Source organism: Sminthopsis crassicaudata, chromosome 4, assembly GCF_048593235.1.
Source record: "Sminthopsis crassicaudata isolate SCR6 chromosome 4, ASM4859323v1, whole genome shotgun sequence".
NCBI classification, from domain to species: Eukaryota; Metazoa; Chordata; class Mammalia; order Dasyuromorphia; family Dasyuridae; genus Sminthopsis; species Sminthopsis crassicaudata.
Window position 1 is genome coordinate 232,802,233 of NC_133620.1, and position 144,179 is coordinate 232,946,411.

The 144,179-nt window shown below is 34.4% G+C and overlaps 1 protein-coding gene and 1 long non-coding RNA gene across 3 annotated transcripts in view; both read right to left on the minus strand.

Moving 5' to 3' along the window:
* Positions 1 to 22,764: 22,764 nt before the first annotated feature.
* On the minus strand, positions 22,765 to 115,144 carry SH3BGRL2 (SH3 domain binding glutamate rich protein like 2). Of its 2 annotated transcripts, XM_074310447.1 has the most exons (4): positions 115,006 to 115,144; positions 52,773 to 52,958; positions 32,254 to 32,334; positions 22,765 to 23,832 (listed from the first exon to the last, which is right to left on the minus strand). In XM_074310447.1, the coding sequence occupies exons 1-4, from the start codon at positions 115,048 to 115,050 to the stop codon at positions 23,821 to 23,823; spliced, it is 324 nt and encodes a 107-aa protein (XP_074166548.1). In that variant the 5' UTR covers positions 115,051 to 115,144; the 3' UTR covers positions 22,765 to 23,820. The 2 variants fall into 2 exon arrangements, with proteins under 2 accessions (XP_074166548.1, XP_074166549.1); XM_074310448.1 differs by lacking the exon at positions 32,254 to 32,334.
* Positions 115,145 to 126,091: 10,947 nt separating this feature from the next.
* Positions 126,092 to 144,179, minus strand: part of LOC141566209 (uncharacterized) — a 27,512-nt gene continuing 9,424 nt past the window's right edge. Inside the window, exons 2-3 of the long non-coding RNA XR_012489250.1 lie at positions 128,573 to 128,900; positions 126,092 to 127,262 (exon numbers count right to left, since the gene is read on the minus strand). This is a non-coding gene — a long non-coding RNA (uncharacterized LOC141566209). The remainder of the gene's footprint in view (positions 127,263 to 128,572; positions 128,901 to 144,179) is intronic.

Genomic DNA, 144,179 nt, shown 5'->3' on the forward strand with positions numbered 1-144,179 from the left:
GGGATTGTAAGAGTACTAGACTAGGAATCAGAATAATCATGCCACATCTGGCATGAAATATTTAATAGCTGTGTGACTGTAAATCATTAAATTTCTCAGTGCTTCAGGCAGTTTTCTGGACCTATCTCTTAAATCCTAAATGGTTGTAATCTGTAACAATGGTAAGGAGTTCTCAGTCATCTAATCAATCAATAAGCATTTATTAAAGTGCTTACTATGTGCCAGTTGTGCTAGGCACTGGGGACACCAAGAAAAAAAAAATTGTGGCTCTCCAGGAGCTAACATTCCATTGAAAGAAACAATATGTATGTGTATTCTCATATATAGAATAACTATAAGTTAAATATAAAAGTGAGTCTATATACTAGTAGTTGGGGGATCAGGAAAGGTTTCCCATAGATGGGAAGTTATTAAAGTTAAAGTTATACATATAGAAGTTATACATATAGAAGCTTCAACTTCTCTATAAATGAATGAACGAAAAAGTATTTATTAAATGTTTGTCTATTATGTGCATTATTTGTAATTCAATAGATTATAAAGTTCCTTGAGGTAACCTTGTGAAAAATGAACTGTTTTTATTCCTAATCAGTAGCACATCGTGTTGGCACAGAATAGACACATTTAATAAATGTTTGTTGAATTTCACTTTATACTTCCAAAAGCAAACTCATCACCTCTCTATTTAAATGTTTTCTTCCTCCTAACTTTGCCATTTCTGTTAATGACATCACTAACACCGACAGTCATTTAAATATGAAACCTTGGAATTACCTTTTGTTTTTTTTTCCATACCTTTCATCTTTGGACTGTACAATTGATTCATGTTCAAGGACTTTCTCTACTTTGCCATAAAAAGTTCTTTATCCTAGAAACTCACAAAACCTCTGGCCCTATTCTCATTTTGGAATTATCATTTTTAAGAAGAAATCAATCCTCTTAGGCATTCATTCTTTTCGAGGCTTCATTTCTGACTCAGTAGACTTTCTCTTCCATGCCTTACCCCAAATCCTGTACCATTATTATCACTCCAACCCCCTAATCAGTTCTTTCTTGTGCTGTCTTTCTTCCATGATGGCTAGTATAATTTCTCTTTTTCTGCTTATATTTATATTCACAGAAGTTCACAACACAGTGCCTGGCTGGCTAAATAAGTTATTTCCCTTTCCCCCCCCCTTCCTTTCAATACTCATTATTGCAAACCTGAAAGGCTTATAGATATTAATCACCTAGGTTCCCTTCCCTAGTTTTTTTTTTTTTTTGTTTGTTTGTTTTTTTACAACTAACTCCTGTCCATCTAGCTTCTTAAATATGACTAATTCTCATTTAATTCAGGGAGGAAAAAAAGCCAAATTATTTTTAGTGAATGGTTTATGTTAAAATTCTCTCTTAAGGTAAACAAATTCAAATTTAGGAATTAGCACCTGGATAGAGAATTAAATAAAACTGTGGCCAATTTCAACTTCTTCTACACGTTGACTTTTGATTCAGAGAATGATATTTTACATGATGTAACATGATTTGGGAGAAAAACACATAAACACACAGGATCCTACTAAAAAAAGAGCAGTGTGAAATCATCTGAATTTTAATTACTTTTTTTAAAAAAATAAGGAAATGTGGAAATCTTCAGCCCAAGTTTTCCCAGTCATGCCCTGTAAATCTGAATTTATCTAAACTTGGTCTCCCAAGTCCTAAAATAGTTACTATTATCTGGGGAAAAAAATCTTTTTGGAAAGCTTTCTTTGGTGGTTTGGTAGAATGAACCACCTAGAATGTACACTGTCCAAATGTAAGGAATATCTTAAGTTTTAAGGAACCAGTCAGAAACAGACTCCCATGTATCTTTCTGAACTACATCTTCTGCAATGCTTAGAGATTGGGAACATATCCTGAACTGCAAGATTTAGATTGTCATGTGAGGGGCATTTACCTAATGTACCTTTTACCTTATGTACCTTAAAATAACATTTACCTTACCCAATGTTAAGTAGTCTCTCTGCAAACTGAGGTTTTTAAATAGCACAAGAAAGATGAGCTTTTATCTGCTGCTTCTTATTATTATCAGCATTAGTATGGGCATCAGAATCAGTTGAGAGGTGTCAATATTCTTTAGGTGCCCTTTCTAAGTTACTTTCCCCTAAGGACCAGGCCAGGGCTGTATCCCCAGAACTCAGGTCCTCAGCTGTGATTCATATCGGTTCTTTACATTTGTTGGGTAGGAAAAAGAAAGCCAGGAAAATTTCCTGTAAACCATGCCTCTGTTCTCTTCTGATACAAAGAGTCAGTGTGGGAAGAAATAAGGACTGGTCTCACAATAGGAAATTAGGGAGGTGGTTTGCTGTAGGAATCCATAGGTATATAACTGTGTCTGTGGGGAAATTTCCCTTTATCTACTTTGCTATGTTGTTTAATTAAGTTGTTTGATTTTAAATTAGTAGTATCTAATAATTTTTTTTTTTTTTAGATCATCACTGAGGGCTTTTAGGCTATGATTTTGAGTAGATGCTAATACTGAACCTGAGGTGACTTCCATGAATAAGGGGTATAAAATGAAGCACTAGGTGGGAAATATCCTTTTATTCATGGATTTACCATTAGGCTTCTCCTCCGAGGATGTCAAAGCAGTGGGGTCATGGCTTATATGTCATTAGGAAAAGGACAGTTCTTGAGAGTGACAATCAACTCTGATTAGTAAACATTAGTGAAAGGTGGAATTTACAAAACAAAGTGAGCTCACTTCAATGAGGGACTGAGAGTGACATCATGTCACTCTTAGAAAGAGACTATCCCTATAACCAGGCCACCCCCAGCAATCTAGAAAAAAATCTGTATCTCCCACTCAAGCCTGAGATAGTGGGGTGAAGTAGCAATATCTAGAATTAGGAGAATGTTAATCTTATTCATCAACCCTTTCCTTGAGAGGTTGTACAAAGAAATAGCATAAGGGAAAAATGTTTGGATCTCTCTAGTTTTAATAATTGACTATTAATACAAGAAAGAAATAATCATGTTTTTGATAACCAAGAATAGGGAACAAAATAGATTCCCTTTAACTGAAAGATAGCCAAGTTAGTTGTGGTAAATTAATGTATCATAATGTGCTTTGGAAAAAATAATAAAAATAAGGATTTCAAAGAAGCATAAGAAGATACATAAACCATGAAGAATGGAGTAAATATAATAAGAAAAGCAAAAACCACTATTAAACAAAATAACTGAAAGATTAAAAAATTGAAATTAAATACTGTAACTATATTGACCAAGAGATTTGCTGTAGAGAAGAGCTGAGAAAATGTACCTCCCTCCCTTATTTCCAGAGGGGTTATATTATGGATGTGGAATATTATATATACTATCAGATTTGGTTGATATATAGATTGGTTTTCTTTGTTGCTTTTTTTTCTCCTTTATTTAATTTTTTTTTTGTTATAATTGGGAAACTTTGTATATCCTCTAATCCAGCAGTGTCTCTACTAGGTCTGTATCCCAAAGAGATCATTTAAAAAAGAAAAATGACCCTCATGTGCAAAGTCTTTTTTGTAGTGGCAAGAAACTGGAAACTGAGTGGATGCTCATCAGTTGGAGAATGGCTGAATAAGTTATGGTATATGAATATCATAGAGTATTGTTCTTCTATAAGAAACAATCAGCAGGATGATTTCAAAAAGACCTGGAGAGACTTACATGAACTGATGCCAAGTGAAATAAGTAGAATCAAGAGAACATTGTACTTAGCAACAACAAAATTATGCAATGATCAATTCTGATGGATGTGGCTTTTTTCAATAGTGAAATGATTCAGGCCAGTTCCAATGACCTTGTGAAGGAGAGAGCCATCTGTACCCAGAAAAAGGACTGTGGGCACTAAGTGTGATTCACAACATAGTATTTTCACTTTGTTGTTGTTGTTTGCTTGCATTTTATTTTCTTTCTCATTTTTTTCCTTTTTGATCTGATTTTTCTTGTAGTTTTTTGCATTTTGTTCTTTCTATTTTTTCCCCCTTTTGATCTGATTTTTCTTTGCAGCAAGATAATTGTGGAAAAATGTTTAGAAGAATTGCACATGTTTAATATATATTAGATAACTTGCCCGTAGGAAAGGGAGTAGGGGGAAGGAGGGAGAAAAAAAATTTGGAACACAAGGTTTTGCAAGGGTGAATGTTGCAAACTATTTATGCATGTGTTTCGAAAATAAAAAGCTTTATAAAAATAAATAGATACATGCAATGGGAGCCTGAATAATGGATCTCTATTTGTGTTCCATATTTTACCTGTTTGCAAATCCACATTAAAGTAGCTGAAGGGTCTCCTGCTTTCAGAAAGGAATTATGAAGTATAATAGAAGCATGCACAATCATTCTGCAATAGATTCCCATTTTCTAACCATAGGATGATGAGCCAATGTTAATTGGCACCGCTGTGTTTGTGGAAGAGGCAATGTGATGCACTGATGTGAATGGATATCTCAGACCTTTATCTCTCCATCAGGGACATATTCCCAATGCTTACAGTAGTCTTTACCTCCTCACTTAAATAGTCAGCAGGAAAGAACAAGAGATTGCCTTTGGTAAGTTAATGCCTTTTAAATGTACCCCAATTTCCGGTCAGCAGCCAATCAACAGACTTTCTCGTCAACACACGATTAGCAGATTAAATTAGTTATAGAATATCTGCACATGTTCCAAACTAGGAAGCAGAGGCCTTGCATTTTATCTTGTCATTCTTTTCTGGACTCAGGCCTGGCAATAAGTAAAAAGCATGCTATTTATATAGCTCTGAGAATGGAGCTACATGGGTTAGGCTCACAAGTGCTAGATATCTCAGTGGGTAAGGTTGTGGAAGTAATTTATTTGACGATGAAGTTGTAACCAAAAAAAAAAAAAATTAAAGAAATTATTCACTGTGGAAATATGTAGCTGCATTCAACAGTCTCTGTTAGATTAAAACAATGCTAGAAATTGATGAAACAGTTTCACTTATCTATTATACTGAAAAATTTCATTTTACAATATAATCCATGGAGTTACTGTATTGGTCTACTCCCCCAAATATATGTCACATTCCTAAATTTAGATCACTTTAAAAGGAAAAAAAATGTATGTGATAGTATACACTGAAAAATAATTACAGATAATTGAAAAATATTTTTATTTCCTATGAAAATTAAAAATAAATGTTTTAATTCAAATGAAACAATATGACTATAAGCAATACTGAAGTTTTATTTTTGCCAAATTTGAGGGTTATATTTAGACACATTTTATATGTATTATAAAGAAGCGTTTCCAACATATCGAAATATATTCTAAAAAATGTAAACTACATAGAGATCCACATGTGCTTTTTGATTCAGGTGTGTTCTTTCACATAGAAAATGAAAAATTTGCAAGCTTTGGGGATTTTACTGTGTCCCTAAAACCTTTTCTTCTTTTTTTACTGACAGGTCTTGAAACATCTCTCATCTCCAAGATTTTTGCAGAAATTCTGCCTTTTAAAGTGCTTACTACTTCCATCTCTGAATCTCCAGAAAGCTTTATAGATTCTTCTAGATAGAGTTCTATCTACCCTGTCTAATTTTGATATTCATCTTATTTTTCCATTTAAGATCTTCCTTTACTTTCCCCCTACTATCACCATCACCTTCTACTTTATCATCATCTTCACAGCTATTTACATTTGTAAAGTTTTTGAGTTTTCATAGCCTTTTCTTTTCTTTTTTTTTTTTTTTTTTTTTTTTTTTAGCACAGAATGATGTTTCTTGTCCAAAAGGACCCACTGTCCTGTTTCTTTATTAAAATCACCTTCTTGGAGGCATCTTTATGCTACAGACAGACCCTAAAAAGAATAAATAAGCTTCATGAGAATGGATATCATTAAATCATTATATCAGGGAATCCTAGATTTAGAACTGGAATGGAATCAGAGATCATCTAGTCCAAGTCCTTCATTTCACAAAGAAGGAAACTGAAGGCCAGAGATTAAGTAACTTCTAAAAGGTTATACAAGGAGATGGAAGCAGAATTTAAATTCAGATCACCTGAGGACTGAGTTCAAATTCTGTCCCAGATACTTCTTAGCTGCTTGACTCTGGTTGGCTTTAGTTCCACCACCTTTGCCTTCATCAAATCCCAGTTCTCTGACTCCAAATCCATTCCTTTTTCCACTATAGCTTCATTTTCCCAATACCTACATAGCAGGGTGGACACAAACAGCAATCCTCTTTCCTTATCCCCTAGAGCTTTATAATAATGATGGTTTGAATTATAAAAATATTGGCCTGGGAATAGGAAGAGAATCATAAATGATTCCATGGTGTTTGAACTGTCAGCACTTTTTCCTCAAGTTCCTTACTTCTCTAGGGGAAATATGTTTTATATCCTTTCATCTTAGTATTTATATGTTTCTTAAAATGAGTTTTTTAATTGATTTATTTTGTTTGTGTGGGGTGTGTTTTTAAACATTTGATTTTAAAGTGATGTATGTTGGGTTTTTAAAATCTAAAGTTTAAGCCCAGACATAAAAACCCAAAATATATCAAATAAAAATCATTTAAAAACACAGAGTAATATATATATATATATATATATATATATATATATATATATATATATATATATATATATATATGTGTGTGTGTGTGTGTGTGTGTGTGTGTATATGTACATATATATAAATCCAATACATACATTTATGCATATACATGTACATACATGTATATATAATTTTGGATGGCCAGGAGATACAGTGAATAGAGCACCAACCCTGGAGTCAGGAATATATGAGTTCACATTTTACTTCAGACATTCACTAGCTGTGTGACCCTGAGCATTGAACTGTTTGCCTTGCTTTGCTCCTCTATAAAATGAGCAGGAGAAATGACAAACCACTTCAGTATCTTTGCCAGGAAAACGTCAAATGGGATCACAAAGAATTGGACACATCCAAACAACAACAAATATTGGATTATGAGGGTTCACAAGTACTTATTGCATTTTAAACAAGAAAAGTTTTGAACCTAAATTTTCAGCTTAGCTCACAGCAATCTTAGTATAGTGTCCTGCACTAAGTAAGCACTTTATACATTTTTGGTTCATATATGTTGATGAAGAAAACAAGCAATGGATCCCTTGATTTTATTAGTCACACCTGTCAGCACTGCAGCCAACTAGATAGTACAGTGGCTAGCTCGCTGGGACCTGTAGTCAAAAAAGATTGGAGTTCAAATATAATACCAATATATTTCCAAGCTGTATGATTCTGGGCAAGTTATTTAACTGCTGTTTGCTTTAGTCTCTTCATTTGAAAAATGAGGATAATAATAGTACTTTACTACAGGGTTATTGTGGGATCAATAGAAATAATATTTGTAAAGTCCTTTGTAAATCTTAAAGCACTATCTTATATGCATGCCAATCATCATTACATATTTTGTGTTTAATTTTCTAGTTTATTTCTGGCACATAGTAGATTAATAAATATGAAACTGAATTGAATTTAATAATGAATACAAAGAACTGGGAAAAAAATAAAGCTGTCTCAGAAAATAAATGGCATTGAGTGTATCCATATGGGAACAGTTTGTTATCTGTAAGGTCAATTAGTTGGCAGTCTAGCCTAGATGCTTTTTTTTTTTTTTTTTTTTTTTTGAAGGACTCACACAAGCTATTCTCACCTTCATTCCTCTCTTTCTGTTTTCGGTTTTATATTTCAATAATCCAAAAGCTCAGCTAAGCAAGGAGCACAGCTTGAGAAATGTTTCATACTCAGACCTCTAGATGTCAGCATCATACAAGAACTATTCAAAAGGACTCTGGCTTTAAATAAGAGATATTTGCTAAATATTTTGTATCATGTCAGAAGAAAAGTCCCGCAAGCTTTGCTCAGATCGACCATAGACTATTCCCATATACATAGGATCTCAGATTTAGAGCTGAAAGACTTAATAGGACATCTAATCTATTTTTTATTTCTTCTGAAGATTTGCACTGAAATTCAGTTTCAATAAGGGATCCTACTTTTGTCTTTCTGAAAGAAACTGGTTTTATAAAAATCTTCTCATATTGCAACATTATTAGTGACAGAGCTGAGTTGAAGTGAAAGGAAATCACATTGTGTAACACAATACCTGTCTGTATGTCCTTCAGAGCTGATGGAAGAATAAAGTGAGATAGTTTATATATAGACTTTGTACCTAGTACAATCTTAAAATATTAGTATATGTGTGTACACAGGACCATAGACAGATAGATGGATGATAAAAATAGATTGATTATATAAATATATATAGGTGAGTAGATTGATAGATTATATAGCTATGGATACATAGATAAATGAATAAGTATCCATCATCTATAGTAGATCATATAGATATAGATAGGCAGAGAAATTAGATATATAAAAAGAATATTTACTAAATATTTGCTATGTATCAGGCATTGTGCTAAGGGATGAATATAAAAATGTAAGTAAGATGGTCCTTATTCTTAAGGGCCTAATTTGCATTCTAATGGAGGCAGCATATTAAGGGGAGTTAGAAAGGTGGAAAGAAGTGTTCATATGGAGAAGGTTGAGAAATGGTTTGGGTGCCTTAGTTCTGGGCAAGATAAGGTGAAAATTTACCAATCACACCTGGGAATCCCAAAGACGGAATGTGTTTCTGATGGGAGGGACCTAAGAATAATGGAAGATGTGTAGGAAGCATGGTATAGAAAAGACTGAAACCACAAAGATTATCAAATCTAAACCTCTCATTTTATAGCTGAAAAAACTGAGTCCCTGAGAAGTGATTGTACTTTCCCAAGATCACACAGGTAGTAACTAGAATATGAAGTCAGATCTTGCCTCTTAGTATCTACTTCACAAAAAGGATGCCTTTTGGAGAAATGTGAAAATTCTGTCTCAAATTACAAATGTCTTCTGTACCTATAAGCAACTTTGATATTGTTAGAACTGGAATTGGGGAAAGCCTCCACCTAATGCCAAGAAATGCCTGTTAAATATGTTCTAATCTAGAATAATTTGCTCTGTTCTGCAATGGACACACCCACTGTACAAGCTGTTACAGCACATGGGCCTTTGAAAAAGTACATCCCTATTCTGATGTCTTTGAATAGGCCCAAGGATATAGTTAGACAAGAGAACATGCTGCTTTTATCACCCACCCACTCAGTGGGTCTAAGAAATGTGCTGTGTGGAATAATTAGCTCACAAGGACTATAGCTGGCAACTGTGCAACAGTTCAGCCTTCTAATGGCAATGCTATTACCACCAACTTCTCACTTTCAAAATAACTCCAATCCTGGAGTGCAAATCCTCTCCTTTGAATAGAGGGAGCAAACAAATGGCGAGGGAAGAAAGGAATAAAGGAAAAAGAGGAAGGAGGAAGACAGGAAGGAAAAGAGGAGCAGTGGAAGGAAGGAAGGAAGGAAGGAAGGAAGGAAGGAAGGAAGGAAGGAAGGAAGGAAGGAAGGAAGGAAGGAAGGAAGGAAGGAAGGAAGGAAGGAAGGAAGGAAGGAAGGGAGGAAGGAAGGGAGGGAGACTCTCAAATACAAAATTCAAAAGATAAAAATATAAGGAAAAGAGAAGCGAAGAAAAGAGAGGAGAGGAGAAAGGGGGAAAGATGGTGAGCATCTAAGCAAATCAGCAACTACAACCTTCAGTTCTGGCCAAGTAGAAAAGCAAAACAGTGGGGCAGCTTCAAGTCCCAGTTCAGAAGGCAAATTTTGGGAAACCAGGCTGTTTCCTGAATAGATCAGACAAAGCTACACCCTAAAAACACAAGGGGATCCTGTGATCAAAGCCAAGGCTGAGAGCCACACGGGGAGCTTAGGACATCACCCCCTTTACCTTAGGAATAGAACTTGACTTTAAAAGTAAAAAAATAAAAATAAAAATAAAAGAAAAAGAAAAGGAAATAAAATGAGCAAGAAACAGAAAAGAACCTTGATCATAGAAGACCATAGAAAACCAAAACACCAATTCAGATGAGGACAAAATTTCCAGAGGAAATCTCAAAAAGTGATAGAATTGCACAAGTTTAACTTATAATGGATTATTTATTGTCTAGGAGAGGGGGAAGGAGAAAGAAATATTTGGAACACAAGGTTTTCCAAAAGTGAATATTGAAAACTATCTTTGCATGTATTTAAAAATTGTATTTTTATTATTTTAAAAATCTTCCCCAAAATTAGTTTTTTGTTTCCATAAAAGTGCTGAATAGTAATTTTTTGGCCCAATTCTAAATGGATAACCAGTATAGTTGGACCACTTCACAACTACATTAACAGCATGAACCAGTTTGCCCACAGCTCCTTCTATATCATCTTGTTATATATTTTGTCTTCCTTGCCTGGTGTAAGATGAAATTTCAGGATTGAACTTCTCTTATTAGTGATCGATAGCAGACTGTCTTTTTGTCATTTGTAGTTTGCAAACTGTTAGTATCTTTTAACAACTTTCTATTGGGAAATGGCTATTAGTACCATATTTTTTCTTCAATTTCCTATATATTTTGAACATCAGACATAAGATAGAAAAAAGTTCCCATACCACCATTTCTCTTCAAATTCTGTCTAAATTTATTATATTTACACAAAATGTTTTTAAACATAACTAAATAAGTAAATGGTGCAGTGGATAGAACACTGGATCTCCAGTCAGAAAGACCTGAGTTCAAATGTGATCTCAAACACTTAATACCTGTGTGAAAAGAGGCAAGCTACTTGATTTTTACCTGTTTCCTCATCTGTAAAATGGGGGCAAAAGTAGCCCCTACTTCCCAGGTTATGAGGATTGTAAAAGATTTAGTACAGTGCTAGTACATGATACGTGCTATATGTTAGCATTATTAAATTTTATATTTTTATCTTTTATGATCTTTCTCTTAAGAGCTTTCCCTCTAGCAATACCTGTGGAACATATCCTAGCTTATTTAATTTTTATGTTATAACCTTTTATATTCATATTAGTCATTTTGAATTTAGTGGCTACTTCATATAAGATGTTTGAACCTAATTTCTGCTAAACTGATTTCTAGTCTTCCAAGAAATTGTTCCCCCCTCCAAAAAAAGGAGTCCTTTTCTCAGTCACTTAAGTTCTTGGGTTTAAGAAACCCTAGGTTACTCACAAATTGTTTATCATTTGCTCATGTCCTTCTATTCTGTTTTTCAACATGTACTAAATAATTTTGAGGATACAGAAGGCATTCAGTAAATATCTGATGAATTGGTTGTCAAGAAACAGCCTCTTAAAAATTTTCCTTGAAACATGGGAAAGAAGTTTAGAAAGTTCAGTGGGATGCATATGCAGATGGTTTGGCACTAAGGTTATCTGGTTATTTTTTGCCTTTGATTTTTTTAAAGATGATCACTTTCCTAACAGGGCATGTGGTCAACTTTATTATGAAGACACCCTGTTACTGTGATTAAATCAGCTTTTATTGATCTGTCCATTTGGGGTTTTCTTGGCAAAGATTTTGGAGTGGTTTGCCATCTTCTTCTCTAGCTCCTTTTATAAATGAAGAAACGGAGGTGGATGGCGTTAAGTGACTTGCCCTGAGTCATACAGCTAATATATCTGAGGTCAGATTTGAACTAAGGACTCAGGTCCTACACTTTACCCATTGTGCTACCTTGCCTTCAGGAAAGGACCACAGAAACCATCGTAGAGAAATAAAGACTATCTAAGTGATTGAATTTGCAATTGTCTGAGGTGGAATTTGAACCCTGGTCTCCCTAACTTTAAATACAGTTCCCTATCTACTGTTCAACCCTGCCTCTCTGAAATACTTACCTTCCTTCCAGATGCAATTATGATTCCAGTTCACAGAACTACCTTCTGATTCTTAACTAGTGTGTTTGGGAAGATCCTTCCCCTGTCTATGGAATACTGGCCCCACACTCCCACCCCCAAACCTGGGGTCTATGCTCAGAATCTCATAAAAGCCTGTTTCCTCTATATTGCCTTTCAAAAAGGGGCAAGAATTTTTATTCTTACATTTTCCACTAACATATCCTTCCCCACCTCCATCCCTCTCAGTACCACAGTGGGGGGAAAAGGTAGATTTCCCTGCCTTTGTATTTCCTGGGAAGCCTAGATTCTGACTTGGCAAGTCCTTCCTCTTCCAAATGCATGTGAGGGAATCTCTTTCAAACCAGCAATAACAGGAACATTAGTAACCATAGTGTTACTAACCTAATGGAAGACTGTGTACATGTGAGTGACTAATAAACAGTTTGAGATGACGATGAAAACATTAGAAAAAGCAGCTTTTCATCAAACTTAAAATATATGCTCCACCAAAATGATTTGTTTCAGGACGACAGCTGTCCCCTTGATTACCGTCTGCCTGACTACTACCCAATTCCACTTATCATCAACTTGTCACTTTGCCTGCATCTATCCAATTTCAGTTTAAAGAGATCACTCCTTCCTCGCTGCAAATGTAGCTGTTTACTCATTTCCTGGTTCTGCCACATTCTATACTGGGAAATGAGTCCCCCTGGAGATGGCTTTCCTTGAAGGCAGTTTGTTGCTCTCAATCACAGAGTGACAAGGAAGGGCTCCATCTTTTCCATTCATTTACTGTCTGCAGTTGTGTTGTAGTCCTCTTGTCTGATATTGAGATATATATATATGTATGTATCTTCTAAGATTGTTTCCACGGCTTGAATGGAAAAACCTGTCAGTGTTTTTGGGTGTTTTTTTTTCTTCATTTCTATGATGGGATAATAACGATAAATATTTATTAGGTGCCTCAAAAAATATGATAATGGCAGTTCAAAATTCAATTTCTTTTGATTCCAAGAATGTCTTGAAAACTGGAAATAATGGCTTTATTATCATTTCTGCTACTGGCATTGATCAGGGAGTGGTGAGAAAGAGCAAATGGTTCCTGGGTATTTTGCCATTATAGATGAATGAAAGATAGGCAAATTGGCTAGGATAACCCAGGTGGCCTCAAATTATATGACATTCAGGCCTGAGCCTGACAATTTCTGGACTGAGCAAGACTGGGCTTTGCTTTTTTTTTTTTTTTTTTTTTTTTTTAACCTAGATAATCTAGTGCTGCTGATTAATATTGAAGCCTTGGTGATGTCAGTGACACACAATATGAAGTGAGCTGACAGGAAGGATAACAAGAGAGTTTGAAAACCTGAACCCACATGTTGAAGAAAATTAAAAGGAACAGGTTTATGTACATTTAAATTTGACAGCTTTGAAACATGAACTGGTGAAAGGGGGAAAAAAAAAAGAAGTCAAAAAATCAAGCACAGACCTAAAGACAGGGTTGTTCACTGGCATCACAAAACTTAATTCAATTAAATGCGATTCAGCAAACATTAAGGAACTTTCAGGGTGCCGTGGACACAAAGAAAAAAAAATCCAAATCTATGTAACTGAAATTAAAAGAGTTCAGATGACAATTACAGTTGCTACCCTACCTCTTACCTCCCCAGGATCATAATAAACTTGTCAATCTTTTATGTTAGGGAAACTCTCATTTTAGGTAAATCCCTCAGAATAACATCACCAAGATTTTCTAAACTAATTTAGCTTCCCATACACTGTGATAAAGACCAAAATCAAAATAAAATTCCCTTCCCAACCTCCACATCCTTCTGGTTATTTGATCAGGAGAATGGGTAAACAGTGATTAGTGACATGACATTTCCCCAGACACAGGAATTCTAGAAGAATTATTCTAGGATTCTATTCTGCTGTCCTGCATTTTATTAATGGTGTTTGAATCTGACCTATTAAACACATTCCTTATGAAAAACAAACAAACACTGTGATTGGGCATATCAGTACTAAAGGATTAATGAGTGGGAACAAATGTTTTATAAAATAATGTAAAAACCAGAGGACTGAAGTCCAATTCCAGGAAACAAAATATACAGACATCTGTCACATGCTATAGACACACGTGTATTACTTGTTTACATAAAAGAAAAGGCAGATGTCAAATCTTTTTTCTTTTTTTTTTTTTTAAGATGAAAACCTTCTATAAGCAACTATGGCAAGAAAACCTAAACCCAGAGCATTTTATCTTGGCAGTTGTACTAAAGAATTATAGTCCATATTTCCCCACCTCTTCTACTAGAAGCATTGATTGAAGAAGAAAAGATTCCATCAAACACATGGTACAAGCTATTAGAGGTATTTACCTTTCTAATGCAAATTCAATTTTGAAGTTTAATATAGAATTTTCACTTATATTACCCAAGTGATGAATGTTTCCATCTTGTGTTTCTTGAAGTTGTTTTTGTAGGGTGGGGGGGAGGGGGGAAGGGAGAGGGAGGGAAGCTGCATGTGGAAGATTTTATTTTTAATTCAGAGTCAAATAACTTTCATTTATTATCCTGTTAATTGTTTTTATAGTATCTAAACCAATAATAATTGAGCACTTTATTTGTAAAATATTTTACCTGTTATCTCATCTGAACCCACAATATCCAGGGAAGGTAGATGCTATTATTATGCACACTTTATAAATAAGGAAACTTAAGCTAAGTACCTCACCCAGGATCATACAACTAATAGGGTACTGAGGCAGAATTTGAACTGATCTTCCTCATTCCAAAACTCACAGTGCCACCTAACCGTGCCCACATTTCTCAGGTCATCCAAGGTACATCCAAGGCAACTAAGTCAGTAAGTAGTAGAGAGAGTTCTGACTTTACAGTAATTATAACAATCACATGAACTATGGAATCACAAGTCTGATCTCCTCACAAAAAATGTACAAGGCATTGAGGATACAAAGACAAAACAGAAAATAGTCTAATAATAGTTGTAATAATGAAAATTATTAATAAAATAGCTAACACTTTTATAGTGCTTTGTGGTCTGGAATATAATAGAAATTAGCTATAAGATAGATCATACATAAATGTCTCATATCTATACATGGATTTGATAGCTAAATATAAAGATATATTTCTGTCATCATCCTATTTGATCTTCATAACAGTCCTATTAGGTAACTAATTATAATCTCTATTTTATAAATAATGAAAGATAAATGAAATTGATACAGGTTAAGTGAGTCACTTGGGGTCACAAAACTAGTATCTGCAGCAGAATTTGAATTTGTCTTCCTGACTCCCATGTCCAGCATTTTATTACTGTGTAACAATATAAAAATAAAACATCTGTGCTCAATTTTATCACTAAAAAGCAGTATTATGTGTGTATGTATATGTATATGTTTTATAAGTCCCAACATTTTAAAGCCGAGTTTTCAAATACCAGTATCTTAAAAATTGACCATTATAAATATTGACCCTTAAGCAATAAACTAGGAAAACATTTTTACAGCCAAAGGTTCTGATAAAGGCCTCATTTCCAAAATATATAGCGAATTGACTCTAATTTATAAGAAATCAAGCCATTTTCCAGTTGATAAATGGTCAAAGGATATGAACATACAATTTTTGGATGAAGAAATAGAAACTATTTCTAGCCATATGAAAAGATGCTCCAAATCATTATTAATCAGAGAAATGCAAATTAAGACAACTCTGAGATTCCACCACACACCTGTCAGATTGGCTAGGATGACAGGAAAAGATAATGTGGAATATTGGAGATGTGGGAAAACTGGGACACTAATGCATTGTTGGTGGAATTGTGAATTCATCCAAACCATTCTGGAGAGCAATTTGGAACTATGCTCAAAAAGTTATCAAATTGTACATACCCTTTGATTCAGCAGTGTTACTACTGGGCTTATATCCCAGGGAAATACTAAAGAAGGGAAAGGGACCTGTATGTGCCAAAATGTTTGTGGCAGCCCTTTAGTGGCTAAAAATTGGAAACTGAATGGATGCCCATCAGTTGGAGAATGGCTGAATAAATTGTGGTATATGAATGTTATGGAATATTATTGTTCTGTAAGAAAGAGAATTTCAGGAAGGCCTGGAGAGACTAATATGAACTGATGCTGAGTGAAATGAACAGGACCAGAAGATCATTAGATACTTCAACAACAATATATTGTTAAGGGAGAAGTCAATTCCCCCAGAGCCTCCACAGCTATGAATCATAACATCAAAAGGGTTTGCAAGGCAGCCTTTGCTGATACAGGTGTTGTGGACTGGGAACGAAATAAACTGGAGGCAGAGGGAAGAGGAGAGAGGTCAGATAATGCAAGATTGCCCCTCAGTCAGAGAACAACAACTGCCTCTGTCTCTTTGAATCATCCGCTCACAAGAGGAGATCCATTCTGGGTTGGATCTCCAGCAGCCACTGTCAGGTGGCTACCATGTATTTCAGCAGCTTTCCCCTGTATTCCAACACTATATGATGATCAATTGTGATGGACTTGGCTCTCTTCAACAATAAGATGAACCAAATCAGTTCCATTTGTTCAATAATGAAGAGAACCAGCTACACCCAGAGAAAGAACTATGGGAAATGAGTATGAGCCACAACATACCATTTCCCCTCCTTCTTTTTTTGTCAATAACTGTATGAATATGTATATATATAATACTTAACATATTATATCCCAAAGATATCTTAAAGAAGGGAAAGGGACCTGTATATGCAAAAATGTTTAACATGTATAGGTCTACTTATTAAAAATAAAAAATTAAAAAAAAAATAAAAATATTGGCCCTTTGTAATGTTCTGTTGTCTCCAGAAACTGCTAATCACTCTATGGGAGGAGATCTGCTGTCTCAACTCAATCCCAGACTGGGCCATAGTGTTGATTACATTTGTTTTAAAGTTTTGGTATCTTCTTATAGGGGAGAAGGTGGGGGGAAAGAAGGGGAAAAGTTGGAACAGGTTTTGCAAGGGTCAATGCTGAAAAACTACCCATGTATATATCTTGTAAATAAAAAGTTATTAAAAATAAAAAATTAAAAAAAATAATAAAAATATTGGCCCTTTGTAATGTTCTGTTGTCTCCAGAAACTGCTAATCACTCTATGGGAGGAGATCTGCTGTCTCAACTCAATCCCAGACTCGACCCTTTTTCCACAGTGCCTTTCCGACTCTGTCCTAGAGTAGACTCACTCTTTGCTCAATGTTGTCTTCTTTTATCCTCCCAGAGAATGGGCGTGTGAGAACTCAAGGGCTTATGGGAAAATTACTTCAACCAATGAACTTGCTCCTTTTAAAGGTTGTGTAAACTCCTTTTCATATGTAAACTCCTCCTCATAAGTTCAAAGAGGTAAACTCCCCTTAAAGGCCAGAAACAAAGGTGTGAACTAGAGAATTGTTAAGTACTAACTTAGCACTTAGTAAGAACCTAATAGCCCTTTAGATCAATAGGTTCCATAGAAAATATAACTTCTGTCTAGTTTCATACTCCTGACATAAACCAACCAATATTCTAAAGCATGCTGCTTGCATAAGAGATATTCTGTATAGTGTTTAAAGACTTTCATTCAGTTATTATTGAATTAAGTTATTTAAATTTCCAATGGTTTAGCACAAGAGGTTCTTAACTATTTCTGACATGGCTGCACTAGCAGTCTAGTAAAACATTTGGATCTTTTCTAAGAATCATGTCTTAACATGCATAAATTCATAGGAACATATATACATAAAATATAAAGGAAACCAATGCAATTTTTTCCATTCAAATTCATAGGGCCCCTGAAATCTACCCCATGAACCCCAAATTAAGAACTCCTGCTTTAAGCAAATAACCTTCTTCATGGTTTTTTAATGTACAAGAACGCTATTTTGCCTATTTGTGAATCTTCCTGCTGTTACATGCGCGGCATACATGTGGGCATGTAGCAAAGGTGCACATACTTCTGGTATATACAAAGATTTTCTTTCATTGAAATTCAATAGCAGCAAATCAATTTGTAATTCTAATGGCTTGGATTTCTAACAAAGAAATGAAAGCATGAGCAAAGGCCTTAGTCTGTCTTTCAAGATACACTGACAACTTCCCTAAGTACCTTTGTTTGCACTTAGAGCACTAAAAATTAACATTATTTGCAAATATAAATTATTAGAGGCAGTATGATTGCAGATAGGGCTTGGAGTCAAAAAGACCAGGGTTGAAATTCTGCCTCTGAAATTTACTGGTCCTGTGAGACCAGGTTTTTTACTTTTAATATGCCACAGGCATTTCTCTATAACTTCAACTATGGACCAATTGGAATATGACTTGGGGAAACCCAGTTCTTATGCCAACATATCAGGATCCTTGTTATATTGAAATATATATATATATATATATATATATATATATATATATATATATATATATATATATATATATATATATATATATATTAGTTAATAAAAGAAATTAATTTCCTTTACATACTTTTGAAGCAATCTTAACAGTTTCTTCTGATTTGTAATTAGAAAATACTCAAATCCTCATTTCAAAGTAGCAACAAAAATTCTAAACTATCTCCCGTTACCCTGAATTTTATAACACTTTTTGAAAACTTGGAAAAGCTGGGCCATAGTATTGATTACATTTGTCTTAAAGTTTTGTTATCTTCTTATATCATTAGTAATATGAGAATTTTTTTATTCCCTTTTATTCAATTTTATGTCATTACTCCTGAATTATTTGGGTAACTAACTTATTCCTGTTCTTATTAAATCATCTGGCTAAAATTTAATTCATGGATGACAGTAATAAAGTAAGACTTTTTATATTCCTGAGATAAGAAACCAAAAGAGGAAGATGAAGGGAATAAAGCAATTACAAAAATCTAGCTAACTCAAATCTTGGAACAATTTCCCTGATGTTGAACCTTTGGTTATTTTTGTTACATGTAAATTTCTCCCTTCAATTAGTTCATTAAGTCCTCTTTAGAATGTAGCCTTAATAATTTTGGAAATGTAGGATTTTGTAAACTAAGTATTTAAATCTGTAACTTTGTCTCTTTACTTATTTAGCTTGTTCAACATTAATTGAAGAAAGCATAAGATAAAGAATATTTGACTATGTCTCTGTGATCTTTATGGCATAAAAGACTATGGAGATTCTGTTTTAAAAAATACAAAAAAAAAAAACAAAAACAAAAAAAACCCAAACTATTTCTCTGATATAATTTTTCTCTACAATGTCTTTGTCAGAAACTCCATTCTTTGCTCAGTATTATTTTTCTGAATCTTGAAACAATGCTGAAACATAAAACTTCTAATTATTTCTATAATTTCTGCATGATGGTTTTATTTAGCACCTATCATACAAATTGAATGAAGAGATATTCCTCCCCTAACAGCAATAGTAGCCTTTTGCCTAGTTCCTTCCCCTTCTGTGATTTGGACATAATAAAAACATGACAGTCTTAAAATTTCCCCAACCTCCTTTTCCTGCTTCCAAGATTCATTCCCATTAAAACACATGGTCACTGAGATTGTTTCATTTGTTTGTCTTTGTTATCTCTAACACTCAATACATAATAATTAATATTCTAGCTGGTATTTATACAGTACTTTAAGGTTGGAGAAAACAGTTTACATGCTTATTCACTTGAGACTTACAAGCACTTCATGAGGTACATGCTAATATTATTTCCATTTTACAGATGAGGAAAGTTTGTCTAGTAAGTCATTATAGCTAATAAGTGTCTAAGGCAGGATTCAAATTCTAATCTTCTTGACTCTTACCACTGTGCCTCCAAAGCTTCCTTAATATATTTACTTGTTGAATGGTAAGATCATAAGATCATATAGTGGTGAAAAGGATCTTTAATAATTATCTAGGTCCAATCTCTTCATTTTACAAATGAGGAAACTGAGACCCATGGGGTTAAGTGATTCGTACAAAGTTAAATGGAGTTGTTCCCAATGCACCACAATACAATGAGAGAAAATAATAGACCAATATCAGTAATTAGAATTGAGTGATGGGATGAATTTCAGGTATTGTTACCGTTAAAGTGACATGTTGAACAAAAGGTACTGCTTTTCTCCATACAAGCTAAGATTTCTTTTTTTTCTCTGCTATCCAGATATATAAGGATGTGTGATTTCATCAGTCTAGGAACTCCCTCTGCTTCTACAGATCAAAATCCCCAATGACTTATATATCATATACTTAGAGAAGTCCTAGGAATTGCTTTAGGAATGTACAGATTAGTAACATCTAGTCTCACTTAGTAGTGTCAGGCCAAGTCTAAGCCCAGAATTTTATCCTCTACTTTTAACTCACCAACTATGCAGCATCTATGTGCTTAGGCAGGCAAGGAGTCACTAACCGAAAAACAGAGGAGCTGAAACAATTGCTGCTGCTTTGTGCTGTATTGATTGATGATTTTCTATCTGACAAACTTTTTTTCCCCAGGGTCCTATTCAATGGCTACTCCTTTTATTACACTGATTATAAGACAGAGTCTTTAGTATTTAGGCTACTATATGCACGTGGACAGCTGAAAGATGGCTGAAATATGAAATACTTAAAAGCAGGAAGTTTTGCTTTGTAAAGAAAATCATACAAAGGTGGTATAGGTGTGGAAAATTGTTGGCAGGGGAATACCCCTATTTCAGTATATGTTTTAAAGTGACTCACATGCATTCTTTTGCTGTTAGATTTACAACCAGGTATGCAACTTATTTTATGAGCAGATAAACAAAACTAAAGACAAAAACAATAAGAAGAGCTATAAAGCAAGATGGAGAATGACAACAAAATGAAAAACACTTGTAAAAAAAAAAAGTAAAAACAGTTTGTTGTTTTTTATAGAGAACATATAGTCAGTTTATCTTGCTATATTTTTAAAGCCTTAAAAAAAGAAAATGTTAAACTATAGATGTCAAATTGGAAATTTTTATTTAAAAAAAATCTGAAAGATAATTCTTCTTGTCTATTTTGATATCTGATATAAGTGACACTTAAAACCTGAAAAAAAAATTCCTTCCCTAAATAATTTATTCTGTAAAACCTTCTGGCAGCAATAAAAGACTCTGATTAAAAGTCACAGAATTTGATTTTTGCCCTAGAACCATTTCCAATAGGAAAGAGAATTTTTCTTTAATGACTGACCTAACATTTAAAGTTTGTACCTATTGTATGGGAATATAATCATAATTCCTCCCCAAACTTGGTTTTTAAGACACTGGCCACTACAATTCCATAATAATTAAAATATTTCATCCACATCAAAGTTGTATCAAAAGATTTCTCTTTCTTCAAGGGACAGCTCAAGTGCCCCTTCCTCGACTTCACTGATTTCTTCATTAGAGCAGGTTTATTTATTTCTCACATTTCTTATAGTACTTTATCTAACTTTATCCTATTTCTACCCTTAACAATATCTACCTTTATAAAAATATTTATAAATGAATTTTATTCCTGTATTGGACTATAAACTTCTTCAGGGCAGGGACTACTCACATTTAGATTAATCCTTTGTATATAGTATGTGCTTTAAAAAAAAAAAAAGTATTAAATTTAATTGAAAGTAAGAGAAAGAAAGTCATTATGAGTATGTCATTTGGTAGTTTCATTAGGCCTGGACAATGAAATAAGTAACTATTGCATAGACACAATGTTCAGGTAATATGAGTACCCTAAAATAATATGTTCATCCCTTAGTCCTAACATAAATAACATACTTCCAAAATTAATCATTCATTGGAATTAATGTGCTGCCTGCTCTACCTACTTTTATTATTTAATTGACAAAGCAAAGGATGGATGTTGCATGTCAAATGAATTCAGAAAAACAAACACTCATTTATCATACAGATGAAAGATTTACAATGTGAAATTAGGAATTCATAAGGGAAACAGCTAATGTGGAGCACTGTTTTTTCCAGGATATATGCCACTGGTCTCATAGTTCCAAGAACCCAAACTCACCCTTATCCTTCAAGTTCAACTTTGTTGTTGTTTGCAAAGCTTAATGAAATGCAATATGTATTAAATTCTATCATACAATAGAAATCTCTTTGTGACAGTTTCAAAATTATAGCATAGGGCTCATATATTCAACCAATACTCAATTAGACAAAATTCCTAGATGAGCCCTTGGAATTCACAGTAATAGGATCTGACCTTCACTCTACTCATTGCCAAACAACCAATGACATGCAAGCTTCCTAACTAAATATTTGGATAGATCCTGGATCAAGTCTCTAGTTTTTATAGAATAGAAATGAATATTGTATTTTTTTTCTTTTTTTTGGTTAAAGATTTGGTTACAAATATCTGGTCTGAGATTTTGTTTTAATTTTCACCAAGTTCTGTGAAATGCTTCCCCATTGAATAAATCGCTCAGGGACTTTTGAAACAGACTTGTGGGCATTTCAGCTATTCTTTCAATTTTGTATAAACTTCCTGCTGAAACCCTGTGTCAGTTCCTATAGCTAATAGGTCAGATATTGTCGTACATGTATATGTGAATATGTGTGTATGTGTGCATCTATATGCACATCAAGGAGTTTTTCCAAGGTGCTTTGAGATGTCTTATGCAAAGAACATGCCAAAGTCCCATATTTAGCTATCACATACTATAAAAATAGAAATTGTTTGCACTAAGAACACTTAAGATGCAGAAAAGCACACCTGTCCAAATGGGAGAATCACCTAACAAAGTTTATAAATAGCTGCTCCAAGTGGGAGAGAAAAGATACTGTATGTCATAAAGTAATTCTGTTGTAAATGCATAGTCTGCAAATTTATCCTTGAAGCCAAGATTAGTAGGAAAACTGTATTTATCTTCATTAAGTTGAAATGTTTAAATTTTTAAAAGACTAAGGTTAGCATAGAGCCCAGAAGCAGCAAGGTTAAAGGAAAGGTTACATAGAAAGAAATATTCACTTATGGAGAGGTATTAGTATCATTTAATATTCCTCATCAGTGGGTACACAAAATATATCTAATCAAGAGCTCCCTTTTCAAAAAATATAATCCCTTTACAAGAGACAATAAGTAGCTATTGGGGAAGGGTACACTAAAAATATATGTGTGGGATATACATATAGATGTGTGTGTATATATATACACATATACACATACACACATGTAATACATCTCTAGTCACAAAACTTTCAGATGTAACTCAAAATAATTTTCTTATTAAGTTTTGATTAAATTAGTGCATGGCCTTCACAATTTAAAATATCTCTGTCAAGCATCTTATGGCATTTAAGTGGAAAAGTTTTCTAAGGAGGAAGGAAAAAAACAAAGCCAGATACTTTCCAAAATATCATTAGAATTTTCAATACTCTAGGAAGATTTTCCTCAATTCAAGTCACTTATATGTTTCACTTATATGTTTGAAGAGCTCCTATAACAGTAAGTAGGCTGTAACATCAAGTTATATTTATGTGGTATTTACAAATAGCAGAAATATAATCATTCCTAATTATGAGACATTTTTCTTCATCACCCTGCTTTTTCTAAGCATCACTTTCCCCTGCCCCCTTTTCTGGCTCAAGACATGCAAATTCCTAATAAACTAATTTCAAGAACATGATCTGGGCAGCATTAGCTTAAAGGAATGCATGTCTAACTAACATGGGTATATACTGCAATAGCACAGGGATACTACATTTATTATCTGGTGACTGCCATCCACTTATCTTTGAAACTATGAAGCAAGACTATGAGTACCCAGTAAAAGACTCCCCCAAGACAGCTCATCAAATGTAGGTAAATCAGAAAATAAGGAACAATCCACCATATGACCAATTTGATTTATAGATTTTTGTAATGCCCAGTGGTCCCACATCTTTGGAAAGCACTTCTTCAGTGGCAAGCAAAGTGCTGATGTTGCAAGTAGCTTTTATCACAGTGATCTATTAGGTAAGCGGCTGTTTGCTGAACACCTCACTTGCTCTTCCAAATGTGCTTCTGCCTTCTTAGGTTCCTTTCCACTCTTAGGGCTCTGCCTAGATGTGATAAGAAAGAAAACACAGAGAATCATGATTTGTCATATTCTATTGAAGTGCAAAATAATATTTTTCCATCTCCAATCCACTATTTTTTTCTCTGTGACATTGGCAACATCTTTTCATGGAAAGAAATGTTGCCTTGAACAAAAAGATGATAAATTAATCAATAAGAACTTATTTAGTGCTTACTGTGTGCCAGGCAATGTGTTTACAAAGACAAAAATGAAACAATCTCTGACATAAAAGAGCTTATATTCTATAAACTAATTCATGAGGTAAAATTTGAGTTTTGTAACCAAGAGGAAAGAGAAGAAAAACAGAGCAGAAACATAATAACAATTCAATTCAATTAAACAAACTGTAATTCAGTAAACTCAGTGAGATAAAATTAACCTATCTCCAAGAGGCTTAATCCCAGTTCATGTTTCCTATTAATGAGTAAATAATTATACTACAGAGAAGGCAAGCCTTAGTGTATATAATAATGACATATACCCACTGTGTGACCCTAGGCAAGTGACAAACTCTCAGTGGCTCAGACATCTAAGGTTTCAAGATACAGATGAGTTACTGATTTGTATCAATACAGGAAGTTTCTAAAGCAGGGAAGGGCTCCAGGTGAAAAGAATGAAATTAAGGTCCAAATTCAAAGAAAAAAAAGTATAAAGTACTAACTATGAAACCAAAAACAATTCAATACACTCCCTCAAAGAGCTTATATATTCTATTGGGAAACATAGAAAAATATTTGTTCTCATTAAATGTGCCATCCCTATGTTCCATGACACAAGTCCTTTCCAGAGATTTTTCTTCATAGATGGGCCTCAAACTACAACAGGACCTCCCATAGTATCTTACTTTTTGAACCATCTGTTAATCCATGTGTTCTGGTTAATGGTATCCAAACCTGAAGCAGGATTTTAATGAGAAAGAAATTTTTGGAGAAGGAACTTCTTTCTTATTTAAGTTGACGTCAAAGCCTACTTAAATAAATAAGATATAGGTAAGTTTTTTGTTGTTGTTTCTTTTTTTTCCTTTTCATTTATCTTTCATTAGAGATGTAAAATTTTCTCTCTGAAAGACTTGAAAAGTGAAAATTAGGTACTTTTTGTGGCTTTAACACTTAGTGACATGGTTACACAGACTGCTAAGAAAGAAGGGAGACATTTTTAGAACTATTTAACAGATATCTGAGCTTAATGGAATAAATATATTTCATTACTTCTATAAAATAAATTTCCATTAATTCTCTTTTCTATTTGGCTTTCATAAAGAATCAGAAAATAATGTTCAGGAAAATTTTTCTCAAGATTTTTAAAACCAAATGTAAAAGGAAAGAAAACACGCTTTTTTATAAGGTATAAATAATACTAAAAAAATATTAACAATTGTACTGCATTTAAAAGAAAAATTAAAAAAAAAAAAACCTGGCAGGCTGAATGTGTTTTACTGTACACTACTCACTCATTGTTCTCACTATTACCCAACTTCAAATCACTTACTAATTCTAATTTTATATACAAATGGAATTGTGTAATTTTTTTTCTTTTTCTTTTTTCTTTTTTTCATCATTTGAATTTACTGGTCACAATTACAGCAATTATGACAATTATAATGGCATCCCCACCATCATTTCTTATCAGTGAGTATTTTCTGGAATTTTCATTTTGAGGAAGGGCCTAGATCTTGCCATTCTTCATCCTCCATTTATCACTTCAACCACCATTTATCACTGCTTCTGAGTCAATTATCATCTACCACCTGCCTTGCCAGTTCCATTTTTATGTATTGTCTTACCCATTAAAAGGTAGGGTCCTTGAAAACTGGTGCTATTTTTCTTTTTGTTTACTTTGTATCCCCAAGGCTTAGCTGGTTGACTTGACTTAATAATATCTTCAGGTTACAGAATCACAGAATATCAGGATTTATAAAGGTGCTCTCGGCAATCACCTAGTCCAACTTTTGTTTTGTTGCAAGAATTCTGTCTACAAAATTTTCAACAGGTACTTAACAAGCTTATGTTTGAAGAAACCAGGGAAGGAGAACTCAGGGCACATTTTACTATGGGATAGTTCTAATTATTAAGAAGTTTTTCCTTAAGTCAAGTGAAAATATGATTCTCTACCCTTTTCGTCCATTGTTCTTCTTCCTATCCTCTGTGACCAAACAGAACAAGCTATACCTCCTTTTCACAAAGACTTGGAAGATATTTATAGTGTTCTCCCTTACAATTGTCTTTCACAGGCAACAAAGTTCAATTCTAATATTTGTTTCAAATTGGACCCTGCTAAAAGAAACTAATGTCTGAGTAACACACTATACCCAACCAAAAAAATCTGCTCAACTTCATGTTGTTTGTTTTGATTTATTTGATGTTATTGTCTGATAACCTCATTATTCAATTCAACAAATATTTATCTCAGGCCTACATGGGCATGAATAGTATGAGGTTAGAATGTTTTGTACCTCTAATTTATCACTAAGGCAGGAGTTTAAGACAATGCTTCTTGTTCCTGGGGTGGTGCCATGAGCAGTTGATTGGGCTAACTTGAAACAAAGAATTAAAGCTGAACTCTTCAGCTGGCAATAGTGGAAAGGGAAAAAGTCAAGTTTGGGCAGACACATTTCTGCAAAGTGAGCTTCTGTCTTAATTTATGAAAGCTTAAACCAACAAGTGAATTTCTATAATGGAAAGGATTTGGAGATACAAATAATTACACACTTCAAAGTTCTACTGTTAGCATGATACATGAAAATCACTGGAGTAGAGTTGCTACTCTAACCACTGGTCAGGCCTGTTTTGACAGAAACGCAAGGTCTGGCCTAAGTCCCTAAGGTCAAAATGGCCCAAAATGATTCATAGCACTCAATTCAGAAAAGGCAATAAAGTCAATTTCCTCATTTTACAGTTAAAGAAATCAAGGTCTAAAGAGGTTAAATGACTTTAGATCATAGAACTATAGAGTTAGAAGGGACTTCTGAAAGTCATCGCTTTCATTTTACAGATGAAGTTGATGTAAGAGTAAGGAACCTCAGAGGTCATTTCAGAGACCAATCATTTCATTTTACAGATGAGAAAACTAAGGCCCTCAAAGAGTAAGTAATTCATCCAAAGTCACAGGGACAGTAAATATCAAATGGGATTTGAATCCAGGTCTGAATCCAGAACCAGTGTTCTTTCTAGAGAAACATACTAAATCTTACAGGAGTGCCCCAAGGTTTAAGGTTAATGGAAACTCCCTTTTATAAAGTGCTTTAAGATATACAGTGCATTATTAACTTTAAAGATGAGGTGCAAAGAGATTGTGACATGCCCATATCAAACAGACAGTAAGTCATTTAGGAAAAGATAGAGGACTCCAGCTGCTTCCGAGTACACACTCAGTGCCCTTTCCATTATTCCACACTGCCTCCCAATAAATATGGAAGGCATTGTATACTTCTGATCAGGGGGATGAGGGAAACAAACAAGTATTTATTAGACTCAAACAGTTCTAACTTCAGGTTCGCTGTTCTATATGCTGCACCACTTAACTGCCTCAGCTAAGGGGCAGAAAGACAGTGCCAATGGGGTTAATTTTCTGTGTTTTCTGCGCTTTCATAGATCTCTATATGAACCAAATGAATTGAATTGAAATATTTTTGTAAAAGAACTTTCTTTCCCTCCACAATATCTACTCACTGATCTTCAGTAGCTTCCTATCCCTTTCAGGACAAAATACCATCCTATATAAGCTCAGCATTTAAAACCCTTCACAATTTGACGCCATGCTCCTTTTGGCCACATTTCACCTGACTCTCTTCCACATTTCAGTCCACGCACTAGAAAAACTTGCCCAGCTGCTGTTTTTTTCATCTGTGTGCCTTTGTTAACACCATCCCCTAGCATTGTCACTTCTTGCCCTCTTAACATCATTAGGGCCTTCAACGCTCACCGTAAGTGCCACCTTCTAAGGGCATCCTTTTCTGATACCCCTAATAGTTACTGCTCTCTCTCTTCTCAGATTATTTTTTATTTGTATGCATACACAGTATTTATTTCCTCTAGTACAAAGATCTTCAAACTCTTTGGGATCATAAATATTAGTAAAAAATTCTGAGCATGTACCACTAATATATGTATATTTGTTTATTATATATGTGTGTGCTACTGTGCTAACATGTTCATTATAAAATGTACACAGAAATAGAAAATTTTAAAGGATGTGAAAAAGTTTAAATAAACAATATTCTAGAAATTTTGAAAAATGTGTTGGCTAGAGACTGGGCATAATGATTTCATTTGTGAAAAAACTCCCAGATTTGTGAAAATTCCTCTGTCACCAAAGATTGGCAATCTCTTTGTAACTTAAGAATCTCAGATTCTAATGAGGGTGTTTGGTTTTTATTCTTATTTTGTTTTGCCTGATAGCCGGTGTATGAGGAGGTAGGAACCAGAGAGAGAAAAAGAGAACTGTTTTTTTTTTTTAAATCAGAAAAAATTTTACTTAAAACTATTTATATTCTTAAGAAACATTCCTAATGTACTGAGAGTTTAAGAAATCTGTTCAGGATCACAGAGTTTGCATACATCAGGAATCCAGGCTCTCCCAGCTCCAAGGCTCTCTATCCTTAATAAGTAGTTAATAAATGTTCACTAAATCAGATCATTGAATTGAAGTTTTCTTTCTTTTCTTAATGTTTTACAAAATGTTACAGGAAGCAATTCTAAAACTCCACAAGTAAATATTTTTGAGGGTTGTAACTTTCAGACAGCTAGATGCCTCTGCATACATGAAAAGAGAAATCAGTGTCTCTTCCAATTGGCATATCCTGCTGTATTTTATCTTAATTACCTTGCAATGGGCTTGATTAATGAGTCATACCAAAGTTTCCAAAGAAGCCAATTCTGTCAATTGTGCTGATTCATGGAATCGTTTTGATCCCATCTCCACTCAGTGTATCTTAGAATTCAATACATTTATTCTAACATAGTATAATAATGATTTATTATATTGTCCCTTATTGCCTAGAAATTACTACTATGAAATGATTTCCAAATGACAAAAGGCAAAATTTAAAATGAAAATCACTTAATATAAAAATTATGTTATGTAAGTTATGTAAGAAGAAAAGGTGATTTTTTTTTTCCCCCTTAAGACAAGCTGTACTGTATGAGAATAAAGTATGATATAGTATTTATTAATCTAATCCTCAGGGTCATAAATAGTTCACTCAAAAAATTAAAAGATTCATATCATTATCAGAACTATTTCATGTGCCAGATTGGAAAATGTCACAAAATAGGATGGTTGAAATTTCAGAGAAATAAAAGTCATACTTCTTTTTTCTTTACCTACTCAAACTTCTGTTGGCCTAAAATAGTGTTCAATATTATGGTCATAAGTTAACACACCAATATAAATTTCCAATTTCTTCTAATTTGCTAGATAATTTTTGATAGCAATGCATCTGATATTGAATTTCTTGTACAAAGCCTTTACATTTTTCGAAGTAATTACACATTCCTTTTATCTTTGGAGAAAAGGAAAACCAAGAATAACCAAGAATTGCTCATAACCTTTGATAGAACTTTTAATGAATAAAGAGTCACTGAACCCATTTATCTTTGTGTCTCATATATTCTCAAAGGAAAAAGTGACCTATAACTTATAGATGATCTGCAACCTTTAGGACAAGTGAATATTCAGTCAGAGAATTTGTGATTTAAAAAAAAAAAAAAAAGCCTGCAAATTCTTACAAGAGAAATTTTTGGAAGGTTCAGAAAAAGGACAGGTCTAATTCAATGGTCTAATATTTTTGAAGGTAAGATGGAAAATTCTTAATAATTAAATTTTATATTATTATAATTTAACCAATGACAAATAGGAGAATTTCAGAAAACTTGGGAAGACTTGTATGAACTGAAACAGAATAAAGTCTAAAGAACAATTTATATGGTGATCATAATAATGTGAAGGAAAATGACACATGGTCTTTTAAGAATTGGGTCAGGAGCAACTTAATTACTGAAGACAATATTTTTTTTTCCTTTTCTCTATGTTCAGAGCAAGAAAAAAAAAATCAAGAAAGGACTGAACTACTATTCAAGATGGACAGGAAGGTGAAAAAGGATGACTAAGTAGGCTAGTCATATTTTGCTTCTCTTTTTTTTCTTCAAAGGCCTGGGAAGGAAAGAATAAAAATGGTGAGCAAAATACAGAAGCCCAAAATAAATGAGCATATTATTTAACAGTATCAAACTATTTTCATTAAATTCAAGTCATCAGGTCTGGTTGAAGTACATCCTAGATTACTGAGTTGCCAAGAGTAGTTTTTGAAATATTTTAAAGAATAGGAAAAATTCTATAGATCTTGGGAAGGGTAAATATCCTTTAAAAAAAAAAAAAAAAAGGAGAGGGGAAACAGGGACACGGAAATTATAAACAAGGAAGCTTGATCTTTATTCCCTGAAAAATTCTTTAAGACAATATTAAGAGGATAGTGTATGTATGAGCACTTAGAAAAAGAAGCAGTGATCCCTAAAGGGAACATGGCTTCATCAATAACAGGTTATACCAGGCTAACTTCCTTTCCCTTTCTCACAAAGAAGAAAAGATAACCTCAGTAAACCACATATCAAAAACATCAGTGTCACAGGAATGCAGGAAAAAGTTTCCTCAGATTTTATCAAAGCATTTAACAAAGTCTGAGATGCAAACAAGTAGACAAGATGGAGCAATATGGACTAGTATTAGGATAGTTAGGCAAAAGGAGGGAGGGAAGCTTCCTTTTGACACTGCCTGAAACATCTTATTTCCCTTTCTCCAGACTCTTGTCTGGAGAGGGAGGGAGGGAATGAATTTTAGGAGACAATAAGAACAAGTTTAGTCCTTTTTATATTTCAATACTTTTGATAAGTTAAGACAACTAACACATTCCCTTTTTTACTATCATGCCACATTGATGATGCCACTTTCATCATCAATGTGGCATGATAGTAAAAAATAACATCTAATGTTTTCCTAGGCAGCATTAAGAGAACCTTAGTGTCCAGCACAAAGGAGGCAACGAGTCTTTATATTCTGCCCTGGTTAGGTTAATCATGTTGGGAAGTATTTTAGCAAAGATGTAAAATAATAGAATACATTCAAAAAAGAGTGACCAGGATCATGAAAAGGTTTGACTTTATGCCACACAAGGGCAAAAGAAACTAGGGATAGCAGCTTGAAAAAGCAACAGCTGGTGGGGAAAAGTGGGGAGGGAATGTATTAGTTGTCCATTTCTGTTGAGACACATCTTTTCAGTAAGTTAGGTGTACATCTTTGGAGTCATCTCTGACTTTTCACTTTCCTTTATCCCATATATCCAATCAGTTGCCAGATCTTATTTATTCTACCACCACATTTCTTGTGTCCTTCTCTTTAGTCAAATGATCATCACTGTAGTCCAGGTCTACAACATCTCTTACCAAAACTACTTCAATGGCTTTTTAATTGGCATCTCTAGCTCAAACCTTTTCCCCATCTAATCTGTACTGCATATAGTTACCAAAGTAATTTTTCTTAATGCACAGGTTTGATCATGTCTCTCTCTCTCTCCTGTATACCTTTAAAAGCAAATACAAACTTCTGTTTGGCATTTAAAACCCAATCTAATTTTAATCTAACTTTTGAGCTTTTATATACATTATTATTATTCCCCTTCAAGTATTTTTTGTTCAGTCAAACTAGCCCACTTGATATTTTCCCTTATTGAAAGTTTTCAAGCATAAATTGAATGACTCATTAGTGATGTGGTAAAGAAATGTTTTGGTCAAATACAGGGTGTATTAGATAACCACTAAGATACCTTTCAGTTTTTATCAACCCCAACACACATTTTTAGTTCTTTGCAGATAAATTTATATTCTTAAGATCCTTCTGTGAAAAATTTCATATAGATAGTAGAATTTTAACAAGCACCCAACTGTTCTATATTAAGAACACTTCCAAGAACTTTTAAAACGTTTATGTGTGGGCTTTATTTTTGCTTAACACATATGCAGGGGAAACACCCACAACCATCTGGAGACTCAAATGATGAAAAACAAAACATCACTTTATACCAGAAGTATATTGATGGTACCTATTTTTAATTTGTGTTCTTCATTTTTGTTTTCTGAAACTGGGTCTCCCTATCTCACTCATGCTGGATAGACACTGGATACTAATAGGCCCAGAAATGGTATTGATAGGAATGGTTTTGGAGTAGGGTTTATACTAAATCATTCCTTATGGTCTATTCATAGCTATCATTACATGACCAGTTTTGAATGAATTTCTTATCAGTTAATCAGCTGAGAAAATGAAAACTGAAATATAGGATAGCAATGAGTCCACATACTTCACCTGGATTTAGAAGAACAAATTCCAAAAGGGGATTAAGATGTTTATTTACCTTTGATGGCAATCTTGCTTTCAGGCCTAAGAAGGAAAAGACTGTATTGCTTTCCTTTGATTCAAAAAAGCTGTCATAATCCTAAAAAATAAAATAAGGGAAAAAGAGAGGAGAAAAGAAACAAAATCAAATAGTATCTTTGATGTCTTAGATACAATAATCCCTTAAAGTTTATATAAATAAAAACAAAACATATCTGTATCTACTTTTAGGGAAAGTCACAAATATTTATTGCTTTTATTCTACCTTGCTTCTAAATCCTTCTTTCTCTTTTCACACAAATGTAAAGTCTAGAATCATATAAATTAAATAGGGAAAATGACACAATAATGCACTTATTTCCCTCTACATTCTTGCTTTCCTAAGAAAGAGGTTCTTAAATCTTTCTTTGTCTTTATTGACAACTTGGAATAATGTTTTTAAATGCATAAAATAAAATAAAGTACCAAGGAAACAAATTATACTGACATACAATTCTTAATTTAAAAAACAAATGAAAAGTTCATGAACCCAAATTAAGAATTACCCCATACTCTTTCTAAATGCTTGCAAATTTTCTTGAAATGGTATATGCACTTTCTTCTGACATGCCACCCCAGCTGAAATAGGACAAACAGACAACAGGGCCTTAGTCTATGCCCTGAGTGATTTAATCCATTCAAGCTTTGGAACACTGGCCCTAGGCTCATACTGTCATTGATTGTTGAGTGCACAAGAACGAACTCCCATAGTTCACTAGATACGGAATGCTCCAGTCCTGTTTCACATTCCACCTTGCACATTGTCTTGACATGTAACCCTGAAGCTCACTTTCCAACTCTTTTTTTTTTTTAACAAATATTAATACTACTAGCTATACCAGAAAGAGTAAATTGGTCAACTCTTCTATGGCAGACTCATAGTTCCATTGATTTCCCAAATCAAAACACTTTCCCCTGGGAATCACTCCCCTAATTTGTCTAGTTTCCCCCTATTTGCATGTTTGATCATTGAGGAATTACAAAGATTGTTTTTGCTTTTGTATTGCTCGCCCTGATACTTGGCACTTTAGTAGTCTTTTTCATTTATTTAATTTCATTCACTTTCTATCTTTTTAAGAAAGTATGAAAAGGGGTTTTGGCTTCTCCCCCCCCCCCCCCCCCCCGAAACTTAATTTCTTCCCTTGGTAAAGTGTGTGTGTGTGTGTGTGTGTGTGTGTGTGTGTGTGTGTGTGTGTGTTTAATGATGATAGCATTTTGTAATACTAAAATGCTATTTTAAAATGTGTTAATTATTAAATAGGAAAACTATAGTTTTCAAAAGATAACCATTATCTAAAGAACCATTTCTCTTTTTTAAATAAGTTTTTTTAAATTTTCAAAATACATGCAAATTTAGTTTTCAACATTCACCATTGCAAAAACCTTGTGGTCCAAATTTTTCTCCCTCCCTTAGAGAGCAAGTAATCCAATATATGTTAAACACATGCAATTCTTCTATACATATTTCCACAATTATCAAACCATTCCTCTTTTGCTGCAATCAGAAGATCATAAAACCTTCCCTCCAGTGTTTGAAGGAGACTTGAAAGTCATATAGTAAAATCTTTTTATTTTACAAATTAAGAAAACTGAAGCTCGGATAGGAGAAGTGGTTTGCACAATAACAAGGCTATAAAATGGCAGAGCTGAACTCTTCATTCAGGCCCTATCCCAAGATACACAACTCCTTCAGGTATATTATACTACCTCTCATTTACAAGAAGAACCATCACAGAACTAGAATGAATGAATGAATGAACATATGAAAAGCATTTCTATAACCTTAAAGTATTATTAGCTGCTACTAACTTGCCCTCTGGGATTATATTTCCATTCACTACATGAATCTTATTTGCATCTATTTACATAAATGTTTCCTTCATTAGAATGAAAGCTTCTTGAGGGAAAAGACATTCTTATTTTTGTCTTTATCATCTCAGTATCTAGCACAATACCTGACACTAAATAAACGCTTGCAGATTGATTGGTTTAGTAAAAGCAGCAGTATCAATTCATTCATTTAATAAAAAAATTCCTAGCCTGGGTTTAAACTACTAATCTTTAAACTTTTTTGCTTTGTGTAATGACACAAAGTAGATTATTCTTTTTTTTTTTTTTTTTTTTTTTTTTGACCTAGAGGGCTTCTAGAATGTAGCACAGCTTTTCTGTGGACAATTCATAGGAAAACATGGGACAATATTTACACAGCTATTTTCAAAGCTGCACATTTTGAAATGCCTAGGAACAATTTTTGTTAAGGCTCATTGTATATCTTTTGTGCCTCATTTCCCATGTATTTTCATACTGCACGGGTCCATGATTATATCAGCCAAAGCATGTCCTCCATTGTTACAGACCACAGTCCATGGTAATTCTTTGTGGGTTTCTGTGATAGAAAAATTTACTATGTGATTAAAGAACAACAAGGACAAAAGCAAAGAGAGATGGGAAATGAAATGACATGAATGAAGAAGATAGAGGAGGCCAGTCCTGTTTGGATCACAAAATGTGGAACAAAGAGTAAAGAAGAAGAGGTTGAGATTATAACCACCACTACATTTATTGGTTACTGGGATCAGTTGCAAACTCTTGCAGTAGAAAGTACTATTTCTTAAGCATTCATAAACAGATAAAAAGGATCCCAAAAATAAAGGAGAGCAAGTATAGGAAAGACAATCATACACAAAATTAGAAAAAAATTTTGCCTCCATGATTAGCTCTTATGTATCCTTTTCAGAGATTTCATTTCTCTGATTTTCTTGCTTTAAAGAACTCTCAGTAAAAAGACTCCTTCCACCAAAGAAGCTTTCTCTATAATTTATATAGTTTTAGAGAGTTGCCTCAAGCACTGAGAGATTAAGCCACTTGCCCAAGGTCATATAGGCAATATGTATCAGAGACAGGGTTTAAACCTTAATCTTCCTGGTTCCAAGGATGTCATGCCCCTCTCATGAACAAGCAAGAGTAAACAAAAGATTATTAACATCAATAGCTTGTCTGGAATAGAAAACTTTTATAAAGCATCTTTGCACATACATTTTTTAGAGCAAAAAAATGCATCCTGCTTTCATTTGAGATTTCTCATACAATAAACATTTAATGGCTGCTATTGCTGGCACCAATTAATACTGATATGATTTGAATGCTAAAGATTACTGGCCCTTGATTAACACATTTCCTAGTTTCTTGCGGCAGAATTACAAACTGAACCTTATCCAGAAGTTGTAAAAAGAAAAGCAACATTTTTTTTTCTTGGAAGAGCCTTATTTCTTGGAACTTCCTAGTGCATTTGATTCATAAATGTTTGAACTGTGTGACAGCAGTGCTTCTGCTGTTCCAGCCAGCTTATCTCTAGGCTGCAGCTAGTCAGAAGCCAGTTGTTTGAGACCACAGTCATGACTGTCTCTGTTCTTTATAAAATACAGCATCTGTACTACAGAGAAGTTAATACTGTCATATTCTTGTAGGCTTGCAGCTCTCAAGACAGTACAAAAATACTGAATTCAAATGGTTTGCCTACTATAAATAAGATTATGGTTTAAGTGAATTGTTGCATGACTCCATAATTAAGTGCAATGTGAATACCAGTAAAATCTTAAGACAAAAAATAGAAAAAAACAAACAAACAAAAACAAAACATTTCTAAGCCAGGAATGGTAGCATTTGAATAAATTCCTAGGGGAGGCTGAGACTGGTGGAAGACTTTGAACTCTGAACTGATCTGCAGGGTTAAAGCCAAGTGAGGGGCCAAGTGATATGGCCTCTTACATTAAGTCAGGCATCAGTATACTAAACCTTGAAGGCTAGGAAACTAGCAGGCTGTTTAGGGAGGAGTGAACTAGTTCCAGTCAGAAAAACTATACTGGTTAAAGCACTATGCTAAAAACTGGGGAGTAAAGGCAAAGGAGGAAGAAAAGGAAACGGAAAAGCAACAGGCTTCCTGCCCTAAAGCAGCTTAAAATAAATATTTGTTGCATGTCTTAATGTCCAAGATTCAAGGCCTTAATAATATTTCAAAAAATCTGGTTTCAAGAGCATGATCTCATGACAAATGCTTTCTCTGGTTCTTAGTTATATAATAATGCCATTTATACTAAATACAAGGAAGGAGAGACAGAAGCTAACATTAAGTGACTTCAATACTCATTCCTTAGTCTTCCTTTTATGTAGCAATTCAGTGAAATAAACATTAGGGGCCTAAACTCAAGGTCTCCACTAAAGAGCTATTACAAAGCTTCCTGGGGCAGGAAGGTGACCTTGAATTCTCCAATGTTATGGCAGGGGAGAGTAACCTCTAGCAGATTCTTCCAACCCAGAAAGACGTTGAATATGAGCTTAATGATGAACTGTGTCTATTATCTATAAATCAGCTCCATCTCACCCACAACTAGGCTACAACTGCTGGTTTCCTCAAGCTCTGATAACTGAGTCTCTTACTTTATCTGGCTGGGAACAAGGACACTCCATTTCCTTCAGTTTCACTACCTCCTTTTCCTAATTCCCCTTTATGGATTGTCTTGGCTCTCTCCCTGTTAGAATATAAATTTCTTGAGGAGAAAGACTTCGTGTGTGTGTGTGTGTGTGTGTGTGTGTGTGTGTGTGTGTGTGTGTGTGTGTGTGTGTGTTTAGGGTTAGGGTTAGGGTTAGGGTGAGGGTGAGGGTGAGGGTGAGGGTGAGGGTTAGGGTTAGGGTTAGGGTGTGTATATATGTATGTTTATATATATATCTTCAAATGCTTAGCACAGAACTTAGCATATAATACATCCTTAATGATTGTTCTATCTCAAAGGCATTTATTTTGCCAGTTTGCAAGATAACAATGTTTTTCTCTCTTTTTATTTATTCATTTATTATTTTTTTTTATTTACAAAGTATATGGATGGGTAATTTTTCCAACATTGACCCTAGCAAAACCTTTTGTTCCAAATTTTCCCCTCATTTTGATGTAAAATGAGATGTTTTGGGGGGAAATGATGTAATGTCTACCTCCCCCCACCATATTCCCAAACCTTGGTAAAAACATACCTTTCCCAGACAAACCCTTCCCAAGTTAAGTGGCTTCATTCAATTGGAGATCTTCCATTGAAACTGAGATCTTTTGGGGGTGGTCTGGAGCCCTTTCAGGGAGTTCCCAGACTCCGGGAAAAAGCCTTTAAACTCCCAGGTAAGTGATTTTATTCCATTAGAGATCTCTGTCTGATGGTACTTTATTAACTCAGACAGCTCCCAGCCCCAGGCCAACATTTGCCCATATAACCAGGGGTCTGTTAACACACCTTTGCCAAATTTCTAATGAGGAGTTTTGTCCACTAAGAATTTCTTCTTAGTGAACAATAAAATTCCCTTTTCTTGCCTCAAAGAGATTTTGGGTTTGCCAAGCAGAGGGGATCTCTCCCCCTATTCCCACACCTCATCACTTTCTCCCAACTCCCTCCCCTAGTTGGTAGGTAGTCCAATATATATTAAATATGTTAAAATACATGTTGAATCCAATATATGTGTGCATATATATGTTTATACAGTTATCTTGCTGAACAAGAAAAATCAGATCAAGAATGAAGGAAAAGAAAAACTGGGAAAGAAAACAAAATGCAAGCAAATAACAACAGAGAGAGTGAGAATGCCATGTTGTGTTCCACCCTCTGTTCCCATGGTTCTCTCTCTGGATGTAGATGGTTCTCTTCCTCACTGAACAAGTGGAACTGATTTGAATCCTCTCATTTTTGAAGAAAACCACATCCATCAGAACTGATCATCATATAATCTTATTGTTGCTGTGTATAACGATCTGGTTCTGCTCATTTCACTCAGCATCAGTTCATGTAGGCCTCTCCAAGCCTTTCTGAAATCATCCTGCTGGTTGTTTCTTACAGAATAATAGTATTTCAAAGCATTCATATGCCATAAGTTATTCAGCCATTCTCAAACTTATGGGCATCCACTCAGTTTCCAGTTCCTTGCTATTACAAAAAAGGGCTGCCACAAACATTTTTGAACATATGTGTCCCTTTCTCTGCTTTAGGATCTCTTTGGGATATAATCCCAGTAAACTCTGCTGGATCAAAGTGTATGCACAGTTTGATATCTCTTTGGGCATAGTTTCAAATCCAGGATGGTTGGATCCATTCACAGTTCTACCAACAATGTAGCAGTGTTCCAATTTTCCCACAGCCCCCCCAATTTTCGTCATTATCTTTTCCTGACATCTTAGCCAATCTGACAGATGTGTAGTGGTATCTCAGAATTGTCTTAATTTGCATTTCTCTGATCAGTAGTGATTTAGAGCAGATTTTCATATGACTACAAATAGTTTCACTTTCTTCATCTGAAAATTGTCTATTCAAATCTTTTAACAATTTATCAATTGAAGAATGACTTAAACTATTATAAATTTGAGTCAGTTCTCTATATATTTTAGAAATGTGATCTTTATCTTTGGATGTAAAAACTTTTTCCCAGTTTATTGCTTCCCTTCTAATCTTGTCTGCATTAGTACTGGATAAAGATGTTTTCTTTTTTTCCTTGCCATGGCAACTCCTGAAAACTACTTACTAAGTTTAGATAGGCATAAAACACTGATATTTGAAGCATCAATATTAAAATATAGGATGAGGAATGGACTTCTGATTTCATTGGCATAGGCAGAGAAACTGAGGCAAGATAGAGATTAGAGAGTATTTAATAACTTATTTAAAAGGGAGAGATTTACTGGGACCAAATGGATCCATGGTTTGGTCCCAAGGCTGAATAAGACTATCGTCTCCAAGAATTCAGCAAACAATGTGAGTTCTCAATGATATATATACACATGGCTCATTCTCAGGGGGTAGACTGAGGCAAAGGTGGAGTCAGGGTGCTGAGAGCAGGAACAGGACTCTGACAGAGTGGGGTGAGCCACCAGATATGGGGATGACATAATGGGGGGGAGGCACCCCAGACATGGGGAGAGGCACCCAGGACAAGGGGGGAGGCATCTTGATAAGATGGTATCTGATATTCTGATAGCTTGGGATGTGGAGAGGCATTCTGATATTCTAAAACATAAGATCTTTTATCCTTATCAAATATTCTGATTAAGAGGGAAGGGTGGTTTTGTAGGATTGAGCAGAAAAATTATAAACTGAGGCAGAACAATTAGGGAAACTGAGTCAGGACAAGAAAAGAGAACTGTGGCATAACAAGGGAAGTCCCAAGGTGTACTTTCCCTCTTTTAATACCTTCTCTGCAACTTAAAACATTCAGAGAGTTGATTAGGGCACCCTGAAGGTAAGTGACTTGCCCAATATCATACAATCAAAATGTATCAGAGGGAACTTGAAATCTTTTGGGACTTCAAGGCCTATCTATTAGACCATACTACCTCTACTGCATGGTAAAGTACATGCAAAGAGTAAATTGAGATAAATATACATGGATCCTACCATCAAGGAAGAAACACACATAGAAAAATTAATCTTCATGTCTTCTTCAAGTCTCCTTACTATTCCCTCCAAAAATTACTCCTCCACCTGCCAAATCTTTTATCCCCACTAAGACAATATATAACACCAAAAGACCTCTCTAGAGCCTAACAAAAATAAATCGGTGAGAGAGACAGACCCGGTTGCCTCACACACACATACTGCTCCTCTTGCTGTTCACTACAGAAATGTTGGCTCTTGGATTTGTTTTAATTTCCAATCCCTGCAGGCCAGGAACGTGATTACATACAGCCTATTCATTGTTTTCATTCATGTTTGTTCAGTTGTGACTAAATTATACTATGGCAAACAAGCTGGATATCCCAGGGAGTAGTTTGTAATGTTCTTTTATATATAACCAGAGCTAGACTGGGCAATTCTGTTCCTATGACAATATATCTCACTCATTCGTCTTTTTCAGATCTAGATGAAAGTTGGCACTGCCCCTGGACAGAAACAAAGTAAATAGCAGGGGTAAGGAATATTGGAGATTTTAATTGTTGGAGGTAAGGAAGAGTAGTATATGTGAACAATAGCAATGTGTGACTGACTACATCACCTTCAGTCACTATTTCTCAAGCTCTGAAAACTCTACTATAAAGATAATTACTAGGATAAGCTAGAAGAGCTGCTCTAGTTGGTCAAGCAAATTATTGCCTGACAATTACCTTTAAGAAAAAAAAGAAAACAATCTAGGAATCCAGAGTCTCTAAAAACAACTCTGAATTGCTAAGTGTTAAAACTCAGCTAGGCTGATTTATTAAAACAGGAAGAGAAACAGGGGAATTTAGATAATTTGCATGTTTGTTGTTGAGTTGGAAGAGGCTGGATCAGTGATTTTATTAGTAAAGGAAGAGTTCTCTTCTGATGAATATTTAAAGCTGCTTTGCAACTTAACTTTTAAGTCACATAGCCCAAAAGTGTTGAAGGTATGAGTTCATCCTAAGTCTTTCAGACTGTGAGATTACTTCTTTGTCTCTAACAGTTCTCAAAATGTGATCTGGAGTCCCTAGTAATCCCCCAAGACCCTTGCAGGGGGTCCATGAGGTCAAAATTATTTTCATAATAATCTTAAGAAATCTTAATTTGTAATACAAATGATTTCTAATGTTAAATATCAGTAGATATAGCCTACATCATATTTCTCTGGGGAGTTTTCCACAATGTTTAAGACTTACAAAGGAATCCCGAAACTAAAACCTTTGAAAACTGCTGCACTACACTATATTTATGCTTCTTACTATTGAAACAATGCAGAATAATTACCATATACTATCTATGTAACTAGAACCTGGCTATACTTTAAAAAGACTAACTTTATATAACTCCCAAGTTCTGTACATTAGAAAGATTACACTACAAATTATATGAAATTATCTTCTACATTCCAGGCTTCAATATGTTTCTATTGCAAACTTTAATCTTAAAAATATTCAGAAACTGTAAACAATAGCCTCACAAAATTTTTCATACATATTTATATAAATAAAGGCATTTAAGTGTACACATATAAAGAAAACACATTCTGAATTCTTACCTAGGTTTTTTCATATATGATTAGTTTTTCTCATGAAATCTTATCTGAAAATGTTAAAATACTAATTCTTAAAATCTTCAAATCAAAGGACCAAAGATGCAGAGTTGGAAGGAACCTTAGAAATCATATGGCAAGATGAAAACTTCTAATTATGAAAAATAAAAAAAAAACACCATTCTGATTTAGTAATTTCCATCATGAATCTAAAACTAAAATCCATGTGAATAGTGCTTTGGGCCACAGTAATCCTTGCCCCTGAAATTCAACTCAGGTACCACTGCAGCTTGCCCATATAGCATTCTGTGGAAGCAGTTGGCCCTGGGGCCCCAAGACAGTGGGTCCAGGCTTCTGTCCTTTGGTCCTAAGCTGACTAAACTGAGGCTCAAAGAAGTCAGTTGGCATGCCCAAGGTCACTTAGTGATTGAGCCAAGATTTGAACCAACTTTCTTTCATCCACTAATTCAGTACCTTTCCTAACACATGGGAAGTCCTATATCCTTGATTCATCAAATTTGCAGCTAGTTTCCTATTAGCCTATTATGATGTTAGAAACAGGATTTCTGAATATTAAGTCATCAGTAGAAGCAAGTGCGATTAATATAAAGAGCATTCCCTATACTGGCAACATTGAAGGCTATTCTCACCTGGTTTGGAAATATTGGAATGGACAGCACATTTAGAAAGGAAATTGATAAAATGGAAGCCTCCATAAGAGGCCAAACAAAATGGTGAGTTGATGCCATATTAAGATCAGTTTCCCTTGAGGAAAATGAACCTATCATTTTCATCTAAGTATCTGAAGAGCTATAACATGGAAGAAGAACCAGACTTGTTCTATTCTGTCTCAGAGAGCAGTTAGAGAAGTATAGATGGAAACCTTTAAGAAGCAAAATTTAGGCTTGCTGTATATTTTTTAAAATTCTAACAATGACTTAGAGGAGCTCTTCAAAATAAGACCATATGACCAGTTTCTACATCTGTATAGGAAGAAATAGATATCCAAGTATGGTCTATTTGTTTGAAAGCAAGACATACTAAAAAGTTTGAAGGGCTGTGAAGTGGCACTGTAGAGAGGGTGCCAGTTTTTTAGTTAAAAAGATGCATCATTATAAGTTCAAATCTAGCCTCAAACATTTACTACGTTAATGACAACTAGACAAGTTATTTAATCCTATTTTCCTCAGTTTCCTCATCTGTAAAATCAGCTAGAGAAGAAAACAGCAAACCACTCTAGTCTTTGGCAAGAAAAATCCCAAAAAGGGGTCACTAAAAGTCATATATGACTGAAACTGAACAACAACAACAATAACAAAAGATGCTGGAAGCAGACAAAAGGAATTAAAAGTATAAAGTGTTAGGCCTTCAGAATTACAAAGAGACATGCTTGTGTTATAATCTCAGTCTGTATCTGGGGCACACACCTGAAATTGTTCTGTATGCAACAACATTTGCAAGTTACTTGCTTCACTGCACTCCTACATGCGGTTTGTTTTATAATTCCACCAAATGATGCAGCATTGATAGTATTTCTTTCCTTTATTTGATTCCTGATTCTGAGTTTTCATTAAAATGAACTGCAAAACTTTTTTCCTGTTTCTTGAAAAAATTTTACATTATTTATTTTCATAAATGAAACTTCCTTGGTTTCTTAATAATCAATTTTTTTAAAAAATCTTTTTGGTACAGAATATCAAACAAGTATAATGTGTAATTCAGATTCAGGTAATTTCCAAAGAAATTAACATTATACATACATGAACTCTGTAGGTAAATCCAAAAAGTATTCACAAATAGTGTTCCTTACCCCTTTAGAAAGGTGATGTAGTAGATAGAATGGCAAGCCTATCATTACTTTCCTGAGTTCAAATGTGACCACACTTACTAGTTGTTGTGACCCTTAGCACAGTTCAGTTTCCACATCTGTGAAATGAGTTGGAAAGAGAAATGGCAAGCCACTCCAGTATCTCTGTCAGGAAAACCCCAAATGGGGTCACACAAGGTTGGACATGATTAAAAACATGATTGAAAAACAATAAAACCTTGAGAAAGTTATTTATGTTACTGTTTGCTGAAGATCATTTTTCTTTTTTTTTTCTTTTCTTTTCTCTTCTTTTCTGTCTTTTTTTTTTTTTTTTTTTTTTGCTGAGGCAACTAGGGTTAAGTGACTTGCCCAGGATCACACGGCTAGTTTGTGTTAAGTGTTTGAGACCAAATTTGAACTCAGGTGCTCCTGACTTCAAGGCTGGTACTCTATCCACTGAGCCATCTAGCTGCCCCAGATCTTTGTTTTCTTAACACTTTCACAAAGGACAAATCTATGCTTCCCATGAGCTTTTACTGCATTTAAATGGCAATTTTAATATATTTTACTGATGCCTTGTTTTTATAGTCATACATTTCAAACTACCATCTACTTCCAGTTAATCCTTGCTTGTGACAAGAAAAAAGTCAAATAAACAAAAGCATCTAATTTTTTTAAATACCACTCATGATGTCTTCAAAGTGCTTTAGAGTAATCCTAATATTCTTTAATCATCTATACCACATTGCTGTAATACAATCAAATATACTTTTTCTATTTTTGAACTGGGTACCAGTTTTTATATTCATACATTTCAAACTATCACCTATCTCCAAACAAATCCTTGCTGTGACAAAGAAAAGTCAAATAAACAAAAGCATACAATATTTTTTAAAATAAAAACTTATGTTTTCAAAGTGCTTTGTAGTAATTCTAACAGTCTTTAATCATCTATACCACACTGCACTGTATTTTTTTCCTGCTATTTTTCAACTGAGTGCTATGTTCTTTTTCATGCAAAATATTAATATGACATTTGGGCTTTAGCTATTTACAAATAAATGTATGATGTATCATGGTTCCTAAATGTTGAAATCTGCCTTTAGTGATGAAGACTGTGTTAAACCTCAAAATGAGTGAGTAGCCCTTTATTTAAAGAAAATATTTTTGCATTTTGATGCTTAACAGTAATAATAAGGTTGTTATTTAGTAACATGCAAAAATTTCACCTTATGGGTAGTGTGATATTATTAACACAAACTTTATTGAATCAGAATTCTATTGTATTGCTCATCAATGTGATCTTTTTCCATCCTGACATCACTCTTCTTTCCATTAGTAATATTTAGTTCATTACTGAAGGTGTGTTAAATTCTTAAAATATTAAATCATTCTTTTTCAAATTGTTAGATTAAAGAATAGTAGCTGATAGTTCATATGCCAGGACTTGTGCAAGCAGATTTTTCTGTCTTTTATTTTTAACCTACTTATCTCAGATTGAAAAAAAATTTTTAACAACTAGTAAACATTTACACTTAATATGTGTCAGGCACTTTCTAGGTACTAGGGATTCAAAAGTCAGTCAGTCCTTGCCTTCAAGTACTTTACATTCTATTTACAGCCAATACTATAAAATGAGCAGTAAGTTCAACACTTATATGGCTATTGGAAGAAAAAAAGTATTTTCTATTACATGAGAATAATTAATGGAATTGCATTTTTAAAACCTTCCGCCTTCTCATCAAAAATTATTTTATCTAACATATATGTTTCAATTAAAATACAATGAAGTTGTTTTGTTTTTTTTACTCTAGTTAAATGTGCTATTATTTTCTTCAAACATGCCCATAAATATTCCATCCAACAATTAGTTCAGCAACTCCTTTGAGGGAAGATGAAAATGCACAAATATCATTAAGGGCAAGTCTGCACACGCCCTCAACCAGTTTCAGAAACTTAGTTCCCTACACAGAACTTCTGAGGCTAGATGAAAAAATCACTTTGTTTATAGTTTAGGGAGTCACTTAATAAAGTAACAGAAATTTCCTGGATGCTGTCTGGATATTTGCTTTTAAAAATACTCCTCTGACATTCTAGACATAAGAATTATAAAGTTTTAGAATTGTTTAAAAATTCTTACATAAGAATTATAAAGTTTTAGAATTGTTTAAAAATTCTTATCAAATATACTCCTATTTGATCCTTAAGTCAAATCTTTTATAAATGATGTAAGGAAGATTTAATAAGAGAAGGAATAATTGATCATATAGCAAGACCTGGAAGGAACCTCAGAAGTCATATAGTCCAATCAATCATTATTTTACAAAAGAGGGAAACTGAGGCCCAGGAAGATGAAGTGATTTGTTCAAGAGCACAGAAGCACCACGTGGCAGTTATCAAATCCAGGCTTCACAGTCTGGGAGCACTGCAGAATATTAAAGGTGAACTGATTAAGCTGTCTTGAATTAGATAGCATTTGAGACAGAGAACCTTACAGTATTATGATATTCCAATATTTCCCCCAAAGAGAAAAAGATTTGGTTGGAGGCTGTGTACATGTGAAACAGGTCCCTCCCTTCCAGCGGTTTTGAATAGCTGGGCTATTTCCTACTGCAAAACCAGAGACAATCAGGTGACAAGCTGATATTACCAGTTGTACTGCTGAATAAGGAAGACTAAGCCAAACAGGGGATTAAAAACAAAAATGAGCCACTAAGAAAAAGGTCAACTTCAATCAGTACCAAATGAAGCGAGATAAACTGGCTTGCCCTAGAGAAGGAAATGAACATGATTTTTTAAAAGAAAGTCTAAGAATTTTTCCCAGTGGCTTAAACTGGGCAGGGGCTGTTTCTTTCATGCCTGAGGGCATCCTGCAAGCTGAATTTCTTCACTTAATGGCTAAGGGCTACTTTCTGTTTCAGTCCATCTCATGAAATCATGATGGGAGAAGCTGACATTCTCCTAAAAGGGTATGGAAGATATACCCACACAAAGTAGTTCTATTCAAATCTTTTAATAGACTATCTAACAGTAAAGGCAAATCTTAAAGGTAGATTTAAAATATATACATGTATTGGTCAACCTGCCATCTGGGGGAGGAGAGGAAGGGAAGGAGAAAAATTGGAACAAAAGGCTTGGCAATTGTCATTGCTGTAAAATTACCCATGCATATATCTTGTAAATAAAAAACTATTAAAAAAAAGAATACCAAAATAATAATAATAATAATAAAATACACATATTTAAAATATGTGTATATCTTATTTTTCCAGTAAAAGCTATTTTAATTGCAGAAGAGGAAGGAAAAAATATTTAACATTAACCAATCAAGAATTAGTTTGAAAGGGAAAAATACAATACTGTAATTATTCATATTCACTTGCACTAACTCAAGATAAACATGTTTCTCCTCTCCTTTAGTTAATCTCTTTGAGGAAAAACTTTTAATAATTAATCTGTATGTTGGCTGGCAGGATGAGACATAAAGCCTGACAGCCTATTAGAGTAAAATAAGTAATCCTAAAGAAATAAGTTGCAGAATTATGAAATTTTTCCTCTCAACCTTTAATCTTAAGCATATAATAAAATGGTCCTACTGGTCTATCCTGGGGTTTGACACAGATTTAGAGCATTAAGGGGAAAAAAAGGCTTGGGTTAAATCTAAAGGCCAAGTTCAAGGTTGGATATGGAATTGTGAGTGGCCTTGAAAACTGTTTAGCTGAAAAGTGTCAATATTCACAGCACAAAGCACCATTTTCAAGGTGTAATCACACCATAGCGATTCATCATTGTAGAACATTAAGGCAAACAACCTAGTAGAGTGAAAAAAGGGCAGGATTAAACATTTAGAAAAGTAGAAAAGAAAGTGGAGTTGTAAAGAATAGATAAAATTGCAAAAGATATCATATTAAATTTTTATGCTTTCAAGCATAAAATCCAAGATTCAAGATTTATCAGCAGGACATGAGAAATGCAAATACATTTGCCCTTTTCTAGCCTGCTTGAGGAGTAAACACTGCCCCCTCTCCTTGAGATACTTACAGGACCAGAATATTCCTTTTCTCAGATAGCACTGAGAAGTGACCAGACTTCTATCCCACCTGTCAGTGAGATGGAACACATCCAAAAAGGGTAATAAGGATAGTAGGTGGATTGGGAAGAGACTGTTTAATATAGAGAAAAGTCACTGCAAGGGATTCACTATAGGTACCATCAAAGAGCTATTAACTGGAAGAGGGGTCAAACTTGTTCTATTGGTCTCCCAGAAGGCAGAATTAGCTGTACCAAATGAAAGAAACAATTTGAGCTGTCCCAAAATAAAATAGACTACCTCAGGAGGCAGCTAGTTCAGAGGAGGTTTTCAAGTGGTGACAGGATGACTATTTGGGGAATCTGCTATAGAAGGTATTTTTGTTGAGATATGGATTGACTAAATGACCACTGAGATCCAATTGATCTTTAAGTTTCTAACTCAGTGTTGTAGATAGCTAAATGCTGAAATATGATTAATGAAATTATCTGAGTTTTTTAGATAAACTGCCTTAGTTGCTTAAACATTCTTGTTCTCAGTTTATTCATTTGTAAAATTATGAGATTATACTAAAGGCCCCTTCCAGTTCTATACCTATGAACTCATGAATATAGGTTTCTGAAAAACTCAGACAAATCTTTGAAAAGAAAAAAAAATGGCATTTAAAGCAGAGGTGCTTCAGTTTGAGGTGATATCAGACAAGATTCATTGAATACAATTTTTAAAAGACTCATGATACACTAGAACTGAAAGCCATTTGACATTAGTTTTTATTAATGAAACAATGGTGGTCCACCCTTTTAAGAACTATACAAATTTAGGATTCAACACTGCAATTCAACAAAGATTGATTAATGTGCTATGTGCCAAGTACTATGCTAGGCACTGAGGAAACAAAGAAAAATGAAGTAGTACCTACCATTAGAGGAACATACATTCTACTTAGAGATATAATACAGACATGAGTATAGTATAAAATAAGTTAGAGGGAGAAAACACTTAGCAACTGGGCAATCATAAAAGACCTCCCAGAAAAAGTGACAAAGCATTGAAGAAAGATAGAATCTGAAAGGAAAAAATGAGTATATCCTAGGTCTCACAGATGATTTATGTGTACTGTGTGTATTCATATTGCCATGCAGAAGCTGGCAATAAAATTCAAGTTTGGTGCAGCAGAGGTTCAAAGTTGGCTGGAACATGAAGCAAATAAAGAGGGTGGGGAAGAGGCAGCATTCAATGGAATAAAATTTAATAGATGTTTTTTTAAAGAGGTCTAATATATACAAGGAATTTAGTAAACCAAGGTGAAAATAAAATGGACTCTCTTTCACAGAGCCTAAAGCTTCTACTGGGAGGACCATGAATCAAGCTAAAAAATGCTAGAGGAAATCAGACCACAATACATTGGTACTGCCACCTACTGCATTAAATCTTTGAACAATTTTGTGATATATCATCTATTTATGGGAGACTTCCTCCACTCCCAAAGCTTACTAAAAGTACCTTATGAGCAGTTGAGTAGGTATAGTAGAAAGACTGCTGGAAGACCTGAGTTAAAAGTTTAGACTCTGCCTTTAGACATGTATAGCTGTATGGCCTCACACAAGTCACTGAACTAGTCAGCCTTACTTTTCTTAATTATAAAGTGAGGATAATATGTATAGAAGAATTGTACATGGTTAACATGTATTAGATTACTTGCTAGAGTAAGGAGGAGGTGGGGGAAGGGAGGGAGAAAATTTTGGAACATAAGGTTTTGCAAGATTGAATGCTGAAAACTATTTTTGCATATATTTTGAAAATAAAAAACTATTATTTAAAAAAATTAAACCAACACAAAAAAGTGAGAATAATAACAATAACTTATAGGATTTTTGAAATCATAAATGAGATGCAATTTGTAAAGCACTTTGCAAACCTTATGCATTATATAAATGCTAGCTATTATTATTAAATGCTAATTATTATTAAGGTTAGGAATTTAAAACTATGAACATTAATATCTGAATAATTTGGCATCTCCTCCCAAATATTCTTCCATCCAATTTAAGAAGCCAAAGTAGACTTCCAAGAAACTTTTGAGAGTTGGCTGAAGAACCCAAGAAGCTAGAAGTAAATCTAGAATAGGTTCTTCTATAATATTTCCTCTTCTAGTCTGTGCTCTGATACAACACTTCACACACATTAAGAAATTAATAAGAAATGCTCAAAACTAATCCTATACCAGAGCCTTAATCTTTTCTTGCCATCTCCACCATTTTTGTAACAGTTCTTGCTGCAAAATAGCTTTTTATATATGTGACCTATGTTAAGGAAAATTCAGTGTGTGAAAGCTGAATTTACAAAGCTGATAAATTAGGGAGTGATAATTTGCCTTATGATAGGATTTAGTTTCCTTTAAATAGCAAATTCCTCAGTATACTTAAACTATGACTAAATTTTGAGTATCTGATCTATTTATGCTTTTTGGGGAATAGGCCTAATGCATAAAATGCATTGTATTTGTAGAACAATTTTTTTGGCCTTGTTCAATCTAATTCAATAAACATCTTAAAGCACCTCCATATAAGGCATTATGTATCCAGGAAGTGAGAAACACAGTCCCTTGTTTACACTGTGCTAGTGTAACAATTCAGTAGGACAGGGAGGGGGGAAAACTAATTCATTCATTTCTATACACTTTATAGTGTATAAAGCTCTTTCATCACAAAAACATTTGTTAGGTAAGATAAAGGATGCCAAAGTGAGGAAGAATAACAATTATCATATGGTTTTCTCTTTTTCTCCTTTAGAGATCAGGGGATCAGGAAAGAAGGGCAGCACTGAGCTTTGTTCATTTGCTCTTTTCCTGCTTGGATCAATTCATCTTTATACCCCATCTTAGTGAAGGGTTATATTTCTGTTCCTATTCATGGATCAAAAAGATAAATCCAAAGTCTTCTACTAGCTAGATAGGAGACAGGGAAAGTGCAAGACACAAAAAAGGAAACGTCAGTCATTTTTAAAGGAAAGTTAATGAAACTGACTCTTTGGCTACTTGTTCCTTAGTAATTCTGTTGAAATAAAATGAAGTGGCCTTGGTGTGCATAGACATTCTTTGCAGAATTCCTTCCAAAAACAGATAAAAAGGACAGGGAGCAGCCTGGGATTAAACTGCTTATTAAAAGTTGATTCTGAGTGTTTGGTTTAGGCTATTTCAATATTCGTGCTCCATGAAACAATCCCTAAAATATTCCATCTGACCAAAAAACCCATGAAATACAATAAGGCAAATTCAGCAGTCACAGTGGGAGAAAAGAGGTTACCCTGGAGAGGGCTTGGACTGGGTATCAGGGAAGAGTTCCAATCACAGTTCTTCTTCTTATCTTAGATCTTAGGTTGTGTGTATTGAGATAAGGGTTTTCTGAAGAAATGAGGTAAAACACTATGCAAATCTTAAAGTGCTATGTAAATATTAGCTATTATTATTGTTGTTATTTGGGAAGGGATTAGGCACTTACTATGTACCAGGAACTATGCTAAGTGATTTACAAATATCAGCTCATTTGATCCTAACAACTTTGGAAAATAGGTACTATTTTATAGTTAAATATAAATACGTACATACATATATATATGTATATATATATACATATGTGTGTGTGTGTGTGTGTGTGTGTGTGTGTGTGTGTGTGTGTGTAGTTATAGTTATAGTTAAATGTTATAACAGTTGTGGAAACTAAAGCAGAAAAAAAATCTAAGTGACTTTCCCAGCTAGTGTTTGAGGTTGGATTTGAAATTGGGTCTTTCTAATAGCTACCTTTACTTGTTAACTGGATGATCTCTAAGTTCTTCTAGTTCTAGCATTCTATGGTTTTATGATTAGCTATGTGCCATAAAGTGAAGATTCAAAAATAAACATTTATTTTCAAAATTTGCCCAAAAGACACTAAAGGAAGAATGAGCTTAATATCAAAATCCCCATTCTTCAAGATTTAGAGGCAATTTTTCACTTAATGGATTATGCAAGACTGCCCATTTTAAAAAATTTACTCATAGCCTCTAAGTTGGTAAAGATAATTCTTTAAAATGTTTTATTGTTTTTGTATTATCTACAATTCCCAATGTATCCCTCCCTTCTCTGATTTTAAAATAAAGAATAAAAAAGAGGAAAGAAAAAAATATCAAATTAACCTAAATATTGAAAAAAGTCTGTTCTTTTGTGCAGTGCATAGTGCCCAAGTTCTTTTAAATTCATTCATTATCATACAGGGTGTGTAGCTCCTACAACTAAAGTCACTCTTCATCACATAAAACATCACTTTTACCTAGGCTAGACTAGTAGTCCAGCCAACAAATCTTGGAACTTTATGCTCCATTGCTCTAACTGCCCCTTTCCTTTTCTTTAAAATTATAATAAATAATAATAAAAGCACACAAATATTTGCACAGTATTTCACATAAATTATTTCATTTGATTATTTTTCCCATTTAATGAGAATCAAACTGCCTGTTTTAACTTGGGCATTCAAAGGTCTTATTTCTGTTTTTGAATACTAAGCATCTTTCCAATTTCTCCAGTTCATTTCTTCTTAAGGTTGTAGGACAAAATTAATAGTATGCCTGGAAAGACCTAAGTTACACATTAGAGAATGGTTACTGGGTCTTCTCTTATGTGTAGTTATATGGACTCAATAAAGATGGCTGAAGAGGACTTAGGTTCAGAATCAATTCTTGATTATTCATACTAATGTAAAGGCAAAGAAGCAGAGTTAATTTTCTCCTGTCCCCAAAAAAGTTAATTCAAAAGTCATTTATATTTAAATATGAAATGCAACCATAAATAAAAGATAGAAAGACACAAATACACATACTCTATTGTGTTTATCTTCAGACTCTATTTCTATTAGAGGTCTGAAACTAGCTGAGTACCAGAAAAAATAAGGGTATCCACAAAGCAGAAAAATTGAGAATGACTATTTAATTTTTTTTTTTTAATCAAAGCTTGATTTCATTCAGAATAGGTAATTCATGCTATGTCACTTAAGAGTCTTTGAGAGCTGCCTGGAGTGATTTATCAAGGGTCACACAGCTGGCTTGTGAGAGGACTTGAATTTAGATCTTCTCAACACACACACACACACACACACACACACACACACACACACACACACACACACACACACTCTCACTCTCTCTCTCTCTCTCTTTCTCTCTCCCTCTCTCTCTCTCTCTCTCTTTCTCTTTCTCTCTCTCTCGCCCCCTCCCTCCCTCTTTTTCTTCCCTCCTTTCCTCTGACCATCTGTCTGTCAGACTATGTATCTACCTACCTACCTACCTACCTACCTACCTACCTACCTACTAACTAGATCTAGCTGGCTGGCTATCTACCTGTTAGGCTACCCCATCAATTTATCTATCTTTCCATCCATCTGCAGGCACATAAAGAGACACCCAGTAGAGTGGATAGAGTGCTGGCAAATGAAATAATATATCCTATTCTAATCATATATACATAGATATAATATTCAAACCATATATATATATAAATAAAATATCTGCATTCATATTATATAAAATATTTTGTAAATGCTATATATCATACAATATACATAGAAATAACATGTACTATATACAGAAAAATCAACATGCATATGTATCTAAGTTATAATATACTATTTTGTTTACTTACACCACAGTATCGATCTCCATTGAATATTTGTGGTGGCGTTGGATTGCCCTGAGCTGGTTTTTTTTCTGGAGGAATGTTCTTGTACATCCACTGTCTTTGCTCCTCTGACATGGTAATGTCTATCTCCTCAAATTCTATCTTGTTGGCTTCCAGAAAACGAACTACATCTTGCTGTTTCTTTTTTATCTAGAGAGAAAAGATCAGCAAATGAGAAGAAATTTGACCAGGCAAGGGATTTCTTTTTTTTTTCTTGGGAGAGACCTTTTGAATTGAACCAAATTTAATTTCTTAGGATAAGTTGTGCAGAGAAGTAATGAATCAGGCAGGTTACTTGCAATATATACCAAGGGATATCTGAAGTAATTCCTAGAATAGCTGTTTTTCAGTTGGCTCCCACTAAACTCCAAGGTTTTCTGAGATACTTTAAAGTTACTTGAAAGAAATATACATTCATTTTTTTTTAATCTGTAAATCACATGCAGGCTCAAACCTAGCACCACATAAGAGAGAGAGATGGTTATTTGTTATAATGAAAAGACTCAATTTTATATTCCTGTCAAAGATACCACCATCCTTATAGTAGCCAAATAGTTGAAAAACAATCTTTGAATTATCTTCTCCTTTTCACTCTCCTTCCTCTTCCATTTCCCCCTTCCCCCAATATCCAAACATTGAGTCTATCTTCACAATATTTCCAATTTACCCCCCCCCTCTACTTATCATCACTACCCAGGTTCAGATGCTCATCATAAAACACCTTTATTAAAACAATAGTCTCTATTAGGTCTCCCTACCTGAAGAACCCTATTTCAGTCCAACCTCTACAAAAATGCCAGTCCTAAAGCCTAGATCTGATTGTCAATGTCATTCCTGAGCTCAAAGAAATTTGAATGCTCCTTAATTACTTCTACAACAAAATGCAAACCCTTCTGCTTTGCTCTTAAAGAGCTTCACAATCTGGCACCAGTCTACTTCTCCACGCACATTATACTAATTCCCCTTTAGGGATGCTACATACCAGCCAAAGTGCTGTCCGCATTGCTGTCCCTCCCTTCTGACATTTTATTTATTACCCTCATGCTTTTGAACAAGCTGTCCTCCCTTTTCTTGTATCTATAATGCCTTTCATCCTCAACTTTAGATTCCTAGTTTCTATAAAAGCTTCTTTTAAGTGTCATTTTTCACATGAGATCTTTCCTAACCTCTCTCCAGCTACTAGTGCTCACTCAAATTATATATGTTATATTTACTTATGTGTGCATGTGTTGTTTTCTTCAACAGAATAAAAAATAGTTATATTTTTGTATTCCTGGTGCCCAACAAAGTGCCTGGCTTATAATAGATGCTTTAATTAGTGATTATTTACTGATTGATTGCAAAATGATAATATGATAAGGACAAATTCAAAAAATATCAGTATAAAACTTTAACGTTTACAAAGCACTTTTATATGCACTCAGTTCTTATGACCTTTTAAGATAGACAGGGTTTTGCTTATAATGGGAAATAGAACTCAGAAGTTAAGTGATTTTTTTTTAAGGAATTACAACTTTTATAGAAATACAGAAGCTAGTACTCAAACTCAGGTCTTCTGACTTTTGTCCAAGGCTCTTTTCACCAACTATGCTTCCAAGACTCTGTTGAGGTAACAGTTGAGTTATTTGGGAGATTGGGAGGTATCCTTTTCTCATCACTTTATTTTTTTTAGACAGCACAACAACAATTCAACTTCATCTTAAAGATATTTCATTAATTCACAGCAAAAAAAAAAAACACACACACACAGACTCTACTTCTAAAATAAGAGATGAGTAAGGATATAATGTATAACTCAGTTTCATTAAATGTTTAACCCTTTTTGTTTCTTTAGTTTTCTATTACCTTTCTTAGTCACTAGGTGTCACCTGTACTCTTTTGCCAAAATTACTTATTAACAGGGTCTTAAAAATGTTATGTTCAATTCTAAAATTTAAAAATATCTGTTGAAACATTTTGGGCAGAAACATTATTTACTGTCAACATTAAGTATTGTTTAAAGAACAAGACTATGCAAGCTCACTTCCTCCAGTTTGTACCCATATGTGTAATTTGGGATACCCAGAAGAACAGATAACTACTACTAAATCAGTGTTCTAAAAGTAACCCTGAGACACAGGGTTTCTAATACTGTTGTTCCCAAGTTTCTACCAATGTTCTCTATTAACAACTAATATCATCAATTAATTTTTAGAAAAGAATATTTATTGAGGAACATTTAGCAAGAAATCACAAAAACATTCCTAAAAACTAAAGGTATACCTTCCCACTATATACATAAGATGGTTGGGTAGTGCTTGATAGAACAATGATAGTAAAGCTTGAATGTGGAAAAGATATGTGACCAAAAGGATAAATTTACTGAAAATTTTTTTCTCCCTACATAGAATTCTCATGAAATTCCCCTTGTGTGTAGCTCTTTACAGGACTACAAGGGTTGTTGCCTCCATTGAGTTCACAGTTGAGTCTTTTTTTGTGCCATGAGACATCTCACTTCCTGAAGTTGATGCTATTTTCAAATGTCTGTCATTTCATCTCTGTCTGCAAATTCTTTGTTATTAGCCTCTGTCGCTCCAATAGTCACAACTACCAACTCTGGTTAATGGTAAACCTTATCTAATGGAAACTAAAGATCATCCAAATCCCAAAATGGCCTCAGATTGGGGAAAGAAGTTAGAAACCCTCTCCTCCCTCCAATAGATACCCTGAGACTTGACTGGAGTTCTTCTACCTCTGGAATAAACCATTGCTGGCTTTGTTATTTTTGTATATAAGTCCAGAGATATTTCTGAGTTAGGCAATCACAAAATGTTTTCTTTGTAGTTATCATTTATGTTTATCCAAGATCAAAGAATTTTGTGGCTTTGAAATTGATTAATGGCTTGTCCATGTCTAGTTTATACTATGAAATGATTAATTCAATCAATCTGAGATTTCTATGGTTCTTCTGCCCTGATAGTTAGGCAATCTGAAAACTCCTGAGGGTGCCAGGAAGAATGGAACAATGAATTTCTAACAGTAGCTAAATATAATTGCTCAAGGAACACACAAAAATTTTTTTGGGATGGCTTAACATAAAAAATAACTAATATAAAAATAGCATAGTGGATAGGAAGCTACAATTGGAAATTTTAAAATTCTGCTTTTGGGGCAACCAGGTGGTGCAGTAGATAGAGCATCACCCCTGAAGTCATGAGGACCTAAGTTCAAATCTGGCCTTAGATACAACACTTCCTAGTTGTGTGTGATCCTGGGGGAGTCACTTAACCCCAATTGCCTCAGGGGAAAAAAAGTTTGCTTTTGAGACTAACTAGTGGTTAGACTATAAGCAAATCATTAAATTTGTCTTAGACTTAGGCAACTACATATGATTTTATGGACCACTGTAGTTTGAATTGAAGAGATTCTTCTATATGGACAGCTAAAATTATGGCACTGGTGCTTGATACTAATATATCAAGCAATATTCTAAAAGATATTTTATCTTGTATTGGGGAACAAGTATTTACATAACTGATTACAATAAATTCACAAGGAGATGAGTCTTTGACATTCAGGCATAATAAAACACAATTACAAATAGTATAAAATACTCATGCTATTAATAATGGTACATGCCATACAGAGAGTGTTGAATCTTGTGACTGGTTTCCAAACCAGTGACTTAAGGAAAGATAGACATGATAGTCTAGTGGAATTTGTTTCATGTTCAATGGTACTGAAAATGGCATTACAATAACTATTATAAGCCAGTGATGCTACCAATATTAATCCAGATTACATAGGTTTAGTAAACTGAAACATTCCTGTAAAGAACAGCTAAGCTCAATTTTTATAAATAGAATGATTACTTTCTCATGACTAAAATATTTTTAAATGCTTGGTCTGAGGAATTAAGAAGGAAAGGCAAAGAAAGTTCCGAATCCTGTTTTAAATTAAACGTGAAGTTTTTCTTTTAAAAATGTTATTATTTATTTTTGGCATTCTTTTTAAATTTTGAGTTCCAAATTCTCTTCAACTCTCTGGCTTTTCCTTCACCTACTTGTGAAAACAAGCAATTATATATGTGAAATCATGCAAAATATATTTCTATATTAGCCATGTTGTAAAATAAATAAATAAATGAAATGAAAAAAATTATGCTTGAACTTGTTCTCAGAAATCATCAATCCTCTCTTTGGAGGTAAATAGCATTTTTATCATGAAGGCTTTGGAACAGTTTTGGATAGAATAGCTAAGTCTTTCACAATTAATCATTCTTAAAATTATTGTTACTTTGTACAATAATTTCCCAGTTCTGCTTATAAGTCTTATGAGGTTTTTTTGAAACCATCCTCCTTATTATATCCTATAGCAGAATCATCATAATCATTACCACAATTTGTTCAGTCACTCCCCAACAGATAGATGTTCCCTCAATTTCCAATTCTTCATTATCATGGAAAGAACTGCTACAAATATTTTTGTACATATAGGTCCTTTTCTTTTTTCTTTGTTCTCTGGGATACAGACTCACTAGTGGTATTGCAGGGTCAAAATATATGCACAGTTTTTATAGACTTTGTGCATAGTTTTAAATTGTTCTCCAGAATGACTGGACCAGTACACAACTTTATGAACAATGCACTATTGTCTAGACTTTTCTGTATTTCCTTCAGAATTTCATCATTTTCCTTTTCTGCCATCCTAACCAATTTGATGGGTACGTAGTTGTACCTCAGAGTTGTTTTAATTTGCATTTCTCTAATCAGTAGCTATTTAGAGAATTTTTATATGATTATAGCTAGCTGCGATTTTTTTTTTTGAAAACCTGTTCATGTCCCTTGATCACTTATAAATTGGAGAATTTTTATAGATGACCCAATTCCCTATATTTTTAGGAAATGAGATTTTTATCAAACTTGTTTAAAACTTTTTCCTAATTTCCACCTTTCATTCTAATTTTGGCTACACTAGTTTTGTTTGTGTGAAAACTTTTTTTTTTTTTTTAAATTCCATGCAGTCAAAATTATCCATATAATCCTATAGTTATATCTACATTGTTTGGTCATAAACTTTTCCTTTATTCACAAATTTGAAGTAAAATTTTCCATGCTCCCCTAATTTGCTTATGATATTATCTTTCATACTTAAATAATTTATCCATTTTGAGCTTACCTTGGTTTATGGTGTGAGATGTTGGTCTATTCCAAGATTCTGCCAGACTACCTTCCAATTTCCCCAGGAATTTTTGCCAAATATTGAGTTTTTATCCAAAAAAATTGCATCTTTGGATTTATCAAAGACTAGATTGATTATTAAGGTTTTTGCTATGAATTATAATACTTAATCTATTCTACTGGTTCACTGCTGTATTTCTCAGCCTGTACCAGATTATTCTGATAATTAATGTTTTATAATATAGTTTGAAATCTGGGACTAAGATGACTCATTTCACATTTACATATAGATATATACTGTCTTGATATTCTTAACCTTTTGGGTTTTTTTTTAAGTTCTATAAAATAATTTTTGGTAATTTGATATTACATTGAATAAGTAAATTAATTTATATAAAATTGTCATTTTGACTATGAGCAATTAATATTTTTCCAGTTGTTTAGTTGTATTTATTTATGTGAAAAGTATTTTGTAATCATATTCATATCATTCCTGGGTTTGTCATGACTGGCAGGTTCCCACGTATTTTATATTGTCTGTAGCTATTTTTAATGGAATTTTTCTTTCTATCTCTTCCTGCTAGGTTTTGATGGCAATATATAGAAACATTGATATATGTGGGTTTATCATATATCCTGCAACTCAATTGTTTCAACTACTTTTAGTTGATTCTCTAAGGATATCATTATATCATCTGTAAAGATTGGTAGTTTTGTTTCCTCTTTGCCTATTTTCATTCCTTTGATTTTTTTTCTTGTATTGTTGCTAAAAACTAACATTTCTACTACAATACTGAATAAAAGTGCTGATAATGGACATCATTGCTTCATCTCTGATCATATTAGGGATGTCTGTACTTTATGCTCTCACAAATGATGTTTGCTCTTGATTTTAGATAGACATTACTTATTTTAAGAAAAGCTCCATTGATTCCTATATTTTCTAGTGTTTTTATGGGTGTTCTGTTTTGTCAAAAAGCTTTTTCTGTATCCATTAAGATAATCATATAATTTTTGTTATTGCTATCTTTAATTATGCTTTTAGTTTTCCTAATATTGAAAGCCCTGAATACCTGGTTTAAGTCCCATGTGGGCACTGAATATTCTGATAAAACATTAGCACTTAAATAATGCAAAATTTAGTAAAATACTAAGTACTATGGAAGGGAGGGCACGAGCAATTATAGGAATGAGGAAAGACTTCGTGCAGAACATAATGTCTAAATTTCATTTTAAAGGAATAGAGGGAAACTGAGGCAGATATAAGGACGGAATGAATAGTCTTGTGTTCCTTGTGGACTTATAATATAATAGGTGAGATTTTTTTTTTAAATTAGGAGACCTCCTCCTTCTTAATCAAACTTCACATTGTATTACCTAACAGGCTTCTGTCTTCAGGTTTGTTTTCACTTATTAGGAAAAATAAGTTTTTGAAAATAACAATAAGAAAAAACAAAAGAAAGTTAGGATGAAAAAAAACCACCAAAAAGGTAAGATTAGAAAAGAAAGTTTAGAAAGTTTATTTTACCAAAATGATATCCAAGAAAGAAGATCAGTCATGCTGGTAGGCATTGTTCTAAGTGCCTTCTGAAATGAATACACTTTGAAATACATTTGCCTGGTTTGAATATGGGCTAAATGAGGAGTTGTGTCTTGCAGAGAGGAATGGAGTGGCTTGACAAAACAGTTAAAGCATGCTGACACCTGAACATAAAAGAACCACCCATAATACTTTCCATTCAGAAACTATGTGTTCTTTGAAGGGGTCTAATATAAGACAGGAAGTTCTTAAATTCTCAATGTGATATCAGAGCTGCCCTAGGAGAAATGTGATTATGTGTGTGTGTGTGTGTATATATATATATATATATATATATATATATGTCGGATTATAAGACAGGAAGGGAATTTAGAGATCATGTAATTAAATGCTTTTCTTTTATTAAGGAAGAAGAGAGCCTCTCTTCCCCTCCTCCATCTCCCCATTCCACACTAAGTTAAAGTGACTTACTCAGAATTACACAGCTAGAGATTTTAGTTATTCCAAGATAGTTATTTCCCAAGAAAAGGGGTGGGAGGAAACATAAAACACTCCAGATTATATCATCATCTGGGGATAATCTGAAGGATTGCAAGCTAGTTGTCCATAAAAAAAACCTCAAGATTAAAACTGAGGATTCTTGTTCTACTTTAGAAGACTTAGAAAAATAATTTTGTGTTACCTTAATAATTACCATTTACAATTCCTAGATGAAAACACTGACTCTTTATTAATAATTATAAACCACACAATGCAGAGCATATATGGATATGTCAAAATAACATAAGAACCAAAAGAAGACTTCCAGATAGAGTGATGAGCCATCAATGGAGCAACACAGCAAAGAATATCAATAAGCTGGAAAATGGCCATATGATAGTGAGGGATTCAAGGGCCTCAAAATCATACCATAAAAGGACTCAATAAAGGAATCAGGGATGATTAATTTGGAGAAGAGAGGATTTGGAAGGAAATGGCATTTATTTGAAAGACTGTCTTAGGCACTAGAAAAAATTAGAATTAATGGGTGAATTATCAGAAAGGGTGGACATTGGCTCAATGTAAAGAAAAACTGACTTATTAAAGCTTCAAAATGTAGAATAGGCTGATCAAAAAACTATTACTGCCAGTGTTACTAAGAGGCAGGTTTTCCTTATCCAAAGTCTTCAAGTAATGGCTACATGAGCATTTGTCAGCCACATTGCACAGGGGATTCTTGTTTAGATATGAATATTAGCTCAGTAGAGTGGATACATAGTTAATCTCAGGGTTAGAAAAAAATGGATTCATTTCCCACCTCTGACACCTGACTCCATGACCCTTTACAGGTCATGTATTTCTCTCTCAGCATCCCAGGCAACTCCTGAAGATTTTCAGATGAAGAAAGTGCACTAGTATAAGGAATATTCCCTTAAGAGCTTCTAAACTAATGATAGGTCCATTAAAAAAAAAAAAAAAAAAAAAAAAAAGAATTGAACTAGGTGGCTTCTTAGATTTGAAATTGGTGATTTTGGGAAGTCACGAATTAAGAACCACAAATGGTATGTTTTAGTAAGAGTTACCCACACTAATGAGACCATGAATCTAGAGTATAAAAGTAAGCTAAATTCATTTTACACACACACACACACACACAATCAGTTCTATAAATGGATTATATTTAAATTGGATAATATTTAGAAAGGAATATTAGGATTTCTATTATACAAGGAACCCTTAATTAACTTTTTAGGTAAACTCTGATTTTTCAAATACTTGACTTGCTTAATTAGGCATAACTATATTTGATTATTTATGTATGTATGTATGCAATTTCTTGGAGACATCAGAGAATACTGACAGCTCATGATAAAATTTAGAAAAAAATTCTTAAATTAAACCAATTGTTTGTTCATTTTTAGCATCATTCCCCTCTCTTCCAGGCAACTTTTTTTTTTTTCATTTAATAGATATTTGAGAGTCTGAAATCCTGGACATGGATAACTTTGATACAAAGTAGACTGTGGAGACATAATTCTAAAACTCCAAAAGAGTTTTCCGACTAAAGAGCAAAGACAAAGCCTTTCTTTTGAGGACTAAGGATTTTAGATCTTAAAATATAGATAAGGATTAGAAAAGTAGAACTAGGGTGGAGGAGAGAAGGGCATTCTTAAATGGAAGGAACAACATGGATAAAGACTTAGTAGCAGGAAAAGTGGGGCATATTTGAGGGGAAAAAATAGCTCAGTTTCGCTAAAGAATAATGGAAAATGAGACCAAAGATAAAATGAGTCTAAAACGTGGAAAACTACAGCACTAAGGAAAGAAATGAGGCTTTATTCTGTAGGAAATAGGTAGTCACTGTATCACATCTCTCTTTTCTAAGGCAAAATGGAATTACAATAATTTTTTTTAAAAGGAAAGATGCATTTATTACTATGTGGCAGTCACAATAGGTGGGTGCTTGATAAATGTCAATTGAGTTGATCATTCTAATCTCTTGTGGTTACAAAAATTAACATCACCAGAACAGTAAGTACTAAAAAGAAACCACTGTGTATATCTAAGAAAAGGAGGTCCCCAACTTACAAGTGTTCATTTGTAAATCAGAAACTCATATTCACATAGAAACAATGTTATGTATAGCAGTTTGGATACCAAAAAAATCCTCAATATCTCATAAGAGAAATCATATTTACAATGGAAATGTTTAAAAGCTAATAATTATATCATGGCAAAAAAAGTTTAAACCAAATTTAAGGATAAAATTGAATGAGGAACAATTTTTTTGAATGCTTTGATTAGGATAAAGTGAGAAACTATCTCATGGAATACTTGAGACTTTTATGGAGATTATGAAGAACATTCTGAGATCTTTCAAGGGCTTAAGAGATAGGACTGGTTCTTTATGTTGTTCCAATTTCACTTCACAACTTATGGTTTCCCTTTTTTTTAGCCTTTTATGCCTGACAGCCATAATCAGATTTGCTTTTTGACTTATCACTGAAAAGGAAGAGAGAGAATTTTCTGAAGTTAAGTGGAAAGCACTGGAAAGAGAAAGGATATGTAAGAAAAAGTAGGATTAAATAATGTTTTTGTACATGTACAAAAGAGATTGCTTGAAGTAGAATTAACTGAACTGTAAGAGCCACAAAGGAAATCAGGAGCATGGTGTGTATGCATGATTCCTTTGGTAGAGAAGAAAGCGAACATGTTGGAATGGGGAAGAGGTCACACCATACTAGTAACTAGTCAGCCTAGTAGATTTTGGTTGCTATCTGGAGAGGTTCTGCCACTTAGAATATATTTTAAGAATTCAGAATGCTCAGTTAGGTGCTAATAAAGATGAAGACTCAATCACTTCTATCATGGAATTTACAAGTCTATCCCTTCTCCTATCCAACTTCCACCTAGATGCCAAAAATGATTTTGTTTTCCAGGTGCTTCTTAAGATAAAATATACATTTCTCTGTTTGGCATTTAAAGTCCTCCCTGGCTTCTTGCCTTGCAGACTTCCTCAGCAAACTTCAAGGTCTAACCAAACAGATCTTCTTGCTGTTTTTTTGTACTGGAACTCTACATGCTACATCTCTGCCTGGAATACACTCCCTTACTCCTTATTCTAGACTCTGGAAATCACTAGCCTTAATCACTATCTTCTACCCCATATCCTTTGCCAGTTCCCTCAGAGGCTACTATTTTCTCTCTAAAGTTACCCTGAATTTATTTTGTATAGGCTTTGTATAAACTTATATTAGCTCCCTGAGTGTAGGAATTCTTTTATTTTATCTTTGTAGCAGTATTTGGCACATAGTAACTATTTAATAAATACTTGTTGATAGATTACAATGGAAACCAAAAGTTTGTTGATTTATAAATAAACCAAACTTGTTTGGTGGAAACATAATGAGTCCTCTTCTCTCCAACTTGTGATGCCCAAATAATTTTTCAGACGGGGTAGGGGATTGAAAGGGGAAATTATGTTGATTTGATCTTAGCTAACCAGAAGATTAACTGGGTTAGCCTCCTAAGGTGGCAATCCTGGCTTTTTTTTTTTTTTTCTAGTTGTTTCCCTTCCCTTTGGTAGGTAGGCTTATGAGTTTGAAAGGCTTATGAGTTTGAGTTATGATAACATTACCTTTGGCTACCCTGCACATAGAAACACACCCAACAATGTCCTTTCTGTCCTTCCTCCCTCTATTCCCAATCACATTGTCCTTTCTCAAGGGCTATAGTTAAGAAAAAAGCCATCCTGAAAGTACTTGCTCAGATGAGTCACTGGTCAAACACTAAATATGACTCTTCCTCAAACAGAAATACTGAAATGTTCTGCTTTTGTTCCAAACTAAAAATCAGGCTAAACCATATGACAAAAGGAAAAAGCAATTATCATAGATGATAAAGATTAAGACAGTTTGTTCATTTTTACCTATAGATTTACTGTCTAATTAAAGAATTCTTTGCATTACCCTTTTCTTTTGACTTGATTCATTAAAAAACACTAATAATATAAAGTAACTTAGATCAATGAGGGGCTTTACACTCAATATGAATAATTACCAAATAGTAAAGTATAGATTATTAAAGGTTATCTCTTCTACTTAAATAATCAGGATCCCTTTCCAATCTAAGAAAGATTCTAATTCAAATTATATCGTAGAACTAAACTAGAGCCTGGAAGAAACACCAGACGTCAACTAATTCAAATGTCTCAATAAAGTTGCATTTCCTATGTTCTAGGAATTATGCTAAATTCTGGGGAAGTAGAGACAAAAACCAGCTCAAGTCTCAAAGATCTCAAACTAAATTGAGATTAGCACAGAACCTGGTGCATAGCAGGTACTTAAAATATACTTGCTGACTGACTAGCATGTACAGATAGAAGTATCAACAAATGGACAGAAATTAGTCAAGGGGAGAAGAAACTGAAGCTTAGAAGGAAGAGGTATTTTATACTTAAGGAAACCAAGGCCCAAGGAGACTGTTACTTGGCCCAGTCAGTTAATAATAATCAAGAGACTAAATTCCATTATAAGAAGGTAAGGCAGATATGGCAAGACTAAAAGATAAAAATGGCCCTCTCAAAACTAGATAATACACAAAGCACAAAGAACTATAGTTTCTCATATCAAGATTATCAATGGAGACCCATAATGGAAGGCTTCCACACCTTCTCTTTGAAGTGACTAAATCCTCCAGCTCAGTAATAAAAAATAATAATAATAATAAAATAAAAAAAAAACTGGATTAGGTTTTAGGGAAAATCAAGTTCTACTTCAACTCTGATCTGGGATAATTCACAACTAGGATTTTTTTTTTCTTAGTTTGCAAAGGGGGAATAACAATCTCTGGGCTTTTTCTCTTCATCAATAACCTGAGATAGGAGTACTCTAAGATATTTTAACCACAGTGACTCTATACAGATACAAAGTGCAAAGTGGTACTTACTGCAACAACAAACTTTCAAAATAAACCAAAAATTAAATAAATCAAGGGATGGTTTGAGCCATCTGTATGTTATTTTTGTAGTCTCATTTGAAGGTTCCCACATCTACCCAGCATCATTATAAGAAGCAAAAGAATGAATGACATCCTTCCTTCCCTTGCTAAGAACATCAGAGGATTGCAGTTAAGATCACTTACAATGACATAATTAGTAAATTATATTTTATGTCTGACAGCAAAGTTTTTGGTTAAAGAATAAACAAGTACTGATCAATTTTATGTATCATCATCACAATAAATACCATTAAAAGAATCAGATAAAATCACCTGAATTTGGTTGCCATTTGAAATAAATGCACAAAATAGCAAAACTACTAAATGTTTAAAGTGCATAGTTACTGCAATGTCATTCTTGTTAACTGTTAACTTTCCAGGGTCCTTGAAATAAAAAAAACACTAGATAGTACATAAGTACTATGTCTGGTTTCTTTTACAATTTATCTTGCTAGAAAGCAGATACCAGGACACTTAGCCAAAGATAACAGCAAAACTGACCTTCAAGAAACCATGTTACAAGAACAGTGGGGATGACAACATAAAGATGGGCCACAAGAATGCAATGGTATTTTAGAAGGAACACGAAGCATGCTAGGCTTATGTTGGACCAATGATTATTAGACCCTACAAGGAAAGGGTTGGGGTTTGGACTTGTAATTTCACTGGCATAGGGAATTCCCTGTGGAGAAAGTCTCTCCTAGCAATGCAGCTCAGCACATACTCTGTACTTATGAGGTTTTTAGAGTATTGAAAAGCTAAATGAATTGTCCAGAATCATATAATCAGTATAAATCAGCAATTAGATTTGAACTCAGATCTTCTTGCTTCAATGCTGGCTCTATATTCCACTATGCTATGTTGCATGTAGGCCTTATAAAAATGTTAGATTTTTGTGATTAAATAATTTTGGTTCACTTTCTTTGCTTGAGTTGCTTTTAGAGTAAAGCACACCTAACTAATATAAGAACAAGTGAAAATATAATACTGATCATCTAAGATAAGAGTTTCTAGATTTTAAAAGTCATAACAACTATTGGTTTTTTAAAACATCACAAAACTTTGTTCAATTTATTGTTACTGGAGGTCAGCAGAGAAGTTAGGGCAGGATAGGCAAATCTGAGAATCATTAATATAGATATGATAATTAAAATCACAGGAGCTGATGAGATCACCAAGTAAAGTTGTATAGTAGGAGAAAAGAAATGGGTCCAAGACAGAACAGTTTAATATTTCAAAAGATTCAAGGGGCAGCTAAGTGGTGCCTCTTGCCAGGCCAAAAGTCTAGAAGACTCATCTTCCTGAGTTCAAACCTAGCCTCAAGACATTTATTAACTATGTGTCCATGGGCAAGCCACTTAATGCTGTGTGCCTCAATTTCCCCATCTGTCAAATGAGCAGGAGAAAAAAAAGTGCAAACCACTATAGTATTTTTATCAATAAAACACTCAATGGGGTCATAAAGGGTTGGACACAATTGAAAAATGATTGAACAAAACATTGCAAAGACAATGGATTTATATATGATAGGATCTGGGTTCAACCGTTGACTATGCTGCCTCTGTGTTAAGTGTAAGAGGTACTCAGCTTCCTTACCTGTAAAATTATGGGGAGGACGACTAAATCATATCATTTTTGCGTTGGCTATGCACACTGCAACTACTTCCATGCCTTAGCAAAACTGTTTCATTGTCATAATTAAAATCACTCAACATCTTGGTGATAAACTTTCTTGTAAATCAGCCTGTAGAAAAGCCTGTTTTCAGAAGACAGATGTTATTCTGTCATTTCAGTTATATTCGACTCTTCATGACCCCATTTAGAATTTCTTGTCAAAGATACTGGAATGATTTGCCATTTTTTCTCCATTTTCCATCTTTCATTTGACAGATGAGTAAACAGAGATACTTAGGGTTAAATGGGCATACAGCTAGTAAGTGTCTGAGGCCAGATCTGAACTCAAGTCTTCCTGACTACTTTATCCATTTCCTCATCTACCTATCCTTACAAGATAGATAGGTAGTCCCACTGCTGGATCTTACTCAAAATCTAGCTTGACACTATTGCAACTTGTTTTTTCTTGGCATAGGCCTTCAAAGCCTTCAAAAGGTCACCTCTCCCACCAGATCAGTTCTGCAGTAGGTCTTTAGGGAAGATAATGATATACATCACTAGCAAATTCAATTACAATGTTTAAGTACCCATTAGCTACATGTGCTGTGCTAGCCATTTTATGGTGAATTTATAATATTCAGAACTGAAGGGACCTCAAAGATAATTTAGTCCTAATCATTCCCCTTCCCCTCATTGAACAGTAGGCCTAGGAAGGTGATTTATCCAAAGTCACACAGATAGTATCACAGGAGGAGTTATCCCCAGGTCTTCTAATTCTAGAGCCTTTCTTAGTCACTGACTCATAAATAGAGGGTGATCATGGTTACCAACCTCCAAAATGGTTTAGTTTGTTTCTTTCCTCATTTTAGGATCCTTGACTGGTCCTTCATTCAACAATATTCACTCACTTGATTGTTGGAAAGCTGTACCAAACAGTCCTCTGGAATATTTTGGAAAGAAGAATCTTACAGTCCTGTTAGAACCTAAACTCCTTTAAGAGAGAGAGGCCCTGTACCCACTTTTGTGTATCTTTGATGCCTAAAATAGTTGCTGGCACTCAGAAGCTAATCAATAATGCTTGATGAGTTAAACTGAATTTAAGAATTCTTCTCTTTTCAGATTCTGTGAGCGTTAAGGTCTGGCTACCCAGACTAAATATGTCCCCTTCTCCCTTTCTATACATGGATTGGGAGGTTTAAAGGGGGCAAAGTAGAGAGGGAACATAGTTGGGAAGGGAAGGAATTTCAAAACCACTCCTAGCTTTTGAAAGATTGTACACAGTGTAGTGAATCATTCAGCTTCCATCTCAAGCTAGCTTTTGAAAGAGAAATGTCAGACTGAAATGTGTTTGAACATGAAAGTGTTTCATGTGCATTCAAGAACAAAAGCAAAAGCACTATATGGGATGGCACTATTCATTCAATAAATCAATAAAGCAACCCTGCAGAGAAAATGAATTTAAGTTGCTTGGTTTCCTATATATGGGTACTGGGGAGGAGATAATTTTAAGTCTGATTTATATCTCCTAAAGTCTAATTCAACAAACATTTATTAAGTATAGATTGTGTGAAGTCAGTCAATAAGAATTTACAGTAAGCATTTACTATATGCTAAGATATAGAAATACAAAGAAAGGTAAAAACAATTTCTGCCCTCAAGAACCTTATTCTAATGAAGAATGCAGAACCTAGCGCCAGACATAGGAATTAATGGAGTTTGAATATGGCTCAGTTCTTTTCCTTATCTCACCAGCATCCTGTCTAATAGGATAATGAGTCACATGTATAGATAACAATCAATAAATTAGTGAGCTGTATATATGTCTTAAAAATTTTAGATACTCTTACAAAGAAAATAGCTCTAAATTACAAGTAGGTCTCTCTCAACTCTGCTTAAAATCAAACTCTACCACTGAAAAGCTATACATTATGCTTACACAGGTTACTTCAACTCTGGCTTCTGTGGCTTGTCATCATAGGATTACAGATTTAGAACTGGAAGGGACCTTGAAAATGATCTGCCCCAATACTTTAATTTCACAGACTGAGAAAGTGACTAGGTCAGATAAGGGGATTAAACTTCAACAAGGGTTCTTAACCTGTGATAAGTGATTTTTGTGTGTGTGTGTGACTATTTCAGTCTAACTGATTTTCTTTGTAATTCTTCATATTTTATTTTATTTTATCTGTTTAAAAATCTTATTCTGATAACAAGCTTCCCTAGATGTCCATGATTTTCAAGACTGTGTAAGAGCTTTACATTTCTATGACAGTAATTCTTCAGATTCATTAAATATAGTAATACAAATTATTTAGTTTTTAAAAAATCCTGCATTTTCTTTGTCAACATAATATTCAGGAATAAAATAGTCTTAATCACTGTAATAATAGCCTACAATTACATACTTTTACAGTTTGCAAAACACATACACATTGGATCCTCAGGATAACTTTGCTCATTTTACAAATAAGGAAACTGATACTCTGAGTGACTTACGTGATTTGCCCAGGGTCATATACTTAATAAATGTGGAGCTAAGTCTCAACCCCAGGTGTTGTGAATCCAGTACCAACAACATATAAAATCTATACCACCTTTTGCACTCAAGCTTAATGGAATTGTGTGTAGTCTATAATCACAATTCTTTTTATTAATTCATTGACTTAAAATTGACAGAAACAGTTTTTTCCTAATTGATGTAACTTAATAACTAATCTACACATTATTGTACACAGACTTCTAATAAATTTTCAGCTGATAATTTCATTTACTCTGCAATGAAGCCTATTTGACAATTAAATTGTGGAAATGTATTAGATGATATGAAAATGCTTATGGTGGTGAATACTTGTAAATCCCAGCTCTGGGGAAACTGAAGCTAACAGATCTCATGAGCAACAAAGCTCTGAGTAGGAATGGATTATGCTGAACAGTTACCCAAACTAAGTTTGGCATTAATATGGTGAGCCCCCAGAAGTGGGAGGCCATCAGGTTGTCTTTGAAATAACAAACCAGTCCTGGTCTAAAACAAAGCAGGACAAAGCTCCTGTGTGGATTGGAGTGAAACTGGACCTATAAGCAATTCTTGTATTTCCAGCCTGGATGAGATAGGGGAAAACCTGTCATAATAAAATCAATAAAAGAAAAAAAATTAAATTTTTAGGTTAGGAGTTTACAAAAAATTGGTAATTCCAATACTTACAAAATATATGTGTACATATGCGTAGTCATAATCTGTATATACACATGTATATAAATTTTCATATATCTGTCACACATTATGTGATCCTGGGAAAGTTATGTCACTTTTCAATGTTCCAAGATAATCCTCAGCAACTACCATCTTAATTGGCAGAGAGAATTTCCTCACTTGGAAAATTCCTATATAAATGACATTTAATGATATATATGGAAACAACTGAAAATTGACTTCCTATTACTTAGGAATTTTTCTTGAAAATCTTGATGAGTAAGATTCTTATATTAAGTCTGGAGTGAACAAATAACTGTTTCTCTAGGAAATGTCTGGTTTCACATTCCACTCACTCACCCTCCACAGATCACATTTATTTTCTCATTTTAGATGGGCCTTTTTCCCCAACATTGCACAGCAAGGTCTATCTTCCCACTATGTACCTTAGACCAAAAATCTGATGAGGGAAAAAAACTGTACCTTTGAACTCCATGTCATTAATTACCACCAGAATAAATGGGCACCCTTTTGCCTTTAGCTATTCCTGAATTGTTTCAATAATTCCATTCACACCTCTACTTAGGATGTGCTGTTTCTACCCAATTACAGATTCTACCAAATGGGACTGATTGGTTGAAGTTTTCTCAATTTGAGACTAAGTCACATGATTCCTATTCCTAGTCCTTGAACCCTGGGATGCAGGAAGTCATATGAAGTTAGTGAAGCTACAGAAAGTGACATGACCGGTGGGAAGCAGACAACATTGGTAACTATTGGTCAAGGATGGTTAAGTCCTTTTAGTCTATCCAAATGAAAAGGCTTGAATCTTTTGTTATTTAAACCTGAGAAGCTGGAAGATGGTTGGGTTTCATGAACACATGGTGGGAGTTGGGATGGCTCCCAGGTGTGTGTCTGGGCCTCTCCCTGCAAGGACTAAATAAATGCTTTCTCTTTGTACCTGAAGATGTCTCTGATTAAATTTGGGAAAAGGGATCTATTACCCGGCCCACACACACTACCCTCACCACTTATTTCATTGGACCATCCCAACAGTCAAATACTACTTTAAAGAGTTAGGTGCTACCTTAAGTTATAAAAATTACCCTAGATGTTGACAAAGCCATTATTATGCCAAGAAATTCCATAGACAAAAACATCCATATCACCTCCAAAGGCCAGTGTTCACCTCTAGAACCAACAAGGAACCTCCACATCAACTGGAAATCAAACAAGAACTAACATTTGCATAGTGATTGAAGGTTTGCTACAACACTACTTAAGCTATTTTTCTTGTAGTCTTTTTGCTTAGGCTAATGTTACAAAGTGATATGGACAAATATTCCATGAATATTCCCACAATAAAACCAGTTCCTCTGACATCCTTACTTATCTTTCCAAAGGGAACCTGTGAATTTCTATTAGCTACAGTTTTCATTCATTTGATTTAATTTGTCACAAGAATATCAATATGGTTCAGTTGTTTTAGCAGCATCTCAATTTCTTGGTCATTTGACAACATACTACATTTAGAGTACTTATAGGTACAACAGAAAATCTAAAACTCTTAACTCTTACAATTGTTTTTCCCTTTTTCAAGTATTCCACCACTTGCAGTGAGACAAGATTGAGGGCCATTTTAAAAACTGTTCTTTGTTCAATGTTGTTGATCTGTGTAATACTGACTGACACATAGTTTATATACTGAACACAGTATATTTTATTCAATATATTCAATCAATTCAAATGAACTAACACAATATTCAATTTGGCCTGAGGGTACAAAACCAGAGATCCTGAATTTTCTATGCCAATTACAATTTTAAATATTCTGTCCTGTTGTCCCCATAAACATTGAAAATATATCAAGAATTCTAATATTTGACCAAATAGAAACTGAATAAATCATGTCTATAAGCATAGGAACACAAAAACCATATAAATCACCAAAGACTGAAAGTTACAAATGATAGAGAACTATAAGCTGAAAAAAATAAATAAATAAAGATCATCTATGAAAATGCATACTGATAGCTCTACACACAGGGTTTATGCCTATGATATGAAGAACAGGATACCTCAGGGATGATCAGCGGTTTCTAATCTTAAAGTCTTCAAACATAACACTGCATTTGGCAATAAGCCTGCAAAATTCTGGCAGCAAGGCAAAGTTGATTGACTATAATATGAGGCGATAAAGATGGTAAGTGTTTCCAGGCTCCATTGCATTCATTTATTTTGCAGCTTGGTGGGCCCTACCAGGGCTTGTGCTCTACTGCCCTAACCTTCAAGAATACAGGGTCACCTCGAATTCATAATGAGGTATCAGAGCTGGATGTTAGCAGGATCCAGTGATTATCACCACACTTAAATGAAATTAAATGCATTAAAATCTTTATTCTCTTATAATTATAACAAAATAAGTTATTTCTATGGTTCCAAAAATCTCAATTAGAATCTTAAATAAAAGACTTACTATAATCTGTGCTCAATTTAGTAGTATACATATTTCTTGAATGGAAGAAAACAGTGTAGCCATTATGCAAGTATGGTGAGCAAATCTGTGAAATCTTCTATATTATATCTGTGTCCAGTTAGTTCAGTATGCTCGCCTAAGCTAATGAGGCCAAGGTTGTGGATTTGATCCTCATATGGTCCATCTGGCTTTGCCATGTGTCAGAGCAACAAATTACACCAGTTATTTTACAATGTGAACTACTAGTCAAGAAAGAAAGGAAGTTCTATATAAATTTATCTCTATTTTTTAAAGCTAGCATGTATATTTCCAAAGATTTTCAAGGCATAATATATAATTACAAAAATACCCTCCGGAAGTCACCTAAATATCAACCATTAGCTACTAGATAAATAAAGCCATAGTACATGAATATCATGGAAAACTAATGTAATGAAGATTAAGTATGAGGCATAGAGAGGAATCTGTAAATATTTTTATGAAATAATACAAGTAAAAAGAAAAAAAAGCAAAACCAGAATAATCATGGATAGAACAAGACACTACATAAAATAAAATTTCAAAAAACACAGAGGGTGACACACGCCTATAATTTCTCTTACCAGGGAAGCTGTCACTTACAGGTCTCTTAAGCTCAAAAGTTCTGAGCTGCAATACAGTGAAAGTTGATCAGATGTGTGCATTCAAACTGGCACAAATATAATAAGCTCTCAGGAGCAGAGAGACCACTAGGCTGCCTAGGAAGGAGCAAACCAAACCCCAGGTTGAAAATAGAACAAATCAAAACTTCAGTGCCAATCAATAATGGGATCAGGCCATGAGTAATCACTGTACTTTCAGCCTGGGTGAGATAGGATGCCTCAATTTTAAATAATAAAACATAGTCAATACATTCTAGGCACTTAAAATCTCCACATATACATAAACACACACACACACACACACACACACACACACACACACACATATATGTTGCTAAATATCCCCATGTAAACAGAACATATACTTATTTTTTTCTCCTCCAGTTTGTATTAATCAATTTTTTGCCATATGAACAACAGAAGATTTAGAATTAGGACGATCTAGGTTCAAATTCTGCCTTGACACTTTCCAGTTATTTAATTTAAAAAACTGAGTCTCAGATTTCTCATCATATTGTAGTAAGCATCTACATTAGGTCCCACTGTAAGAATAATAACACAATGAACAGAAAAGACTTTGCAACTTTTTAAGTACTCTAAAAATTTTAACTTTTATCATTATCATCATTATTCCTGAGACAACAGTTCAGGATCAGAGGTGAAGTTGACAACAGTACAAGGAAAACAAAAGGTTGATTATATGTAAAACTATCTGGCCATAAATTGGCAGAATATTCGAAGGTAATGAACTAACCTCAGAACAGAGAAGACAAAATAGACAAATAACAGTACTTGGTGTGACATTCACACTATTTTTACATTATTATTTTGGATTTGAACTGAGTTACAATGAAGGTAAGAAGAAAAATGAAATTGAGGCTAGAAAGTGAAGTGGTGAGATGGATCAGTAGAGGTGAGAAATGGGGGCATTAAAAAAAAAAATTAATCCAATATCCTTACAGTTCTGCCTTAAAAACAAAAGTTCATTTTAAGATGGTTTTAAAATTATTCTAAGTAGACAATATAATTTTTTTGGTCTTTTTAAATATGTGAATCAGTTGGTTTCCTTTTGGAACTTAGAGTAATAACAACAGTGAGGATGATGACAATGATAACTTACATATAAGCACTTTAAGATTTGAAAAGTACTTTTAAAAAGTCTTTTTTACATTGTTTTTACCCTCCCAAATATGTTTTTTCACTCAGAATACCCTGGGAAGTAGGTATTATTATCATCCCCATTTTACAGATGAAGAAATTAATGATAAGAAAAGTCATAATTTAGCCAGTGTTATGTATTTATTAATTAACAAGCAGAATTTGAACTTGGATCTTCTGGACTTGAATCCTTGATCTAAATGTAAGATATCAAAACTTCTGTGACAATTAATATGGGATCTGCCATGACTGATATTAAAACTAACAGAGAATTAGTACAAAATTAAACTTCTTGAAGGTCACCTTATTCACTAGATTAAGGTGCAGGCAGGTGTCTGAGTTTATGGTCTAGTACCTTTGAGTTCAAAGTAATCTTTCATAACAGATCAGTTTCCCTACAGCTGCCAGAAACATTCTTCCCAGGAACTGTAATCTAATTCATAATCAGAATACAATGTTACCAGTAAATAGTTTCTGATTAGCAACATAAATATTTTCATAAAGCAGTTTATTCAATTCTTATTACATCACATCTGTGATCAGAGACAAGCTACTAAAATGATTTGTTTACTTCTAATATCTCTAAGCTTTTTAAAAGGGGCAACTAGATATTGCAGTAAATTTGAGAACAAAATCAGCTAGCCTATAACCTAAATAGCAGCCATATGTTTTAATTAACCTTTTTAAAGAACATTTGAGCTATAATAATTTATTTCTAAGACTTACTCTAATAGCCTCATTATTTTCATCCATAAACCCTCCACCCCTTACAGCTTCCCCATCACCAAGTGTAATAACATTCATTTCCTTTTTCATGGTTGGCTGGACATAACCAGGGAATCATCATCTCTTTTGTGCTCCTTAAATCCAATTTCTTCATCTGCCAAGTTTTGAAAATTCGGTTTTTAGAATCTTATTTGTTTCCATTTCACTCCAGGCCCATGCATAGACTATTTCAAAAGTCTCCTTGTCAACCTTACTCTCTTCAATGATGGTAAATTAGAGAACAGTCTCGTTCTTGGAAGTGTTCCATATATATGCCCTTGACCCATCAATATTTGTTGACACTTCAACATTTTTAGTGTCTTGTTTATCAATTAAAAGGCAGTATGTGAAAGTCAGCATCATGGGTTTAAAATTAAGATCTAGTTCAATTCCTGTAGCTAATACTTACTAGGTATATATATATATATATGTATATATATATATATGTATATATATATATATATATATATATATATATATATATATATATACATATATATATATATATATACATATATATATATATACATATATATATATATATATATGTATGTATATTTAAATTCTTGTATGTCTGTGAAGAAAATCCTAAAAAAAAAATAAAATATATAGTACAATATTCTTTTGGTCCCGAGTTGAGGCCTCTAGGTTCAAAATTAGTACCTGCTATCCAAAAACTATTATGACCTTAATCAAGTCACCTTATTTCAATGATAAAATGAAGATTTGGGGCAAAATGATCTATAAAGTAGTTTTAAATCTTCCATTTCTAAATTTATTCTTCTGATCTATATTTATATGGCATTTTATTATCATTTTTCAACATTATAAACAACAATTAAATGAAAAGCATGAATAGTATGTTTATCAAATTTGCAGATAAAGAAAATGATAATGAATATCTCAAATTTGCAAATATAATAAAATGAAATTTAATAAAGATAAATATAAATATCCTACACTTTAAATAATTAAAATCAGCTATGTAATCATAAGATGGAGAAAGTCATTGTTAGGCAATAGTTCATATGGGAAAAAAAAAGTCTGGGGATTTTAATAGTTTACAAATTCAAAATAAATCAAGTGACATAGTCAACAAAAATGCTTGATCTCCATTACCAGATGAAAAACTATTAGAATAAGGGAGATAATAATCCTCTATGCTATCTTAAGTACAAATGGTAGAGATGAAAGTTCATTTGGATTATGATAGACTATTATACTCTGCTCTGGTCAAACTATAACCAGGCTCTCACATTCAGTTCTGGGTAACACATTTTAGGAAAGACACTGAAAAAACTGAAACATTATAGGGCAATTAGAATAATGGAGATGCAGGAGACTATTAGATTTGCTCTAGCTAATACAAAAAAAATGCAGGCATAAAAACAATGGGTTGAAATTATAGTGGCAGATCCAATTTAATCCAATAAGTATTGTTAAGTGCATATGTGGTGAAACAAATAGAGTGCTGAACCTGGAGTAAGGAAAACTCATCTTTATGATTTCAAATCTGGCCTCAGGACACTTGGGCAAGTCACTTAACCTTATTTGTTTGAGTTTCATCTGTAAAATGAGCTGGAAAAGAAGTGGCAAACAACTCCACTATCTTTACCAAGAAAACCCCAAATGCGGCTGAAAATGACTAATTATATGAATAAAGTACTACGCTAAAAACTGGAAATACAAAGAAAAAATGGGGGGGGGGCGGAAATCACTGAGCTCAAAGAATACAGCATGTAGAAAGATGAGTACAGACATGATAATGAGGAAGGAATCACTGACTTAGAAGGAAAATACTATTTATGATTGAAATTATCCAAAAGTGGAATTGACTATCTATCTTAAAATGTTATGGGTTTCCCATCATTAGAGGTCTTCTAATGACAAAACTTATCATAAGTAGAGAATTTTTTCTTTCCTCTCTGAAGCGTCTTTCAATTACGAGATCCCATGAAATATATCCCATTTAAAGCAGCAAGCAGAATTTGTGCTAAGTTGCCACATCACATCACCACCTTTCTCAGAATCCTATAGCAGCCCCCAATTGCTTTCCACTTAAAAAAAGAAATTAGAAAAAAAGAGAAAATCCTTTATAGCTCTTAGTTATCTTCAGTTTTTGTTATAGCCCAGCTGGTTAACCCCACAATCAGTATGTTCACTTCATTAATCCAGATTAATCCTTAACACTTCATCCTATGTGAATTTTTCTATGATTTTCCAACAATATACCATATGCAATCCATCTTTGGCTGGACAAAGCTGTCTCTTCATGTCATTTCTTCTCTCACTGAGAATATGTCTGTTGACTGAAATGTTTTCTTGTCTTTTTCATAAAAGAAACATCTCCTTCTTCCTGCTAAATTCTGCTGGCTCATCTCTAGCAAGAAACCCTCCCATACAAACACAGATGAATCTAATCACTCAGCAACTCCTTTTTCCATTCATTTCACTAAGCATTCTATATTTTTATACATTGTAAATGATGTATATAGCTATACAATGGTGATTAAGATCATAGTTCACATTATAAAGTATTTTCAAATTTACAAAGCAATTTCCTCATAAATTTCTTATGAGTTTTGTAATGCAAGTTTTGTTTTGTTTTTTTTCATTTTATAGATGAGGAAACAAAGAGGCTAAGTATGATTATGGAGTAATCAGAGTAAATATATATTTATATACCTTCTTAAACATATATATAAAGTTTTCATGATTATAGAACACATTTCCCCAGGGAAAAAGATGAAAGAAATCATTGTAGAGTGGTCAGGTTGCAACATAAAACCCCAAACTACTGAGTTATTATTAAAGGACTGCAAGGTGGAAGCTGTGCGACCCTGGGCAACCTACTTAATCTCTTTTAGCCTTAGTTTCCTTTTCTCTAAAAGGGGGAGATGATAAAGATAGCATCTGCCTTACAGGACTGACATGAAGTTCAAATAAAATATATGTAAAGTATTTCAAAAACTTTAAAAATATTTGTGTACATGTGCATGTATACATATATGTATGTTACATACTTTAATTCTAATGAAGGTCTGATGTCACCAAGGCTCATCAGATCTAGAGGGTGACCTGAATACATGCTGACATATATCTACAACTCTTACAACTAATCATTGATACTACATTCAAGATCAATACTACCAAAAGAATTTAATCATTACCTAGAACTTTAAGGTTCACAAAACATCATCACAATGATGTGGAATAGCCCTTAGGAATAATCTAGTAATAACTCCAGGCTACCTGGCCTTGGGAATGAAGTAGTACAAACCCTAAACTATTTTAACTTAGAAATGAAATATTTTTCCCTTAGGCTATCTTGCCTTAGTTTACCTTGTACAGCTCATAGGCTTTCATACCTTCACTTACAGATGCTCTTAAAAATTTTGGGGAAGGGGGGAGCAGTAGGAATTGCGGAACCCTCCCAAGATATCTTGGGATTTACTGGCTAGATTTCTTTCTCTTTTTTTAGCTTTTTATTTTCGATATACATACATAGATAATTTTCACCATTCACCCTTGCAAAACCTTGTGTTCCAAATTTTTTTCTCCCTCCCTTCCCTCCACCCTCTCCCTTAGACAGCAAGTAATCCAATATATGCTAAACATGGAAATCTTATATATATTTTCCACAGTTATCATGCTGCACAAGAAAAATAAGATCAAAAAGGGAAAAAAGTGAGAAAGAAAACAAAAAGCAAGCAAACAACAACAAAAAAGGTAAAAATACTATGTTCTGATCCATACTCAATCCCCACAGTATTCTCTCTGGATGCAGATGACTCTCTCCATCACAAGACCATTGGAACTGGCCTGAATCACCTCACTGTTGAAAAGAGCCATGTCTATCATAATTAATCATTGTATAATCTTGCTGTTTTACTCACTTCACTTAGCATCAGTTCATGTAAGTCTCTCCAGGCCTTTTTGAAATCATCCTGCTGATTATTTGTTATAAAATAATATGCTGTAATTCAGATACTATAACTTATTAATCCATTCCCCAATTGATGGGCATCCACTCAGCTTCCAGTTTCTTACCATTACAAAAAGCGCAAATATTTTTGCACATGTGAGTCCTTTTCCCTTTTTTATAATCTCTTTGGGATACAGTCTCAGTAAAGATATTGCTGTATCAAAGGGTATACACAGTTTGATAGCCCTTTGGACATAGTTCCATATTGCTCTTCAGAATGGTTGGATCAGTTTACAACTTCAATGCATTAGTGTTTAAGTTTTCCTAAGAAAAACATATTGAAGAATATTTCCAGAAACCAAAATTTATGATATAGCCAAAGTAATACTTAGGGAGAAATTGTATCTTTAAACACATAGTAATAAAATAAAGAACTAGAAAAATGTAAATTAAAAATTCCCAATTAAATATTGTTAGAAATCCTTAAAAAAAATTAAAAATTAAAAAGCAGCAATTGATAAAATTCAAAGTAAGAAAATCATTGAACTAATAAATAAAACTAGGAAGTAATTTTGTGAAAAAAAATCAATAAAATAGATTAAACCATTAGCTAATTTGATTTTTTAATAAAAAGAAAAATATTTCAATAGGCAACCCATATGTCCATATTATCATGCACAATGTACCTCTCTCTTTTCTTCAGCAGTATGTTTCATCAGACTGATCATTTTGCTATTATCAAGGAGATCTTGTAGCTTTTTGGAGTTATACATAGTGAGTAATATATCATCTTACTAGATGCAGATTCTAATCTTTTCTCCAATAATCATTTATGTGATTACTGGTAAGGCACTTAATTGCTCAGTCTCAGTTTCCTCAACTATAAAGCAGGGATAATAACATCTGTGGTAACTACATGATAAATTAAATAATTCAAATGAAATAATGATAAAGCACTCTGCAACACTGTCAGCTCATTCTTACTATTACCTTGAGCAGGGGTTGGTGGGAAAGGGAGGAAGGAGGAGTGAGGAGATGGGGACAGAGGGAAGAGACTTTGCAAAGTACTAGTAAAGTAGAAGAAGACTGCAGAAAATTTTAAATAATATTGTGAAATATGAAAAAGCAGTTCAGTAAACAAAGTCCATAATAAACTAAATCATAATATACTAAAAAATAAAACTGGAAGGAGAATGAAGAAAAAAAAAAGTTAACAGAACTGCCTGCATTTTGTCTCAAGCTTTATTGCTGAATCTTAGAGAGTTTATTTAGCCTTCTGTTTACTTTTTTCTAAATAAAATGATTATTCACATTGGCAAAAATAGTGGAGTCACTACTTTTGGACTCTTTACCACCTCTGCCCTTGTTAATTTTATAAATAAATAGTAATAGTACTAAGGATGATGGAAGTCAGTTAAAACAATGGGAAATGACTAAATATATGTAATAAATCTGTGCACATAAACTTTAAATGCAATTTGATTACTGTCTCATAAAGAGAAGATCATTAATTAGGCAATGTTTGAAAAAAATTATAAGATATGAATATAATTACTGCAAGAAATGATGAAATGTACAGTTTCAGAGAAATTTAGGAAAACATTTGTACTGATGCAGAATAAAGTACGCAGAATCAGATTAACTTATACAACAACACTGTAAAGACATATAACTTTAAAAGACTGAAGAACTATGGCTAATATAATGACATACTATGATTCCAAAAGATCAATGGTGAAAAATGCTATCTAATTCCTGACATAGATGTTATGGTCTCTAGGTACAGAAAAAAAAAATGTGTATTTTTGGACATGGTCAATCCAGAAAATTGATATTTGTTATAAGTATTGTATCCTCTTTTCTTTTCTCAATGAAGAGGAGGTGAGAGGGAAAGAAAATAAGTTTTTATTAATTAAAAAAGTTAATTTTTTTGAAAAGAAAAAAATTTCAAAAAATGAAGAAAATAATGGAGAACACATTTACTTACACACAAAAGATTCATACATAGAAGCACCTATACACACAGAATATAAAAACAGTACTTTTTATGAAACACAAGTCTTAGTTTTCACATGAGATCTTTTATGATTCCCCCAACTGTATTTTCCTTTTCAAACCACCTTATATTTAACTATTTTGTATTTGTCTGTATTTATTCACTTTATATTAATGCTGCAAGTTTATTGCAACTACATTTACTTGATCCCCCATTAGAATTTAAGATCCTGCTAAATAGGAATTATCCCATTCTTTGAACTTATATCTTTAGCTAACCTAGGGCATTGTTCTATGTGTGTGTGTGTATATATATATATATATATATATATATATATATATATATATATATATATATATATATATATTTTTTTTTTTTTTTTTTGTATGTATATGTATGTGTATATGTATATATATATATATATATTTTTTTTTTTGGTGTTTAAATTCAGAATAAAGTTGAAAGAGAGGAAGAAAAAGAAAGAAAGAGAAAAGAGAGAGAAAGACAGAGTCAGAGAGAGAGACAGAGAGAGAAATCTTATCTACCAATCACCCCAGCACAGAAGCAATACTTGAAACTGAAAGCGGGGAAAGTGCGATCATGGAGGGAAGAAACATCAACCACAAAATCCTTTATTTACTAAATCTAAGAGCAGAGCTATGTGAGTGGATTGTGGATGAGATATATTGAGAGAGCTGCATTGCTAAAACTTTTCATGAACATCCCCATCATTGAAAAAATACAAGACAATGATTCCTCCATTTTTTCCTTTTTCTCCCTTCTGAGGTTTCCCAAACCTCATCTCTGTCTCTTAAAAGTTTAGCCTTCTATTTATTTTTTTCTAAAGTATAATAAAAATACTTAATATTGAAAAAAAAAATGATTGACTTGCATTTTAAAGAAAGAGGTCCTCTGTGAGGCAGCAGTAAAAAAGGGACAGAACTCTTTCATAGGAGATGGCCAAAGGAAAGATTCAGACAGAAAATGGGATATTATGCATGATGAACAACAAAAAGGCCAGTTTAGCATGCAAGAGGGGGACAAAAATTAATCTTACATGTGTATATACATACATATATATGTTTATGTTCATACATATTCATACATATGTATATATTTATTGCTTGAATACATGTCAGAATTTTGAACATTGCTCACCAAAGGTCAAGGTTATCTGTTTGTTCATATGTGATCTTATGGGTTTTAGAAAAAGACAAAGGTCATAAACAACATCCATTACTCTCCTCACCTCAGAGACCTTTGTACTCTGGAAAGGAGCTGTGATAAAAGACACTTGGATTTCCCCTAATTCAGCCTGAATTCTTCTATTATGTCTTGCAGAAAAAATGCATTTTCAGTTTCATCTTTTTCAAAGTGTTTTTTTTTTCCAGATGTGTAACAAGTCATCTAAAAGGGAACAAAATGAAGTGTACACCAATACTGTCTGCAGCACTCCCTTTGAGGTTGCATAACTATCAAAAGAGTTATTAATGGTGATTAGGTATAAACTTATCTTTAATTTCATTTTTCACAAACTCCTTGATTCCTATGGCACAATAGTATAAAAAGAATTATTGTCTTATGCAGACAACAGCTTGCAGAATAAGTTGGCCAAGTCAAAGAGTCAATATGGGTATGCACAAAAGATATAAGGTACTGGGCTTTAGCAGAAAAGCATAGTTTAAGAAGTAAAGGGCCCACAGTAAGAGAAAGTCAGGAAATAAAAGTGTTTAACCCCATCCTATTAATATTTAAGAATTTAACTAAAAGTTAAACAAACTCTATCTATTGACTTGCCTCTAAAAACAGAATAAATTATCAAAACTATAATACAAATATACAAAGTAAAAAGGCACAGCACATTCTATATAAATATTGCTAGCATTGCCTTTTAACATACAGCAAGTAGCCCACCTTTCCTTTTCAAAGTATTCTCAAACTATCTTATTTTAAAAGGCTCCACTAAAAACAAAATGCCATGAGCTATAGTAATTATCTGTTATGCTTAAATGAGCTATTGATTTGTCCTATTCTCAAAGATTAGTGATATCAGAGAAAAAACAGTTACTTTTTACATATATCTTATTTTCTGAACAATGTTATGGAAGGTTTGATTTCTAAGATCTTTCCATAGATGGAAAACCAAAGAGCAGACTATATGGGTACATGGCAAACAAAGGTAGGGGTTTATACAGTATCTGGTGTGATATGGAACACTCAGCAGAATCATTTCTGCAAGATAGAGCTACTGCTCTCTTCTGTAACTTTCCTCCATAACATATACAAAATCCCTCCTCTTGAGAATTCTTCCATTCCAAGGTTTTAGCTATCACTATTACATAAAAGATTTCTAAATTACATTTCAAGGATCACTTATCTTCAGCACCACTTCAATATTTCCAAGTACTAGCTAAGTATTTTCATTCAGATGTTTCATGGACATCTCAAACTCAGTGCTAAAACCAAACTTTTTTTTTTTTTTTTCCCTCTAAAATCACGAACCCTTCCCAATTCCCCTAGAGGTTTTTTTTAATTCTGACAATAGTACTATCATTTTTGTAATCCAAGCTAAAAACTCTTAAATCCCCTTTGACAGCTCCCTCTCCCAAAACCTGATATTTAGCCAAGCAGCATCATGATTATTCCCTCATTCCAAACCATTCCCACTGACATAGGTCTGGGCCAAAAGTTTATCAACTTTCACAAGGGCTATTTCACCAGTTCTCCCTGCTTCCAATCTCTCCTCTGCTCAATCTATCAGTGCACTACTACCATACAAATTACCCAAAACTCCTATGGGATAGGTGCTATTATGGGCCCCATTTTACATTAAGTAAAACTGAGGAAGATAAAGGTTAATTGATTTGCCAAGGGCCAAGCTAGTTAAGTATCTTAAGTTGGATTTATAGTCAAGTATTCCTGACTCTTGAAGTCCCTAAGTCAATCCATTGCACCACCTTACTTTTCTTAGAGAAGAACCAGAAGTGAGCACTATTACAAAAACCTAGAGAGAAGAAAGTATGAAGCAGTAAAGGTCAAAAAAAAAAAAGTGTCCAAGGCTGCAGAAATGTCAAGAAGATCTGAGAAAAAATGATATTAGATTTGGCAATTAATTTTGGAGAGAGACATTTTCAGTGATAGGAGAGACAACGAAGTAGGTAATGGCTGCTATAATAGATATATTCAATATATGGATATATAAGCACACATATATATGGATATAATCCAAAATGTGGATTATAAAGGAAATGAAAATATTGAAAAGTATCAGGCATTTAAAACTACTATAAATGATGATTTGATTTGGGTCAATGAGCTCAGTCATCTAGGACACAGTTAACTAATGAGGTCAAGGTCACAGATTCAATTCCCATAAGTCTATCTCTAAACTGTCATACCAATCTTCACTAAATTTAAATAAATAAATAAATTCACTAAATGTCCTCTATTACAAGAGAAATTAAATTAGAAATTCACAACATTGTCTATCTGCTTTTATTTTTAAAGTTTCTGAATGCATGGTTTTCATTGTCTGGTTTATTTTTTCTTTTAAAATATAGGAAAAATTATTTTGCATACATGAAGCAACCAAATGGTACTCTTCTTTTAGTTTCATGTTTCATCTTCTGCTATACTATTTCATAAAATATTTACTTTACGCTAAGTATAATTAAATTGATCTAATATTACTAGCAGTCTTTTATACAGAATCAACTCAAGAGGAGCTACAAGGGGGAATGATATAAGCACCAGATCTGGAGTTAGGAGATATATGATGGTTTGAGTTATATCCTTTATAGTTATTAGCTGAGCTGCTGTAGGCAAGTAATAAAATGTTGAGCTCCAGTTTCCTCCAAGCTGGCTGTCAGAGGGGAAAAAGAAGGGTCAAAGGTAATGCCCTCCTCATGGCATATTCACAAGGTTTTTATGAGAATCAAATGAGAGGACATAAGTAAAATGCTATATAAACATCAGCTACTGTTACTATTAATTTCATTAATTACAGTTTTATAAAATCTATTTTGAAATATAATTTAACAACTGGTAAGAAAGAGTTTTAAAAGGGCCCTACTATCTCTGAATCTGTCTAAACTTTTCTACCTGACTTTCTAGACCACCTATAATCTGGTCTAACCCTATTTATCTACTGTATCTCCAACTATTCTGAGTTCTTTCCTACCTTGGTCCCCACTTTTATAGCTCTCCCTCAGAAAATTTCTCTCTCCATTCTTTATCTATCGCAAGTTGTATCTACTTCTCAAAGTCCTGCTCAAATCTCAATTCCTGCTCTAATTCCATTAGGTCAGTAGCTCTTTTAAGACATATTTAAGTAGACAGTGTATTCTTGTGTATACACTCATCAATACAGCATGTCAACAATCATAGTGTCAACTTCATCAGCAATTCTTTCGTTTCTGTTCTTCAATGAGCAACTTACAGAAGATTGAGCCTTTGAGTGATGTTCAGCAAACAATCATTCATACATTCTCCTTCACCTTCCTTCAGGTAATAGCTAGCATTTATATAACACTTTAAAAAGATTTGCAAAGAAGGCACCTTAAGTGCCTGAGGCCAAATTAGAACTCAGATTTTCTTGTCTCCAATTCCAGTAGTCTATACACTGCATTACCTAGCTGCCTCTAAGTAATAGGATTGTTTCACCAAATTTGTAGGAGTTGTTAACATACTATTTTCAGTCTTTGACATGAAAAATGATGTTATATATAAATTTACTATTTAGGAGAAACTGACATTGTAAAATATTAACAGAAACACAGACTGAAAGATGTGAGCATTCTGCTTTCTGTTTTCAAATATAGTACCAAGATTATAAAATCTTTACTTGCTTTTAAAAAAAAAAAATCTACTGTGGAAATGTTTCCATAATTGCACATGCATAACCTCTATCAGAATGCTTGCCATCTTAGAGAAGAGAGAGGAAAGGAGAAAAATTTGGAATTGAAAATCTTATAAAAATGAATGTTGAAAACTATTTTATAGGTAATAGGAAGAAAAATTACTATTTACATAAAAATCTGCATTCTTCAAGGCATAAAATGAAAACTTGGGGGAACAATTATTAAAGGAGACACTTTTTTTGAAAACCATATACAAGCCTTCATACTCCCTACTTCCTGTTAATTACTGCCTTACATTTCAGAATAGCTGCTCCAGCACAAGCTGCTATTACAACAGTCAAAATCCTGCTGCAGTAAGAAAGAAATCCTGCTGAGCTCTATATTTTCCATAGGAGTCCAGCCAAAGGCCTTCCCTTTACCCAATATCCTAAGCTATTAAGTTATTTATCCCGATGCTTTGCCTTGCAAAAACAATTTGGTTTGGAATCTATTATATTTCTTAGAGAGCAACCTCAATTATCTGAGAAGTTGCAGTCATGGTAATATAGTCACAGCATTTCCATTTAGCTTCAAAATTTATAATATGATTTTTTTTTTTGAGAAAAAAGGTGGTAGAATTATCTTCCAATTTATAGTATGAAAGGATCAGTAATAAGAGTGGTTAGGATAGATGGAGTGTATGCCAATTTACAATTAAAAGAGAGCATAAAAATGCACGCTAAGATGTCAGCCTAAAATTTAAAAATTTGACATATTTAAAATGACTATTTAAAATTTTTAACAAAGAAAAATATGTCTTGAAACAAACAAAACAAAACAAAACAAAAAAAAAAACATGTTCATTTCTATCAAAACAACTTTTTGTTGTAAGTCTTTGTAAGGAAAAAGGAACAAACAATTCAAATTCTCTAAAAGTTCTTTATACTCTTTAGTACTTTGATATTATTTGGCCAAATGTGTGATGCACACTTTTTTTTTTTTTTTTTAACATTTCTAGAAATAGCTCTGTAACTTTCCTGTCACTGATAGATATTGAGGGCTGTAATTTTTTTTTTTTTCCCTGCCAGGGTTGGATAAGAGGAATCAACCACAACTCTACCACTAGCTTCAGGAAGCCAGGTGTGATAGCTCCCATTCTTTCCTTCCTTCCCCACATAGTATTTTTCAACATAATAGGGGGGTCGATAGAGGTGAAAGATGTAAAGTACATGAAATTACCTTGAGTAGAAGTTAATTTTTTCCCTAAGTTTACTCCACAGAAAAGGAAAACAAACTGAGCACAGATTTTCCCTGTTAGGAAGGAGCAAAAATAAGAAAAGGAAGAAGAGGATGAAAAGACAGCAAAATAGAGCTTAATGTAAAGAGTAGATGCCAAGAAACAGAAAAATATTTTAAAAGGAGTGTTATATTCAAAGAAAAGTGAATAAAAAAACCATGGATGGAAATACAGGAAAATTAAAGGCATCATGAGAAAAATCAAGAATGAGAGAATTAAGCACTCTCCTTTTAGGATTTCATTCAATCCTTACAATACCCCCATGAGGTAGCAACTATAGGTATTTTCAAACCTTTTAAATGTATATAGAAGATACTTCTAACTTCAAACTCAATTATCTGTCTCTCCAAACCCATTCCTTTTTAAGACTTGGCTATTTCTGTCAAGAGGGCCACCACCCTTGTAATTTCCCAGTTCCACAAATTCAGTGTTATTCTTGTCTCCTCACTATCCCTCAAGTCACATATTCATTCAACTGCCAAATCTTGTTCTTTCTACTTCTACAACATCTCTCACATCCTACTTCTTCTCCCTATTCCTAAGTCTATATACTCTTGTTAGGGCCCCATCACCTCTTGCCTATACTATTGTGATATCCTCCCAAATGTTCTCCCAGTCTCGTCTCACCTCTCTTCAATCTTTTTTCCATATATCTGTTAAAGTGATTTTCCTAAAACATGAGACTATTTAATATTTAATAAACTCTAACAGCTCCCTATTGCCTGAAAGATATAAATTCTTGTTTGGTATCAAAAACTCTTTATAACATGGATCCATCAGATCTTTTTAGCCTTTTTACACATTGCTGCCCTTCCTAACTTCATAGTACAGCCAAATTGGTCTTCTTACTAATCATACACATGGTCCCTACAGAATATAATTCCCTCCGAAATGACCTGATATTTATTATAATTATATTCTTTATAAATATGTACATAGATACTATCACCCCCTAAAGAAAAGAAGGTTGTAGAGGGCAGAGACTTTGATTTTTGTCTTTATATCCCTACTCAAAAAGTACTTGCCATTTAAAAAGAGAAACTTAACAAATGGTGGCTGACTGAGAAAGACTGACTTGCCCTAAATCGCATAGCCAGTGTCTAAAGTGGGACACAAACCCAAGTACTTTTTACTCCAAGTCTATCTACTGTACCATACCGTATTGTACAGATGAGATCATATAATAATGAGATACTGACTGGGAGGAAGAGAAGGATGTGGAAATAGAACAGTAAGATGACAAGAAAGAGTCAAACAGATAGAAATAAATATAAACAAAAACCAAAACAAAACAAAAGAAGGGTTAAGTAAAACAGGTCGTGGATACTAGTACAGTAATGTCTCACTGATAAAAGCAAGAATTATTTTAATTTTTGCTTTTTTATCTTCAGCATTGACTCATACCTGTAAAACTCAGTAGGCACTAAATAAATGCTTTTTAATTAATGAACTCATTAGGGAGGCAGTTTTTAGGATATAATGGACTCCATATCACTGAATTTTCAAGATAACTAAAGTTAATCTCCTTGAGTATAATTTTTATTTTAACTATTTTAGATGAAAATCCTTGTGAAAGTTTCTCTGTCCGGACTTCTGGCCAAGATGGCGGCTTGGAGGCAGACAGCTGCTTGAGCTCCGCGTTTTCTCTCAGAATTTACTTCATGACAAGCCTCTGAATTAGTGTTTGACCAGAAAAGAAACCGACAAATAATCACCAACAGAAGACATCCTTGAAATTCGCTAGAGAAGGTCTGTGTTTGCTCAGGGGAAGGGACGAACAGACTGGGCACAGACTGAGGGCAGGCAGCAAGAGCGAGGCAGGCAGCGATAGCAAGGCAGGCAGCTCGAGCCAGGCAGGCAGCTCACTCAGCTCAGACCTAAGGGGGAAGGGGTCCGATCTCTGCTGTTTCGGCAAAAAGACTTATACCCCAGTGTGGATATTCCATCTTGGCAGCAAGCCAGGAGCAGCAGAGAGGGTGTAAACACTGGAGGTGAAGAATAAAACCCTGGACAGATAGTGTCTCTCCTAACCCGGCCACCCCCAACCCCCACCAGGAGTGACTCAGCCCATTCTCAGAGCCTCAGAGCCCAGACTCAGCATAGCCATCATTGTCCTGTTAGTGCCTCGCTGCTGCCCTCCCCCCTAGTCTATAGAGGAAGCCCATTAACACCATCCAGCCCCATCCCCCCAAAAAACAGACCAATTGTTTCTCTTGTCAATTTGTTTTCTTTGATTCCGCTCTGACAAAATGAAAAAAAAATTCAGGAGTCTAACAATTGACAGCTTCTGTATGGAGAGAGAGCAGACTTCAAATACTGAGGAGACTAAAAACAGACTGTCCCCAGAGGAATCCCCTAAGGGGGATATGATCTGCTTTTCAATACACAAAACTCTCATAGAGGAAATCAAAAAGGCTCTCACAAGAGAGCTAGAAGAGAAATGGGAAAAGGAAAGGGAAGCTTGGCAAGAGAGCCTGGAGAATTCATTCCACGCATTTAAAGACAGAGTGGATAAAGAAAACAAATCATTGACAAATAAAATTAGTGAATTAGAAAAGGTAAACAACTCCAAGGAAAACAGGATTAGTGAGCTGGAAAAAGAAAACAGCTCTCTAAAAAATAAAATGGATGAAATGGAAAAAAATTCCATAGAAGGAAAAAAACTCACTTAAAAACACAATTGGACAATTATAAAAAGATATTTAAAAAGTGAGTGAAGAAAATACATCATTGAAAAGTAGAATGGAACAAGTAGAAATGAATGACTCAAGGAGAAACCAAGAAGTAGTCAAGCAAAACCAGAGAAATGAAACAATTGAAAAGAATGTCAAGTACCTTATTGGAAAGACAACAGACCTGGAAAACAGATCCAGGAGAGACAATTTGAGAATAATCGGACTCCCTGAAAAATGTGAGGAAAAAAAGAGCCTGGACACTATTTTCCAGGAAATTATCAAAGAGAACTGCCCAGACGTTTTGGAAACAGAGGGTAAAATAGACATTGAAAAAATTCATCCATCACCTACTGAAAGGGACCCTAAAATCAAAACGTGAAGAAATGTAGTGGCCAAGTTCAAGAACCATCAGACAAAGGAAAAAATGCTGGAAGCTGCTAGAAAAAAAGCAATTCAGATATAGAGGAGCCACAATAAGGATAACCCAGGATCTAGCAGCATCCACATTAGAAGAACGAAGGGCCTGGAACATGATATTCCAAAAGGCTAAGGAACTTGGTATGCAGCCAAGAATAACTTACCCTGCAAAAAAATGAGCATCGTTTTCCAGGGAAGAAGATGTACATTTAACGAAATAAATGAATTCCATCTATTCTTGATGAAAAAACCAGACCTACATAAAATGTTTGATCTTCAAATACAGAACTCAAGAGAATTCTAAAAAGGTAAAAAGAAATCTTGAGAACTATACTTCTGCCATAAAGATATGTAAAGAACGCATGTATAATTTGTCCTAGAAACTAGAGGTGGAAAGGAAATTATATCATAAAAAAGGGTAAAGTGGTGGTACTACATCTCATGAAGAAGCAAAGGTAACCTATTATATCTGAGAGAAAGAAAGGAGGGAGATGAACATAGTGTGTATCAATAGACATATTCGATTTATGGTGAAACTTCTTCCACTTCATTGAAAAGTGAGAGGGAAAGAGTAAGCTAAGGGGAAGGGAATACAGAAATTGTGAGGAAAAGGGGTAAAATAGGAAGAGGAACTTTAAGGTGGGGGAGGGATACTAAAAAAGGAGGGCTGTGAAAAGCAAGTGGTGTTCACAAGTTTAATACTGGGGAGGGGGTAAGAGGGAAGGAAAGGAGAAAAGCATAAGCAGGGGTTAACAGGATGGCAAGCAATATAGAATTAGTCATTCTAACCATAAATGTGAATGGGGTAAACTCCCTCATAAAGAGGAAGCAGTTAGCAGACTGGATTAAAAGTCAGAATCCTACTATATGTTGTTTACAGGAAACACACCTGAAACAGGGAGATACATTCAAACTAAAAGTAAAAAGGTGGAGCAGAATCTACTATGCTTCAGGCAAAGTCAAAAAAGCAGGAGTAGCCAGCCTCATCTCAGATCAAGCAAAAACAAAAATTGAGCTAATTAAAAGAGATAAGGAAGGGCATTACATCTTGCTAAAGGGTAGAATCAATAATGAAGCAGTATCAATATTAAACATATAGGCACCAAGTGGTGCAGCATCTAAATTCTTAAAAGGGAAATTAAGAGAGCTGCAAAAAGAAACAGACAGCAAAACTATAATAGTGGGAGATCTCAACCTTGCACTCTCAGAATTAGATAACTCAAACCACAAAATAAATAAGAAAGAAGTCAAAGAGGTAAATAGAATACTAGAAGTTTGATATGACAGATCTTTGGCGAAAGCTAAATGGAGAAAGAAAGGAGTTCTTCTCAGCAGTTCATGGAACCTATACAAAAATTGATCATATAATGGGACATAAAAACCCCAAAATCAAATGCATTAAGGCAGAAATAGTAAATGCATCCTTTTAAGACTACAATTCAATGAAAATTACATTTAATAAAAAGCCAGGATAAAATAGACCAAAACATAATTGGAAACTAAATAATCTTATACTAAAGAATGATTAAGTAAAACAGCAAATCATAGACATAATTATTAACTTCACCCAAGAAAATGAAAATAATGAGACATCATACCAAAATGTGTGGGATACAGCCAAAGCAGTAATAAGGGGAAGTTTTTTTATCCCGAGGTGCCTACTTGCATAAAATAGAGAAAGAGAGGGCCAACGAATTGGGCTTACAATTAAAATTGCTAGAAAAGGAACAAATTAAAAACCCCCAGACAAACACAAAACTTGAAATTCTAAAAATAAAAGGTGAGATTAATAAAATTGAAAGTAAAAAAACTATTGAATTAATTAATAAAACTAAGAGTTGGTTCTATGAAAAAACCAACAAAATAGACAAACCCTTAGTAAACCTGATTAAAAAAAGGAAAGAAAAAAAGCAAATTGTTAGTCTTGAAAATGAAAAGGGAGAACTCACAACTAATGAAGAGGAAATTAGAACAATAGTTAGAAGCTACTTTGCTCAACTTTATGCCAATAAATTCGATAACTTAAATGAAATGGAAGACTACCTTCAAAAATATAGCTTGCCCAGATTAACAGAGGAAGAAGTAAATAGTCTAAATAGTCCCATTTCAGAAAAAGAAATAGAACAAGCTACTAACCAACTCCCTAAGAAAAAATCTTCAGGACCAGATGGATTTACATGTGAATTCTACCAAACATTTAAAGAACAACTAACTCTATATATACTATTTGAAATAGGGATTGAAGGAGTCCTACCAAATTCCTTTTATGACACAGACATGGTACTGACAACTAAACCAGGTAGATTGAAAACTGAGAAAGAAAACTATAGACCAATCTCCTTAATGAATATTGATGCTAAAATCTCAAATAAGATATTAGCAAAAAGACTTCAGAAAATCATCCCCAGGATAATACACTATGATCAAGTAGGATTTATACCAGGAATGCAGGGCTGGTTTAATATTAGGAAAACTATTAGTATAATTGACCATATTAATAATCAAATTAATAAAAACCATATGATCATCTCAATAGATGCAGAAAAAGCATTTGATAAAATCCAACATCCATTCCTACTAAAAACGCTTGAGAGTATAGGAATAAATGGACTATTCCTTAAAATAATAAGAGCATATATTTAAAACTGTCAGTAAATATCATATGTAATGGCGATAAACTGGAACCTTTCCCAGTAAGATCAGGAGTGAAACAAAGTTGCCCACTATCACCATTACTATTCAATATTGTACTAGAAATGCTAGCCTCGGCTAGCGAGATTCAAGGAATTAGAGTGGGAAATGAAGAAATCAAATTGTCACTTTTCGCAGATGACATGATGGTATACTTAGAGAACCCCAAAGACTCTGCTAAAAAGCTATTAGAAATAATTCAGAACTTTAGCAAAGTTGCAGGATACAAAATAAATCCACTTAAATCCTCAGCATTTTTATACGTTACCAACACAACCCAACAGCAAGAGATACAAAGAGAAATTCCATTCAAAATAACGGTCAATAGTATAAAATATTTGGGAATATATCTACCAAGGAAAGTCAGGAATTATATGAGCAAAATTACAAAACACTTGCCAGAAAAATAAAGTTAGATTTAAATAATTGGAAAGACATTAAGTGTTCTTAGATAGGCCGAGCGAATATAATCAAGATGACAATACTCCCTAAACTAATCTATTTATTTAGTGCTATGCCAATCAGACTCCCAAAAAAATTATTTTAATGACCTAGAAAAAATAACAACAACATTCATATGGAAGAACAAAAGGTCGAGAATTTCAAGGGAAGTGATGAAAAAAAAAAAAAAAAATCAAATGAAGGTGGCCTAGCTGTACCTGATCTAGAACTATATTATAAAACAGGAGTCACCAAAACCATTTGGTATTGGCTAAGAAATAGACTAGTTGATCAGTGAAATAGGTTAGGTTCACAGGGCAAGATAGTGAATAAAAATAGCAATCTAGTGTTTGACAAATCCAAAGATCTCAACTTTTGGGATAAGAATTCATTATTTGACAAAAACTGCTGGGAAAATTGGAAATTAGTATGGCAAAAACTAGGCATGGACCCACACTTAACACCATATACTAAGATAAGATCAAAATGGGTCCATGATTTAGGTATAAAGAATGAGAGCATAAATAAATTAGAGGAACATAGGATAGTTTACCTCTCAGACTTGTGGAGGAGGAAGGAATTTGTGACCAAAGGAGAACTAGAGATCATTATTGATCACAAAATAGAAAATTTTGATTAATCAAATTAAAAAGCTTTTTACAAACAAAACTAATGCAAACAAGATTACAAGGGAAGTAACAAATTGGGAAAACATTTTTACAGTTAAAGGTTCTGATAAAGTCCTCATTTCCAAAATATACAGAGAATTGACTCCAATTGATAAGAAATCAAGCCATTCTCCAATTGATAAATGGTCAAAGTATATGAACAGAATTTTCAGATGATGAAATTGAAACTATTTGAAACTATTTTCACTCATATGAAAAAGTGTTCCAAATCACTATTGATCAGAAAAATGCAAATTAAGACAACTCTGAGATACCACTACACACCTGTCAGATTGGCTAAGATGACAGAAACAAATAATGATGAATGTTGGAGGGGATGTGGAAAAACTGGGACACTGATGCATTGTTGGTGGACTTGTGAAAGAATCCAACCATTCTGGAGAGCAATCTGGAATTATGCCCAACAAGTTATCAACTTTTGATCCAGCAGTGCTACTACTGGGCTTATGTCTCAAGGAAATACTAAAGAAAGGAAAGGGACCTGTATGTGCCAAAATATTTGTGGCAGCCCTTTTTGTAGTGGCTAAAAACTGGAAAATGAATGAATGTCCATTAATTGGAGAATGGTTGGGTAAATTATGGTATATGAATGTTATGGAGTATTATTGCTCTGTAAGAAATGACCAGAAGAATGAATACAGAGAGGCTTGGAGAGACTTACATCAACTGATGCTGAGTGAAACGAGCAGAACCAGGAGATCATTATACACTTCAACAATGATACTGTATGAGGATGTATTCTGATGGAAGTGGATATCTTCAACATAGAGAAGAGCTAATCCAATTCCAATTGATCAATGATGGATAGAATCAGTTACACTTAAAAAAGGAACACTGGGAAATGAGTGTAAACTGTTAGCATTTTTTTGTTTTTCTCCCCAGATTATTTTTACCTTCTGAATCCAATTCTTCCTTTGCAACAACAACAAAAAAATTCACTTCTGCACATATATATATATTGTACCTAGGATATACTGTAACATATTTAATATGTATGGGACTGCCTGCCATCTAGGGGAGGGGAAGGAGGGAAGGAGGGGAAAAATTCAGAACAGAAGGGAGTACAAGGGATAATGTTGTAAAAAATTACCTATGCATATCTACTGTCAAAACAATGTTATAATTATAAAATTAATAATAAAAAAAAGTTTCTCTGTCCTTTTAAACAAGCATAGGAAAAATATAAAACCAATTGGGATAATGATAAAATACAGAGATATCCTCAGGTACTAGTGAAGTCTCTAAGGCTGTTTGCCTTTATAACCCAGATTACTGCTATACTTATCTGTTTATTTATTTATTTTTAAGTTTTTTCAACTCTCTGCTGCCAGCTATACCTCTTGAGAGGACTGCATTCCTCATTTCTAATCTGTAATCTTATTTTTCCACATATGTCTGGATGGGCATAAGGATTATCCTGGCTTCAGAGTATAGTGTCAAGGCTTTCTGACAAATTTGTTTTTCAGAGTCCTTTCTGAATTACTAATAACTAAGGTTATCATATGATCTCTTGATAAGAAAGGTCTGCTGTACATAAATTAGTGAGAACTATCATAGTATCATAGAGATAAGCTTAGAGCCAGAAAAATCTAGCCCTATAACATATACTTTATGATATATGACCTCTCAGAAGTCTAGGCAAATCTCTATAAAATTTTAAATTACAAAGAAGGTACTACCTTGCCTTTGTAGATTGAGTCTCTCTGTATGACAGGTCCCTACATTAATTTTAGACATTCTGATGGAAAACTTATTGAAATATAAATGATAAGGACTCACATCATAAGAAGCCAAGAATATGTATGTTTTTCTCAGAATGATCTCCTCTTTGGTAAAGTTAAAAACTCTTATTCAGTGCAAAATTAATTTTGATGTGACAGTGAATGGACCAAATTTCTTTTTTTCAGGTTCTTAAACCATGCTGATTCATTGATTAAAAATATATCATTTTATTTGAAAAGTCAAAAAGAAATTTCAATAGATAATGATTAATTATCATATTCTTGCTAATTATGTGTTAGAATCAAACTTATGTTTAAGTATCACTACAGGCTATGTCTTCTACAAGCCAATGTTAGAAGTAAATAAGAGAACAAACTACCATCTTCTCCAAATCTAATGGAAAAGATAGAACTGATTAAAGAAGTGAAGGGGATGTGCTGGCATTTGCTCCATTTTACAAATTATAACACATCCTTTTCATGTGCTGCTGAAATCTCTGGGCAGGGGAAACTTCCTAGACATTCTTAGAATTCAAATGAGATTACTGTTGCTACTTTTGTTACTCTTCCATCTCTAAACATTTTTATTTGAAATTCAGAACCACATAATTTTGTAATTGATTTCAAGTTCAAGTATCATTTTCTGTTTCATGAACTAGTTTTCTCTCCCTGATCAGTTTCTAAATTCTTTTAGGGAAGAAATTCCCCATTTGACCATTTAAATCTTTCACAATCTAGCTCTATCCTATTTTATGGCCTTATTACTCAATATAGTTTGAATCTGAGCTTATTAAATATTTGTTGATTGACTAGTTAATAATGCTTTTTCTTCATCTTTCACAGGGCCTACCTCCAGAGCTGAGCACACCACAGGTGTTCAATACATGATCAACTGATTAATGTTCTTGGACAATATTGAAGAGGTGCTTACCTTAGAATTAATTCTATGCTAAAGAGATTATGTGATAAAGGGAGCTTTAGTCTCAATATCCAAGTAATGAAAAGATGAAAAATTTTCAAAAACAACCACAAATTATCATTTGTAACTATGTGAAAGACTGCTTCAAATTATTAATAATAACAAGAGAAAGATCAAGTTAAAATAACTTTAAGGCCTCAACTCTCGTCCAAACTGGAAATAGAAATGTTGAAAGGGCTGTGAAAAGACAAGCATATTAATATTTAATTGGTATAGCCAAAAAACATTCTAGAAATCAATTTAGAACTATGTTAGAAAAATCACTCAACTGCTCATATCCTTTCAGCTAGTTATCTCACTACTGAGCATATACTACAAGGTCAAAGACAGAAACAATAACTACATACATGACAATATCTATAGCAATTCAATTCAACAAGTATCTTTTAAGGCTACAATCAGGAGCAGAGACTGGTTAATGCCTTTCTATCCACAGCACTTAGCATATGCTATATGCTTGGCATACAGCAACAGGTGAGTAATAAACATTTATTGCCTTTAACAATATGGATAACAATTTGCAATTAGCATATTTTTTTAAAATTAAGTAAAACCAACCTGTGAAAGGATTTAAATATCAATCAGGTATTTCTATACCATGTTTTATAGTCAATATAGAATGACTGGAAATTCTTAAGCAGGCTAATGACAAACATAATAATTATCTTTGTGATAGCAAAAAACAAATTCTCTTGTTATCACTTCCCAAAGAAACTGGAAGATAATGTGTGCCCATTTTTGAGTGATGGATGAATAAATTATATTATGCACATGTAATGTATATTATAGAAAATGATGAATTCAGAGAAATGTGGGAAAATATGTGAACATTTGAAAAGGTGCTTTAAATCATTATTGATGAGAGAAATGCAAATTAATACAACTGAGGTACCACTACACACCTCTCAGATTGGCTAAGATGACAGGAATGTGTGAAAACTACACTTTGCTGATGGAGTTGTGAACTGGTCCAACCATTCTGGAGAGCAATCTGGAACTATGCCCAAAGGGTTATCAAACTGTGTATATCCTTTGGTCCAGTTTTGTCTCTAGTAGGCTTATATTCCAAAGAGATCTTAAAGGAGGGAATAGGACCTACGTGTGCAAAAATGTTTGTGGCAGCCCTTTGAGTAGTGGCAAGGAACTGGAAACTGAGTGTATGCCCATCAGTTGGGGAATGGCTGAATAAGCTATAGTATATGAATGTTAGGGAATATTATTGTTCTGTAAGAAACAATCAACTGGATGATTTCAGAAAGGCCTGGGAAGACTTACATGAATTGAGGCTAAGTGAAATGAGCAGAAATAGGAGATCATTGTACAGGACAATAGCAAGATCATATGATAATCAATTCTGATAAATGGAGCTCTTTTCAACAATGAGATGATTGGGGCCAGTTCCAATGATCTTGTGATGAAGAGAGCCATCTAAGTCCAGAGAGTAGACTACAGGAAGTGAGTATAAATCACAACATAGCATTTTCATGCTTTTTGTTGTTGTTTGCTTGTATTGTTTTCTTTCTCATTTTTTTTCCTTTTTGATCTGATTTTTTTTCTTGTGCAGCATAATAATTGTATAAATATGTATACATATATTGGATTTAACATATTTTTAACATGTTTAATTAACACTGAATTACTTGTTATCTGGGGAGTGGCTGAAGGAGGAAAATTTGGAATACAAGGTTTTGCAAGGGTCAGTGTTGAAAAATTATCCATGAAGGTTTTGAAAATAAAAAGCTTTAATTAAAAAAAAAAAAAGAAAGAAAAAGAAAGAAAGAAAATATATGAATACCGGGTTAAAAAAAAAAATCAGATTCAGGAAGATAATAATAACCTTATTACCATAATGTGAACACTGAGAAAGCCAACCAAGTACTCTTAATAATTAATCTTGGTGCCAGAAAGCAAATAAGGAAGTATACCTTTCTTTGTAAAAAGATGAGGTGTATGAGTGTGGAATTTAGCATATATTGTGAGACAAAATTATAGTTAGAAATAAATAGATTTTGGAGGAATGTTCATAAGTGATTTCCTTCTTTGCTAAAATTTTGATGTTTAGTCATTTTTCAGTTGTGTCTGACTCTTGTGATCCCATTTGGGGTTTTCTTGGCTAAAATAGTTTGCCATTTCCTTCTCCAAGTTATCTTACAGATGACAAAACTGAGGTCAACAGTGATATGAGTCACAACACTAGTAACTGTTTGAAGATGGATCTGAACTCATTAAGATAAGTCTGCCTAATTTTAGGTCTTGTACCCTATTCACTTTATCATCTAGCTACCCCTGTCCAGGTTGACAGACTTTAATTATAGAGCAAGTTCTAAGTTGTTAGACATCTATCAATCAATCAATATGAATTTTTTAAGTGCTTACTAGTATGAGTCACTGTGCTAAAATCTAAGGATACAAAGGCAATTTATATACATTTACATATATATATATATATATATATATATATATATATATATATATATATATATGCCTTCAAAGAACCTCTTATGAAGAGGGGAAAAACATGTATATAAGGAAGTCTTAAGGGGAAAACAACCTCTGTACAAGGCGGCTTAAGCTAAGAGAAGCTAAGAGAAAGTATACCTGGCACAAGGAATATAATTTGTTACATTTATACTTCCTTGTAGGGGGGAGAGGAAAATAATCACTGGAAAGTTATTACAATGTTTTTCTAAAAAATTCACAAAAATAATAACTTTTCTTCCATGATACTCACAGCACTAGAATATTCTAGCTCCAGTCCAAATTAGAATGAAAGCCAGAAATGGCATACCTTAGAATGCAAATCTTAGCCTTAAGTCAAATCCTAGTGTTCCTTATTACTCAAAGAATTGTTTTAACCGTGATCTCTTAACATAGTAATGCACATAAAAGAGGCATCCAAAAAAGACTACATCATTAGTTCAATGAAGTTATAAAACTTTAATTACTACTGGGCAATGATTAGATACCCAGTAGTAATTAAATTATTACAGAAGAACCTTGATTAAATTGAGCATGCTTAGGGAATGGACTGTTCTAACTAAATTAGTTTTCTGGTTACCTAAGGGTTAAACATAGTCACTTTTTGTTTGAACCTTATCAAGAATTTTTTCTAAAATTTCACTTTCCTGTTTTAGTAGTATATCCTAAATAGAATTGAATTTCTTTGATAACTGAGAATTTACAGTGTTACTGGGTCATGTTTTTGAATCACAATTATGTCCTACCATGTTAAAACTCTAACAGTAAGCTAAGAGAAATAAAAGAGAACTAAATCTGCATGTATATGTGTGGATGTATATGTAAATTTGACATCAACCTGTTTTGTTCCCATTTGATTTTTTGCCCAAAATTATAGCACCATTAAAAATTCCACTTAAAGGAAACAAGGGAAGAGAGAATGGGAAAAATCTGGGTTTAAGTCCTTGCCTTTGTCATACAATGACTGACCATAGGTACCTTACTTAGTCTCTCACAGACCCAGGCAATTCTATAAGACTAAGCTGAAGAGAAGGTAATGACCTTTGTGAAGGAATTTCTTCCCTGGGTTCCCTACGGTCTGGTTTTTTTAGGTTGATTTTTTTTTAATTCCAGTTAATGAGTTTTAGTTCACTAAAATGTCACAAAGCCTACTGGAGGCCATCTTTCAATAATTATCCTAATAAACATAATTAAGCAGAAAGAATACTTCTAATGTACACAGAAATGTCATGAATGAGAAAAAAAAAACTTACTTTGACAAACATGCATAAGAGGACAGAGAATAAACATTTATTAAATTTCTGAACCAAGTACTGTGCTAAGTACTTTACAGATATTATCGAATGTGATCCTCACAACATAAAGTATTATTATTTCCATTTTATAGTTGAGGAAACTAAGGCAAACAGAAGTTAAGTTTCTTGACCAGGATCATACTAACACTATTTTATTTTTTGTTTAGCATTTTACTGGTGTCTTCCTCTGTTGGGTAACAGTTTATTATCACTGAAAATGATGCACAATTTCCCGTTGGAATTAATTCAGTCTGCTTTCCTTTGTTCATCTCTGGATCTAGTTCATTGTCCCCAGATTCTAAATAAGAGATGTACTAATGGACAAAGGCCACAAGTTGCCTATCCAAAAGGGTATCAATATTTTTTTTATCTATTTTTTTTTCCCCTTGTGTGAAGTACTAAATGGATCTCCTTTGATTATCTGTGATCTCAGAGAGGAGGCCTCCTACAATCTGAGGCTTGATTTAATCAGCACTAAGGCAAGTAGGAGCAACTGGAGAATTTCACCACTGATAAGGAGTTACTCTTCTATTTGAAATATGTACAAGTTATCTCCACAACAACAGTAAATATCTCTAAGGAGCACAGAGAGCAGAATCTTGAATTACTATGCATAATTATCTCTATGGTAGTATCTACCAGGGAATCTTACATTAGGTTAAAATACACATGGGAGTTAACTTGTTAGTAATGTCACATGGTTCCAAATCATGAGAACATCCCAATCTTTAAAACTACAAAACTAGGTGACCCAAAACACAATCAAGAAAGATGTAATTAGTTTAAGTAGGACATAGTAAAAGTTCATGATGAAACAAAGTATAAAGATGACAGAACATAAAATGTTGATTACATAAAAATTAAAAATTTGCACAAACAAAATCAATGCGGCTAAAATTAGAAAATAAACTAGCAACCAGGAAAAGGATATTTGCAGCAATTTTTTTTTCTAACAGAAGACATTTTCAAGATGCATAGGGAACCAATTCAAAAATTATAATAAGAGCCATTTGCCAATTGATAAATGGTCCAAGTATATAAATGAGCAATTCTCAAAAGATATCAAAAGATATTTAAGTACACATACTTATACTAATAGATTATCTATAAACTCTAAACCATTAATGATTAGGGAAAAATTCAAATTACTCTGAGATTCTACCTCAAAACTATCAGATTTGACAATAAGAAAAAAAAGAAAAATGGGAAGTGTTGGAAGAGTTAGGAGTTTACAGATTGGTCTAGCTATTCTGGAAAATTGGAATTAAAATTAAAAAGTCATGACAGCTAAGTGACAAAGTGAATAAAGTACTGACCCTGAAGTTAGGAACTGAGTTCAAAACTGGCCTCAAGTCACTTGACACTTACTATCTGTAAGACTCTGAGCAAGTCATTTAAGCCCAACTGCCTCTTATACACACAAAAAGTCATTGAACAGTACATATCCTTTGACTTCTCAGAGATGCCTCTACCGAGTTTTACTAAAGAAATTTTATAATTTCTAATTTTTTTAATTAAATAAGTTTTATTTAATTAAAAGGAAAAGGATTCGTATGTACAAAAACATTTATAGCAGTTCTTTAAGTAGTGGCAATGCATTAAAAAAATGCATATCAGATGAGAAATGGGTGAATAAATTATGGCATATGAATGTAAGAGAATATATTATACTGTAAGAATGTCTAAAGAGATGACTTTATCTTAAAGAATGGGAAAATATAGGATAATACCTTAAAAGAATGGCAGGGTCAAAAGAGGATATTGTTTTCTTTGGGGGAGAAAAACCTGGATGTGTTCATAGACAATAAGCAAAAAAATAGCATATAGGAAGTTTAAAGATTTAAAAAGACCTGTGATTTTTTTGGGAAACAATTACCTAGAAAAAACCTATACTTTAAGATTCACTAATATTACAATAAATTTTTAAAAATTAATTTGAAATCCCTGGAAATGATATTTATGACTGCATATATGTTAGTTTGTTTTACTATTTTGCCTATATCATGATAGGATTTAAATATCCTGTGCTTCACTACAATCTATATTTCTAAATAAAACCATTACCAACAACAAAAAGAAAGAGAGATGGTTTCAGAGAAACCTGGGAAAATTTTTGTGAGTTGAGGCAGAATGAAATAGCAGAGCAAGAGAACAATCTTTATAATAAGAACAACATTATAAATGTAAATAACTTTTAAGGGACTTAAAAATTCTGATCAATGTAATGACCACACTATTATCAAAAGACTGAAGAATGTCAACCCACCTCTTTACTAAGAAGAGACAGAGTCAAGATGGAGAACAAAACATATATTTTTTGACATGGACAATGTGGGAATTTGTTTTGCCTAGTCTACAAATGTTCCCAGTTTGCATAAGACTATCAAAGAAGTAGGAATCTAGTCCTTGCTTCCTTCATTAAAGTTTACAAAAGGAAGAAATATCCAAATAAAAGGGAGAAAACCTGATTGAGATGGCTTATATTTTACTTGTTAAGAATGTTAGCAACTGAGACATTCCTTAGGAGTCAGAAGTATGTGATTGACCACATCTGAGGGCTGATCCACTGCTTTTCTCAAAGTGAGGAAGTGAAAACTTTTATTCTATCTCTTCATTAAAATATCTACTAATCAGAATTGCCAGGGGAGATCTCAATGATATAGTGCCAAGCCAATTAGAAGGAAGGTGCATATAAGTATAAAAGACCTTGCAGCTCTCACTCAAAGTCTTTGGTGCAAATGGTGGCACCCTATGAGCTTCCTTTGTTACCAAGCCACATGGCCCTCAGAGAAGTGCTACAGTCTGCTTCTATTAAATAGGGAAATTGAGGCACACAGAAGTTAAGTGGCTAGGCCAGTGTTACCCAGCTATCTAATGTATCTAGAGGCCAAATCTGAACTTCTTCCTGTCTAGGCCCATTGTTCTATCTACTTAGCCACCAGCTCTGTTTCAAAGGAAAAGGACCAAAATCACACAGAGTAAAAAAGCACGAGTTGTAATCTGCACTGGTACAGGCTATCCCAGGTTCAGGGAATTATCCAAGTAAAAACTGCTGTGTTCTAATCTTCTGTTTTCCATGCTATTAAATACAAGAGCTATTTCTACATCCATTTTTATTTTTTTGATCGATAGGAATTTGAAATAACATATTGTGACTATCACCCTCTTTATCAAAATCTAGTCTAATAATTTGATCTGGCTTGTGAGAGAGGTTCTTTGTTGATCTTTGTCTAGCACAGTGCCTGGCACAAAATAGGTGCTTAATAAAATTGTTGGTTGATTAACTGATTTACTTTCCTCTGATCTGAGAGTTCTATCACAATTTTGAGAGATGTTTCTTACCAATGCCCTACTAATAACTAATACTAATACAGTTGTTATTAGTATTATTAGTTATTAGTTAGTTCCCTTCTAATGAAAAAGTAAACAACTTCCAAAAGACCCAAGGGTATAGGAAACACTCTGAAGATCAGCTTAGTTCTAGGCTACTCTGATAGATTCAAATCAATTTCCAAATAAGCTTTTGGTATCCCCACACTGAAACTGATCTAAGAGAATGTCCTAGAGGAGAACCAATGATGTAGTAGAGCACCATTTGACTAGATTTTTATTCTTTGATGTTTAGCATGTTGATTGAACATATAATGGACCTAAAAGGAAAAAACTGAATTAGGATGTTCCAAACTTTTGTGAATTAATCCTATAACTATTATTGGGAATAATGGTCTTGATGGTACCAATCAGGAGGGAACTTTTAAGGGAACAAGTCCAAAATAAAAGCTTAGCACTGATAAATTCCTTCTACAAACTGTGTGAACTATGTGAAGCAGGTTTCCTGCTTCCCTGGATGTATTAGGATCAGCCAAAAGTACTGAAGAGAAAGGTTCAATGTCAAGTCCCTGAACTTCAGTTGGAAGATAAACAAAAAACAATTATGTAGAGTCAGGAATGTTTTCTTTTCCCAAAAATTTTAATTGAGAACTCAATGTGACACAGCAAGAAAAAGAGGCAAACTCATCATAAAGTTTATAACTTGGAGATCTAAAGCTATTTTTCCCTTTGAGTTTTAATCAATCAAAATGTAAAGTGAATCACATAAAAGCAAATTAATAAAATTTGTACTGTGTATTTGAATCAATAAAAGTTGGTTCATATTTTAACTAGCAATCCTATATTCAAAATTAAAGTCAGAACAAAACATATCCTTCTGAAAAGTATTTTGTAAATGAGAAAAAAAAAAATTTCATCTGCAATTAGAACTTGAGGTCAAGTTTGCTGAAGGTTAACAGCTGAACAAATACTCCCTTTGACACCTTTAAAAATTCAGCTTTGTCCAGTGAGATAACTTAATCATAACTATAGCTCAGTCAGGACTTTTTAATTTTCACTGATAAAAATGAAATTTAACTGTTACTTTGCAACTATAAAAATTCTCTTTTCAAAAAAATTTACACAACTTTAAACAGCAAAAACAAACACTTAAAACTACTTATAACTGAACATTATTTTACATGTATAACATCTGCATTTAGTAGGAGTAGTACTCCCTTGGTGTTTCCTTCAGATTTTGTCATTGTATCATTGGCACTAAATATAATATGTTATACAATGCAGGTGCTTAGGAGATTTTTGTTAAATTACAGTATAATGACAAGTTCCTGAGCTTCAAGTTGTTGTGGAAGGTAAACAAAAACAAGTGTGCAGAATCAAAAATGTTTTCTTTTTTTTCTCAGTAATATTTTATTTTTCCAGATACATGTAAAGATACTTTTCAATTTTCATTTTTGTAAGATTTTTGTGTTCCAAATTTTTCTCTGCCCTTTATCTCCTTCCTCTCCAAGACAGCAATCTGATATAAGTTAAACATATGCAATCCTCTTAAACATATTTTCATATAATAGGGTTTCCTTTTGTGATCATACATCAAGAGTTATAAAGGATCTCAATGATTATTTGGTTTATTTTGTATATAAGAATACTGAGAACTAAAGAGGATAAACCAAAGTCATAAAGGTAGTAAAGGAAGCTGGTTCCAATTCCAAACCCTTTCCACTGTACCTAGTGCACATTTTTTTCTCTTAAATAATCATAGTGTGTACAGTGTTCTAGAACTGCTTTATTCAAATTATGTTAAGTCATACCATTCTTTCCATATTATCAATTATCAAACCAGTTCTTGCCTCATTCACCTATCAATATAGGAAAGCATTCATATTACTCACTTATACTTCAAGATTGATTGTTTTAATATGAATGAGTTTCAAAGTTTCCATTACACCACTATATATATTTTAAGCTGTTTCTTTTATTTCTCCATAAAACAAGTATTCCTGAAGCTTCTCAATGATGTTGAGATGCCTCTGGATCTTCAAAAAGCTTTGGGTACTACCAAGCTGGAAAGAATTGAGGTAAAAGACAGATGGTAGATTGAATGTATATATTGTTTGAAGAACAATTTATTTAAGTTTGGAAAGGTTCATTATCATAGCTGATGAATTTTGGGGGCATAACAGACTCTCAAAGACCATCTTCTTCCAGAGAAAGGCAATCACTAATATACTTCATTGATCAATCACAAATACTTGATATATACTGAAGTATCTGTCATTGCAGACTGAAAGACTTTGACTCCAGTTAAAATTTTTCTGAAGTAAAAAGGAAATTATTTTTCTCCCTAGAGAAATCTCTGTAATTCCTAATTTGTTTTAAAATTACGATTAATATATTAGCCTCTAGGAGCAAATGCCCATATCAGCCAATCTAGAAAGCGTCCCTAAGCCTGGTCTATCATTTCTCCCTTGGATTGGAAGTTTCTGACAAAGAAATGTGTCTTTATGACATCTCCTTTTTATTAGCAGAAGTATTAATTTTCACAGTTTAATAATAAGTACCATGAGGACATTAGAAGCACAGGATTCTAAGTTGAATGGGACTTTAGAATCACCCAAGCCAGGACTTCCAGCCAAGATGGCGGTGTGGAGGCAGACAGCTGCTTGAGCTCCACGTTTTCTCTCAGGACTTACTTCATGACAAGCCTCAGAGTTAATGCTTGACCAGAAAAGAAACCCACAAATAATCACCAACAGAAGACATCCTTGAAATTCGCCAGAGAAGGTCTGTGTTTGCTCCGGGGAGGGTCGAACAGACTGGGCACAGACTGAAGGCAGGCAGCCAGAGCAAGACAGGCAGCTCACACAGCTCAGACCTGAGGGGGAGGGGTACAATCTCTGCCATTTCTGTGAAAAGACTTTTACCCCACTGTGGATACTCCATCTTGGCAGCAAGCCAGGATCAGCAAAGAGGGTGTAAAGACAGGAGGTGAAGAATAAAACCCTGGAAAGTTAGAGTCTCTCAGGACACAGCTACCCCCACCCCCACCCGGAGTGACTCAGCCTGTTCTTACAGCCTCAGAGCATAGATGTAGCACAACCAGCGCTGTCCTGTTAGTGCCTCACTGCTGTCTCCCAGCAGTCTGTAGAAGAAGCCCGGTCATACCATCCAGCCACATCCCCCCCAAAAAACAGACCACTTGTTTCTCTTGTCAATTTGTTCTCTTCCATTCCGGCTCTGACAAAATGAAAAAAAAATTCAAAAGGGCTCTAACCATTGACAGCTTCTGTATGGAGAGAGAGCAGACTTCAAAAACTGAGGACACTAAAAGCAGATTGTCTTCAGAGGAATCCCCTAAGGGGGATATGATCTGCTCCTCAATACAAAAGAATCTCATAGAGGAAATCAAAAAAGCTCTCACAAGAGAGCTAGAAGAGAAATGGGAAAAGGAAAGGGAAGCTTGGCAAGAGAGTCTGGAGAAGTTATCCAGAGGAGATAAAGAGATCAAATCATTGAGAAATAAAATTAGTGAATTAGAAAAGGTAAACAACTCTAAAGAAAACAGGATTAGTGAGCTGGAAAAAGAAAACAGCTCTCTAAAAAATAAAATGGATGAAATGGAAAAAAATTCCATAGAAGAAAAAAACTCACTTAAAAACACAATTGGACAATTACAAAAAGATATTAAAAAAGTGAGTGAAGAAAATAGGTAGAATGGAACATCATTGAAAGGTAGAATGGAACAAGTAGAAATGAATGACTCCAGGAGAAATCAGGAAGTAGTCAAGCAAAACCAGAAAAACGAAACAATTGAAAAGAATGTCAAGTACCTTATTGGAAAGACAACAGACCTGGAAAACAGATCCAGGAGAGACAATTTGAGAATAATCGGACTCCCTGAAAAATGTGAGGAAAAAAAGAGCCTGGACACTATTTTCCAGGAAATTATCAAAGAGAACTGCCCAGACGTTTTGGAAACAGAGGGTAAAATAGACATTGAAAAAATTCATCCATCACCTACTGAAAGGGACCCTAAAATCAAAACGCCAAGAAATATACTGGCCAAGTTCAAGAACCATCAGATGAAGGAAAAAATATTGGAAGCTGCTAGAAAAAAGCAATTCAGATATGGAGGATCCACAATAAGGATAACCCAGGATCTAGCAGCATCCACATTAAAAGAACGAAGGGCCTGGAACATAATATTCCAAAAGGCTAAGGAACTTGGTATGCAGCCAAGAATAACTTACCCTGCAAAAAAATGAGCATCATTTTCCAGGGAAGAAAATGTACATTTAACGAAATAAATGAATTCCATCTATTCTTGATGAAAAAACCAGACCTACATAAAATGTTTGATCTTCAAATACAGAACTCAAGAGAATTCTAAAAAAGTAAAAAGAAATCTTGAGAACTATACTTCTGCCATAAAGATATGTAAAGAACGCATGTATAATTTGTCCTAGAAACTAGAGGTGGAAAGGAAATTATATCATAAAAAAGGGTAAAGTGGTGGTACTACATCTCATGAAGAAGCAAAGGTAACCTATTATATCTGAGAGAAAGAAAGGAGGGAGATGAACATAGTGTGTATCAATAGACACATTCGATTTATGGTGAAACTTCTTCCACTTCATTGAAAAGTGAGAGGGAAGGAGTAAGCTAAGGGGAAGGGAATACAGAAATTGTGAGGAAAAGGGGTAAAATAGAAAGAGGAACTTTAAGGTGGGGGAGGGATACTAAAAAGGGAGGGCTGTGAAAAGCAAGTGGTGTTCACAAGTGGGGAGGGGGGTAAGAGGGAAGGAAAGGAGAAAAGTATAAGCAGGGGTTAACAGGATGGCAAGCAATATAGAATTAGTCATTCTAACCATAAATGTGAATGGGGTAAACTCCCTCATAAAGAGGAAGCAGTTAGCAAACTGGATTAAAAATCAGAATCCTACTATATGTTGTTTACAGGAAACACACCTGAAACAAGGAGATACATTCAAACTAAATGTAAAAGGGTGGAGCAGAATCTACTATGCTTCAGGGAAGCCAAAAAAAGCAGGAGTAGCCATCCTCATCTCAGATCAAGCAAAAATAAAAATTGATCTAATTAAAAGAGATAAGGAAGGGCATTACATCCTGCTAAAGGGTAGCATCAATAATGAGCAGTATCAATATTAAACATATAGGCACCAAGTGGTGCAGCATCTAAATTCTTAAAAGAGAAATTAAGAGAGCTGCAAAAAGAAATAGTCGGCAAAACTATAATAGTGGGAGATCTCAACCTTGCACTCTCAGAATTAGATAAATCAAACCACAAAATATATAAGAAAGAAGTCAAAAAGGTAAATAGAATACCAGAATCACCCAAGCCAAATTTCTCCTTTTACAGATGAGACTAATGAGGTCAAAAAGGCTAAGTGACTTAGTTACTCAGATACCAAACATCTAAGCCAGGTAACAATTCAAGGTTTTGTGACTAATATATTCAGTGCTTTCCACACTCTACAAATTTATGTCCTCTGATTTGTTGGTATTCTCTTCCATTCCACCCTGACCATTATTTAGTATAGTGCTATACATAAAGTAAAGAGAAGAAAGATTTTTTGATTGATTACTATTGCAACTTCCTCCTTTTAATTTTAAAAAAGCCTATTAATATTACCTGTTCAAATACTTTAAGGCCTCCATTTTCTGGGAAGAACTGAGGTTGTCACTTTCTCAGATCTACCTTAAGCTGTTTATACTTCACTTAACATGCTCTAGGGAACAGAAGGGATCAAGCATTTATTAAGTACCCACTATGTGCCAGGCACTATGCCAAGAACTGGGAATATCATCATCTCATTTAACTTCCATAGCAACACTGAGATAAGTGATATTATTGTCTTCATTTGATAGTTAAGGACCCCAAAGTAGATAGAAGTTAAGTGACTTGCCCAATGTCCCATAGCTTGAGATCTGATTTGAACTCAAGTCTTCCTGATTCCAGGACCAGAACAGGTCTAATATTTAAATAAATGGCCACTTATTAGGATTATGCCAACTTTCATTTACATAATATATATATAATTTTCAAATATATACAATATCACAGAATATTTTATTATTTCAGTGAAATAGGTTTTGTTAATGGAAAGAGTGCATGCATGTGTGTACACAAACAATAGCACATTAGATAAATTATGACTATAAATGTCTATTTTATGTGTATATGTATAAATATATACACACATCTAAATACACATAAAGCAATATAATATATATCTGCATATTGTATATTATATATATTATATAAAATGTATGTATATGCACAATATAAAATTAAAGTTACAATCTATCCATTGTGCCACTCTGGTCTGTACTGCCTGTATATGTGTTCACATTCTCCCCCAACTTTTACTAGATTATATATTTCAAGAAGGAAGGTATCTACTGCCTCATGTCTCATAAGCACATATAATATCTCTTCAATTCCATTTCCTCTAGAGGTCAATATACATCTGGGACAGATGATTCCTTAGAGATGGATGGAAGAATCCTGTATTCTTCCCCCTCCCCAAATCTCTGAACAACGGAACTGGAAGTCTGGCGCCTCAGGGAAATGACAGAATTGCCTAAAGTCACAGGAATTAGAATAGGGTGCAAGAATTTTAACTTGTAATCACTGTTCAAAATTAGGCCTGGTTAGTCCAATTTGGGTTTTTTTTTTTTTTTTTCTGTTGTGGCATTATCAGTATGGGGATTCCCAGTACCAAGAAAGTCCTCCATTAACATAGATAAGAAACTCAACTGCAATTTATCAAGCTTGAAGTTGTTTGGGGGCATTGAAAGCTTAATTATCTAGCTCAAAGTGACAAAGCTAGTATATGTCAGAGGCCAGATTTGAAAGTAGGTCTTCTTGATACCAAGCAAACTTTCTATTCACCAAGCCACAATGCTTCTCTTTTTAAGCAGCTCCTGATAAATTACTTACTTGGCTCAATCCAATTCTAATTATGTTCTTACCTCAACTATCTAAGGTTCTGACAAAGCCAAAATGACTTACATAGCAATTTATTCTTCCACAATCCAATCATGGTAAGATCATGTCATTTTTGTTCATTTGGAACAATTAAGACTGCATATATGTACTATTTTCTGTATTATATATATATATATATATATATATATATATGTACTATTTTCTGGAAAGAACTGAAACCTATAGGTTTTCAAATACTAAGAATGAAATTGTGAATATGACCACTATGTTTACTTAAGGGAGAAAAACTGGGCTTTATTTCCAGGCTTAAAAACTAGTAGGAGAGCAATAAGGCCCCATTAACTTTGCCCAGCCAGATATTAGGTGATCTAAATGAAGTCTATAAACAGCTCATTATTTCTTGGAATAATTATTAATTCCTGTATTTGGGTATAGTCTCCAGAATCACCAAAAACATCAGTATTGAATTATTACAGAAAAAATGAAATACTGGTTAATGGGATAGGATATTACAGTTAGGCAGTCTCAATGAATGTCTATTGTTTGAAACCTGAAAAGAATCAGTGTTTATACAGAAGTCCATTGAAATGGATAATTAGTTTTCATTAGCTGTGAGTATGCAACTGCTAAGTATTTCTAACTGCTCCTGCCAAGCTCTGTCAGAATACCTGTAAGGCATTATATTGAACAAAACACAGATGCCACAAAGTTAAACACTAAAGAAAAGAAATAAATGTACTTTAAGGACCTATCTACACAAAATAATGGACTTTATTCAGGAAATTATCCAGATCCAGTCAATTCACAAAGAAGAAAAGACTCAGTGGAGGAAAAAGAGCTGCCCTTTAGCACTGAAAGGGATGTAATGAGGAAGAGTAAGATTAGACTCTTTAGCCTCAGTGGGAAGAACAAGGACAAATGGGTGAAAGTTACAAAGCCACAGATTAGGCCTGATACAAGGAAAAACTTTGCTAGTGGAAAGGTCTGCCTCTGGAAGCATTGGCTTATACCTCACAAGTAGAAGCTTAAGTGACCACTTATCAACTATCTGGGAGTGGAAATTCTTTGGAGGGTATAGATTGGGCTAGACCAATGGTTCTCAAGGTCCAGGGAAGCTGAAGGTTTCCAAGACCCTTCCTTTCATTCCATACACATTTCAAATATATTTTCATAAACTAAGATATTTTAATTTCTACTACAGTAAATAGAGATAGATATAATCCTCATAAACAAAAGTCCTTAGAAAGGATCCTCAATTTTTAAGAACATAAAGAGTTTGAGAACCACTAGCCTGGATGATCCCTAAAAGTCCCTTCCATCTCTATGATTCATGACTCAAAGAATGAATGTCAGAGTTTATAAGAGATCTTGAGATCATCCAGTCACAGTTCTTCATTCTAAATATTCCCTAGCTTAAATTTTAAAACTCCAAGGGCCCAGAGGGGTGAAGCAATTTGTCCAGTACAGGGAATCACTGAGTGGCAAAACAAGGATGAGAACTTAGATCTCCTGATTCCCAGTCCAGTGTTCTTTTCAATGAAAAGAAATGTTCTTTTGAAAAACAGAAAGAAAGATTTGGTCATACAGAACTACTTTGATTTGCATTCCCCATGAATCCAGTTATTAATATGACAAGTTAATTCCTGACAATTAGGCCTGAGCTTAGCCTGAGTCTCTAGAGGACATTTACCTCCCTTCCTTCAGTAAATAAAAATTCATGAACAGAATTATTAAAGCACAGGGGGCAGAGATGAATATGAAAGCCTTCTGACTTCCTCACTGAAGGATACATTTAGACAACCATTGTCACTCCTGAGACAGACTCTCTTCCCAGAAACATGATTTGTGATTTAATGGGGAAATTTATAGTAAAGTAGGTATGACTAAGCAGCAACAAAAGAAACAAAACTACAAAAACCTCACACAGACCTCTCTAGACAAAATGACAACTTCTTACCATTTGTTCTCTGGGCAAAAGCCTCAGTATTCTGAAGTTGATTTCTCTTGTAATTAAAATGCTTATGATGGTTTATAAGACATCACAACCTATATTTAATTCCACCAATCCCTTTGAGAAAGAATCCACTATAAAATTACCTCACTCAAATACAGGGTAAGAAATTAGTGAAACTCCTTCATTTCTTAAGGCATTTTAAGATTCTTGTCTTAATGAAGCATTTATTAATATTAGGATATGCTTATAAACTTAATATGAACTTTAACTGCCCATTCAAGAAATTTAAATTGCAATAACTCTAGTACAGATTACTCCTGCAGTATGAGATGTCAACTCAATTTTTTTAAAGGAAAACTCTCTGGCTGTTTAAATGAAACTTGCTCTCCTTGCTGCCTTTATCCCAAGGCTAAAACATACAGTAACAACTATCTCCAAATGGCAGCTAAAATACATGTATGGCATATGTTCAAACCCCATCTCTATTATTTAATACCTGGGTAACTTTGAACAAATTTTTCACATCTTCGAATCTGTTTCTTCATCTACAAAACGAAGAAAATTGGATTCCAAAGCCTCCAAGTCTTGCCCAGTCTTAAATCTATGATCCTATGGGTGTGGAACACTATCAGTTATGGTTAATGTGTTGCTAAGTTTCCCTGAAGTTTTTTTTTTTTTTTTCCTTTTTCCTTGTTATAAGGAATCACTCTGAGTAAGGGAGGGAAAAGAAAAATAATTTGGAAATAAAGGTATTGTAAAAACAAATTATATCTACCTCTCTATATAGATTTATTTTTAATCCTGTCTCTGGTATTCTTCTCTGTCACCTTGGGAAAGTCACTGTACCTCCCAGAAATTCAATTTCCTTATCTGTAACATGATATGGCTGGATTAGATCTAAGGTTCTTAACCTTTTTTTGTGTCAAGGAAGGAAATATAAAATTTCAGTTAGAAGTTAGGGAGAATCAAGATGTGAATTTATTTTTCCTTCCAATTTCACAAATCCCCTAAAATCTATTCAGAGATCCTTTGGAGGGCTCTGGACACCTGGACTAGATATTCTTTGAGATCCCTTCTAACTCTAAATTCTAAATTATTAAGAGCATCAATGTCCAGCGTGGCCAGAGATAAATCAAGCAGGAATATGTAGCTCATACAAACACTTATTACATTATTAGGTATCACTAAAGGGAGGAACTATTTTTATGGGTGACCATTAAAAAACTGACAGAGCAGGAAAAACCTGGTTTGCCTTTCTTTGTACCCAGGCAAAGCTGCAGAAATATATTGGGGGAAGGTGGTGTGGAACAGAAGGGAGGAGGTACTTCCCATTTAAATATGTTTCCTTTGGGAGCTAAATTTAAAAACAAAACAATGGACTTGGCATAGCCAATGAAAAAGGGGTAAAAGGCTCAAGGGGCAAAGAAAAAAAGAAAATTTTCTCTGATGTGCTCCCAAAAGGCATAGCCGAGAGGGATTGTTCATCCTCCTGTCCCTCAGCCCCATGCAGTGATCTCCAAGTGCTGGATTTCAGATCAGCGGACCTAGGTAACTTACTACTTTAGTGTGACTTTGGCCAAGTCAATTCATCCCATTTAGGGATCATCCCTAAAGTCCATTCTAGTCTAAATCTAGGAACTAGGGGGTTGACATCTTCACCTTCCCCTCTGGCAGAGTTATATGTCTCAATCTCTCCCTTGTCTCTTATTCCCTGAGAGACTATGGATATGTCAGTTACCTTGATGGACCTCAGTTTCTTCTTCTGCCAGGCACGTGATGCTTAATAAATGCTTGCTGATTGACTAGGGGGTCACATTAGATCCAGTTTTAACTCTAGGATATGAGAGTCAGTGGGGAAGAAGAGAGGTTCCAAAAACCCGAAGAGGACAAGAGTTTAAATATTTTCTACTCATTACTCCCGAAGCGCTCCCATTTTCTAAGTAGAAAATATTTAAACCCCGTCCCTTAGCCTTTTCTGGAACTCGGTTTCTTCATCTGTGAAAGGCAGGAATGGGACGGGATGACCTCCGAGACTCCTCGCAGCTTTAAAGGTCTGCCCTATAAGTGGGGAAGGGACGAGGCAGGAGGACTCTTTCCTAAGGGAGGAGTGTGGGACTGGGAGTCGGGAGCTCGAGGTTCAAACGCCGGTTCTTCCACGGACTCCCTGCCTGACTTGGACGCGTCGTTTCCCTTCCTCTGGGCCTCGGTTTCCCTACCTGTAACTGAGGGAGGAGGCGGGACTTCGCGACCCTCGAGGTCCCTCCTAGTTACAGACCTCCCAGACCACAACCTCGGAGTGGGTTATAAGCGGAGCTGCCAAGTTCCCACCTCCTCCTCCTCGTTTGCAAAGTTTGCCTCCCGCCCCGCCGGGAGCCGGGCTGGGGACCCGTCACGGGCAGGGAACAGCCCCGGTCTCCGGCGGTCCCCCAGCCGGGCAGGGCTGCTCCTCGTCCCCTTCGGCGCCCCGCTTCACTCACCGCCACAAAGCCTGAGGAGGAGGCGATGAACACTCGGATGACCATCGTCTCACTTCATCCGCTGCCCCTCACCGGAGAGGAGACTGGAGGGCTGCGGGCTGGACTGTCGGGGTTGGACCCCCCAGCGACTTTTCGCCCGGTTGGAGGCAGGGTGCGGAGAGGGCGGACGCTGCTCCAACGGGAGGCGCGAGCGCGGGCTGAGGATGCGGAGCGGAACGGGTGCTGCAGCCTGACGTCTCCGAGGACTACGGGATCTGGCTTCGGCCAGCGCCAGCCAGGAGATAAAAGCCCAGCTCCAGCCCAGCAGCCAGCCAGGGGAGATACGCGGGAGGGGGGGGCGGGGAAGGAGGCGAGCCGCAGGGGCTGGCGGGACTTGTAGTTTGACCCGTTGCCTGAGAGGTGGAGAAGGAGGCTTTGCGCCAGGGTGGGTGAGGAGCAGTAAACATTGATTTCAAGGGACAGCCAAAGAGAATTGTACTAGAAGGGACTTCGCGTGGTATTTGGCTTCTAATTTTTTTTTTTTTTTGCTGAGATTGAAACTAAAGCCGAACAGGAAATATCCCTGAACTCCTTAAACCTCAGTTTCCTCCCTTGTAAAATGGGGTGGGTGGGTAGGGGAAGGTGTGGTGAGGGGGTGGGAGAAGAGAGAAAAGGCTGTGATCGTCTGTTACTTGTCCAGGATCACACACGTAGTACATGGAAGACTGAATTTGAACCCAAATTTGACAGTACTCTTTCCCTTTATTCTGACCAGGAAAGTCACCGATGACAATTTTTTAAAGGGGGGGGAGGGGCAACATAAATAAACTCCAGGTGGGCAGTTCCCGAGGGGGTGGACTTGGATAACACTAAGGAATCTCACCTGGAAAACCCGTCCCAGAATCGGTCAGGAGGACGCTTCCTAGGGCCGCTGGTGTTAGAACTGGCTTTGTTCTATAGGTTGTAACTAGGTAAAATTTATGAGGGTTTTTCTGTTCATTTTGAAAGTTGGATTTTTTAAATAGGAAAACTGTGACGAGAAATATTGAAAACCTTGAAATACATAAGTACAAAGTACATAAAAAAAATGGGAATCACTCCGTAGGGTTTTACTTCATTGCAACTAATTTCTAAAGTTGAGATAAATGTGTGTCTTTTTTAATTACAGATTTCCTAGCACATTTTTCCAGGGAGTCGTTATTGAATAAATGCACTTTGTTCACCGTTGGTTTCAACTGTGCAGAATGGCAATTCATCCATGCCTGGCTACCCTGTGAAAACTCTTCTTCGTCCTCCCATAAATCTCTCTCGGGGATCCACCCAATGTTCTGAAGCCATCTTTGAATTCTTTATATTGAATGGATACCAGTGAAAGAAGGAGGATGTCCATTTATTATCCCCACTCTCTTGTGCCACATGTATGCCATTTATGTTATTGTTGATACTTCTGGAAAATTCTATGATCAAAAAATAAATAAATAAATATAAGGTTCTTCCCCCGTAGTGAAATAGACAATTTTCCATCTGTAGTCCTATAGTTACTTTCTTTCTTCTCTTTCTTTTTTTTTTTTAATTATAGTTTTTATTTACCAGATATATACATGGGTAATTTACAGCATTGACAATTGCCAAACCTTTTGTTCTAATTTTTCCCCTCCTTCCCCCCCCCCCAGATGGCAGGTTGACCAATACATGTTAAATATGTTAAAGTATAAATTAAATACAATACTATATTTACTTTCTTATCTCAGCAGGGAAGGTTAGCCCAGTTCTGGTAAAATGTTAATACCCGAGACAGAGGGATCTACAGAAAGAAAGAGGAAGAGAGAGACACAGGGAAATGCAGAGACAATCAGAGACTAGGAGGAGGAGATAAAGAAAGAGCCAGAGATATAGAGAGAAAATGAGAGAGCACAGTCAATTTGGTAACCTTCCAAAATAAATACTGATAAAGGGTTATCGTTTGTAAGAGAATGCTCTATTTGGGCTCAGAGGGCAAAATAAGGAACAAAGGGTAAAATGTGCAGAGTATGATTTAAAATATAAGGGAAATTTCCTTAACAAGAGACGTCTTAAAGAGGAATGTGGTGCTTTGGAAAGCAGTGAATAACCCTTTTCTGGAGGTCTTTTATCAGATCTAAGACAATCATTTGGCAGGCAGGATATAGAAGGAATTGTTTTTCAGTTATGATTTGGACAAGAGACTTTTGAGATCCCTTTGAACTCAAGGAATCTATGATTCTGAAAAAAAATATATATATGTAAACATATACACATATTTTAAGTATTATTTATCTCTGCCATTATTATTACTATAGAGTTCTCATTATACAAATTGTTGTTTTTTTTTTTTTAATAGTTCAGTGGTTATACTAAAGTTCAGTAACAAAAATATTTTCTTTTGGCAAATGAAAATACCTTGGTCCCTCAATAAAAAAACCTGTGGGATTTTTGTGTATATGGTGTGGGTGTGTTTAATTGTTATGGTTCTGTAACTCTGCAAGATTGTTTTAATTTGGTTACCACAATAATGCAAAATAATGAGTACAGATATACACAGTTTTAAGATATGCTCATACCATACAAGACTTTAGAAGAAGAATTTTGAATCAAGTAATTCTAATCTAGAGACACATCCTTATTAGATTCTAGATCTAAAGCTGGAAAGGACCTTAAAGGCCATTTAGATAATAATTCCCTCATTATATAGGTGAGGAAACTGTTGTCCAGGGAAATAAAACTTATCCACCAATTAACTTAAGCAAGATATTTGAAATATTCTATGTATTCAATTTTCAGGATTTTATTTTTGGAATCTCACTGTGACCAGTGAATCTTTCTACTATTTCAGGTCTGACTGTTGCCTAAGTCTATACTATCCATACGCTCAAGAGGTTCAGTATGAAATAACATGGACATTCTCCAGATCCTCTGAGATTCCCCATGTCTTACATTGTTCTAAACTTATCATAGTTAATTGTGTAACATGGCATTGCTCAGGAAGGAGGTTTATCATATCTCTAGGAGGCATGTGTAAGAGCTAAGGATAAATGCCACTTAGTGGCCAGCTCTATTACATTTGATCCTCTCACTTTCTCTCATACCCTAAGTCAGTGAGCAGTTGGTGAGTTTCTCTTAGCCATTGGCTTGAGCCTGCCACTCAACTATGTTTGCCCCATTTTGAGGAGCTAGTTAACTAGCACCCCAGTTCCATTTAACCACTTAATATATAGTTGGCTTTTACAAAGAGATATTTAATTCAAAGATATGATAAAAAAAATGTATTAAAATTCTTTCCCCGAATACTTGGGATCTGGGGGAGGAGGGAAAGTATAACCCACCCTATAGAAGACTTAGGATCACAGTTCCTTCATAGCATTAATTCTGACAAGTTCAAGTTCAAATCCTCACTGAGCTAGCTTCCCAGATTCTTGTTCTTTAAGATATCCTAACTGGATTGTTTGAAATACCCACTCTTAGTTTCTGGACTCCCCAATCCTCATGACTTAAGTTTCTATATTGGACACTCTGATCTGTGCACCTAGAACTGAATATGATGAAAACACCAAAACCCCAAGCCCAATTCTTGGAACCACATTGCTTTGTGGCCACATTTTTTTGAGGCAATTGGGGTTAAATCCCTAGAGTCCCATAGCTATTAAATGTTAAGTGTCTGAGTCTGGATTTGAACTCAGGTCTTCCTGACTTTGGGTCTGGTTCTCTATCCACTGCACCATCTATTTGTACCCATACAATGTCATCTTGATGTGTTTGGGACTCAGCACCAAATTTTGGGGTTCGTCATATGAAGAGTTCTCAATGGTCATTCTCTTTGGCAAAAGGTAGATTTATTTAGAAGAGGTTACAGACAAAATATAAAAATACCAGAAATGGTAAATATAAAATAGATTTGGGAGAACACATAGCAAGGAAAGGGGTTTTAACAATTAACAATGAAAATGACAAGTTCTCTAGTGGAATTCACAATTAACCAGAAGAAAGAAAATATTCCTAGAGGTGGAAGTATACTATTGACTGGCAGGCTAAATCTTAAAAGGGATAAGAGCAAATTGATATAAGAATGAGAAATATGCCATGAAGTTTGGAGAAGAGGTGAGGAGAAAGACACTATGAAGCAGAATGCTATTATAGGATATAACCCAAAAGGAGATCAGCAAAGTTGGAATGGGCCATGGACAGATTAACCTTGGATGTTTGACTTAACTTGGATTTTTAACTGGACATAGCAAATTAGGGATACCCAAGACCACCACAAAGGGTGGGATTATAAAGTTGAACTGATCCCCATCAATGCCTTTCCCTACTTGCCCAAAGCTGCTGAAGGCCAATATAGAATGTTCACATATGCATTATTTCTCCTGTCTCCAAAAAACAGGTCTCCCATCATCTTCCATAAGTAATATCATTTTTGAGTGACTTTGGCAGGCAGCCTTTATTAAAATGTTAAAGGTGATATATTTGCTGTCTGATTTACCACTTCATTATCATTATAAACAAGCATTTATTAAGCACTTGAGCTAAATACTTGTTTGTCTTTGTTTTTGAAAAGGACCATGACATCAGAGAGGTGATACCATGACATGCAAGGAAAGTTGGATTTAAATTCAGACATTGCAATTAAACATTGACATCATGTAAGTCAAGTGGCAAGATACAAATCAAGATAACTGAAGATGACCCTGAAAGCACTGGGAGACCTTGGCCTTTTGAAGTCTTTAACAGATCTCAGTTTGAGACAATGCTCATTCATTAATTAAGGAGAGGTAAGAATTGAGGCAAAGAATGTCCTTTTTTAACCTAGTCAAAATAATTAAATAATCTACTTTTGGAGGGGAAGACCCTAGACATTTATGGCTAAAACAGAAATAAATTCCTAATTACATTTACTCTGAGATAATCAGGGCCCAAACAATGACCAGTTTGGGGTTGGCCTGGGATCCACTGTTAGCCAGTCAATGCGAGTCACAATGATTTGAATTCAAATCATGGTTCTTAAGAAAGAAATCTGGGGGGCAGCTAGGTGGTGCAGTGGATAGAGCACCAGCCTTGAATTCAGGAGGACCAGAGTTCAAATCTGGTCTCAGAGACTTAACACTTCCTAGCTGTGTGACCCTGGGCAAGTCACTTAACCCCAGTCTCAGGAAAAAAAAAATTAAAAAAATAATAAGAAGAAAGAAATCTGGCCAATAAACCCTATGATATCTTAGGAAGTTTCAGTGTTAAAAAAAAAAAAAAAAAAAAAAAAAAAAAAGATTGCTCTCCCCTTAAAGGAGCTGACATGACAGTTGGGTCTGAGAATGCTTATGGAGCAGTGAATAATTTCTTCCTAAGTCACCGAGCTATTTCTGTGTCCATCTTTCAGACAAGACAGTCAGTGCTCAAATTTCTAATCATAAGTTGCTGGAAGTGACTTATAAGAGATACTGATAAGACTGAAGATTTTATTAATGCATACACAGTCAGAATCAGGTAGAACTCAGTAGTCCCAAAGTCCATTCCCACTAGCCCAAAAGTGAAAGTCCAATTTAACAAGACTTGCTCACAGTTTCTTGTATTTTGAGTTATGCTGAGGACACCACTGATAGCCAATATGTAAAGTAGCATAGAGAACATGGTGAAGTAATCTCAGCTCCTCAATCCCACTCCATCCTATATTTATACCCAAAACATGGCTGGATGGAAAAATACTGGCAATACATTTGAACTATTTCCTGGGAAAATAGAATAGATCACACTTCATGGAGAGGCAGGAGGCTAGGAGAAACGTATGACAAGAAGAAGGCTTATATCTCTAGGAGGAATGTGAAAGAATTGAGAATTAATTGTCACATGGCAGTTACAATAGTGATTATACACTTGACTCCATGAACATGTATGCATATGTACTTTACATTATATACACTTGTGTTTCCTCCTGTATCTATCATTAAAACACATTCCTTAAGAATAAGAGATGTGCTTGTCATATCCTCTGCAGTTTTCCAAAGGGGTAGTATGGTCATGTTGTAAGCCTTCAGTAGATGATGACTGCTCTTTCCCTATAAATCAAAAGTTCACTTTTTATTTTATTTATTTACTTAATTTTGTCATGAGTATCTTTATCAGTCTAGTGAACTCTATGGATCCCTTCTCAGGGATGCATAAAAGAAAATATAAAAGATTACAAAGGAAATCATATATGATTTTTAAGTCACCAAAATAATAAAAAACAACAAATTCATAGATCTCCTTGAACTCTATCCATAGTATTTATAGAAATCAGATTATTAACCCCTAGTATAGATAACTTATTTATATTATTATAATGTATAATATTGTAGTTAGATAGCTCAGTAGATAGAGAGTTTCAAACTTAAAATCAGGAAGACCCAAGTTCAGATCAATCCTCAGACATTTATTGGCTTTATGACACTCATTTAACCTCTGTCAGTCTCAGTTTCCTTAATAGCACTTTTCTTGCAAGATTGTAATGAGAATAAAATGAGTTAATATTTGTAAAGAGCTTTGTAAAAAAAAAAAAAAATTATCCACATTGCATTTACTAAATACCTACTGTGTGTCAGTACTGGGTTAGGTGCTAGATGACGATTTGTCAGGAATGGTGTGAGAGTAAAGGAGCTCTGAGGTCCCCAAAATCTTCTCAGAGGATCTTCCAAAACTTTTCATAATAATACAAAGACATTTTTATTTCTGATAATTTAATACCCAATAAAAAATAGCTAGGAGAATGCTGGAACAGTTTGAATGGCTCCCAAGAGCAAATTGTTAAATTTATAGTAAGAGGATCTACACCTCAGAAATTTACAAATACTACAGGTTAGGGTTTAGTATATTACTTTGTTGATTGTTTAGGATTAAGAAAGGATTTGGAAATATTAACAAAGCAGATTAAATGTGAAAGTGTGTTCTGCATGCTTTTTACCACCATGCCTCCCCTGCAGATGGTTGTCACCATTTACCAGCACAACAATTACCACATAGAAAAGCTTTTGGGGGGCAGGCTTCATTAATTTTTAAGATTGCAAATGTTTCCAATATTTTTATTACAACAATGTAAACCTAGTGTTAATATTGTAAAAAGTTTGAGAACTGTTAGACTAGGTCATCCTCTAACTCTGAAATTCTGTTACTCCCTATCAGGTAAGACAAACAAATCAACCAACAAGCATTTATTATCTACTCTGATTGAAAAGAAGTTTATAGAGTTTAAAGATTTTAAAAGGAGTTTAAAGAGGATCTACCAAAAGATCCTCTTCTTCTGATGAGAGACCCTCTTTGTAACATTCTCCCATCCCTAGAGTGCTGGACAATGAAAACTGAAATTCTAATTGATGGAAACTCAAAGTTTCCAACTCATCAAAGATAAAACAATGTTTCTAATATTTGTTTTAATAAACAGGAAATATTTTAACACAAATAGTTGAAATTAAGACTTTCTAGATAACCAACTTATTAAATAAACTTTTTTTTTATTAGATTAACATTTTTTTTTGTCTGAGGCAATTGGGGTTAAGTGATTTTCCCAGGGCCACACAGCAAGGAAGTATTGTCTGAGGTCACATTTGAACTCAGGTCCTTCTGACTTCAGGGGTAGTTCTCTTATCTACTGTACCACCTACCTGTCCCATGAGCGGTATCTTTCCTCCTGTTTTTGAGGCAATTATCAAAGTTTTGCTCTGTTTTTATCATCTTCCAATGGGATCAAATAAAAAAAAATCAATTATAGAAAATCAAAATAGCTTAGGAATAACTAAGAAGAAAAAAAAATCTATCCGCTTCTAAATTCTAGCAGCAGCATTGTTTTTTATCTTAGTTTTTATCTTAGAAGATTCCCATAACTTTAAATTTTTCTTTCTATCTTTCTTTAAGTGTATACTTTAAAAATAAATCATCATTGAGTGTTGTGTTATGAGATTGCTGATCTATTTTTGAATTTATTGCTGAAATAGGAAGATTGTTATCTGTTTGTATAACATTATACAAAGTTATAGGAATTTCCAAGGGCTTGACAATGCTTTACAAAGAATAATTTTCAGCTTGTAAAATTATTTTCCTGTTGTATTAAAGGGAGATGAGTTGTGTCTAAATTACTATTGAAATACTGAAAACTTTGATCTTTCATAAATCACAATATAAGTGAGTTTCAGTGTTTTGAATTAGGAATTATTTGTTTTATTTTCAGATGAATAAATTAAAGTCATTTACAGTCATGTGAAAAAATGTTCTAAATCACTATTGATTAGAGAAATGGAAATTAAAACAACTCTGAGGTATCACATCACATCTCTCAGATTGTCAGAAAGACAATGATAAATGTTGTAGGGAATGTGGGAAAACTGAGACCCTAATGCATTATTGGTGGAGTTGTGAAATGATCCAGCCATTGTGGAGATCAATTTGAACCTATGCCTAAAGGAATATCAAACTGTGCATATCCTTTGTTCCAGCAGAGTCACCACTGGATCTGTGTCCCAAAGAAGTCATAAAAGAGGGAAAAAGACCCACATATACAAAAATGTTTGTGGCAGCCCTTTTTGTAGTGTGACAAGAAACTGGAAACTGAGTGGATGCCCATCAACTGGAGGATGGCTAAATAAGTTCTGGTATATGAATGTAATGGAATATTATTATTCATAAGAAACAATTAGCAGGATGATTTCAGAAAGGCCTGGAGAGACTTACATGAACTGATGCTAAATGAAGTGAGTAAAACCAAGAGAACATTGTACACAGCCCCAACAAGATTATGTGATAATAAACTGTGATGGACCTGGTTCTTTTCAGCAATGAGGTGATTCAATCCAATTCCAATAGACATGTGATGAAGAAAGCCATCTGCCTTCTGAGAGAACTATCAATACTGAATGTGCATTGAAACATAGTAATTTCTGAAAATTGAGTGGTTTTGATGAAAACTTTAAAAAAACCTTGAAATCAGAATTCTATCATTTTCCCAAAACAGGTAACTCCTTCCATGTGTAGTAGACTGGCTAGAATCCTGTATTTAAATCCTCCCATAGACTATGATTTAGATAAGTGACATTGGACACAGCACTTAACTCTATGAAACTTCAATTTCCTCATCTGTCAAAATAGGAGTGCTTATAGTTCCTATCTCATAAAGTTGACTTGAAAATCAGATAGGATAAATTATATAAAACATTTTGTAAACCCGTAAGTACTAAATAAATGTGAGCTATTTTTATAAAATGAGGAGACTGCTCTATAATATCACTAGGTTCTGTTCCAGTGCTAACTTTCTATGAGTCAAGGCAGTGGGAGGCATCGTAATGAGATGTACTATTAGAATATCCCCATCTCTTTTTCAAAACCAATTCCCTCAGTGTGTGTCTATTTTTCCTGTATAATCCATAAGTAGTTTAAATTCAAGAACGGCATTTCCCTTAGTTTAAGCAACAACCATTATATAGTCACACTTATCAGATAAAATTGGGGTATAGCTTCTTTAAAAGTATTTTCATATGTAAGTATTCAATTTTAGCTATAATCTCATTGATATAAATCATAGATTTTCCATTCTGGGGTAAATCTTGTCTATATTCTTCCTTCAGTTTGACACAAGGGGTCCAACCAAAGTGCTGAACCTTCCTTAATTTCCTGTGATACTGCAATGGTACCAGTAGAGAACCCTTCTCCCTCTTCCCTCTGCCCCCCACCAATCATCTTCAATTCTTGCTTTATGGGCAGCCATTTTCTCTTCCTATTACACTTTGTTGATATTCTTGATAAAATCTTTTACCTCTTTGGTTCTTCAGAGTTCCACATTGATCATATATTACAGCCTACCCATTAAACTCATTAAAACATTGGTTATAGATACCACTGATAATAACCACTTTAGAAACTTTCTGTGAGATGCAGTATGTCTCCATTACTATAACCATTGCCTACAATAGGACTAAATATGTGATAAGCTTTATGCTGAACTTTGAGGGGAGTAAATAGTAGATTTAGATTGATAATATAAGGCCAAGGTATAAGGATGATGAGATCTTATCTAGGAGAATATCTGATGAAAGTAGGAAAGTATGCATTTATCTAATAAAGGGCTGACCTGAGTTAAAAGCGCTTTATATTGAAAAGAGAGAAAGAGAAACTCACCTAGAAATACTTAAGACAGATGGAGTAGAGAATGACATAGAAAGAAAAATTACACTAGAGTAACTCAATAAATGAAAAGAGAAAAAGTACAATATCCATTATGTCAGATTTCAATATACCACAGGGGCACCTATGTTATATAAAGAAGAAAAAAAAAGAAAGAAAATTGGATTTAAAGTTAGAACTGGCTTTAAATACTGGTTATGTTAATTTACTAATTGTGTCATAGTAGGCAAGCCATTTTTGCTTTTCAAAATTTCAGATTTCTCATCTGTAAGATGGAAGTAATTTTATCTGCCCAGACTACTTTTAGGTTATGATGCGTATTGAAAAACATAAGTAAAGTGTTTTATAAACCAAGTAAAAAATATTCAGTGGTAGTAGTAGTATTAGTAGTATAGTAGTGGTGGTGGTGGCAGCAATACTAGCAATGGAGTGGTGATGATGGTGGTTGTGGTGGTTGAAAAAGAAGGAGGAAGAGAAGAAGGAGGATGAAAATAAGGAGAAGAGGGAAGAGGAGGAAGAGGAAAAGGAGAAAGAGGAGGAGAAAGAGGAGGAAGAGGAAGAGAATAAGAAGTCAAAGTTATAGTATACCAAGCTTCAGAATATTAAAAATAAGCAAAATTAGCCAGAGATCTTATTGCAGGGAGATAACAATAAACTCATCATTATAACTGAGTCTTGTTGAGATAGAAATCATGGCTAGACAGCAAGGGAGCAATACAACTTAAAGGAAACACATATAAAAGAGTGGTAGGGTGACATCTTATGTAAAGGAAATATTCAACTGTGAAAACCCAGAGATCTGAAGGAAGAGATCTTTCAAGTAAAAGCTAGTTATTATTTGTCCTTCATTCCCAAAGAGAATCATACATCAAGTGTGATGACTTTGACCCTGGATACCTTAGAATCAGCCAGAGTCAAGATAAGCAAAAGTCTTTATTCTTGGGCGTTAGGGCCCAAGTGAAGGTAAGGGACACAAGCTCTCCACAACCTCCCTTCTCCTCATCTACCACCAAAGTGACCCTGGCTAGTCTTCCTCCACCCATTAATCCTCCCCACAATTCTCTCTATAAACCAAAAGATCAAGCCCGCACAGAATAGCAGGAAGGGCCATTTTCCAAGCATATTCTTAAATTGTCCAATCGGTAATTAGCCTTAAGTGCTCGGTTATCCAACACAGTGCAACATCTCAGAGTTTCAGCCCTTTACATCTCCCACTTTCTTTTGTTTTAGAACACAGGTGGTCACGCCATCCCTGACTTCTCAGGAAGGGAGATGAAAAGCACTAACGGGAAATGGGGATTGCTAGCTGGTTTCTGGGCTGAAGGATCTTATTAGAAACAGGTATGCACAAACCCATCAGCATGGGAGGTATTACATAAGCACATAGCAATAATGCACAGGCTATTAGTAATGACTCTCCCCACAGCCAGTGCAGGCTCAATGTGGTGTAACAAACATGAATTGTACATGCAAGTAGTGATAAAACAAACAATATAAATCAACATTGTCTTATAAAAGATTTCGAGAAGTCCTAGAAGGAGGGTATGTAAACAACAGTCATACACTTTCTTCAGCAGCCAAGAGATAGTCCAAAACCAATCTATTGTCCATTGCTTCATGTGTCAGGGAATCCAATGATCCCCACAAGTTTTTGAAGTCCTGCAACAGTCTTTTATGTGTTAAAGAACCCAATGATTCCTGCAGATTTTGAAATCCTGCAACAGTTTTATCATTTCTCAGAAAATCCAATGATTCCTGAGGGTTTTGAAGTCCTACAACAATCTTATCATGTCTCAGAGAATCTAATGATTCCTGAGGGTTTTCAAGTCCTACAATAGTCTTATCATGTCCCAGAGAATCCAGTGATTCCTGAGGGTTTAGAAGTCCTACAATAGTCTTATCATGTCCCAGAGAATCCAATGATTCCTGAGGGTTTAGAAGTCCAACAATTCTTGATGTCCATGAGTCAAATGCCATAACTGCCAGGCTCTTCCAGTGGTGGGCACAATCAGCAATGGAACCACATGATGTTTCCTGGGTCTTCTCCTTTGTTTCAAGGGTCTGCTCCTTCTCTCTCTGATGGACAAGGTGAAGACGACTTGTTGGCACCCATCTGATTCCTTTTCCATCTGTGGAGATACAAGCATATGCCTTATCATAATGTCTGTTACTACATTTTCACCATTAGTTTGTATGACAGCTGTCTGCAAACATCCCACAAAATCAGCAAAGGGTTCATTTGGCCCTTGTGCTATTTTTGGGAAGGCCTCTCCCTTGTCGTTTTTACAGGTGAGAAAAGCCCATGCTTTGATAGCAACAGCAGCAATTTGCTCATATGCTGCTAAGGGGTAATTAATCTGTGCTGAAGTGTCTGCATAAGAACTTATACCTGTTAGTAGGTGACTGGAGGATTAACTTCACTATGACTATTTTGTTGGGCTTGTACCCTACAGAGCTCACTATATTCAGAAAGCCACAAGTTCTGTCCAGGTTCTAAGCATGTCCTTGCTATAGATTTCCAGTCCCTAGGGGTTAAGACTTCATAAACCAAATTCTGTAATAACATCTTAACATAAGCTGATGTAGCCCCATAAAGACCCTTTTTCAGGTCTTTGAGGATTTCCATATCAAAAGGAGTGTATCTTCTACTTTCTTGACCTGAAGAGTTAAACTGTTGAATCACAGGATATATATTGATTTTCAAATCAGCTAAATCCTGTCTTTCTTCTGTGGCTTTAAGTAGAGCCTTTTGCAGTCTAGTCATAGAAGGGGGTGATGGCTGGGGTGGAAGTGCTGGTGATATCACCGCCCCTCCTACTATTCCTTCTCCTTCCATCCCAGAAGGTGAAGTTCGTGGGGGTGTGTCAAGAACCAGTTCTGGTTTAGGCAGAGTGGAAGCTGCCTGGTCAGTGGGAGAATCACCATGCACTTCACCATGCCCTTCACCAAGCCCTTCATCCTCACTTAACTCCACATGCCCTCTAGTGCTATTGCTACTAATCTATTCATTGTCTTCCTCTTTTTCCTCACACTTCCTCATCTGGCTACTCTGAAAATTTTTCTTTTTTCTATAACTTACAGGATGCTTTAAGGCCAATTGTATTATGTTGTATATATAGAATGTTTCCTTGGAAATTGAATGAGGACCTTTATCATTGTAGTATTCACATAGTTGTTCTCCTACCAGCTTCATAGCCCTATTTCTTCTTCTTTTAAGAACTAAGAGGACGTAAGTTCTAATGTACCCAAGAGTTTAGCAATCTGCAAACAAGTTATTAAACCTTGTCCCTTGGTCATCTTAAGCATGCTTTCTATAGCACCCCCTGGGGTGGGGCTGGGGGAGAATCTTTTCCTAACATTTGCCCCATTTCAGCTAGAAAAGGTTACTAGTTTAGTCATTAATAAAGCAAGTACCCTGTTTGAATATTAAAATACTCACCCTATTTCCTGGTCCCCAAAGGCTTCTTCAGTGAAATTAGGGTTGTTGGTCCCACGTTGGGTGTAGCGAGCTGTCGTCTCTAGAAGCTGCCGGATCACTCTCTGGGAAGAGATCTGCTGTGTCTTCTACTCAAATCTCTCCGACAGATTCTTCTTCCTGTAACGAACCGTTGTCTCCAGGCAGTTGCTGTTAACTCTTGTCCAGAGAAGTGACTTCCCTTCCTGCAGAGAGCCCCGTCAAGCCTGATACAATGCAGAGTCTTCTTCTATCTCTGGGTGTCCTCTCTTTTATTCTCCCAGAGAATGGGCGTGGGATAATGCAAGGGCTTCTGGGAAGAACCACTTCAGCCAATGAGCTTGCTCCTTCTATCAAGTCAACCTGAGTTCTCACCTTGTAATTGTCCAACCTGAATTCTCACCTTGTCACTATCCAGACAACCTGAGTTCTCACCTAGTAATCCTAACAGTTGGGCACCAAATGTGATGACCAAGTTAGCACCCTGGGTACCTTAGAATCAGCCGGACTCAGGATAAGCAAAAGTCTTTATTCTTGGTATTTAGCAGTAGAAGTGATGGGGATGGACACAGGATCTCCCCAACCTCACCTCTTCCTCTTTGTCTCTCTTGCAGAAGAAACCTTGGCTAGTCTCCCTGCACCTCCTAGTCCCTCCCACAATTCTCTGTATACACCAAATGATTGGGTCAGCACAGGATAGTGGGAAGGGACATTTCCCAAGCATATTCTTATAGAGTATTGTCCAATCAGCAATTAGCCTCAAGTGCTCCATTGTCCGACCCCAGTTCATTGACTCAAGAGTTTCAGCCCTTCACAATCAAGGAATCTATGCCATGACATGTAAATAAATGGGATATAAGTGAGGGAGGGCTGTGCAAGGTCACCTGCCTCAACTCTTTGGGAGCCACCTGGGTCCAATGGCCAGATATAAATCAGAATGACTGGGGAGGGAAAGAATAAGCATTTACTAATTTATCCTACTATGTGCTATGCACTGTATTAAGGGCTTTCTTTTACTTTTTAAAAATTATTATCTCATTTGATCCTCATACAAAATCCTGGGAGTTAGGCATTATAATAATTCCTATTTTATAGTTGAGGAAATTGAGGCAGAAGAAAGCATTTTAGTGCTTTGCCCAGCATCCCATAGTTAGAAAGTGTCTGAACTCAGGTCTTCCTAACTCCAGCCCCAGTGTGCTATTCCCTGAACCACCAAGCTGATTCTAAGGATCAAATGAGAGATAAATAGAAGCTTTACTATAACAAGACTCATAGAATCAGCTACCAGATCATTAAGAAGAAATAGATGAGCCTGAGAAAACTGAGGTGTTCTGAAAGTTATGTTAAATTAAGCCCAAGGTTACATGAATAGTAAGAGGCAGATCTGAGAACTGAACCTCAGTCTTCTCTGAACTCAGGCTTCACTTAACATTTAATTTCTCTGACCCTCTTTCCTTCCTTCCTAGGGATTTATAAAATAAGGGGTTTTCCCTTGATGACCTCTAGTGTTCATACATTATAGAACTGGAGAAAGAAGGGACCTCAGGAGATATTTAGTTCTAAATTATAAGACATAAAATTAGATCAAGGAGATGGAAAACTCTTAAGAACAATATTTCAAAACACATTAGGAAATTGTTCTGCTGAAGAAGAGAGGGGAGAGTCTAAAGAATAGATTATTAGAGAATTATTATTAGCTATTAGAGCTGCACTGAGAAACCATGGAGAAGCTCAGCTGTTTAAAAGATATGTACAAAAGATATGCCATGGCAGGCAACTCAGGACAAATCCAAAAAGGTGGCCCTGTCTTTCAAGAACAGTGTCAGGAAGGATAAAGTCTAGATTTAGAGGATGCTTATGATAAGTACTGAGAAAAACAAAAAGAGCCTTTAAAGCTACAATGGGGACAAGAAGAAGATCAAGGAAAGGATAGACAAGCTGCTATGGATAGATAGGATAATGATAATGGACAACTGAGAGAGGACTGAAATACTTAACACTTATTTTGCTTCAGTTTTCTTTATCAAGGAAAATGATCTTCAGACTGGAAAGTAGAGAAAGGAGAGGGGGGAAATGAATAAAAGGGAATTAAAGCCCAAAATTTAGAGAAAAGATGCTAAGAAAGCACCAAGCAGTCCTTTATAAGTTCAATTTATAATTTAAGTAGCAAACTACTTCCCAGAGTGCTGAAATAACTTGCTATGTCATTGCCAGACCATTATTGGTGGTATTTGAGGAATCCTAGAGAATTGTCCAGGTGCTACTGTGCTAGAAAACAGGATTATGGTAAAATTGTGAAATTCACAAATGGACTATGTACTGGAAGTTTGGTGACCATAAAAAGAAGCAATCATTAAAAAAACAGCATAGGTTTATTAAGAGAGTTATGACTCAATTTGGAGCCCATCCCTTTAATTGGAGGGTTCCTCCTAGAACTTCCATTTAAGAGTGTGACCACCTATCTCTTCCTTTCCCATCTCCTCTAAACTTTGCCATCTGATCATTTTCCTGGCCTTTAGCTTCCTATTATATATTATCTTCTCAATTAGAAAGTAAACTCTTTAAACTTAGAAGGAAGCACAGAAAAGCAGGGTAGCTTTCAAAAAGATGTGATTTATTACATAGTTTTTTTTTAAAAAGTAAACAAAATTAAATGGAAATTCATGGTTTCGTAAATCCTGTTTTAATATTGTACTGTGTACATGGGAATGGTTGTGAATTTTTTTGTTATTTTTGTCTTTTTGTTTTTAAGTGCAAAATGAATAAAATAATTTTTTAAAGAAAAAAGAAAAAAAAATAGACACTCCTTAAGAGTAGTGACTATATTTCTTTTTGCTTGTATTTGTATTCCTAGAACATGAGGACTTGACAAATGTTTGCTGATTTATTAGTCCCTTTTTTCCTTCTGATTATTGCCCACGGCAGTTCCAATGGGCACAAGATCATGAAGCTCCTCTTTCTTTATGACTTCAGCTAGAGTCCTCAGCTAAGGTGTTCAGAGAAGATTTTAAATAGAAAGTATATGAGGCACTGCATTTTTTTTTAGCTTAAAAATGAGGACCCTTTCTTCAGTTTCTTTTACAAAGACAAAATTTCCAACATTCTCAGTCATTGATACACCAGGAAAAAAAATCCATAAAATCCATAAAAGTTTTTTTTTCTCTGAGTTTTGGCTAAAATAGGTATTTCTTTTCTGGGAGAAAATTTTTCATTTTATAAGCATTTTATTAAGTGTTTACAGTATATAAGACAACAGTCTATTATCAAATCTAATTTCTCTTATTATAGGATAATCTCCATTTATACATTCTTCTGTTAGGAGAATAATGGTAAAGGATAGAGTGTTTTCCTTTAGAGGTTCTTGTTAACTCTGTGACCCCATTTGGAGATTTCTTGGAAAAGATATTTAAGTGGTTTGTCATTTCTTTCTGCAGCTCATTTTATAATGAGGAAACTGAGGTAAAGTGACTTGCCTAGAGTCACATAGCTAGTAAATGTCTGAGGCTGAATTTGAACTCAGAAATGCAAGGATTCCTGTCTCTGATCAGGAGTTCTACATAAACTAGCTGCTAGAGTCAAGGAGACCCACATTCATATCTAACCTTTTAGAATACTGGCTGTGTCATTAACATTTCACTGCCCCCCCACCCCCGTTTTACAAAGAAAATCTAGTCATCTCGAATGCAGGAACTTTCTAAATCAGGAAATTATTCATGTGGAATGAAATCACAGGTCCTCATCCAGGTGCTAACTCACTAGTAGCATCAGAATTAAAATTCTATTCATCTGTACAACCTCTCTGCCTGAGTCCTCACTCTGGTTTAGGATATTCTATGTATTTTCCTGTCTAATTCTTCATAGGAATCTTGTGTTCCTAAGCTCATCTTAAGAGGAAGATGGGAGTTTGCCAAAGAAATCCACAGAGGTGTGTGTCTCTAATCTGCTACAATTTTTTATCTGCTCCTAAATGCATTATGTGGACTATGCAAAAAACAAAGTCAAGGTCTTTGTTCGTCAGATGCCTAGCTGAATTCCTGATCTTTCATAATTATTTACAAATAGCAATGAACTTGCCTTATATTACAAAACTATTCCTGGCAGCACTATTTTTTATTAAAGCTTTTTATTTACAAAACATATGCATGAGTAATTTTTCAGCATTGACTCTTGCAAAAACCTTGTGTTCCAAATTTTCCCCTCCTTCCCTCCACCCCCTCCCCTAGATGGTAGGTAATCCAAACATGTTAAATATGTTAAAAACATATGTTCAATCCAATATATGTATACATATTTGCTAGCAGCGCTATTTTTAAAAGTAAAAGGCTGGAAATGAATTATATTCCCAATGATTGGGGTTGAAAAATAGCAGAACAAGACATGATATATAAATACAATGGACATTATTGGTCTCTATTATTGTTATTGTTATTTTGTTTAAATCTGTGATTTTTGTTGATATAAGGAATTCCTGGACAGGTGTTCCTTTTTTTCAATACAGATAGCAACATTTATGTAATGTTCAGTCTTAGTGGATTGCCTAGTACACTGAGAGATGAAGGGACTAGCTCAGGGTGACATAATACATATTTGTCAAGAGCAATAATTAAAATCAGGTCTTCTCAATTCCAAAGCTAGCTGTATTATCTATTGTGATGAATGAAAAACCTGAAAGACAGAATTTCTGGGTAATTAATAATCATTTTATTAATTAGATTAGCTAATGATACATAAATTTATGGTCAGTGGTTTCTCTTGGCAACTAAAAAGAGTTTAAAAACTTTAAATATGCTTCAAAGGAAAATCCCTTGACAACTAAAAATCAACTCTGATTGATGGACATTTAATGAGGATGTAGGCTCTTCAACTCCTTTTACTGAGAATATGGCCTGATCCTGAGACTCAATGGTCTCTAGCAATGTAGAAAGGAGACTCCATCTTCATCCAGATCACTCTGGTTGATTTTCTCCTTCATGAAATGGGTCACTCTAAATTCTAATGGAAGGTTAAAAGAACATGACTCCTTTTCCTCAGGGAAAGAACTTGACTAAACTGAAGTTGGCTTATACTCTAAGAAGAAGTAAGGTCTCCTACCTGAGTGAGGTCTGGTCCAAGATGAAGGAGCCTATTCCCTGAAGGTTGGGGAATCTCAGTCATATCCTTTAGAGGCTGACCTTCCCCAAGAGTTGAGCCTCAGTAAAGAAACAGAGGACAAAGCCTGGATCTCAATGAAATTATTAATAATATGTAAAGGGCAGGAATTTTGGAGAAATATACTTAAGGTTCAGTATGATTGATTTAAACAAGGTGTTAACTCAGTGGAATTGATAAAACAATGATTATCTAGTTTAGCATGTGAGTTCTCTAGTTCAGTATGATTGATTTAATCTTATGATTCCCTAGTGATATAATGATTAGTTTATACTCAGTATACTGTAATGAAGTAATTGTAATAGAGTATATAAGCTAGAGCTCAAGCTCTCAGATTGGGAGAGGCATTCCATCTTCATCAGCCTTGAGGTGGCTCTCCTGCTTCCCCCACTGAGACCAAGGCTTGTCTGACGGGCCTCCAGAAAGCTAGCCCAGGCCTCAGGCAAGGAGGCAGACTGTGAAGGAGACAATAAAGACTTTTGGACTTTATCCCTAATTTTGGCTGCAAATGTACAATACATGCCTGTGTTTGTAGATTATAACTTATTATTAGAATGGAAGATTGTTTTAACTTTAATAGATACTAATATTGTATTTTATATTTGATTTGAGTTTGACTATAGTTATGTCTAATGCTCACATTCTTCTTCTAACATATAATGTCTTTGTGATCTTGAACACAATTTATTTGCAGCCAAAATTACTCTAAAGAGGGAGAAGGCTGTTTTAACTGTTTAGAATGGGGGTAGTCATGTACGTATAGGAAATGTTTGAAGAGGTTTGGAAATGACTAATGTGTAAAAAATTCCATGCATTAATAAAAAAATCTAATTGTATAAAATATTTTCAGCCACAAAAATAATATAGGCAATCTTAACATTATTAATTAATTCCACAAAAATACCTTGGGTAGAACATCATGTTAATAGGGTTTGCATATAATGTATTAATAACTCTGATACAAAAAACGATGTTGGTTAGGATGACCTTATGAGTGATAGGTATATCTCTAGGAAGGAAAACTTTTATTTTCATTATATTAACTTACATTTGTCCACAATATATACTTTTTTAAAGACACACCCACTTCTGTCCTATTTAATAAATATTTAACACCATATTCATTAACACTATTAAGATACTTGCGTTCCCATAATTTGTACTGTATTTCTAAAAAGTTTTCAAAAATTCTTGGTAAAAATTTCCATTTTATGTTCTAAAACACCCTCAAGATAAGCTACCATTTCACAGATATGGAAACTAGAGCTCAGGGAAGTCAAATAATCTGCATAAGATTAAACATGTTTTAAATAATAGAACCAGAATTCAAATCCATTTCCTCTAATTAATGTATATGGTATTTTGTAAACCAAATTATAAGTCTCTAAGACTCCCTATATATAATCATTTCCTTAGACAGTTATTAATAAAGTCTTTTTTATATTAGAATTGCCACATTTTTTTCACATAAATTGCTGTCTATCCATGTTTCATCCACCCTAATTTTTTTTAAGTTACCTCCTTAAATCAGCTTTTTTTTTTTTTTTTGGTCAATTTTATTCTTCACTACAGCCATCATTCCTATCACCACAATTCTAATGTTCTAGTATATAGGAGTCAGTGACAATGCTAATTAGATGATCTGCTTAATCAGATAATTGGTTAGGATTTTTTGTTTTGTTTTGTTTTTTGTTTTTTTTTTTTAATGTGGTTGGTACTTTATTAACTTAAGATCCAAGATGTACAGATATGGTAAACTTGAAGTTGTATGAAACAATAAATATTTAAACACCAAACATTTTAAGAAAATGAGGACAAATGTATCAGAATCCAAAGGGTTGGGAAAAATCAGTTTATCAACACACTGCTGGATGGGCAGCAGAAAGTAAATGAAAGTGTGCTGAGACTTCAAAAAAACCATTTTGGAGTCATTGTTTGATGCATAAATGACCAATATATGTATTTATATGTCTATATCTAATATAAAAGTTGGCAAAAGAGTTGCAAACTTTTAACAGCCCTGTGACAGCTTGCTTCAAGTTCTGAAAGTTTAATCCCCTATCCAAAAGAATTGACACAAATGTTAAAAGATGTTGTCAATGTTAAAAGGGTTAGGGAAGACACATTATGGTGGAACTAAAAATTGACATCACTTCTAGAAACCAATTTGGAATTACTCTTTAGAAAGTGACTAGAATGGTCATGGAGAGATCCCTTCAAGGAGACATATACCCCTAAGAGACAGAAAGAAAAGTCTCAGCTAAACAAATAATTCACTTAGTAATTTTCAGCTGTAGCAAGAAACTGGAACAAAGTAGATTCTCATCAGTGGGGAATAGCTTGGAAAATGTGAATGATATATTATGAATATTGCCATTCTATGAGAATTAGTAAATGTGAAAAATTCAAAGAAGCATGGGAAGTCATACATGTGAGTAATTCAACATAAAATAAATAGCATACACAATGACTACAATAATGTAAATAGAACAAAAATATGAAACTGACTACTATGTAATTAGGATGACAAAGCTTTAGCATTGGAGAAGAATTGGGAGAGAAATGCATTTTCTTTCACTTTTTGTATAGGGATGGTTCTTTGGATTTGAAATGTTTTATGTATTGTCAGCCAAATGAAACATTCCATCTGTGTTGCAAATCTCACTGAGACTATGATGTCTTCAGTGGGCAATAACTGCTACTGTTCTCAGAGTTTTAGGAGGAATGTTGAGATGCTGAGTTGTTCTAGTACACTTGCTCATAAGCCCGCACCAATGTATTTCACATTAATTCCCAACAGACAACTAATTTTTAGAAAGGGTATTTACTAAGCAGGTATAGAAAAGACATTTATTACAAAACGAACTCTTCTTAACTTACCCCGTTGTATAGACAAGGTTTCTCACAAAAATAAGTTTAAACATATACTAAAGTGATAGTGAACTACATGTATAAAGAACAAAAATGACAAAGGGGTACTTCATGATTTTTGATTGCTAGGAGGGTCTTTCTTTATGGAGTCATTATATATTTTACTTCGGTGTTGCTATCTATTGGGCTCTTGAGATCAGTGCCTTTGTTCAGTTCCATAGCTTATATTTCTCTTTGCCTGAGGGAATATGTTTCCTAAAGTTGTCTTTCCTAGGTGTTTTTAATTTGTTAATAATCTCAAAAACTCGTACAGATCTTGCTATCAGCCATTGCTGTTCTAGAAATACTTTTACTGACACCTGAATTCCAGATCTTCCTGTCTTTAAAAGTTCACAAGGATGGGTAACTGCATGGTGCAGTGGATAGAGGAATTGCCTTGGAGTCAGGAGGACCTGAGTTCCAATCCAGCCTCAGACACCTAACTCTAGCAAGTCACTTAAGCCCAATTGTCTTGCCAAAACATAATAAAATAAAAGTTCACAAAGTAAGTAACCTGGTTAAAGGGGGAGGGAGGGGAGAGACAGGTGATAACAATTCCCTCTGAGGAATTCTGCACAATTGAATTGAATCATAACTCAATTGAATGGTTCCATGTTAGTTTTCTGTTTATTCAGAACTCCACTGCACATGACATTCTTTTGGTCAATAATAATCTATTTCCTACGAGGCATCATTATCCAGTGATTAAAGCACTATATTTTGTTGGAGTTCAATGCCAATTAATATTGTGAGTGTGATTATGAACTTAATATGCATGAGCCAGGTGGGAAATCTATCAAGCAGTTCTATTTATTAATCTGAGAACCAGAGTTTATATATTCTTTAAGCTAGCGTTCCATTACTACCAGGATTAAACTAGTGTGACATTAAAATCAGAATTAAGCTAGTATTGCATTAACATCAGTTATCTCCAGGTGGCACTATGTACATTCCAGGGTTAATGTATAGACCTTCCTTTGACATTTCAGTTTGACAACAGTAACTAGCAGTGACACTAACAGTCATAAATAGCAGGATCTAGCAATAACAAGATTCCTATCATAATAGAATCGAAATTAGTATAATTTGTGATGCCTTGTTTCTGTTACATGCATTCTTCCCCAAGATCATCCTAAATTTATATCAACAATGTCTTTCATTCATTGTAGGGAGACAGTGAGCCAATGCTTTGAATTACTGATTGAGTAAGTGATTGAATAACTCTCTGGACCCTCTTTGCTTACATTTTCCTTATATATGGTTGATATATTGATTAGTTTTGATATATTGCTTTTGAAATTTCTTTTTTTTCTTAAGTGATGGCTTGCTCAATAGGGCAGGAAGTAAAGATAGATTTGGTAATAAATGAAATATAAAAACAAAATAATTAATAAAAAAGATAAAAATATTAATAAAAAGATATACATAAGTCTTTTTGCTTGTTCTAAATAAGGGTAAATATTTATTACTATTTTGTTTAATCTTTACCATATAACAATTTGCTATCAACAAGTATAATTATTTGTTTTAAAAAAAATAATGCATGGAATTGTTAACCTTGGAATATCCATAAATCATCTATTCAAAGTTTGGTTGCTATATGATTCATCAGCCAGCAGAGACACACCTAAAATGGGTTGGCACACCCAAAATAAGTTGGCAATTTAAGGTGTGTAAATATTGAGAAATAACCATACACTCTTTTGTTAATGACTTTTAACCATATTCTCATTCTGTTATCAGACTTACAAAGGCCAGATGGAAATAATTTAGAATGTCTGCAGATATTTAAAATAAAATAGGTTGCGATTCATTCTTCCCTTTTTCAGAGAGTAGAGATACAAGTGAGGGAATCAACCTAAGGGTAAAGCTTTGAGAGAATCAATTTTCACAAGGACTGCACCACGAAAGGGAAAGTTATTTGCCATAAAATAAAACAGAACCATTAGAACAAAGAGTGATCAGAAGCAAAATAAAACAAAAAGGAAATCTGGGCAATACTTTGTGCTTTGTCTTGCTTCATTTTGCTTTTATACCTTCAATGACTAGGCACTTAGTAGGCACTTAATATATACAATTGCTGATTGACTAATTTTGTCTTAAGGATAAGATGGTAATGTTGCCAGAAGAAAATACACATGTGCATTATCAGTGTCAATCTAATCAGTCAATAAGAATGTATTGATAGTTTATCATGTGTACAGCCTTGTTGTAAGTAAAGAAAGACATAGAAACAAAAGAAAGAAAAGAGAACTTATGATTTACTAGACTTTAATAGCTCATAGTCCTGTTGGGGAGACAAATAGTACTATTTTGGAAAATAACTATGTCTGTAAGAACAGAAGACATCAATAAAACAGAAATGCCTCACAGTAGTATTTCACAATTTTGCCTAGTCCTGAATCTGTTTCTAGTGCATAATTTTTCACTTAATTATTCATTCATTCATCAAACATTGAGCATGTAACTCTATACCAGACTCTGTGCTATCTGGCATTGTTCCCTCATTATTTCTCCTGCATACATCTTGTCTCCCCAACACCTCTCATTGAAAACTCTCTAGTACCAAAAAAAGAAAAAAAAAAAAAAAAGTAAGCAAAATAAGAAAACACAACTATGTCTGAAAGCATATGCAGAATTCCACACCTATGGCTCCCTTCTACTAGGAAAAAGATGCATTTCTTCATCTGTTCTGCAGAATATTTTCCTTGGGCTATATCAAATGTAATATGGTTGGATTAACTGGCCATTTTCTTTTTATTTTTTAAATGTATTTTTCTAACATAATTTGCTTGCTAATTCTGTATTTTGGGAAGACCATTGGTTTTGGAGTCAAAAAATCTAGCTCCATGTCCAAACTCTGAAATTTATTAGGGAATATACTTCCCTCTTTGAGTTCCAGATTCTTCATTTAAGATGCAGAGATATTCATATTTGAATTATCTACCTTAAAGGGTTATTATGCATAAAGTACTTGGTAAATTTATGTGAATATGGAATTATAGTAATCATAATTATTGTGATGTATAGGTACTCAAACAACCAATCCATAAAGAAAGCATCTATTAAATACTTATTATGTGTCAAGCACTGTGGTAAATGCTAAAACCTTCTTGCTCTTGAGGAACTTACATTCTAAAAGGGAAGATAACACACCCATAGAGGGATGTATGCAAAAAACATTTGAAAAAAAATTAAATAATTTTAGGAAGGGAATTGCTTAGGAAGCTCCAAGGGAGGGAGGTATAAAAGATTTTAGGAAAGGCCTGATGTATGTAACCTCACTGGTATTCGACTTTCACTTTATTGATGGAGATCAAGGCCCTGTGCACACATGGAAGGAGGTACTCAAACTATCATAAAAGAAACCAGTGATTCCAGAAAGCAAAGGTGGGGAGGATTCAATTACAAGAATGGGAAACATCCGATACAAAGGCAGACATGAGAGATGGACTGGTATGTGTGAGGGACAGCAAGGAAGCCAAGATGGCTAAAACAGGAAATAGATGGCGAGGAATAATAGTGTATACATACAATATTGCATATATATTGTATATATACAATGAGTCTGGAAAGATAGCATAGGGGCAATTGTAAAGTGCTTGAAATGTCAAATACAGGTACTTATATTTGATACTGAAGGTAATAGGAAGCTAGTGAAGTTTATTGTATATATTATATATTGTAGATAGAAGTGACTTCAAGTACTATATTGACAGATATATAAAACCATCTGGGCTTATTGTCTTCATTTCCCATTTCCCAATGTTTAGAACTCCATGAAGCATTATGTGTGACCCCAGGCCAATAGTTTCATTGCTTTAGGTTTCAGTTGATGATTTTTTCTAGCTCAAAACTGAGGAGTCTATGAACTATGAAATATCCCACTTAAGGCATTGAATAGGATATCTGCTGTCCATTACAATTTTCTCTATTTTTAGTTTTTTACACTTCTTCCATCTCCTCTCCACTAAAGCTTATTTTTTCTGAGAGCCATTTTTATAGGTCTTGCTTTTTATTTCTAATTTGAAAAAGCAGGTACCCTACTCTGATAAAGTGGTCACTGTTAAGCCTTTAAATGAATGTGTTAAAATAATAGACCTCTTTTCCCTCCACTCTCAGGTTTTTGATAGAGGTTTTCTAAAGATATTGAGGAAGCAGTCTGGGTTAGATAGGTCTTATAGCCATAACCCCAAATCACCTTTTAGAAGCCTCAGCTGACGTTAAGAGCTAGACTTTCACACTGATTGCAGCAAAAATTACATGGGAAAAAGCAATTCTTAATGCTATACTTCAGACCATTCAAAGCCACATGATTTATTCAAGACTATCCAAAGTCTAACACATAGACAGGAGACCTTGCATTTTCTCCAGTATGAGAAGAGAATTTCAAAGCAGCCTTTTTTATCCTCCCAAGAGGATAGTTAAGATTTTATATTAATTATTAACACTTAATTGGTACAAGATTCAAAGTAACATACTTCAGAGAGATTACAGAATGTTCTGAGAGATGCATACTGAATGACACTGTTATGGATCACCATCAACCATGAGGACTATTTTGTGCTAATTTTACAATGAGATTCAATATCATAGTATTATAAATTTAGAGTCGATAGGGGCCTTAGAGATCAACTAGTTGAAACTTTTCATTTAACTGATAAGGAAACCCAGTGCTCAGAGAAATTAAATCATTTGCTGTAGTCACAAATATAATAAATATCAGAGCCAATAGTTGAAGTTCAATACTCTGACACCAAAGGACGGTTGGATGATGGTGTAGATAGAGTGCCAGGCCTAGAGTCAAGAAATCTCATCTTAATGAGTTCAGATCTGATCTCAAACACATACTAGTTGTGAGATCTTGAGTAAGTCACTTAACCCTGTGTGCCTTGTTCTTCATCAGTAAAAAGCCTGAGAAAGAAATGGCAAACCATTCCAGTATCTTTGCCAAGAAAGCCCCTTTGACTCATATTGTCCATGGAGTCTCTTGCTATAGATACTGGAATGATTTATCATTTCCTTCTCTAGTGTATTAAGGTAAAAGAATTAAGTGACTTACCCAGAATCACACAGCTAGTGTCTGAGGTCACATTTGAACTCAAGGTTTGTGATACTTATCTGCTACTCTAAGGGAAAAACAATTCTCAATATTATTTAAAAGCAGTCCCAAGGATGAAAGTGTGTGTGTGTGTGTGTGTGTGTGTGTGTGTGTATAAAAACTACTTGCAAGAAGAATAAAAATCAAGGGAGGGTTTTATGAGTTCCCTGCAAAACTCAAAACTAAACAAACAAAAACAAGAGAAAAAACTTTTATACTCTTCCTTTCCAAAAAGCCCAGCCTTGGGTTCCAGATCAATACACTTGTATGGACAGTTAACGTCCATTTGCCCCAGCCTTGCACCAAAACTTCCTCACTTGTAGAAGCCATGACTGGGAGAGAGAAGAGAAGAGAGATGTTGACAAATGGAGGGGAGGGGTGAATTCATACCACTCCAATTCCACTAATACCCTAATCCACAACACCAGGTTAAGATCATGGCCTCTAAATGTTGAAATAAAGAAAAATTGCTAATCAAAGATGAATATCAAACAAAAGTCAGATTGAGGCAAAGCAATTTATCAGAAATAAAAACTATTTTGAAACAATACAATTAAACACCTACCATGTAAGTGCTGGTGATACAAGGATGCAATTATCCTAATTCTTGTGATATCCATTTTTTCCAAAGGTAGCTAAGGAGCGGATTCCCTCCTAACTTTTTTAGACAGAGGCCTTTTCTATTTCTTGCAGAGACAGGCTAATCCATACTTGTTCACCTTTCCTCACTGGAAAAAATCCAGAATTTGGATTCTATACATCTGGGTTTGAATCCCAGGAGAAATAACCTAACCTCAGTAAAATAAGAAAGGACTCCTCTAAGCCATAAAAACTCTTATTATAAGATATGTCTAAAACCCTATTAACATCTTCTGATTACTAGTGTTCTTTTCCAACCAGCTTGTGTTGGCTTGTGAGAGCTGATTGTTAAATTTTCAGTATAAGTGTTTACATCTAGGTAACTGGCAACCACTACTAATAATAACTTGATTATTTTATTGATTATCTATCCTTAAGTAATGGAAAAATCTTAATTATGTAGATTAAGCATAAAAGTATGTTCTACTACATATCCTCCCAACCTATTGTAAATTATTTACTATTATACCCCATCATCTCATGACTCAGTTTCTTCCACCTCATGTTATTTGTCAGCTAGCTGTCCTTAGAGTAGCCCCCTTTCCCAGAATCATTATACTATGGCTAATCCAGTAAATATGAGGCAGTATTGTAATGGAAGGATTTTTTGCCTCTCTTTGCCTTCTGACATTTTCTGTAGTGTGAAGCCTTTGCTGTGGAAACACCATGTAGCACTTAATTGGGTTTTCACATCTTCTCATAGAGCTACAGAGGGTAACTCATTAGCACATTTAACTGCAGCCCACATTTGTGTGAAATAGAACTAGGCTCTGGCAGAAAGCAGGGGGAGTTATAAAAACTTGAATTTTGTTTTAGGTAAAACAAAAATTGAGAGGAAAATAGGAATGTAGTATAATCAAAATCTGGAAGATTTATTGGAAAGGAGTAGCTGAAAGGAAGCTTTCTCTCCTTCCTCAAATTCCTTTTATAGCACTTTATTTGAGGCAGTATAATACAGGGAAAGAGAGCTAGATTAGCCAAAGCACTTGGATTCCTCAAATGTGTGACTTTAGAAAAATCACTTCTTTAGGAGCCTATTTCCTCACCAGAAAAATGATAGGATTGAACTAGATCAGCAAGGATAAAAAGTATAGAATAACCTCTGAGGCAAATTGATTGGGAAAGTGCCAATTTGAGATTATATGACATGAATTTGTTTTATAGTTTTATAGTCACAAAGTAGTCATAATCTGTGCAAAAGGTAAGGAATCTGAGTGTAGAGGATAGTATAGAGTTCACTATTTTACCAATGGATCAAGATAGGAAAGGGAAGAAAATGTAACCATTATAAGAATGAGAGCCTGAAAAAAACCTAAGGGTGGGAAGCAACAGAAATCATGGTGAGAATGAAAATCAGGGTTAATGCAGAAGAAAAACTTGGATACTAAAAATGTTATGATTAGATAAAGTTCATGAACACCAAAGTAGAACATTGTCAAGATCAAGAGTATGACCATCTTCATGTGTAGCTGATGTTTTGTGGAAGAGAAAGTCATGTAAACTGAGTAGACTGAGAAACTGGGGAAGTTAGAGTATAACATGACCAATATGCTGTTCAGTCATTTTTGAATTGAGCTGTTTTGGGGACTTGATTGACACAGGGCACGAAGGCACAAATTGCTTCCTAGTTCCTGAAGGGCTCATCTACATGGAGTGAAGACTCTTTAGATTTGGTGGATAAGCCTGCACAAAACATCATATCCTGGCCTGCTAATTTGATGAGTCCACCATGTTAGGGAACACTGAATAAATTATGCTAACATGAATGTAATACACTATTTTGCTGTAAGAAGT

Coding starts and splice junctions, on each gene's coding strand:
- SH3BGRL2 (XM_074310447.1), bottom strand. CDS start 115,050: ATGGTCATCCGAGTGTTCATCGCCTCCTCCTCAGGCTTTGTGGCG. Junction 52,959..115,005: donor CCTCCTCAGGCTTTGTGGCG/GTGAGTGAAGCG, acceptor TTTTCTCTCTAG/ATAAAAAAGAAACAGCAAGA. Junction 32,335..52,772: donor ATGGAGATCGATACTGTGGT/GTAAGTAAACAA, acceptor TTTATTTTTTAG/GATTATGACAGCTTTTTTGA.